We start from the raw sequence: 144,179 nt of genomic DNA, 5'->3' as shown, positions 1-144,179 counted from the left end.
TATTGCCCTGGTACTGGACTAATTTCTGGAAAAGACAAAGATGAGTGAGACCATCTCTTCAATAGCTCAGTGACCTGAAAAGACAGGCTTCTCTAGAAATAATCATCACAAAGTGAGATAAATTCCAGAATAATGATTTGGGCATGCACTTAAAGAACAAACGATGGAGAACTATATGCCTATGAGAATTGTACAAGGATTTTCTGAAGTGACTTTTACTTTTTTTCAAATTATTTATTTTTAAAAATTGACATATAAAATTATATGTATTTAATATGTACAATATAATGTTTTGAATATATACACATTGTGGAATGATTCAATCTAGCTAATTAACAAATCTATTATTTCACAGTTATCATTTTTGTGGTGAGAACACTTAGCATTTTTAAACTCTTTTAGCATTTTTCAAGAACATAATATATCTTCATTAACTAGTCGCCATTCTGCGCATGAACTTATTCCTTCTAACTGTAATTATGTATTATTTGACCAACATCTTCCCAATATCTCCTCTCTCACTCCCCACAACCCCAGCCTTTGGTAATCATCATTCTACTTTCTATTTCCATAGAATAAAATTTTTAGATTCCACATATAAGTGAGATCATGTGGTATTCGTCTTTCTGCGCCTGGCTTATTTCGCTTAACCTAATGTCCTTCAGGTTTACCCATGTTGTTGGAAATGACAAGACTTCTTTTTTTGGCTGAATAGTATTTTATTTTATGTAAGTACAATATTTTCTTTATCTTGGATGATTTTTGTATCTGGCTATTGTGAATAGTGTTGCAATAAATATGAGAGGCCAGATATCTTTTTGACATACTGATTTCATTACCTTTGGATATATACCCAGTAGTTGGATTGCTGGATCATATGCTAGCTCTACTTTTAATTTTTTTAGGGATCCCTAAATTGTTTTCTATAATAGCCATACAAATTTACATTCCCTGCAACAGTGTGCAAGGGTTCCTTTTTCTCCACATCCTCACCAACACTTGTTTATCTTTTGTCTTTTTAATGGTAGCCTTTCTAATAGGAGTGTAGGGTGATATTGTGATTTTTATTTGCATTTCTTTGATTCCTTAATGATTAATAATGTTGAGATTTTGCATACTTGTCCACTGTGTGTTTTCCTTAAAAAAAAAAAAAAAGTCTATTCACATCTTTGGCCCATTTTTCAGTTGGGTAGTCTTCTTGCTGTTAGTTGTTTACATTCATTATATATTTTGAGTGTTAACCTCTTAGGTGTATAGTTTGCAAATATTTTCTCCCATTCTATACATTGTTTCTTCACTGTTGATTATTTCCTTTACTATGAAGATTTTTAGTTTGATGTAATCCCATTTGTCTATGTTTGCATTTGTTGCCCTGAGGTGAATTTTGGAATGTATCTTAAACAATGAGTAGAACACTCTAAGGTAAAGAAGACTAGTGAAGAGAAAAACAGCAAACTATCAGAAATCTTCAGAGGGTTACTTATCAGGTAATCTCTCTCTAAAGCTTTTAAAGGAATAGATATAAAGAAAAGGCAAATATTCATAGTATATCTTTGGTTCCTATCTTTTAGAGCATCTTTACTGGATTCTTTCACAAATAAGGCACAGATGTCATGATGTCAAGTGTCTTTGAATGACTATTTATCTGACTTTCAGTTCGTCTTTAGTTCATGCAAGACCATGACAGACTAACAGACTGAACACTGCAGTCATGTGAGGGCTCAAGTCTGAAGTCAAATGAAAATGAGTCATATAACAGTTAAAACCTTTAAGGCATACATATGGCCAGTTTTGGTTGCTTAAGCCTGTAATCCCAGCATTTTGGGAGGCTGAGGTGAGAGGACTGCTTGAGCCCAGGAGTTCAGATCACCCTGGGCAACATAGGGAGACCCTATCTTTACAATTAATTAATTAATTAGGCATACATACAGTACCATAGTAAAAGGAAAGCAAAATAATCATGAACACAAGATTCAGAATAGTGATTACCTTGGATGCAGTGGGGGATAAAGGTGTTTTAGTCTGTTTTGTGCTGCTGTAACAGACTACTTGAGACTGGGTAATTTATAAAGAATAGCAATTTCTTTCTCATAGTTCTGGAGGCTGGAAAGTATAAGATTAAGACACTGACAGGTCAGGGCCCAGTCTCTCTGCTTCCAACATAGCACCTTGAATGCTGCATCCTTCGGAGGGGAGGAACACCGTGTCCTCCTCATATAGTAGAAGAGAGAGAAACCTACCCTCACAAGCCCTTTTTTTTTTTTTTGAGATGGAGTCTTGCTTTGTCTCCCAGGCTGCAGTTCAGTGATCCAATCTTAGCTCACTGCAACTGCCACCTCCTGGGTTCAAGTGATTCTCATGCCTCAGCCACCTAAGGACTGCAAGCATGTGCCACCATGGCCAGCTAGTTTTTTGTATTTTTAGTAGAGACAGGATTTCACCATGTTGGCCAGGCTGGCCTTGAACTCCTGACCTCAAGTGATCTCCCCACCTCGGCCTCCCAAACTGCTGGGATTACAGGTGTGAGCCACTGAGCCCAGTCTCACAAGCCATTTTTATAGCAACATTAATGCATTCATGATGGTCCATCCCTCATGACCTAAACACCTCCCATTAGGCCCCACATTCTAACACTGTTGTATTGAAGATTAGGTTTCTAACACAAGAATTTGGGGAAACACATTCAAATCAAAGCAGGAGGGAACAAGATAAGGAAGAACCACAGAGGTGGATGTAAATTATTGTCTGTGCTCTAGTTTTCCTGTGGTAGACTCATAAATGGTCTTTTTCTTTTTTTGCAATATATAAAATTATTAAAATAAAAGGTTTGAGCCAGGCACTGTAGCTTAGGCCTATTAATCCCAGCTATCCAGAAGGCTGAGGCAGGAGGATTTATTGAGCCCAGGAGTTTGAGACCAGCTTGAGCAATATAGCAAGACCCCGTCTCTAAAAAAATAAGGCCAGGTGCAGTGGCTCACACCTGTAATCCCAGCACTTTGGGAGGTTGAGGTGGGAGGATTGCTTGAACTCAGGAGTTTGAGACCAGCCTGGGCAACATTGTGAGACCACCTCTCTACAAAAAAAAATAAATAAATAAAAGAAAAAAAATAAAAGAAAACATTAGCTAAGTGTGGTAGCACATGTCAGTAGTCCCAGCTACTCAGGAGGCTGAGGCAGGAGGATCCCTTGAGCCCAGGAGGTTGTGGCTGCAGTGAGCCACGATGATGCCATTGCACTCCAACCTGGACAATGGAACAAGACCTTGTCTCAACAAAATAATTTTTAAAACATTTGGGGAATAGTCAGTGAATAATAAAAACAATAATCAAAAAATATTTTAAAATAAAAATAAATAAAAAATAATAAATTGGCCAGATGTGGTGGTGCATACCTGTAGTCCCAGCTGCTCAGAAGGCTGAGGCAGAAGGATTGCTTGAACCAAAGAGATCAAGACCAGCCTGAGCAACATAGTGAGACTCTGACTACACTAATAAATTTTTAAAAATAATTATAAGGCTGGGCATGGTGGCTCACACTTGTAATCCTAGCACTTAGGGAGGTCAAGGCGGGAGAATGGTTTGAGCCCAGGAGTTCAACACCAGCCTGGGCAACAAAGTGAGACACTCTCTCTAAAAAATAAAAACCAAAACAAAATAAAATAAAACTTAGCTGGGCATGGTGGCACATGGCTGCAGTCCTAGCTACTCTGGAGGCTGAGGTGGGAGGATTGTTGGAACCCAGAATTTCAAGGTTGCAGTGAGCTACGATTATGCCACTGCACTCCAGCCTGGGTGACAGCAAGACTCGGTTTGTAAAAAAATAAAAAATAAAGAAGGTTGGAAGGAGAGAAGGAAGGAAGCCCTGTGTGTACAAATGATGAGAGTGTGATAGTAAATAAGAATTATGAATAATTACAGTCTGTGTATCAAATGTTCAATATGAAAAAAACAAAAGAAACTGAGTAATTCAAATTAGGGAGTGGAGGTAAGGCACAAAAAAAGAACAATTAGGCCCTTAATAAAGTACAACTTTCAGAATGAGAAGCCAGGTGGAGTGGGTGAGGTGGGAAGCATTAGGTTTTAATCTGGGGGTATACATATCTAACAGGGTGAGCCTGGCTGTGCTTGATGACTCAAAAGACTTACCTGGCACGGGAGTGAGGTGGAATGGGGCCAGCCAATGGAAAGCTAGAATTTGTCCTGGCAGAATACACAAGGAAAGATTGGTTCTTCTGTTCTGTAGCTAGTAGCTCTTTCTACAACTATGTGCTTTAGCTGGCTTCTAGGATCCCAGGAGTCCAGAAAGCATAAATGGAACATGCTGTCTCTCTCCTAGCTCTATCAGGAAAACAATCAGGATGCAACATGAGATCTATAAAGAAAGAGCCTGAATATAAGCAATGGAAAATAGGTTGGAGATATTTGAAAGAAGACGATGAGGTACTAGTCCACTAGATAATTCCTGACTTGAAAGGGGCTCAGTGACCTGTTCTTAAGGTTTTTCAGGGCCCAGTGTGGTGGGCAAAGCGATGAGGTACTTTAAATTCAAGTCTCTCTTGCTACAAATTGCCTGTTATTATGGCCCTATAGCTTTTTCTTGGCCAACAACAGATTAGCCTGAAAGTACATTTTTGAGGCATGGAATCCCAAGAACTGTTTACCTGCTCTGGTGGCGGTGAAGTTGTAGGGCCAAAGAGAAAAGACAACGTTCATGGTTTTTATAAGAACATTTTGTGTGGATAATGTTTTAGGGGAAAAAATGGCTTCTTACCTGTTTATATGGCATCATAATCCAATAAAATTTATAGATACCCACTGATTAAAGTTTCATAAAATGTTCTGGAAACTCTTTCCTAGAAGTATTGATGATATGTGAAAATAGAGCAAATTCTCAGACAACGAATTTATGTTAAAATGTTTATGTATTTAAACAAATAGTGTAATGTAACCAAATACTAAACATATAGTATATTTTTTTCCTCAAACCCCCAAATTCCCAGGAAATGTCAATCCATAGAATACCTCTCTCTAAACCAATGGTATTTAATGTTTTTGAGGGATACTAGGACACCTTATATTATGTTCAACTTTTGGATTCTTTCATTCAACATTTAGGATTTTACTCCATATGTTAAATCTTGGAAGCAGTAATAAATTACCTCTAACACAGTAGACTCATCATTTCATGGCTTTATTTTTCCTGGTCCCAATTCTCTACTTGCATTAGGCTATGGTCTCTTCACCACTTTCTAGGAAACTCCTATCATGGCAGCAGATGTGCCTCTGCACCTAGGCAGTACAAGAAAGGATGTTGTAGGGAATAAAACTTCATCCCTTCCTCTGGCAGTTACCATTCTGTTTCACTCTTTTCGTCTGTCAATTTTTCCCCTTTGTCCATGGGGTCGCTTCCTTTTTTCCCCTAAGTCTTCTAGTGATCTCTGTGCACTCAGTTTGAAGCCCAAATCCAGTGCATCCCTGAATTATGGCCTCACTAAATTTACAAATTGTACCTGTGCTTCCATGAAGTGGCTTGAGGGGAAAATGAATTCCTATAACACGTTTCTATCAACATACTCCTTTAAAGTGTGCACCCCCAATCCTAAGAAGAATTACAACTCTTTTGCAGGAACTAGGAGAGTTATGACATATATCATTGTATACACAGAGGCAGCTCATAGGCTCTGAAATTATTGCTCTGAAACTGTCCTCGACCAGCAACACCAGCACTTTAGGGTTAAGAGAAGATTGGGAATAAATGAACTACAGAGCTGCTTGAGAAGCTGTAAGATCTTTTCTAATATGTTCTCATTTTTGTGTACTCTGGAGTGGCACTTAGGCATGACATAGTCTGGGTTTCCTGTCCTAGACCCTAACAGATGTGGTTTTTAATGCTTGGGAATCCACCATGACCTGGATCTACAAGTGCTCTGGGGGGCCCAGTTACTCTCAGACATGTACATGAAATAAGGGAACAGGAATTATGCCTACCAGTTTCCACCTTTATTTGTGAGTCAGAGCAGCATAGTAAGAGTTATGTGGGTGTGTCTTTAAATAAGTACCCTAAACTCCAAGGTACCCTATGTGGGTGTGTCTTAAGTACCTTAACCTTAGAGGGTTAGAGACACACCTGAGAGGGTTAGGGTACTTAAATAAAGACACACCCATATAGGGTACCTAACTAAAGACAAACCCACATAAACAAGCCACAACTTTCAGCAAAATCCATGCTTACGTATAAACATTCATGAACTCTGTTCTTCTAACGTTTGGATATATTGTGTCTTGGGAAGTTGATGCTATGTGCAAAAAGATTAATTATTAAGGTATCTAAGAGATAGCCCCCCCCGGGGACATCCTCAAACTGAACAGCTAGGCAATTCTGTAGCCTCCATAAAGTTCACGAATGTTACTCACTGCCCACAAGCAGCTAACTTTTGTACCTACTAGAACTGAAAGAAATTCAGGGCACCCAATATGGCATGGCACTATATGCAATGAAGATTCCTGTACCAGGGTAGAAACTGATATAGTTGGGATGTTTGTTGCCTCCAAATCTCATGTTCAAATGTAATTCCCAATGTTGCAGGTGGGGCCTGGTGGGAGGTGTTCGGATCATTGGGGTGAATCCCTCTTTGAATGGCTTAGCACCATCCTCTTGGTGCTAATCAGTTCTCGCTCTGAGTTCATGTGAGATCTGGTTGTTTAAAAGTGTATGACACCTTCTCCCTCTCTCTCCATGTCACATGCTGGTTCTCCTTCGCCTTCTGCCATGCTTGTAAGCTTCCTTGAGGCCCCAGAGCATCTGCTTCTGTACATACCCTATGTGCGTGTGTTCAGTTCCCGTACGGCCTGCAGAACCGTGAGTCAATGAAACTTGTTCATAAATTACCCAGTCTCAGGTATTTCTTTCTCTCTCTCTGTCTCTCTCCCCTTCTCCTCTCTCTCTCTCTTTCACTCTGTTCTTTTTTTTGAGACAGGGTCTTACTCTATCACCCAGCTGCTGGAGTGCAGTGGTGCAATCATGGGTCACTGTAATCTCCGTCTCCTGGGCTCAAGTTATCCTCCCACCTTAGCCTCCTGAGTAGCTGGGACTACAGGTGTGCACCACCAGGCTAATTTTTGTATTTTTTGTAGAGACAGGGTTTCACTGTGTTGCCCATGCTGGTTTCAAACTCCTGGGCTCTAGTGATCTGCCCCACTCGGCCTCCCAAAATGCTGGGATTTTAGGTGTGAGCCACTGTGTCTGTCTAGGTATTTCTTTATAGCAATGCAACAACAAACTAATACAGAGGCAAGGACTGAATGTAGGTTACTCCCAAATGGCAGTGGAAACTCATAAAGCAAATTTCATGAAATTATAACAAAAGTTCCAGGTGCAAATACTGTTCCAGATTAAGTTACATTCCAAACATTTGTACAAGCATAACAGTAAGGTTCAACTGTCTCCTGTCAGATGAGTAATATCCAGGAGTTTAGTATTGTAATAGGAACATTAAAGTTTAGTACTTCAGTAGGAATATTTGTTCCCATTAAATAGTTATTGTGATATTCCATGATTTCATATCAGAAGGGTTTTTTTTTCCTCTCCTGAGTGTATCTTCCCCATTATGAGTATCTTGTTACTTCAAAAGATCTTCCATTGATGAAACAGTCCAGAATCAATTTTGATTATTGGCAAGCCATGATTCTTCCAGAATCTTTTTAAAAAATACTGGCTTTTTATATATCCACAACTGTAAACATGTAATTTATTTTGTGTATTACAAATTTTTATTCTTTATTCTTTACGTATCTTAGTTACGTATCTTAGTTCAGTGCTTAGCTCAGTTAGTAGCTTTGCTATGTGATCTGCTTGATGAAATATTGATTAGGGGTAAGTGTTCCCAGACCATCTTAGGGCATTCCGTTAATATGTTCTGTTCTTTCCCCCTCCTTGCCAGGATTTCACATTTCATCTTAAAGGATTCATTGGTTCACGTCTACTATGTAAAAATGTCTTTATATCTTATATTCCCATTGTTACAATAAAAGTTTATATTATAGCAGATGATATGCAAATTATGTGTTAAGCAAATTGCATATTAGATGTTTTATTCAAATGTCAAGGTACAATTTTGTCAGTTAAACAGCTTATAACAATACCAATAAATTTCAAGTTGTCAACTTGTATGTATTGTTAAGATTTATGTCCCATTACAGGGGCAGTAATCTTTTTAAAAGCCACAGAGCATGGAAATGTTTGTCTAATAACCGAAACATATGTAGCCTTCTAGCTATGTAGCAACAGTTGCCACATGATGTTTTCCTGCATCCTATTTTCTTTTTTCCAAGATAGATATTTTGACAGAAGTGACAAAAGTCTCATCTTTTAAAAATTAAAATGTTTAATAAAACATGTTTAATGTTATTTAGAATCAACATGATGAATTTATTCTATAACAGTGTGTTTTGTTTTGAATATTTGAAATTTTCAGCTATCACCATTGGAAGCACACACAGTTAGATTGATAAAATATTGGTAGGTTTTTGGTTTCAGAGTAAACAAATACAATTTCTATGTGACTTTGAAATTGCGAGGTGCAGTGTGCGTCATGCCTATAATCCCAGCTACTCAGAAGGCTGAAGCAGTAGGACAGCATGAGTGTAGGAATTTGAGATCAGCCTGAGTAACACAGAGACCTCATCTTAAAAAAAAAAAAAAAAGGCAGGTGGGGGATGGTGATGTGTGCCTGTAGTACAGAAGGCTGCAGTAAGCTATGACTGAGACAGTGTAATCCAGCCTGGATGACTTAGTGAGACCCTGTCTCTAAAAAAAACAAAACCAAAAAATACAAAACAGGTTCACATTATACTATTCTTCTTTTCTTCTTCTTTTCTCCTTATCTTTCTCCTTTCTCCTCCTCTTCCTCTTCTTCTTCTCCTTCTTTCTTCTTCTGCTTATCACCCTCCTCCTACCACTTCTCCTCCTCCTTCTTTTTTCTCCTCATTCTTCTTTTCTTCTTCCTTCTCCTCCTTCTTCAGCAGGGTCTCAATCTGTCACCTAGTACAGGTGCATGCCACCACATCCGGCTAATTTATTTTTTTTAATTTTAGTTTAAATTTTAAAAAATTTTTTATTTTTAGAGATGGGGTCTTGATTTTTTTGCCCAGGCTGGTCTCAAACTCCTGACCCCAAGTGATACTCCCGCCTGGGCTTCCAAAAGTGTTGGAATTACAGATGTGAGCCACCATGCCTGGCCTGTACTATTCTTTATACAGTATCTATTTGAAAAAATTCTAATGCTTCTTCCTTCTTACTGTCTCGTGTGTCATATCTTTTTTTTAATCTTCCCATTGACACACCTATTAAGCTAGATACCAATAACTTTAGATCAGCATAGCTACTGTAGATTTATCTCTCTGGTTATCTAAAAAATTTAGTCTCTTGCACATAATGGCTTTAAAATCTCTTAAAGTTTTCTTAGAATTTCCAAAAATTATTTTTTCATTAGACATTTTCTTATTCACTAACTTGCTATTCTTGGCCAAAGTAATAATTTCTCGCATATCCTATCTTGCTCTTTTTCTAACCTTGGCTCCTACCAAGTACACCCAGGCTAAATAAATATTTTTTAAAATTAATGACTTGGGGCCAGGGGCGGTGGCTCATGCCTGTAATCCCAGCACTTTGGGAGGCTGAGCCAGGTGGATCACTTGAGGTCAGGAGTTCAAGACCAGCCTGACTGACATGGTAAAACCCCATCTCTACTAAAAATACAACAATTGGCTGGGCGTGGTGGCTCATGCCTGTAATCCCAACTACTCGGGAGGCTGAGGAAGGAGAATCGCTTGAACCCAGGAGGCAGAGGGAAGTTGCAGTGAGCCAACATCGTACCACTGCACTCCAGCCTGGGCAACAGAGTAAGTGAGACTCTGTCTCAAATAAATTAATTATTTAAATTAACTAAAACAAAATCAATGACTCGGGTCCATGCACTGTGGCTCATGCCTGTAATTCCAGCACTTTGGGAGGCTGAGGCAGAAGGATCACCTGAGCCCAGAGGTTTGAGACCAGCCTGGGCAACAAAGCAAGACCATGCCTTTAAAATTTAAAAAAAAAAAAAAAAAAAGTTAAAATAAATAAAAGAAAGAAATAAATAAAATTAATGACTCTAAAATGATTCTGAGTGGTGCCAGTACACAGCTGAAAGCAAGTGATACTGCAAGGGAAAAAGGAAAACAAAGAAAAATAATATGTAATAAGCTTTTACCTTATCATGTCATGTATTCCTTTAAACAGCCCATGAGCTGGATATCATTATTCTCATTTCATACGTGAGAAACAGGCTAAAAAGTTAAGCAATTACCAAGTTCACGTAGACTGCATATGGTAAGCCAATAATCAAAGACAAGTTGACTAAAACTTCTTGCCTCTTTCTCTGACCTCGTGTGGTGCCATCTGTGTTTTGAATTGGGAGTATGGGTTTCTCTGCTGAGAGAGAAGAGGGAATTCCATGCTAGGCAGAGGGAACAATATGAACAAATAGTTATGCATGTATGTGCAACGTTTAGGAAAATCTGGGTTGTTGACCATTGTTAGAACACAGTTCCACCATCCCTTCCATTGGTGAATCGGGTAGAAAGACTGGGGAACCTGCTTGTGGTCTGGAGTGGGACATCGGACTTGGGGCAGAGGGTAGAATTATCCACCAGACAGCCAGGGTAGTATGTATGTTACCAGGGTATTCTGGAGCAAGGTGAACTATCCCTTTTCTTTTCCTCAAAGGTAACCAATATTCTAACTTCTAAAATTTCATTTCTGAGTATACATTAATAGAATCATGCATTTATATTATTTGGTGGTGTCTGGTATCTTTCAGGAAATATTATGTTTGTGGGATGCATCCACATTGTGTACATAGCTATAGTGTGTTCACTTTCACTGCTGAATGGTATTTTGTTCCATGAATATATCACATATTATTTATCTATTCTAATTCCATTGGGGTTGCTTGCAATTTATAGCTAGAATAAATAATACTGTTAACAACTTCCAGTGTAGCTTTGATATGCATGTTTGCATTCCCGGTGGGCATGTCCCTAAGATTTTAGGAGATTAAAATTTTAGCAGATTAATACTGTTTTTGCAAAGTTGTACGAATTTATAGTCCTACCAAAAGTGTGTGAGAGTTTCAGATCATCAACAAATTATCCAAATCAACTTTTTATCTTTTTCAATAGAGGCAGGGTCTCTCAGGCTAGAGTACAGTGGTGTGGTCATAGCTCACTATAACCTTGAATTTCTGGGCCAAGGAATCCTCCTACCTCTGTCTCCTGAGTAGCTAGGACTCCAGGTACATGACACTATGCCTGGTTAAATTTTTTAAAATTACGGTTTAATTTTTATGTAGAGACAGTGTCTTGCTATGTTGCCCATGCTGGTCTTGAACTCCTGGCCTCAAAGAATCCTCCTGCCTCAGTCTTCCAAAGTACTGGGATTACAGGCATGAGTCACCCCAAGTGGCCCACATCAACGCTTCGTATTGATATTCTTAACCATTCTGATCACTGGGTAGGTAATGTTAACTCTTTATAGTTTTAATTTCGATTCCCTTTTGACTAATGATGCTACATACCTTTTCATATACTGATTGATCAACTGTGTATCCCATTATATGGAGTACCAAATTAAGTTTTGGGATTTTAACTTTTTTTTTTTTTTTTTTTTTTAAAGACACGGTCTCACTCTGTCACTCAGATTGGAATACAGTGGCATGATCACAGTTCTCCATAGCCTCAGCTCCCTGATCTCAGGTGATCCTCCCCCCTCCACCTCCCAAGTAGCTGGGGCTACAGGTGCCTGCCACCACACTCGGATTTTTCTGTTTTTTGTAGAGACGAGGTTTCACCATGTTGTCCAGGCTGGTCTCAAACTCCTGGACTCAAGCGATCTGCCTGCCTCAGCCTCCCAAAGTGCTAGAATTGACCACACCTGGCCAATCAAGTTTCTTATCTATTTTTCTAGGTACTTCTCTTATTAATCTGTAGGATCTCTTTGCTGTACGCATTGCAAACGTTTTTTTCCTATCTTGTTTTTCCAGTGTCTCAATTGTATCTTTCAAGGAACAGAAATTCTTAATTTTATCACTTTGTTATTTGCTAATCTTTTTGTTTATTGTGTTGTCTGTAATACTGATTAAGAAATCTTTGCCTACAGAAATGGTAGGTTAAATAAGAGGCGTCTCCAATTGGAAATCACTCAAGGACAGGACGAAAGCAGGAACAGAAAAAGAACAAATGAGGAGGGTCAGGTCATGCTCCTTTAGGTTCCTTGTGTGGATGTGTTAGGATGACTTCAAGCAACAAATTTGAGATGGACACTGTATCTGAGGCAAGGCTCCCCTACTAGACAAGGCTCAGTGTAACTTTTTTGGGGAAGGTCCAAGGAAAACAGATACATTTATGGGCAATTTTGAGATGGGAGCCTGGGTTGCAGCATGCCAGGTCACCAGGACACTGCTTTTACTATGTACTCTGATTTTTCCTGAAGTTGTAGGCCCTAGATGTAGAGCAAGGTGTATGTCAGTCAGGCCTGGCATGAAGAAATGAAAGAGAGCATAAGTGGGCAGGGGTAAATATAGGGAGAATACTGAAGGGTTGGTTACTTCAATGAATTACTTCAAAGAATCTCATGAAATAGTCCTCAAATTTCTCCTAGAGACAAATGTAAATGTTTATAAAGTATGTAGAGCCATCCAGTGTTTTCAGTGTGATCTGAAAGCTTTCATGTTTGATATAGTTTTCTGTGTATCACTCCTTGCATATTGAAGGATATATTAGGAGTTTTATCAGTTTTAACAGTCAAACTGGCTTCTGGAAAAAAGTGGAAAGGAAAGGGGAATTTGCTTATTTAATTTAAAGAAAAAAAAAGTTTAGGGCCAGGCGCGGTGGCTCACACCTATAATCCCAGCACTTTGGGAGTCCAAGGTGGGTGAATCACGAGGTCAGGGGTTCGAGACCAGTCTGGCCAACATGGTGAAACTCCATCTCTACTAAAAATACAAAAAAATAGCTGGGCGTGGTGGCAGGCCCCTGTAATCCCAGGTACTCAGGAGACTGAGGCAGGAGAATCGCTTGAACCCAGGAAGCGGAGAGTGTAGTGAGCTGAGTTTGTGCCACTGCACTCCAGCTCAGGTGACAATGTGAGATTCTGTCTCACAAAAAAAAAAAAAAAAAAAAAAAAAAAAAAAAAGTTTATGATTTTAGGTATGATTAGATCCAGGTACTCAAAGACAAATAACCAGGACTCATTGTTTTTCTCAGGCTCTTACTCTCTCTCCAACTCCCTCTGAAGTGCATGTATTTATTAGTCAATATATTAGCATACATTGAGACAGTGTAGCATAGTGGTACTGAACATGGATCTAGATCTAGACTAGATCTAGCTAGTACAAATCTCAGCTTTGCCATTAGCTGTAAAACTTTAGGCAAGACATTTATTCTTATTGACCTCATCTCTAGCTTATGGATGATCAATTTGGACCCTGTTTCTAAGAGTTACTGTAGAATTAAATGATCAATTGTGATTAACATATAGTAATTGCTCAATTGATATTAACTAGTCATTTCTTGGTTCTCCTTTCCTAAGCATTATCTTCAGTCTCAGATAGGCTCACTTTAGGCTCTCCACATATGATAGCAAAAGTGCAACCAGCAGCTCAAAATTTTTTAGGTTTAAACCTGTTGTAAAGAGAGCTATTCTGCCCCCAACAATTCCAACATACAGCTCAGAAATGGATTTCATGCATTTGATTTGCCTGTTTCCTGTTATACATTTATCTATGACCCAAGCACTGTGGTAAGGCTAATGAGATTCTCTGACCAGCTTACATAATTACTTCTGGAGCAAAGGTGAAGGGATCAGTCCCAACCTAACAATGTGGAATGGTAACCAAAGAGAGACAGTGCCCTAAGCAAAAATCTGGTGCATTTACCATAAGAATGACAATGTGCTGACTATGCTAAAACATTAGATGTCCAAGAGCACAGTGGATCCTGTAGGTTTTCTTAAGCATCTTATCCCACTACCAATCAGAGGCTGGTTTATAGAGGGGCAGGGAAGTGGGAAATTAGGGATCGAAGCTGTAATGGTAATGACTGTTGTGATTAGCTGAATGGGTAGAGCAACACACTCTGCAAATTCTATTCTAGTGAATTATGCCTTGGGCCTGTATGGTAGGTAGAAGTGTAAATAATCTAAGACCCAGTGCAGTAATTGGCCTATGACGGTGGGTTACTGACAAATGGATACTGAGATGGAGAACTTTGAGCAGTGGCTGCTGCAAGTTTGAGGAAAAAAGTGCTCACTGGTAGGATAGCAGTGTTAGACTTTGCAGTTTTTCTTTGATTTTATTTCACAGTAGTAAGAACACTTACCGTGAGATCTACCTTTTTAACAAATGTTTAAGTGTACAATAACAGTGTGGTTGATTACAGGCACAATGCTGTACAGCAGATCTATACAACTTGCTCATCTTGCTTAAATTAAACTTCATGCCTATTGATTAATAATACCCCATTTCTCCTTCCTCCACTCCTGGAAACTACCATTCCCTCCTTGAATTTCCAGACTTGACTATTTTAGATACCTCAAATAAGTGAAATCATGCAGTATTTGTCCTTCTGTAACTGGCTTGCTTTGCTTAATGTAATGTCCTCAAGGTTGATCCATGTGGTTGCATATTGTAGAATTTCCTTCTTTTTTTAGGGCTGAATAATATTTTACCATTTGTATGTACCACACTTTAAAAAACACATTCATCTTTCCATGAACATTTAGGTTATTTCCTCATCTCGGTTGTGAAACAGTGCTGTAATGAACATAGGAGTGCTAACATCTTTGAGATCCTGATTTCAATTGTTTTGGACATATACACAGAAGTGGGATTGCAGGATCATACAGTAGTCCTATTTTTAAAATGTTTTGAGGAAGCTCTCTATTGTTTTCCATTGCCACTGCACCATTTTACATTCCCACTAACAGTGTACAAGGGTTCCAATTTGTCCACATTCTTGCTAATCCTTGTTTTTTGTTTCCTTTGATAGTAACCATCCTGACAGGTGTGAGGTGATATCTCATTGTCGTTTTAACTTGCATGTCCCTGATTTATGATATCAAGCATTTGTTTTTCACATATCTGTTGGCCATTTGCATGTCTTCTTTGGAAAAATCTCTGTTCAAGTCCTTAGACCATTTTTTTTTTAATCTGGTTATCCATTTTCTTACTATTGAGTAATGTTTTGAGGAAATCACTGTATATTTTGGAGATTAACCCTTATCAGAATGTGGTTTGCGAATATCTTCTTCTATTGTGTAAGTTGCTTTTTCACTCTGTTGATTGTTTCCTTTGCTGTGCAGGTTTACATACCTTGATGTAGTCCCACTTATTTTTGTTTTTGTTGCCTTTTTGGTGTCGTATATATAAAATCATTCCCAATCAATGTCATGAAGTTTTTCCCCTAAGTTTTCTTCTAGGAGTTTTACTGTTTCAAGCCTTGAAGTCTTTCATTCATTTTGAGTTGATTTTTGTATTATGTGGTTTTGTATGTACGTTTTTTATATATGTTTTGATTACTGTAGCTTTGTAATATATTTCGAAGTCAGGATGTGTGATGCTTCCAGCTTTGTTCTTTTCCAAGATTGATTTGGCTGTTCATGGTCTTTTGTGGTTCCACATGAATTTTAGAATTGTCTTTTCTATTTCTGTAAAAATGCCATTGGGATTTTGACAGGGATAGAATTAAATCTGTATTGTTTCGTATAGTATGAATATTTTAACAATTTTAAATCTTCCAATCCACGAATATAGTGTCATTCCATTTATGCATGTCTTATTTCTTTCATCAATGTTTTATAGTTTTCAGTGTATGTCTTTTACCTCCTTAATTAAGTTATTCCTAAGTATTTTATTCTTTTTGGTGCGGTTGTAAATGGGATTGTTTTCCTAATTTTCTTTTCAGATACAAAATAATTAATCAATGTGATTTGCCACATCAACAGATCAAATCCATATGATCATTTCAATAGATGCCAAAAAAGCATTTTACGAGATTCAACATCCTTTTGTGATTTAAAAAAAGCCCACAGACTCTCTCTACTACAATTTGGGAATTGTTAAAAATTTTTTAAAAAGGAAGAGAAGGGAAGTACCTCAACATAATAAAGTATATATATGAAAAGCCAACAACTAACATCATCTTAATCAGTGGAAAACTGAAAGCTTTTTCTCTAAGATCAGGAACAAGGCAAACATGTCCACCTTCACCACTTCAATTCAACAAAGTACTAGAAGTCCCAACCAGAGCAATGTGGCAAGAAAATGAAATAGGAAGCATCTAAATCTAAAAGGAAGAAGTAAAGTTGTCCCTTTTTGTGAACAACATCTTATGTATAGAAAATCCTTTAAAAATGCGATAAAAAAACTCTTCGAACGGCCAGGCGCGGTGGCTCAAGCCTGTAATCCCAGCACTTTGGGAGGCCGAGGCGGGTGGATCACGAGGTCAGGAGATCGAGACTATCCTGGCTAACATGGTGAAACCCCGTCTCTACTAAAAATACAAAAAATTAGCCGGGCACGGTGGCGGGCGCCTGTAGTCCCAGCTACTTGGGAGGCTGAGGCGGGAGAATGGCGTGAACCCGGGAGGCGGAGCTTGCAGTGAGCCGAGATCACGCCACTGCACTCCAGCCTGGGAGACACAGTGAGACTCCGTCTCAAAAAAAAAAAAAAACAACAAAAAAACTCTTCGAACTAATACATCCAGAGAGTTGCAGGATACAAAACCAACATATGAAAAGTTATTTGCATTTCTATACACTGAAAACAAACTATTCTGTTGTTTAAGCCACCTAATCTATGATATTCCATTATAGCATCCTGAACTGACTGAGACAATGCCTAACTAGGAAGAGACTGAAAATGTTACTTTTTGGATTCCATATTTATGCACTCAAAAAATATTTATTGAGCACTTATTATGTGCCAGGAAGCTTTTTAAGATGCCGTGGCTGGAGCGGTGGCTCATGCCTATAATCCCAGCACTTTGTGAGGCTGAGGCAAGCAGATCACTGAGCCCAGGAGCTTGAGACCAGCTTGGGCAACATGTGAAATTCCACCTCTACAAAAAATACAAAATTAGCTGGGTGTGGTGGCGTGCAGTTGCAATTTCAGCTTCTGAGGGGGCTGAAGTGTGAGGATCACATGAGCCTGGGAAGGCTGAGGCTGCAGTGAGCTGTGATCATGCCACTGCAATCCAGCCTGAGTGACAGAGAGAGACTTGGTCTTAAAAAAAAAAAATGCTCGAAATCACTTCTCAAAATTGAATGAATTTAAAAAGAAAAAGTAAAAGACATGCTGGGAATGTTTCTGTGAACAGTAGATAAAAATTCCTGCCCTTATGGAGCACATATTCTAGTAGGAGCAGACAGACATTAAATAAGTAAAACATACAGTATGAAAGGAAATGTCATGTCTGGTATTCACTTTAAAACATTTCAGAAAAAAGCCCAAACAAAGCAAAACAAAATGATGAGGGTAATATAAATGATGGTAAAATATTAATAATTATTGAAGCTTGGTGATGGGAATATAAGAGATTCATTATATTATTCATACACACACACTGTTGTTTATTTGTGATAAATGCTATGTAGAAGTGTAAAGCAGAACAGGAGAAGAAGGAATGCTTGGGGTAAATTATAGTGTGGTTAGGGAAGGCCTGCCGAAAGGTCACATTTGAGCAAATACCATATGGATAGGGTCACACATTTGCTCACTATACTTGAATGTACGACGACAATGAGGTCTTTTCATTTACTATAACCTCTTAGGGTCCTCTGGGTACTAAGGATATAGCAGTCAACAATCTCATTTTCCTTTTTAGTTCCTCCCCTTTTGGGAGGCAAGGAAGAAAAAAATCTATATTTAACCCAGCCCAGAAAAACCTCAGCTTAATCTACTTTTTGCTTCAAAGGTAGGATGGGGGAAACTGATGAGGCAACATGGAGACACAGAATTCTATTATCTTTATTGAACACAACCTTGTCAGTTAATTATAACATGTCTATGGCACCCAAGCATTTTCTCTAAGTATTCAAGTCTGTACATTTTTTTTTTTTTTTTTTTTTGAGATGGAGTTTTCACTCTTGTTGCCCAGGCTGGAGTGCAATGGCACAATCTTGGCTCACTGCAACCTTCGTCTCTCGGGTTCAAGCGATTCTCCTGATTCAGCCTCCCGAGTAGCTGGGATTACAAGCATGTGCCACCACACCCAGCTAATTTTTTATATTTTTAGTAGAGACGGGGTTTCATCATGTTGGTCAGGGTGGTCTCGAACTCCCGACCAGGTGATCCGCCCGCCTCGGCCTCCCAAAGTGCTGGGATTACAGGCATGAGCCACCACACCTGGCCGACAAGTCTGTACATTTTTATGCCTACCTCATGTTTATCATTTTCATGGTCTCATCTTTCTTGCACAACTTTCCACCTGCAGCCACCACCACCCAACCTACCACAAACACAAGTGCTCCCCAGTCTTTCCCTCAAGATGACAGTAACTAGACCACAGGTTGCTCCATCACTGGTTACCAATTGCTTCATTTTCTTACTTCTTTCTTTTTATAGTATCATTATCATAAGGAGGAATTTCATTGCCCAAGTCATCAGGAGGGACCCACACAGAGCAATGTCAGTTATAGCTAGTCCTTCTTTGGTCAAACACCAGCTGTGGTTTTAGCTTATCCTGTGCTTATCCCTGTAAGAATGTAAACATTCTGCAGTTGCCTCATCCATATCTATTTTTTTACAATGTCTTGGTGACCTTATACTTCCCCCTGAATGCAGTGACTTCAAAACTTTGCTTTTAATAACCGACATCAAATAATTCTATTCTTCACTGTAAGATATTTTCCCTCTGATCAAAATCTACTCAACACCAATAATTTGAACATTTTGATTCTTCAGATCCTTTCCCTAAGCACGGCCCCCACCCGTACCCATCCCCAACCCTCGCCCCCAGCAGAAGCAGAATTAACTTCTTTTTCTGTCTCACCGAATTCTCCCTTTTGAAAAATCCTAGGTGGTATTTTTTTTTTTTAAATGCACATCTCAGTTCAGTGTGCTGTGAACAGTGTATTAAAAAGAAATAAAATTGTAGTGAACATATCAAAATGCATGTTAAATTTTTGTTTCAGCGATAACGCACGTGTGTGTGTGTGTACGTATATCATATTATGATTCAGTTCACATGAACGTATAATATTCGGTCTAGGTACATGTGAACTGGGTCACAATATGATGTTTCCTATTGTGGGTAGTAGTGATGTGAGAGCCTAATAGCTATCAGGCCTAGTCTTTGATGTGTTAATGCTAGCAAAAGGAGTTTGGGAAACCCTTTCATTCTCCAGGTTTGCAAGACAATTCTCTTCTTAGAAAGGTCAGGAAAGTCAGCTTTGAGTCTCAAAGCTAATCAGTGTCCTTTCTGGTGTAGCTTCCTTTGTGTAATAATCCTCTGGCTCCTTTTGTGTAATAAGCCTCAAACCAAGGAAAAGGAAAGCTGTGAAGATTACGTTGTATCCGTGTAATATTGTAAAATATCACCCGATTACACATGCCAATTATGAGTCTCAGGCTTTCACATGAATTTGCAGTTGCTTAAGCAAGGAAGGCTGTTTTTGTTTTCGGTTTTGTTTTAATTGATCCCAAGATATGTCTGAAGAGGGTGAAGTAGCAATGGCTTACAGATCCCTTGGACAACTATGGGAGGAGATGCTGGTACAATCTGCTGGACAGTCTCTCTCCCTCTTTAACAAACTACGTCAGCCAGGTGAGAAAGTGTAAATATTGTGGTTAGCATTCCCCTCCCTCATCTCTGAGCTTCAACAGATGCACTTATCCTACTAGAATGTAAACTCTATGAGAACAGTAATTTTTGTTGACTGCTACATCCTTAGTACCCAGAGGCTTCAGCTCCGAGTATGAGAATGATTATGATAACATCACCTGCAGGGGTCCACAGTAGAGACAGCCAAGTCAGAATCCTACAGGATAGACAGGATTCAAGAGCCCAAACACACACCTAAATGCCAATTTGAAGTAAAAGAGACAGAATAAGAACTCGGGATAGGTAAGGGATCAGAAACAGGGAAGTAGGGCCCAAATTGGTTTTCACAAATATCACTGGATACAGTTTCTTTTATAGGCCTAAAGGTAGGTGGTATGTGGTGAGTTACACTGAAAAACTGGGAGGATGGTTACAGAACTAACATTGAATAGTAGGTAGCCTTTCAGACCAAAAAAGAAAATAAAATGACAAGACTTAAGTAAAGCAGTGGAAAAAGTAGATTTTACATTTCTGATTAGAATTTTCAAGAATTGGTGATCAATCATTAGTATAACATATGGGAAGATTAACAATGATTAGATCATTTACTTTGGGGGAGCTGGGCAGACAGTGGCTATATTAAAACATAGAGACTACATGGGGAAGTAGTTTTGATAGTAACGAGTTTAGTTTTGGACACAATGAATTTGAAGTGTCAAAAATTCAAGGTGAGAGGTCAAATAGGCTTTGAAAATTCTTATCTAAACCTCAGAAAGTGGTTAGAGTTGGAGCTAAAGATTTAGGAATCCATGTGTGTATAGGTGCTAATTAAATTCATAGGACTTACCTGAATAGAAAAGATTGTTTATAATTTTTTTAAGAGACTAGATCTCGCTATATTGCCCAGGCTTGTCTCAGACTCCTGGCCTCAACTGATCCTCCCATGTCAGCCTCACAAAGCGCTGGGATTACAGATGTATGCCACCACATCTGGTCTCTTTATAGAATTATAGAGACAAAAGAGGGTAAAGAACAGAAGGATGAGGTAGTCTAACGTTCAGAAGTAAATAAATCATAATCCAATGTAAGGACTATAGATAAAATAGAACCAGTAGTATTATATGAGAAAATGAATTTAATATCCAAGCCTTGTTTTCCTGGCCTTTCTCCCATGATTATGCCACATGTGACAGGTAAAATTAATCAACTCATTCAAACTTCTTTTCTCTCCTTCCATTTACACACACATATATTTGTAAGCAGCTGCAAGTCGGGATCCCAGGAAATAAATAGACTTTGAGATTCTGAGGTGCATGTAGGAGGTTTGTTGTGGAAAGGAGGGTTTCTCTCAGAAACATGATCTGCGAGAGGTAAGGAAGTAGGATTAGAGAGGGAGGAATTGAACTGTGATGCAGTTACAACAAAGGTCTCAGTTGACCCATGGGAGCTATGAAGCCCCTTCAGAGAAGTTCTAAATTAAAGCCAAGGGTCCAAACCTTTGATACCACATCAATCGTGGGGGCGTAAACTTAGGTGAGGCAGCTTCTTTAAGAAAAGAACAATCATAAGAAGAATGTAGCTGCCAGCAGTCAGCAGCCAACACTCTTGGCAAACGGGCGCATGAGTGTCTTAGTCTTTAAGGGGCTGGAATTGGGGGGCGTAGTGGGGGTCATACCACATCATCCACCATAGAACCTGATTTGTAGCTTTGCAAGTGTGTCTGTGTGTATGTGTGTGTGTGCGCGCGCATGTGTGTGTACTTAGTGAATCTCTGGTTAGTAAGTGGATCATAAAAAATGATTACCGACGATCAAAGTATTCTGGTGATGTAACAACTATGTTGGTAAACTGACTACACCTGCTGCTGGTGAGAATAATTCTTCAAATCATCTCTGAGGCAGAGACAAACCAGCATGGGAAAACCAAGGTTGAGGGAACTAATCTTTTAACTAAGAGAAACAGGTACATAAAAATGTCTCTCCTCATGCTTCTGATCTTCAGTTTCCTCAGTTTATAGCATTAAAGTGAGCACTACAACATTGAGAACAAAAACAAATACACTTTTTGCCAGAAATGTTCAAAGTCTATATAAAGAATAATTTTAACAGACGTATAGATGTCATTATAACGTGCTGTAAATAATGACTTTTAGAAATTATCCAAACTTGGCCGGGCATGGTGGCTCACACCTGTAATCCCAGAACTTTCAGAGGCTTAGGCAGATGGATTACCTGAGGTCAGGAGTTTGAGACCAGCCTGACCAACATGGTGAAACCCTGTCTCTACTAAAAATACAAAAATTAGCCGGGCATAGTGGCACATGCTTGTAATCTCAGCTACTTGGGAGGCTGAGACAAGAGAATGGCTTGAACCTGGGAGGCGGAGGTTGCAGTTAGCTAAGATCACACCACTGCACACCAGCATAGGCAACAAGAGCAAAAGTTCGTCTCAATAAATAAATAACTAACTAACTAAATAAATAAATAAATAAAATAAATCATCTAAACGTATTACTATAGTACAAAGCAAACCTAAGAGTTTTATGCGATATGCTGCTGGGTTATCTCAAATACTCTGTAAATAATTAAGATATATGTAAATATTAACATCAAAAGGAGAAAAACAGCAAATGAGAATTAGGATATAGGATCAGGAAAGGTCATCAGGTTTGTGAATTTAGATGATGTAAATGATTTTTGAATTTTTTTTGAATTTCTAGGTAATTCTGAAGCATAAACTCTGCCATCAAGTGGCTAGGTAGTCTTGGACATGTCATGTAAGCTTTTCAGGCTTTACTTTTCTTATCTATAAAATGAGACAGTTAGATAGTTACTTAGGACCCTCTATGTTCTAAGGGTTATATCAGAGGTATAAATGATGTGTCAGCAATGACTTTAAATAGTATGTACTGGCTGAGTGCGGTGGCTCATGCCTGTAATCCCAACACTTTGGGAGGCCGAGGCAGGCAGATCATTTGAGGTCAAGAGTTCGAGACCAGCCTGGCCAACCTGGCAAAACCCTGTCTCTACTAAAAATATAAAAATCAGCCGGGCATGGTGGCACGAGCCTGTAGTCCCAGCTACTTGGGAGGCTGAGGCATGAGAATTGCTTGAACCAGGGAGGCGGAGGTTGTGGTGAGCCGAAACTGTGCCACTGCACTCCAGCCTGGGCAACAGAGTGAGACTCTGTCTCAAAATAAATAAATAAATAAATAAATAAATAAGTACCATGTGTTACTGAATGAAGTGTTTTTAAAGTAGAATTAAAGGACTTTTGCCTCTATTTTAGAATAGAATTCTTAAAAATAGTCTATGGCTGCCCTCTCTTATTAGTGATATAGTAAAGATAAGAAATAAACCAAATATAAAGAGTTTTTATTTTAAACTAATTTATAAGATCTCCTCCAACAAATATTCATTTACTCAGAAAGAAGTATATAAAAATACAATATTTATGTAGATTTGATTGAACATTGTAATTTATTTTTTTAGAGAGATGAGGAGTTACTTCAGGCTTGAACTCCTAGACCCAAGAGATCCTCCTGCCTCAGTCTCCCAAGTACCTTAGAATACGTGCATGTGCTGCCACCCACCCGACTAATTTATACAATTTTTTTTTTTGTAGAGGCAGGGTCTCGGTATGTTGCTAAAGCTGGTCTAGAACTCTTGGGTTCAAGCAAGCCTCCTGCGTTTGCCTCCCAGTATCTGGGATTACAGGTACAAGCCACTGCACCCGATTCCCAAACATTGTAAATGTTTACAGTTAATGTGTAAGCCCACGGCTCTCACCGCATTAAGAAACTGACTCAAGGGAATAATAGGCAATATATTAGGCATCGTGAATTCATGGCATTAAATGCAATACTTACAAAGCATAAAAACATTTTTTTTTTTTTTTTTTAAGATGGAGTTTTGCTCTCGTTGCCCAGGCTGGAGTGCAATGGTGAGATCTCAGCTGACCGCAACCTCTGCCTCCTGGGTTCAAGAGATTCTCCTGCCTCAGCCTCCCAAGTAGCTGGGATTACAGGCGCCCGCCACCACGCCTGGCTAGTTTTTTGTATTTTTTAGTAGATACGGGTTTTTACCATGTTGGCCAGGCTGGTCTCGATTCCTGACCTCAGGTGATTCATCCGCCTCGGCCTCCCAAAGTGCTGGTATTACAGGTGTGAACCACCACGCCCAGCACATAAAAACATTATAAAATGCCATAGAGATTTATGAGTGAAGTTGATCTAGTCACTATTTTGCCTCTGGAAAAGTAGCAAGGAAAATTCTATGTAACATCTTGCCAAAATCTTAAAAGTTCAGGAATGTGGCCAGGTGCAGTGGCTCACGCCTGTAATCTTAGCACTTTGGGAGGGTGAGATGGGCAGATCTCTTGAGCCCAGGAGGTCAAGCCAGTCTGGGCAACATGGCAAATACCCATCTGTACAAAAAATACAAAATTTAGCTGGGTGTGGCGGCACGGGCCTAGTCCCAGCTACTTGGGGAACTGAGGCAGAAGGACTGCTTGAGCCTGGGAGGTCAAGGCTGCAGTGAGCTGTGTTTGCACTACTGCTCTCCAGCCTGGGTGACAAAAAGAGACCTTGTTTCTTTTCATACAAACAGAGTGTTACTCTATTGTTCAGGCTTGTCTTGAACTCCTGGGCTCAAGCAATCTTCCTGCCTTGGCCTCCCAAAGTGCTGGGATTACAGGTGTGAGCTACTGCGTCCAGCCCCAATAATTAATGTCTCCTGACAACAAGTGGCAGCTTCTTTTGTTCTTTTTTATTATTTTTTTTATTTGGTTTTTGTTGTTGCTGTTGTTTTATTCTGAGCACCAGAAATTAGGATTTTAAAACTGCAACAAATTCTCTTACTTCTACATCCAGAAATATAATTAATTCATTCACTTAACAACTTAAAAAAACAGATACAATTCATGTACCATAAAAATTCACTCTTTTAAAGTATACAATTCAGTGGTTTTTAGCATAGTCATAAGGAACAACTATTTATTGAATACCTACTATGTGCCAAGTTTCTATTCAACTTGATATTCATGAACTAGAAGTCAGAGTTTTCAAATATGGAACAATATGAACATTCCTTATTTATGTTAGATAAACTAGGCAATGTTGAAATAATTCTTGGTTGATGATAAGGGATGAATGTAGCCAATATGAAAAATGAAATTTGCTTCTAGTGTTAGAAACAATGCCAAATACAGAGTCAAGAACTATTTCCTCTTTGGCACAGCCTGGCTTGCTCATGAACTTAGATTAAATCTCTGGCATTGATTGGACAGATGTGGAGTAATTTATCACTAGTAGCACTTGAGATCATAAAGTTTTAGAGCTGGAAGACACCTCAGAGATCATCTACATCTTATACCTCCACTATACCAATCAGGGAACAAAAACCAGAGAAAGTTAATGACCAGCTACAAGTCTCAAACTCAGAACAAAACTTTCAGATTCTTACCTGGTGCTTGTTCCTTATACCAGTTCCCAAACTCGGTTTCTTAAGGACCCAGGATTCTTAGTGAAACCTACAGGGCTTCTAGGATAATGGACGGATGGCTGAGTGGAAGAGCCTCTGCATCCCAACCCAGCTTCAACTCTAGCATCGCTATGTTTACCTCTTTGGCTTCCTAAGATTCTAAGCAAATTTTTGTTTTAAAAATAGTTCCATTACTAAAAAATATATGAACATTTTTTGAAAATACTTTATGGAGTGATTTCACATTGTCCAAAGGAGGTATGTGCCTATTACTGCACATATGGTTTAAATATTATGCCTAGAAAACTGTGCAACACCACCTGAACATTTAACAGATTTCTTAGTAAATGGTATGTGTTTTAAGAAGTGCTCCTCTTTTTCATGCTTGTAGAATTTTAGAAAGTAGATTGTGCATGCTTGAAAGAAAACAAAGCGGCCGGGCGTGGTGGCTCACACCTGTAATCCCAGCACTTTGGGAGGCTGAGGCAGGTGGATAATGAGGTCAGGAGATCGAGACCATCCTGGCTAACAAGGTGAAACTCCGTCTTTACTAAAAATACAAAAATTAGCTGGGCGTGGTGGTGGGCGCCTGTAGTTCCAGCTACTCGGGAGGCTGAGGCAGGAGAATGGCGTGAACCCGGGAGGTGGAGCTTGCAGTGAGCCGAGACTGTGCCACTGCACTCCAGCCTGGGCAACAGAGCGAGACTCCATCTCAAAAAAAACAAAAAAAGAAAGAAAACAAAGCATTTTTACTTACCTCAAATTCAGTTACTGAAATTGCAGGAAAAAAATGATTTGGGTAGATGATTGTACTTATTAATGGAATATAAAAGTATGTACATTCAAAAACATGTTTCCATATTATCAATGGAAAATAGAGAAGCATCATCCCTAGAATCCTTGTTTTCAAAATGTTGATCCCATTATCTGATTAGAAAACTAGACAATCCCCCACCGCAGGAGGGGATGGGTGTGCTTAACCCTCCTCTTGGTTATCTCCAGGGGCTCTCCAGCCCAACCCTGGTCCTTCTTGGAATTCTTCTCTTCAGGAGGCCCAGGCGACCACTGCCAAACAAAGAGCAAAGGGAGAAGTTGCCGTGCTTCTGGGAGTCCAGGCAGTCAGTGAAGTAGACAGGATGTTCACCACCTGCAGACCCAGATATGGTGCTAGTGGATCAGCACAGGGGCATGATGACTGGACTTGGCCAAATCCTGGCTTGAAGAACTGGGTCTGCAGGCATCTCTGCAGGAAAGCCTCAATCTTCAGGCCTAGGTTGCAATCTAGTTTCATTCTGTCCCTGTACTGCACTCTGATGTGAATAAGTCACTGCAGCAGGGCACTGCCTTCAAACAGAGGCCATGGGTCCTTCTCAGCAAACATCAGCAGCTCCTGGGCAGCTCTGCAGAGTTGTCCAGGGTAAATTTGACTCTCCAGATGTCACATTTGCTCTGGAGGCCACACTTACCTACCAGCTTTAGTTCTTGGTTGAGGGGGGATTTCTCAAAGGGTCTTCCTGTGATCACACAGGTTTTCTGACCCAGCTTGGGACCACTAGTGTGTTGACTCTGGGTGTCCATCTATGCCTCACCTAAGGGTAGGTCCTGGTTACTGCAAAAGGGGTTAGAAAAATTCATTAAAAAAAATAAAATACACCACATGTGGTGGTTCAGCCTGTAATCCCTTTGGGAGGCCAAGGCAGAAGGATTGCTTGAGCCCAGGAGTTCAAGGCTGCAGTAAGCTATGATCACACCACTATACTCCAGCCTGGGTGACACAGTGAGGTCCTGTGTCTTAAAAAATGTAACAAAATAAAATGTTTAAAGTCAAATTATGTCAAACAATAAAGATGCTTTGCTAAGTATTGTATTCAAATACATATTCTAGTACTCACTACTATACATCATCTAAATCAGTATTAACAGTACAAAGTTATATGTCATGTCATTATACAACATTTATATTATGCTTTATTGTATAAATAATTTTCATTTTGGGGGTGCTGAATTTGTGTTTTCTTCATGAAATTAAAGAATGCCATTGAATGATGTCATAAAATGGGTTTGGTTGTAAAATATTTTTGAATATTATTGGTGTTCAATTTGTGAAATACATGATTAATCTCACGGCATATCCATTTGGAAAGACAAATGATCCACTTCAGTTTGTGTGATAGTTAATACTGAGTGTCAACTTGATTGGGTTGAAGGATACAAAGTATTGATCCTGTGTGTGTCTGTGAGGGTGTTGCCAAAGGAGATTAACATTTGAGTCTGTGGGCTGGGAAAGGCAGACCTATTCTTAACCTGGGTGGGCACTATCTAATCAGCTGCCAGCAGGACTAGAATAAAAAAGCAGGCAGAAAAATGTGAAAAGATGCGACTGGCCTAGCCTCCCAGCCTACATCTTTCTCCCATGCTGGATGTTTCCTGCCCTCGAACATGGGACTCCAAGTTCTTCAGTTTTGGGACTCGGACTGGATTTCCTTGATCCTCAGCCTGCAGACGGCCTATTGTGGGAACTTGTGATCATGTGAGTTAATACTTAATAAATTCCTATATATATATGTATATATATCCTATTAGTTCCGTCCCTCTAGAGAACCTTAATACAGTTTGCATACTTCATAAATGTGGAATTTCATATATCAGTAGTGCTAAATGAAAGTATACCTTTATATACATATTTTACTTCAGAAATATATTTGTTCCAGAAAAGTTACATGTAAGCTGACCTTTTAAGGATGTAGAAGTTCACATATATATTTTCTTAATTTTTAAAAGTTTTATTTTATTTTTAACTGACAAATAATTGTTTATCTACTTTCTTATTTTTTGTCTTTAATCAGCAGTGGCTATGCTCCCACTACTTCAAGTCTTTCTGTCCTTTATACTCTCTATCAAGTAACTAATGATGTGAGAATAAATATTTAAATATCTTAGAGCTCTCCTATTATAGCCTGTGTTCATCTACATAAATATATAGGCATTCAATGCATATTTATTGATTTTCAAAAGGATAAAAGAGAGTTTATTTTATATATGTACTGTGCCAGTAAAGTAAATTATGTTCCAAAAGTGCTAATGGTATATGTCTTAGTCCATTTGTGTTGCTGTAACAAAATACCACAGACTGGGTAATTTATGCACAATAGAAATGTATTCCTCACAGTTCTGAAGGCTGGAAAGTCCGAGATCAAGGCACTGGCATTTGATGTCTGGTGAGGGCCTTCTCACATGGCAGAAGACAGAAGGGTAAAAAAGGGAATGGATGCTGTGTCCTTGCATGGCAAAAGAGTGGGAGAGAGATAATCCACTACCTCAACCCCTTTTATAAGGGCCTTAATTCCCTCCCAACAGCCCCACGTTTTATATTATCACATTGGCTAATAAGTTTCAACATATTAATTCGGGGTGCCATATTCACACCACAACAGCATAAAAGGTCACTGGAATTATTTTATTCTCCTGAAGTCTTGGGACTATTTACTTTCCCAATCAGTTTGCTCTTTTCCATGTCAAAAACACCCTAGGTCAAGTCACACAGAACTTTTAAGGCTAAAGATTATACTACCTAGGGAGTGGTACATTCATATTACTTGCCCCTTTCTCTCAAGGACTTTTTTTTTTTTTTTTTTTGAGACAGAGTCTCACTCTGTTGCCCAGGGTGGAATGCAATGGTGCAATCTCCGCTCCTCCCAAGTTCAAATGATTCTCCTGCCTCAGTCTCTGGAGTAGCTGGAATTACAAGCACCTGCCATCATACCCAGCTAATTTTTGTCATTTGTCATAGAGACGGGGTTTCACCAAGTTGGCCAGGCTGGTCTCAAACTCCTGACCTCAGGTTATCCGCCTGTCTCGGCCTCCCAAAATGTTTTGATTACAGGCATGAGCCACTGCGCCCAGCTCTCAAGGACTTTCTACATGAGTATATCTTAAACAAAAAGTAGTTCAGGTGTCACTCACCTAGCCTACTGAATCCTTCCGGAAATTCTCCCTTAAGACTGCTATTAGCTGTAACTTCTGCTTTTTACCTAGCTATCACTTTACCTTAGGAATGAGGCCAACAAAAGGCAGGGTACAGGTGGGAGGGAGCAAAGCTGTACTGCCTTTATATAACCCTGATTCCAGAGTCTTGAAGATTATTTCCTAGGGTAAACTGGTCTTTGCAGAGTCCAAAAGGCTTGCATGGTACCTACAGTGCTCAACAAATTTATTAAATGTCACCAAAATGCAGTTGGGGTAAAAAGAATCAGGTGTATTTGCTGACTCTTGATCTATGCTCTTGGGGTTATTTACATCTGTGCATTATACTTACTGTATCCTCATGGTGGGATTACTACATAATGGTGTGCTGCTGCTTATCCTCAACTGCATTCAGAGAAATCATGTTGGTAGCCTGAAACTGGCTGAAGTGGGGGAATTTTTACCACAGAAATTAGCAAACTTCTGTGAGGTGCAAATTTTTCTGGAAAAGACCATGCACTAAATAGTCAAAGCCATTTTTTTGTTGTTGTTGTTGTATTTGTTTTTTAAACTGACATTAGAGCCAGGGTCTTACTGTGTTGCCCAGGCTGGTCTTGAACTCCTGGCATTAAGTGATACTCCCATCTCAGCCTCCCAAAGTGCTCAAATTATAGGCGTGAGCCACTACTCCTGGCCCTATACCAAAGCTCTTTGGAAGTCGTTTCAATTGATTGCTTCTGCAGGAACTTTTGACACTTTGTCAGGTCACTTATTCTATCAGTCTACTAGGGCTACAATAGCAAAGTACCACAGAATAGGCAGGTGAGATGACAGAAATGTATTTTCTCACAGTTCTGGAGGCTAGAAGTCTGAGATCAAGGTATCACTAGGGTTGTTCTCTTCTGAGGCCTCTGGTCTTGGCTTGTAGATGACTGTCTTCTTGTGTTACCACAGAGTCTTACCCAAAACCTGTAAAAATTTCCTCTTCTTATAAAGACACCAGTCATACTGGATTAGAGCCCACCCTAATGACCTCATTTTAACTTAAATGACTTTATAATTTTTATTTTTTTGAGACGTAGTCTCGCTTTGTCATCCAGGCTGGAGTGCAGTGGTGTGATCTCAGCTCACTGCAACCTCTGCCTCCCAGGTTCAAGTGATCTTCCCACCTCAGCCTCCCATGTAGTTGAGATTATAGGCACATGCCACCACACACAGCCAATTTTTGTATTTTTAGTAGAGACGGGGTTTCACCACACTGGCCAGGCTGCTCTCAAACTCCCTGCCTCACGTGATTCGCCTGCCTCGGCCTCCCCAAGTACTGGGAATACAGGCATGAGCCACCGTGCCTAGCCTTAAGTGTCTTTTTAAAGACCCTAGGTCTAAACACACCCACATTCTGGGGTACTGTGGGTAGGCACTTCAACACATACCTCTGGAGGGTGGAAACAATGCAGCCTGTAATATCCCATACTGAAAAATGCTGCAGGTCAATGTTTAACAATCAGCTGTCCAAAAAGAAAAAGGCCCGAATTGTAGCACTTGCTAACTTCTATGGTAAAATTCCCCCACTGTAGCCAATTTCAAGCTACCAATATAATTCCTCTGAATGCAGTTGGGAAGAGATAAGCAGCAGCACACCATTATATAGTAAATCTACCATGGAGATACAATAGATACAAATAACCTCAATGCATAGATGTAAATAACCCCAACGGCATAGATTGAAAATCAGCAAACTTTCCAGCAAGCTCTTCTGGAAAAGACTAAGCAGTAAATATTTTCGAATTTGCTCAACACTGCATCGTAGTGAAAAAGGAGCCAGGCTGGGTGCAGTAGCTCATGCCTCTAATCCCAGCAATTTGGGAGGCCAAGGTGGGTGGACTGGTTGACCTCAGGAGTTCGAGACCATCCTCGGCAACATGGCAATACCCCATCTCTACAAAAAAATACAAAAATTAGTCGGGTGTGATGGTGTGTGCCTGTGGTCCCAGCTACTCGGGAAGCTGAGGTAGGAGTATTGCTTGAGCCCAGAAGGTCAAGAGTGTAGTGAGCCATAATGGCAGCACTGCACTCCAGCATGGGTGACAGAACAAGATCCTATCTCAGAAAGAAAAAAATAAAAAAAGGAGGCATAGATAATATGTAAATGAAAAAATAAAAAGAAGCGATAGGCAATATGTAAATGAACAGGTGTGAATGTGTACTGATAAAACCAGTTTTCAACTGGCCTTTGCCTAGTGACAAGAGTTGGGGATATCTAATGGGATAACTGCTCAGTCATCAACTTTCAGCCAACCCGCCTTGTTTTGGCCTTACTCTCCTTCCCCATCAAATGCTTAGACTACTAGTTGCAGGCATCTCCTGAACCTTCTCAGGTTAGATCAGTGGGGCAGTCATAGGAGGTACACCACTAATATCTCCATTTTAGATAGAACTTGCCATTCAGCTGCAATGAATACCAGTAAGCTAACTGCCTCCATCTGCAGCACTGTCAAGATCTACCACAGCACACCAGTTGAGGTAACGTCTTCCCTGGCAGCCCCCAGACAATGACTGAACATGGCAATGGTATGAGGGTCTAGTCATTTCTGCCCAAAGTTGAATTTCCCTAACAAGCAATATTTTCCCCAGAGCTCCACAATGGGTTAGCTGAGATTCTGCTAGATATTTATTTATTTATTTTAGTCTTGCTCTGTCGCCCAGACTGGAATGCAGTGGCACAATCTCGGCTCACTGCAACCTCCGAGTCCCAGGCTCAGGTGATTCTTGTGCCTCAGCCTCCTGACTAGCTGGGATTACAGGCGTGAACCACCACATCTGGCTAATTTTTGTATTTTTTAGTAGAGACGGGGTTTCACCATGTTGGCCAGGTTGGTATCGAACTCCTGACCTCAAGTGATCCACCTGCCTCAGCCTCCCAAAGTGCTGGGATTACAGGCATGAGACACCCAACCCAGCCTGATTTTTAGATCTACACCACAGTCTCTGTCTTTTTCTTCCCCATCATTTTTACAATAGACTTCTTGTACTCTTAAATTAATGTTATATTCTGCTTCCTGGAACATCCAAAGTGAACCAGTTGGTATAAGGATTAGTGGTCTGAATGTTTATGTCTCTCCAATATTCCTATGGTCAAATACTAACCTCCAAGGTGATAGTATTAGGAGGTGGGTGGGGCCTTTGAGAAGTAATCAGCCCTCATGATTGGGATTAGTGCCTCAGAGAGCTAGTTTGTCCCTTAAACTATGTGAGGGTTGCAGGGCATGGTAGCTCACGCCTGTAATCCCAGCACTTTGGGAGGCTGAAGCAGGTGGATCACCTGAGGTTGGGAGTTCAAGACCAGCCTGACGAACGTGGAGAAATCCTCTCTCTACTAAAAATACAAAATTAGCTGGGCGTGGTGGCACATGCCTATAATCCCAGTTACTCCGGCGGCTGAGGTAGGAGAATCACTTGAACCTGGGAGGCGGAGACTGCAGTGAGCCGAGATCATGCCATTGCACAACAGCGTAACTCTGTCTCAAAAAAAAAAAAAGCCAAAAGCAACTACGTGAGGGCACATGAGATGACATCATCTATTACGAAGTCGGCCCTCACCAGACACTAAATTTGCCAGCTCTTTGATCTTGAACTTTCCAGCCTCTGGAACTGTGAGAAATAAATTTGTTATTTATTAGCCAACCAGTTTATGTTATTTTGTTATAGCAACCCTGTAAAAAAAGAAGAAAAAAAACAAAACAAAACATACTGTTCCCCACAACCCCACTCTCACACTCAACACAGAACACTTCTGTGAACAGATGTGTGGGGGGCTGTTCCCAAAACCAAGCAATTCTCCATTGGACACCAATTGGGTATTACATAATTGAATTCAATTCTGACACTATCTATCTGGAATAGGGTAATCCACCTGGCAATTTACCTGGAGATAACGTCAGATCCCACAGTTTAAGGGTTCAGTCTCACAAGATTGCCTTCACTTCAGATTTAAGTATTAGGTTGTCACCTATACTCTGACCTGCTACAAATCAGGGTTCCCACAACCTCCTTCTAGCATTTAATTAATTTGCTAGGTTGGCTCACAGAACTCAGGTAAACAACTTATATTTGCTAGTTTATTATGAAGGATATTATAAAGGATACATATGAACAGCCAGATGAAGAGATAGACAGGATGAGGTATGGGGAGGAAAGCAGGCACAGAGCTGCCATGCCCTCTCTGGGTGTGCTAGCCTCCCAACATCTCTGTATCTTCAGCAACCCAGAAGTTCATCAAATCATGTTGTCCAAGAGTTTTTACAGAGCTTGACATCCATCCAGCCCCACTCCCTTTCCTGGAGGTTGTTGGGTGTAGTTAAAAGTTCCAATCCTCTAATCCTGAAATCACCTGGTTTTTCTGGCAGCTGGCCCGATCCTGAGGCTATTTAGGGTCCCCACCCTAAATTATCTCATTAGCATAAACTCAGATGTGATCAAGACAGGGATATTATGAATAACAAGGAAATTCCAAGGGTTTTAGCACTGTGACAGGAACTGGAGACAAAGACCAAATTATTTCATATTACACCACAAACTCAAACAAACAAGGGGCTTGGGGTTCGATCAGAAATGACCCACTGTCAATGGGATGTGTGATTGTTGGAGCATGGATAGTCCCTGGAAGAACGTGGTGGCTCAGTCATTAAAACTTACAGCAGTGGCCGGGCGCAGTGGGTCACGCCTGTAATCCCAGCACTTTGGGAGGCTGAGTCAGGCGGATCACGAGGTCAGGAGATTGAGACCATCCTGGCTAACACGGTGAAACCCCGTCTCTACTAAAAATACAAAAAATTAGCCGAGCGTCGTAGCGGGCACCTGTAGTCCCAGCTACTTGGGAGACTGAGGCAGGAGAATGGCGTGAATCCGGGAGGCGTAGCTTGCAGTGGGCTGAGATCATGCCACTGCACTCCAGCCTGGGCTACAGAGTGAGACTCCGTCTCAAAAAAAAAAAAAAAAAAAAACTTACAGGAGTAATTTGGGAGAATGTTCTGATACAGAGCAATGCCCTTGTTGGGGCAAAAATTCAGTGTGAGTGTGAGAGTGTGTGAGTGTGTGTGTGTGTGTGTGTGTGTGTGTAATAATATCTACAAGAACAATGGAATTGGCCAGCTATTATAAAATTACATTAAGGCCTACAAAAGGTTAATGAAAATCTGAGAGCTTGTTAACAAGTGAAAACTTACTGTGTAGGTCAGACAGCTTCTTTAGTAGCTTACAAAGAGGCCCTTATCTTTTTGCCCTGGGAAAACAGAAAAAAGCTGGAACACCAAACTCAGGACTTAACAGTCAAGAAGATTAAAATACAATTGAAGCCAAGGTTAGGTTGCTAGTTGGAAAACTTGGGACTCTGGCATACAGGATGAGGACAGCTAGCGGGATACCCCCAAAGATTTTGGCTGCCAAATCTCCTTTGAACACTCAGTCTGCAGAGGCTGCCTACCTTTCTTACTGAAAGCTAGTACTCAAAAGTAGATAGTTCCTGAATAAGGCAACAGAGCACCTTCTTGGAAACCTACCCTATCTTTCATGACTGCCAGACCAGTAACTAGAATTAAGTCATGGCCCAAATGGGAACGTGCCAGGCCCAATGTATATCCTCAAAAGCAGCAGCAAGAATTAGAATATATTGGTAGGAAATAAAGGAGTATGTGGGACTGGATGTTGAGGGTGTTTGATCAAGAAGGCTGAAACATAAGACTGGAAAAAAGTGACATTATTAACTTGGAGGTATTTTCAGGATATGAGATTTAATACTCTATCAGGGTCCCAGAGGAGGGTGCAAACTTCCAGTTAGGATGGTTACTATAAGCAATTGCCCATGTTGAGTGAAGTCAAAACACCTGAACTGCTAAAGGAAGATAGTGAAGAACAGGATTAAAAGGGATCAGGGAAATGGGTAGGCTGGAGTAGATATATTATGTGAGGCCAGCAGCCCACACAAGAATTATGTTCCATGGGAGGGCCCGGAGGACACACCATTCACTAAGGTCATCAGGAATGTACCAGTAAGAGATGCACTAGCCTCACTAAAAAGTTCAGTGACAGTTCACCTTTGATAGTCAGAGCTAACGATAAAAGATACTATCACAGGGCGTGGCTTATCAAAAGGAATGGGAATGACGGGCCCCAGACGCACATTAAATGCCAGGGGGCAGGGTTTACTGCCAGAAGTCAGGGGGAGTCACAATTATGATGAGCAAAAGCAGAGTGACAGTCAAGGGAGTTCAACCCAAAATGAGTTTTAGAGTTGGCTAACAGAGTTCAGTGTCCCTACGTGCAAAACAGATGGGGAGGCAACAAGAGTGGTTATGTAATCATATATATAATCAAAAAAAGCAGGAGTGGATGGGGAGACTAAGAGTGGTTATCGCAATAAAAAAACACCATGATCCCTCACTCAATTGCCAGATCTGAGCCAGTTTTCAGACTGGGAACCTGTTGACAGGTGGCCAGATCCCTGGAGGGAAGGATCCCATAATCATATACTGTAATGATTCTTCTCATACTTCCCTAAAGGGATCTAGCCCTTTTCTCAGGTGACTGCACACTGGAAAGTGGGAAATATTTAGACACTTCAGGGAAGACAGACACAGGGTCTGAGTTAACATTGATACCTGCAGATCAACAGTATCATCTTGGCCTTCTTATTAGAGTAGCAGCATATAGGAGCCAGGTATTACGTTTATCCAAAAGTAATTGCGGTTTTTGTCATTACTTTTAATGGCAAAAATCGCAATTACTTTTGCACCAAACCAATAATAAACTTTAGTCTTGGCCAAATCCTGGCTCATGATGGGTACCCTGGGTCCATGGGAACAGTTGATGGTCCCCAGTCCCGGAATGCTATTTGGTATAGACATGCTTGGCAGTTAGAGTAATTTCTACATTGAGTTTTAGATCGTGAAGTAAGACCTATTATAGTAGGGAAAGCTAAGTAGAGTTTTGGAAACTGATCCCCAGTCTACTTCAGACAAAAGAGTAAACCAAAAGCAGTATCTCACATTTTAGGTGGGGATGGAGAAGATTAGTATCAACTCTGAAGGACTTCCAGGATGCCTGTAATCCCAGCTACTTGGGAGGGTGAGGCACAAGAATTTTATGCAGTGAATATGAGAACACTGTGAAAATCTATTGGGAAGTAATAAATTTGTTACACATAGGAACAGTTGAGTATTTTACAAGTGGAATATAGGGCTATAATATTACTTTGGGAAAACATATTGCCAATATCAGCCTAAGAAAAAGAAAAACTGATATTCTTATCTCTCCAAAATGGGCTTTGATAAATCATATTATGTATAAAATGTTCAATTTGTTTTAAGAAATCTATCTTAATAAATCTATCAGTGTTTTTGTTGTTTTTCAATACTTTTGCAGTACTTTTAGCATGGTACTTAGCCACGCCGGACACGGTGGCTCACGCCTGTAATCCCAGCACTTCGGGAGGCCGAGACAGATGGATCACCTGAGGTCGCGAGTTTAAGACCAGCCTGACCAACATGGAGAAACCCCTTCTCTACTAAAAATACAAAATTAGCCGGGGTGGTGGTGCATGCCTATAATCCCAGCTACTAGGGAGGCTGAGGCAGGAGAATCATTTGAACCTGGGAGGCGGAGGTTGCGGTGAGCCGAGGTCACGCCATTGCACTCCAGCCTGGGCAAAAAGAATGAAACTCCATCTTAAAAAAAAAAAAAAAAATAGCCACTAGGCACTTAAAAAAAACCCCAAAACTTTAAACTTCTTATCTTTTAAGATCCCGACTTTCCTTCTAGGTCTACTCCATGTACCCTACTCCTCTATTACCCATTCTCTATATCTGGAACACCAAATATTTTTATTTTAAAATTGCTTGCATTAAAATAGCAATTTAAGATACAATTTTTTAAATGGGCTCAATTTAAGTCTAAGCTTCATCAGGTTAAAAAACTTAATAATTAAAATATGCAATTAACAAATCAAAGTGTTGAAAGGCTCACAATTAAAAAAAAAAATAGCCTGCACCTCATTTCTCTTCTCCCCATCTCTGCTTTCTATTTTAAAGAGACAAACACTTTTTAGCTACTGAAAGCTGTTTATTCTGCTAGCAAGTTTCATCTTTCTAAATAATATATATTCCTAGCTACCTCTTCATTTATATATTTTAGACCTTATCTCTTGACTTCTTATTAGTAGGATTTTATCAGTTAGGATGCCTCAACTTGTAGTAATCACAATCCCACCTAGTTTAAAAAATGAGAATTACAGTCGAGCACAGTGGCATGTGCCTGTAGTCCCAGCTACTCCGGAGGGAAGGATCACCTGAGCCCAAGTGTTCAAAAACAGCCTGGGCAATACAGGATGACTCCCGTCTCTAAATAAATAAAATTTTGAAAAACTTACACACACACAAAAAAAAAAAGAAATGAGAACTGCATTTATTTTCACAATTGGAAGCACAGAGTTTATGAGAAGCCTCAGAGTCAGCTTCACCCAGCAGCTCTAGCTCCATTTCTCTGTGATTTCCTCGGTTCTCTTCTCTTCTGTGTGATGTCTTCATCTTTAGATTGGTTGCGTCTCTTGTGGGAGCAAAAGAAATTTAACAGTTCCTGGTTTCACAACAACACACCCAACACCCAGAGGCAACAAAGAAGCTCATTCTCATCTTTCACTCAAAAAAAAAAAAGCCCTCTCTCTGAATTCCTAAACAAACCTCTCATAACTCTTTATTCCAAATTGGGTTATATGCCCATTCCTTAACTATGCCCTATGGCCTAAGGAACGCCATGAATTTATTGGCTTAGATTTACCCATCCATAAATGTAGTAGAGTGGCAAGCAGGATGGGATTACACTAATCAATTTAAGTTAATCAGGCTGAACTCTAAAGCTGGACCATGTGGCCACTATCCTATGGGAGAAAGACAGATGGAGGTTGGATCAACAACGCCAACTTCTACTATGGGCATTCAGCACTCACATACTACCTACATCCCTACCACTCCAATAGAACTACTGTATAACACCATATTTTTAAAAATCAATAACAATATTTACTTCATGTTGACAACAGATGGTAACAGGGTCCGATGATTTTGTTTCCTTTCTGTATAATTGTTATGTTTCACTGGTAATTTTTAATTGCTTCTTCTTAAAAATCCTACAAAATTTACTTTTAATATATCCTTAAGTTTTCCAAATGTTTCATCATATCAGTTTATCAGGGAGCTTATATATTAGTAAGGGAGTAGACAACAGACAAGACAGGTAAAATAAAGTAACTACAAATCATGATCATTACTATGAAGGAAATAAACAGGGGAATTAGAAAACGTAACAGAGGAAGCCCTCTTTGGAAAATGTTTTGGAAGCCTCTCTAAGGAAGTGACATCTGGCCTCAGACCTAAAGGATGACGAATAGCCCTATGTGTGAAGAGCCAAGGAAGCATTCCAGGAACAGAGATGACCAGAGCAAAAGCCTGCAAGTGGAAAAGAATTTGGCAGGCTTGAGGACAGAAAGCAAGCCAATTGGCTGGAACATAATGAGTAGGGGGGAGAATGATAGGGGATGGGACTTTGGAGAGTTAGACTGAAGTGAGATCATGCAGGCTCTTGTAAGACTCAATGGAAAGGAGGTTGAATTTTTCTGAAAGAGTGTGAAGCAAGATGATTTGTTTTACGTTTTTAAAGACCCCTCTCTGATTTCTGTATGAGAGTGGCAGGCAGGGGGAAGGCACAGAAATGGAAGTATGAAAAACAGGCAGAAGTCCTACTACCATTCTCTTCCTTGCAGCAGTTCTATTGTACCGTACATTTTGGGCTACACAGATAGTTTTTTTGTTGTTGTTGTTTTTTAAGTTTGAACCCTTTTCAAAATGTCTAATTAGCTTATTTTATTAATGTATTGTCCTTGAAAACTACATGTTGATTTAACTGTGAAAACCCACAGGACATCAACATGGAGAGCTACTTGTACTTCTTTTCCCTTCCCATCAAATATGTCTATTTGTCTAGGCTAATTATTTTTGATGAGTAAGGCAGGTTCATATACTATCTCCTCGGGAAGTTTTGTTAATGGCAGTATATGAAACAACAAGTTTTGCACAGTTTTTACTTACATTTCTCTAATTAAAGTGATATTAACTAGTCAGAGGAAAAAACAGAAACATGATTCATAATAACAAATGTTAAGAAACCATAAAATCAAATTGACTAAAAAATCATTTTTTAAAAGTAAAATATTCATGCCTTATAATTGTTACACCAAGTCTAATTTCAGGTAGTTAAAAAATTAAGATGTATGGAGAACTTAAAAAATGAAAAGAAAGAGAGAAGTTTCTAGCCAAATGAGTATTTTTACTTCTTCAAATTAATGTTAATACAAAATTAGTAAAAATGAATTCAGATAAAAATTAAAAAATATTTTTTTAAATTGTTGCATGAGTGCTCACTCTATTATCAACTCTATTTCTTACTCATTTATCTCCAGCAATATCTGCCTCTTCCAGTCCTTTCCATGTCACAACCCTTTCCTACCTTAGGGTCTTTGCATTTGCTCTCCTTCCTACTTTTCCCATGGTTCTTCCTACAATCAGTTCCTTCTCATCCTTCCAGATACTGCTCAAAGAAGCCTTCTCTGACCGCCCTAACTGGTCTTCCCATGTAAATGTCTCGTTACTCTTTCTGATAGTACCCTATCTTTTCTTTACAGAAATCATCCCCATATCTTATTTATTTTTTAAGACAGAAGGACTTGCTATGATGCCTAGGTGGGCCTCCACTAAAGCTCGTGGGATCAAGCAATCCTCCTGCTTCAGCCTCTCAAGTAGCTGGGACTACAGGCATGTACCACGGAACCCAGCTTCCATTTGTAATCCTGTTATTTACTTATTCATCCATCTTTCTCCTCCTCCAATTTCAAACTAGATTGTCAACTCCAAGTGAGAAAAACCCTTTCCTAGGCCGGGCACGGTGGCCCACTCCTATAATCCCAGCACTTTGGGAGGCCGAAGTGGGTGGATCACGAGGTCAGGAGATCGCGACCATCCTGGCTAACATGGTGAAACCCCATCTCTACTAAAAAATACAAAAACTTAGCCGGGCGTGGTGGCGGGTGCCTGTAGTCCCAGCTTCTTGGGAGGCTGAGGCAGGAGAATGGTGTGAACCCGGGAACCAGAGCTTGCAGTGAGCCAAGATTGCGCCACAGCACTCCAGCCTGGGCGACACAGCAAGACTCTGTCTCAAAAAAAAAAAAAAAGAAAAAAAAGAAAAACCCTTTCCTTAACACTGTTTTCCTAGTACTTGGCCTGAGGACAGGGAGAGAGACAGCTTTCAAGAAATATTTGAATTTATACTGCAATCTGTGGACTCAATATAAATTTAACTAGCTCAAATAGAGTATATACTGTATCCAGCAGGAGTATAATAGGACATAATGGGCCCTTGTAATCTTACAAGGCACAAATTAATTAAGCCACTTCCTAACCAGTTATTAGAAAATCTGGCTACATCTAGTTTGGATTCCCTTTTATAGAGTCCTTCAGGTACACTCCCAAGTGAGAGACACTGAAGTTCCTCATTTGGGGTAAGGGTACTCACTTATGGCAGGTGCACATTCCTTTGAATTGGAGACTGAAAGGTGCCCAAGAAGTTGAGATAGTCTGTGGTCTGGGTCTACTGCAGACATTGGGGTTTTATGGCATGCAACTGCTCTACTGTGAAGGATTGCTTGACAATTTTCTTTTAGGGAGATTCCTTTTGTATTTAGTTAATGCTGAAGACCTTAGTGGGTCAGCTTTCTCCTTAAGTTGTCAATTCTTCTGAACTTCTGTTTCTTAGCAACAGCTGGGACTCTGTCCATCGACATTGTTCTGTTTCAGCCTCACAAGCAAATAAGAGAATAAGTAGGCATGCCAGCTTGCCCTTTAGTCATATCCCTATACACACAGTGCATTCCGATCCTAGTTGCTATTGATAGATGGTGTGAGGTATCACCATATTTCTGTGAGGCATGAAAGGGGGTAGGCAGTAGAAAATATTTTGGAGGGGAGCTGAGGAATTAAGAGTTCTTTATTATCACTTGCATCTCCTTGACAGTCTTATTCCTAATACTAAGATTTCACTTTCTGGTATTCAGTGTAAAAACTCTAGTATTAGAAAAAATGTGGCCAAAAAAAAAAAAAAAAAAAAAAATGCTGCAATTAAACATGCCTCTCAAATAATTTGATCTGGTCTTACATTCTTAGACCATAGGCTACAGGCAGAAATGGCTTCCAATAATTGTCAAATTTGCAGAATTTGCTCCAATCTGCTTTTTTTCTGGAAAACTTGTTTAGAATGCCTCTCTTTTCCAATGTACTTTTCAAAACTCATATATAGTAACCAATATACTTGACATTTAAAAATATCTGGCTACCAAATTCTCTAATGCAACACTCAATGACTGAGTTCTAAAACGCTGTTGGAGAATGTCTGGATAAAAGATTCACTGCTGCATAACACAAACTAAATTTCCATCTTAATGGTGGAAAGTCCACATTACCCCCCAATCTTACCTCGAATCAGCCAGTTTCAGTTTCTCTGAGGTTTGTTATTTGCAACCCCATTCACAGTCAAACTGAGGCAGGGCTCTTTCAGTTGCAACTGGCTGAAATCCACTCAAGCTAGATTAACCAAAGACACAAAATTTTATTTTAAGGATAAATTATTATAAATAATTCAAAGATAGGCAGCAGACCTATCTTTGCAAAGCACTAAGATCAGGAACCAGAAAGCTATCAGTAACTGAGGCAGCTACTGTATCTGTGTCTGATATGTCAGCACTGCTTCATGAAAGCAGACTCTGGGGTCAAATTACTTGGGGTTTAGTATCTTTAGCACTTACTTTAAGCAAGGTTTTTAGTTTCCTTACCTGTAAGTAAGGATAATAGTACAGGTTGAGCACCCCCAATTAGAAAGCTGAATTGCTCCAAAATCTGAAACTTTTTATTATTATTCTTTAAATCAGCTGGGGTTTCACTATGTTGACCAGGCAGGTCTTAAAATCCTGGATTCAAGCAATCTTCCTCCCTCATGAAAATTTCTGAGCACCCACATGATACAGCAGGTGGAAAATTCCACACCTGACCTCGTAAAATACATCATGTGTTTCATGCACAGTATTACTGAAAACATTGTATAAAATTGCCTTCAGGCTATGCGTATAAGGCGTATATAAAGCATAAAATAGAAAGCATAACAGAATTTCATGTTTAGACTTGAGTACCCATCTCCAAATATCTAATTATGTATACGCAAATATTCCAATAACCCAAATCCTAAACACTTCTGGTCCCAACCATTTTGGATAAGGAATACTAAACCAGTACCCAAATTCATAGACTTATAGCAGTTAGAACACTGGGTGACACAGTAAGCAATCTGAGATTACTCTTGTTCTCTATCACATCTCTCAGATTCTCCACATGCTGCTTGCTACCAAACAAAGCAGCCCTGGCCTACGTTTATATTTTCCCAGTTCAAGTGATCAGCAGTCTGACAAGCTTCTCTCAATCCTAATTTTAAATTCTCAGAACAATCTGATTCATTCAGATAGGGTTCTGTTGTTCAACTAGCTAAAGCCAGAAGTGTTAGGTCACATAATACATTACTAACTGCTGAGGCCCATTCCTGAATGTGTGTGGACGTTTCTCAGTCGTGAGGGATCATGAATCAAGGCTAAAATTTTAAAAATGTTTTTTATACTTCTCTCAGCTATCTTCTGCTCTTTTACAGTCACAAAAAGTACCCAAGTGAGAGACTTACTCAATGTCATACAGCTAATGAAAGATGAAACTGTGATACAAAACCAGGTCTGAAGCTGGTCCAAAGGTAGTGAGTTATCTCAGCTGGTTGTTCAGTCTGTTCTAGATTGAACTCTTGTTCTACTCTTTCCCTCCTTCTCACTACTGCACTTGACTACTCTTAAAAAACAAACTAGGTCTGATTCCAAATCCAATATTCCTTTTACTAAATAATGCATTAGGTTATTTATATTTATTGAGACTATATTATATAGTTGACCCTGTATTTAACCAAGCTTGAGACAGAAGACTTCAAGTAGTTAAGAAGCGGCTTCGCTGTTTTTCTTATATTTAATAATTTAAAAAAAACCCTGGAGTATAACATATATAAAGTTCACAAAAAGTCAATGTGCAGTTTGATGCACTTTCTCATACACATTCACCAGTGTAACATTCCAGATCAAGGTATACATTTCCATCACTTCAGAAGGCTCACTGTGCCCCTTCCAAGTCAATACCAACACCAGAAAGGTCAATACCATCCTGACTTCAATTATCAATTGGTTTCGCTTGTTTCTGAATTTCATACAAATGGAATTATACAATATGAATTATTTTGTGTGTATTTCACTCAATGCAATGACTGCGAGATTTATCTATGTTATGTGTGTAGCATTTTCTTTTTTATTACCAGATAATATTCCATTTTATGAATATGCTTCACTTTGTTCCAGTTTGGGGCTATAATGAATCAAACTGCTATGAACATTGTTACACAAAAACTTTTAGTAGACACATTCATTTCTCTTGAGTATACACTCAGGAGTGAAACTGCTGAATTACAGGGTAGACATAAATTCAGCTATAATGAATACTGCCCATCAATTTCCCAAAGTGGTTGTAACCAATTTGCACCCTTACCAGCAATAAGAGTTTGTTACACTATAAATTGTTAACAAGAAAAATAACATTGAAATCAGTCTGTTATGCTAGTCACATTTCTTTGTTCTGCAGAATGCATTTTATTTGAGGCTCCTTTGTTACTGGTTATAAGAAAGGGTGAGTTTTGGCTAAGCTGCTGGGTAAAGAGTAGATCCTCATTCATTTGCACCCTTACCAAACCACAACTCCAATCTGTGTAAGACTTCACTGGAAAATACTACCTAGCTTGCCATAGCTTATGGCAAGTTTTTTCAACAAGGGCACTGCTGTCATTTTGAGCCAGATAATTCTTTTGTGCAGGGGAAGAGGGGGCTATGCCGTACACTGTAGGATTTTTAGCAGTATCCCTGGTCTCTAACTACTATATATGAATAGTGCCAACTCTGCAAAACCCACCCACTGGGATGACCACAAAAATTTTTCCAGATTTTGGCAAATGTTTTCTCTGGGGGCAAAATCCTCCCTACTCAATGGCCATTACCGACCACTGTTTTATAAATAAGTGTCCTGTCCTCCCCACATGTCATCTAAAAAAAAATGTTATGAGTCAACATTGTGTTAATAGGATGCTGTCAATGATTGTTCCAACAATGGCACGTTAGAATCACCTAGGGGAGCTTTTAAAAAACATGCATATGCCAAGACCCCACCTCAGAACCATGGAATAGAATTTTGAGCATTTTTAGTATACAACTCCTCAGGTAATTCTAAATTTTGGCACAGCTGAGAATTATGTATCTTCTAAACATATTACTCTTCCCAGGAGTATATGCTTTAAAACAGATTTCCATCAATGACTTTTCAAGCATTAGTAGAGGATGAAGTACAGATTTGTGGAATAGGAGGTTCTCAGTCTCAAATCACACCAATTAAGTGACCACCCACAGCCCATAACTGTAAATGATGGTATTGTTCAGTTCCTGTTTGAAAAAAAAATGAAAACATATTATCCCAAATCAGACTTTGAAGATATTAATGTATTTGTTTTTTAGATGATTAATATGTGATAATCCTTCCACCTAATTCTTACACAGCAACTGGACACTATTCACCACTCTTTCCATGAAGCACTTACTCATCTTCAATAGCACAACACCCTTCTGGTAACTGTGTAACTCCTCCTTATCCAGTTTATCTTCCTTTACCTAGTCAAAAATAAACTGAAATTCTTCATTGCACACACTTCGGCTGTCTTCCAAGTTTACTTCATGAATACTCAAGACTTTAATTTTTCCCTACACACTTCACACTTAACAGCTTTAATTTTCAGTCTAGACTTCACTTAGCTACATCATTCTATCCAGAAACCTCCCGGGCAATTCAAAGGCATTGGAAATTCTGTAAGTCTTTTTTTTTTTTTTTCCCAAGACAGTATAGCTCTGTCGCTCAGGCTGGAGTGCAGTGTCGCGATCTCGGCTCACTGCAACCTCCGCCTCCCAGGTTCAAGCAATTCTCCTGTCTCAGTCTCCCAAACAGCTGGGACTACAGGTGCATGCCACCACGCCCAGCTAATTTAATTTTTAGTAGAGACGGGGTTTCAACGTGTTGGCCAGGATGGTCTCCACCTCCTGACCTCGTGATCTACCTGCTTTAGCCTCCCAAAGTGCTGGGATTACAGGCATGAGCCACCGCACTGGGCCCAATTCTGTCTTAAACCAAATGTAATGATCTCCTTATCTACACATCTGTAAATACATTACTATATAAGTGAATGTCATTCACCAGCAAATGACTAACATCCCTCCTCCCCCTAACCCTGCCTGAATCCAATCCCATCAAGTTTTGTCATTCTTCCCAATTCCACTTCTCTCCACCTCCATTACACTATCCTAGTCTATCGTATCATTTCTAACCTCTCTTATCTGCCAAAGACTCCTGACTCTATTAGGAATACTGTATCTACTTCAACTCACATCTAATCCTTCTCTGGGATTTACACCTAAAGTAAAAACTTTCAATTTGTCAATCCCATCAAGCTACCACCCAGTTTCAAATCCTTCAGTAGCTTCCTCATTGTCTTGAAAAACATACTTCACTTAGCCTTGGGCCTAGCGTCTATGTAGCCTCATCTTGTCCAGCTGCTGTTCGCTCCAGCAGTAACAAGCCTCTTAAGAGTTCCTTACAAATAGGGTGGTCATGCAATTTACTATCCAAACCTGAACACTTCTGAAAGTGAATACAGCCTGTTCTTGGCAAATTGGCAAATGCATTGACGTGATCTCTCTGACCCCAGAATCTTTGTCCATGTTGTTTCTTTTACCCAGAAAGCAGCTCTTACTTCCCTTTCTTGCCTAATTCATGTTAATTCTTCAGGTCTAGATCAAGTCGATCACGTAACTTTCTTGAGACTTTCTTGATTAGGGTTCTTTATTATGGATTCTCACAGCACTGTATGTCTCTTCATACTATTTTTCTAAGCTGTGATTTTATAGTGTGACTGTGTCCCGAACTGGGCTTTAACTTCGGAAGTGTTAGTTTTTGCTGTATTATAATCCCTCCCTACCCTCAGCAGAATGTCTGGTATGTAATACATTGTATTGAATGAATATCAATACAATGCACTGGGACACAGTCTCTTTGCTCAAGGACCTCACAATGTAGTATGGAAACAAATGTTATATTGTGATACAATGACATGTTGCACTTACAGAATACTCAATTCCATGTCCTAAAAGGGAGGTCAGAGAGTTGTCTGACAAATCTCAGAGGCTGACAGCACAGTTGTGTCAGGGTACTCAAGAGCTCTTGAGCATTTACTTAAACGAACCTATGAAAGATTGACCCATAAGATAAATGGGCTATATCCACTTACAATGTGAGATACCTTTCCAGTGACCTGCAGAAGTGTCTAGAGTACCAAGGGTTCGTGAGGAATGATGGGAGGCAATCCTGAGATTGGTCTGTGAAAAAATTAACTAAAATACTAGGAATATATGATATGTACATATATGTTTATATATGTTTAGTTTACAAATATATGTGGTATATAAGCAGGGGACTGATTTAATTAGGTTTCAAGTTTGAAGGAAACCTAAAGGATAAGCTGAAGGGAAAGATGTAGAGAAAATAGAGGCCTAAACTAAGCCTGGTAGTGGGATTTAAAAAGAAAGGATGAATACAAAATTTCTGCATTAAAATGAGTGGTACAGTTTGTCCCTCAGTATCTTCATGGAATTAGTTCCACGACCCCCATTTACCAAAACCTGGGGATGCTCAAGTCCTTTATAGTTGAGCCTCTGTACCTGTAAATTCCTGCAGGTACAGAGGACCAACCGTATTTGGACAGCAGTGAGTAAAGCATCTGGGTGAGGGCCAGGCGTGGTGGCTCATGCCTGTAATCCCAGCACTTTAGGAGGCTGAGGCAGGCGGATCATCCAAGGTCAGGTGTTTGACACCAGCCTTGCCAACATGGTGAAACCCAGTCTCTACTAAAAGTACAAAAAATTAGCTGAGTGTGGTGGCACACGCCTGTAGTCCCAGCTACTTGGGAGGCTGAGGCATGAGAATCACTTGAACCCAGGAGACTGAGGTTGCAGTGAACTGAGATCTCACCACTGCACCCCAGTCTGGGTGACAGAGACTGTCAAAAAAAAAAAAAAAAGAAAGAAAGAAGGAAAGAAGGAAGGAAGGAAGGACAGACAGACAAAGACAAAGAGAAAGAAAGAAAGAGAAAGAAAGAAAGAAAGAAAGAAAGAAAGAAAGAAAGAGAAAGAAAGAAAGAAAGAAAAGAAAGAAAGAAAGGAAAGAAAGAAAGAGAGGGAGAATCTGGGCAAGGAAAGGAGTGATACAGCATCAATGCAACTATTTTTTAATATTTTTGAGGTTGGCTACTGAACCTTCTTTCTTACTCCGCGTGCACACAATTTTTGCAGCAGAGGATGGAATCTTTATATCTTCTTCAATGCCTATTAGATTTTATACATACTTGCCTCTTAGTATCACCTCTAAGAATTTTGTTTGAAATTTAGCTTTTAGTGATTCAAGAATTTATCAGTCAAAATCCCCAAACACAGTGACCATAAAGAAGGTGAATGAGCCACTGGTGGACATCACAATAATCTGGGAAACTTCCCAAATACTACCTAGAACCTAGAAATTCTGCATATCAGAAGAGCGGAAGAATAGGAAGGTCAGGCACATGTAGTTTCTGAACTTTACAGGTGACTGAGTCCTGTCCCTTGCCCAACACTGGGAACTAAACTCCCCTAATTTCTTATTAGGAAAACAGAAAATGTACAGTAAATCTTCACTAGACGATGACTTAGGATTTCATGGGTTCTATTCAGAGAACTTTGTAAATTTAAGAATCATATTGGAAAGACTTCCTCTGGTTTGGCAAGGACATGGGAAATACTGTCATAGGTTGAGATTCTAGGGTATTTTCATACTGTCCTGATTGTTTTTGTGGTTTCTCATATGCAAATCCTCCAGGCAACAAGAAGATAATTATGGAATTAAAATCTCAACCCTGGCATCCAAAAAGCTAACAAAGGAGCAAGTCATCCTGTTTACGTTACATATTTCAAATTCTGGATATGTGGTTCCCAGTCTATCCCCACCTAAGGATACCCATTTAGTACTTCGCCTAGTAAAGCATATCACAATTAAGGACCCACAAAATGCTGTCTTAGATTCTGGAAAATAACATTCTTTCCAAAGAACATGAAATTTAAAAAATGGGAAATTAAATAGTAAAAAAAAACCTCCTGGTTAATGTTAATTATGTGGAATTTTTCGTTAGTCATGTGAGATTATCAACTGTTGGATATTGTTTTAGTACCAGTAAGTAGAGATAAAGCCAGTTTATTCAGATAAAGTGACACTGTAAATTTAACTACGTTGATAAATCACCCAAAAGGTATCTTTGGATTGCCTACACGCTTTTTAAAAAATAAACCGGCAAGATTGTTGCAAGTTTCCACCTACTGTCTACTTCTGTGAAGCAATAAAGTATGATTTTACTCGAAATCTAAATCTCCAATGTTCAATATTTTATTACATATTGGGCAAGATATTTTTTCGAATAGCATGTTTGATGGCACAATATGGCAGAATAGCATATTTGATGGCACAATTAGTAGTTAAAAAAAAAACAAAAAAAGTCTGATGTGCTTCCAGAAAACGTAAAATAGACTGTATTATACAGTAATTATTTTCATAAGACAATGACAAAATGTCAGAGTTGTAATTGAGGACTTTATTAACTGAACTACACTTCTGATTACAACATTCTTTATATATGTTAATCATTAGCTTCTCTGGAGAAATTAGGGGCACAGGAAGTTCCTATCATTAAGGATATTAACATAAAGCTTAATATGAAAAATTAGCACTCAGTTCGTAATACTCTAGGGACTTCAGAAATGAAGATTTGTATGATCCTTTTATCCCTCACAGCCCAGTATTAAAACTAATATTGCAAAGGACGGTAGTGTTCCATTTCGTTTTGCTATTCAATTATTGCTGATAGATACATGTTTTCAAAAAGGCCATGGGCATCTGTTTGCTTTTCCCTACTCCTCCAGGTGAATATACCCTTCAATATGCAGTAAATACATATGTGGAGTTATGTTTTGAGATTTTTTTTGAAGGATTTGAACCAAATTGTTTAAACAGCTGGTAGTCTAAAACTCTGGAATATTTCCCACAAGAGAAAAATAATTATTTGGGGAATGCATGTTACCACAGACTCATTTGACTAGGAAAGTGGGCCTTTACACCAAATCAAATAACTGAACAATGGAATTAGAAACTTTTAAATATTATTAACCTTGGCCGCTGGGTGCCGTGGCTCACGCCTGTAATTCTAACACTTTGGAAGGCAGAGGCAGGAGGATCGCTGGAGCTCAGGAGTTCAAGACCAACCTAACAACATGACAAAACCCCGCCTCTATAAAAATAAGTAAAAAACAAAAATCATTAACCTTGAGTGAGTCAAGTCCATCTGCAGACTGAAAAAAATAACGTGTAACAGAATTCTGATTTAAAAAACAATGCTTTCAAAAAAGCATTTCAAAATGCTTTACGTATGTTTCAAAAACACACTTAAAAAAAATGTTTCCAATACATTGAAGGGATTTAACTAAGGCCCACAATTACAGTTACGATACAAACTGTCAGCTAAAAGGCAGCAAGTTAAGCTGAGACAGTTACTAACATCCCTCGAGTAGCGTTTTTTGTTGCGATTCGGTGCCGCACCCTTCACCCCGCCCTCTGGGGAGGAACCTAGAAAGGAAGGGTTGGTACATGTCTAAACCAGGCCACCCACACAGGAATCAAGCGGCATCACAGGCTGTCAACAACCGGGTCTCTATTTTCACTCCTCCTCAGGAGCCCCGCCTGTGCGGGACATCAGTTCCCGAGGGAGCGTCAGTCGCAGATCGCCCAAACGTAAGAGGTGGCGAGAGGCCACCACGGTTGCCCAACAGTTGCGTTCCCAGGCTGCCTGGTGTGACGCAGCAGCCCCCGCCCGGACCCTGAGGCCTGGCGCTCCGACGGAGCCGAGGCCTGTGCTACCCGACACTCCTTGCGACCCGGCCCTTTAGGCTTATTCGGCGCGGCCGTTCCCGGCTTCCCGAGTACCATCGCACTCTCTCCCCACCCCCGTTCCTCCCCGGTTCCTTGTCAGTCTCCGCCGCGACGTCTTTGCGCAACCATCCCGAGTGACATTAGCGCCCATACCCGCACGGAGCGAGCCTGAAGCTCCCATTTCCCGGAATTCAACGCCGCGCCGCTAAGGGCGGGCACCCAAGCGAAGATCAGCGGACTAAGGCCGCGACCAGAGTCCGGCGGCCTCCCCGCAGTCAGAGTCCGGCGGCCTCCGCGCAGCCAGCGTGCGCACTCCCATTCGTGCGCGTGCGCGCACTCGCCCTCCGCCCCGCCCCAGTACCAATCGCTTTTTTCCTACGCCCACTACTCTTGAACGTAATCCCTCCCGCAGCCCGCGCGCGAGCCGAAAGGGTTCGGCGTGCGCGCACTCGCCCGCTCGCCTGCCCGCGTCGCGCTCTGTCGAGAAGGGGAGTGAGCAGAGGCGCTTACGTCGCGCGGGAGGCGGAGGCGACGGCGACCTCGGTGGCGGCGGCGGCTACGACGGAGACGGTTGCGCTCGCTCGCTCTCTCGGCGTCATGGCGGCTGCCGGGGGCAGATAAGCGGCGGGAGCGGGAGCGCGCGCGCGCGGCGGCGGCGGCGACGACTCGTTACTTCTAGCTCTTGCTGCCCTCGCCGTTGGTGCTTCAATAATGAATTGTTAGCTCCACTCCGCAGGGGATCGCGCGTTGGTGCTGCGGGCCAGGGCTTCCCCTTCCCCTCCGCGTCTGTCCCCTTCCCCCTCCCCCGCACGGACTCTTCCTTACCCGGAGACGCCGGAGCTCTAGGACCTTGGCGGCGGAGATCCCGGGCCTGGGCGCGGGGGAGGCCGTCGACTGGAGTCGGCTCCCTCCGCCCCGCCAAGCCCGCCGGTAAGAAAGGGGGCGGCGGGCGGGTCAGGATGTGGCGGGGAGGACAGGAGCCGGCCGGGTGGAGGGCAGGCGCGGCGCGGTGCCCAGGCGGCGGCCCAGCGGCCGGGCGAAGGCCGGCTGGCTCTGTGAGTGCCGGTGGCGGTGTACGGGCCCGGCGCGCAGGGGGCGTGTGAGCGGCGAGTACAGGCCGGCGGCCGCAGAACGCGTCCTTACGCGGGTCTGGCGGCCCTGCCCCGGCCTCTTCAGCTTGGTGCGGACTGGGCCGCGAGAGGAGACCCGCGAATGGCTGGCTCTTAGCCGGTGCGTGGGTCCCGCCGCGACCCGGGCTCCCAGCACGTGGGGAGCGGCGGGAGGGGGAGGGGGCGGCGGCTCGGGCGAGCCTGGGAGGGCGCGGGGCGGGTCTGCGGGAAGTTTGAGGCGGGAAGAGGGACTCCCGGACCGGGATGGAGGCCCTGGGAGAGGGGGGCAGGTCCGCAAGGGAGGCTGATAGGAGCGCGTTGAATGGATGAGCAAGGAGGATGATTTCCAAACCTCTTTCGAGTGCAGCTCTAAAAACTTAACAGGAGCAAAGCAACTGTTAAAAGACAGGGGACTGAAGACGTTTGATAACTTAGCTTAGTCCTCATGGAGACACTTGAGAGGACAGAGCACTGTGTGCGCTTGGAGCTTCAGAACTTAAGGTTGTGAAAGGGTTTCAGAGGACTTTTTCGGGTAAGGGAGGTGGAGGAGAAAGGAAGTTAAAAATGTACAGAGAAAGCCATTTTGAGGGACGAAAGGAAAGTGAAAAGGAAAGAACGAAAAGGGGAGTGAACTTTTTAAAGGAAGAAACGGGAAAGGTAGTTTGTTAACATCGATTTTTTAAGACTTAATTGTTCAGTAAGGCTGTTTGACTAGGGTGAGATTAATATTTAACATTAGGAATAAATGTTGAGTAGAACAGTTACTTTTTAGATAACCTGTGCTTGCAGAGTTTTCTGGACTGTAGTCTAGAGAATTAACATCCTGATCCAGATGCAGACTTTGCTATCATTGAGTTGGTAACAGTCTGTTTCCCTCCCTCTTTTGTGGAAGGGAAATAATCGTAGGAGTGAATTCTCTTTGCTGAGGTCGGAGGACAGCTCTGCTCTCAGTTGGCTGTCTCGGTACTTTCTGGCTGGGGAAGGATCTGACGTCTCCTTCCCCCGCTTCTTCCTCTCCCTCCCCTGCCAGAGATCTCCTTTGTTTATTCGTGGATGGCTTGTAGGTGATTCTTCAGTGTTGTACTGAAATCTCTAAAGGTGGAAATGGTGTGTCTTGGTTCATTATTCTTGCCCCAATTTTTTTATGTAAAAAAATCAGATATAGTGGATATTCTATTACCTTTTTAATTTTTTTCACAAAATAAAAACCAAGTGCAAACTGGTTATTATTTAAATGTTACCCCACTATCCGTTTACCTGTTAAAGAACACATTTATTTTGATCTGTGCATTTTTGTTGAGATTATATGATATCTTTTATTTGCCTGTTCCTCCCATGGGAGCGTTTTCAAAACTTTCTCACTCAAGTGTATGAAGTTCTTGGTGGCAGGAATGAGAGCTTGATTAAAGGTAACCTCCCCCTGCCCCCCACTTCATTTATTCGACCAAGTTATCTAATAAGACTCCGTTATCTACTCTTGGGATGTATGCACATGTTACATCGTATCACCTTGCTTTAGGAGTCCATGCAAACATTGTTAGATAGTTGCAGTTTCAGTTAGTCTCTCAAAATCATATCACTCCGCAAATATTTTAATTCTTCTGTCCGAAGTATACTAGCAGTAGCATACTAAATTCCAGTTAGTAGTCAGGAGTGTGGTTACTAGAAGTCTAGGTATTTTAAGTATTTAATAAAAGGCCTCCACTTCTTCGTTACTACCTGTAGTCTAATTGGCCTACGTAGATTTGTATGTTTTAAACAGGGCTTATTTACCTTTTTTCTGTAGGAAATTTTCTTAATTTGTTAATATATTTTCTTTAGGTGAATGAAAGGAGAGTCCCAGAAAACCTGTGACTGTTGAAGAAAATTTGTCTGTGAATTTTTATATTCAAGGAGTCAGTATTTATATTCATCTTTTAAACTGGGAAGATTTATATTTTACTTTAAAACTTCTTGATAATAATTTACAATGAATGGACACAGTGATGAAGAAAGTGTTAGAAACAGTAGTGGAGAATCAAGGTAAGTAAGCACTTTGTTATCATTTGTTTACTATGAAGAGAGTTGAAAACTTCACTCTCTTTTTTCTTTATTATTATTGTTGTTGTTTAGTTTTCCTCATAGGTAGCAGAGTTTTCAGGTTTTCCTTTTAGCTATCCAAAATACTAAAAAAATTGTGATACACGAACCTTTTCTCATAATACAGGTTTTAATTTTTTTCATTCAAATACACAGTAGGTCTTAAATATAGAAAGTTTTTGTTTACCTAAATCTATTTGGAAGTTTATATTTGAGCTAATAATTAAGCTGGAGCATGTAAAATAGATTTAAATTGTTTTGACTGTTAGTGAAATTTCTAGATGAAGGCAGTAAAAGTTTTTTCACTCATCTTTTTCTGGCATTTTGTCTTCTATACCTGTACTGTTCAGTATGGTTACCACTATTCACATGTGGCTATTTAAACTTCAATTACAAAATATTCAGAATTTACTTAGTCGTACTAGATACATTTCAAGTACTGAATAATCATATGTGGCTAGTGGCTACCATATTGGACAGTACATAGAAAAGTTCTATCACTGGAGAAAGTTTTAGACAGTGCTGAGCCAAACATTTGTTGAAATATTACTGCGCCCTGTTTTATTTTCAGATTGGAGTTTTAATTATCTGTGAAGGAGTTAAGAGTTCTTGCTTGGGCCAAGTGTTTGCAAAGAAGATTCTTCAAATTCTGTAGCTCCCAAATTTTGAGTTATCTGCACATTAATTTACAGTCTGTGTAGTTATGTGCATTATCATATTTAGAAATTAGAAATGTGGAGTCAAACTGTTTACTTATTCCATTTCTGTCTCTTATTAGTTGTGTGAATTAGGGCAAATTAATCTCTGAAGCTCTGATTTTTGCCCCATAAAGAGAGGATTACACTATTATCTTATTTAAAGTTCATGGCTAGGTTTGGTGGATCATGCTTGTAATCCCAGCACTTCGAGAGGCTGAGGCAGGAGGATCACTTGAACTCAGGAGTTGGAGACCAGCTTAGGCAGCATAGTGAGACCTTGTCTCTAATTTATAAAAAATAAAATTAAAAAAAATTTGAGGATTGAGATGCTTCATGTAAAGGGCTTAAAATATTTTCTGAGATAATGAGCACTGAATATTTGCTTATTGTAACCAGCATGTTTTGTGTAACACAGGATACTATATAACAAAAACATTAATTACAGTGATGGTGACATGGGGGTAGACAAGAAACGGGAAAGTTTTGGCAATTAAGAAGATTAAGAAAAATGTTAGATAGAAAACTAAAATTAAGTAGTGGTATTTGTATTTAATCTGAAACTTGGACTTTTCTTTTTCTTTTTTTTTGAGACAGAGTCTCACTCTGACGCCCAGGCTGGAGTGCAGTGGTGCGATCCTGGCTCTCTGCAACCTCCGTCTCCCAGGCTCAAGTGATTCTCTTACCTCAGTCTCCAGAGTAGCTGGGATTACAGGCGCAGGCCACCACTCCCAGCTAATTTTTGTATTTTTTTTTTGTAGAGATAGGGTTTCACCACGTTGGCCAAGCTGGTCTCAAACTCCTGTGCTCAAGTGATCCACCTGCCTCGGCCTCCCAAAGTGCTGAGATTACAGGCGTGAGTCACCACGCCCGGCCTGACACATGGAATTTTCTGACCTAACTAGTTATACTTTAGTGTATCAGCTTTCATAGGTACCGTTTGGATGAACAAGAATATCATATAGAATAAAATAAGGAACAGTTATGGAAAGCAGCGTTATTGAACAGGTATAGTCTAGGAGTTATAAAACCTGAGTTGATGCTATCTCTGCATTAATTAGAACTCATATGATTGCCTCCACTCTAAGGATTGAACTGATATTGAAGTTTCACCTTAATTAATTACAAAGTGCATTGTAAAGTTTCAAACAGTAAAGTTTTACTAGAACCACTAGAGTTGAGGTTTAATTAAAAGACTTAAATCTCAGCTTTGATTCAAATCTCTGTAGGTATGCTGACTACTGACTACAGTTAAGTGAATAGAAGAGTCATATTGTCCACCCACAATTTTTTTTTTTCCGAGACAGGTCCTCACTCTGTCACCCGGGCTGGTGTACAGTTGTGTAGTCTTGGCTCACTGTAGCCTCTGCCTCCACCTCCTGGGCTCAAAACGGTTCTCCCACCTCAGCATCCTGACAGGCGTGCATGCTACCACATTCAGCTAATTTTAAAATTTTTTGTAGAGATGAGGTCTCACCATATTGTCTCAGCTGGTCTTGAACTCATGGGCTCAAGCAGTCCTCCCACCTTGGCCTCCCAAAGTGTTGGGATTACAGGTGTGAGCCACCATACCCGGCCTCACATTTTCTTATTCATAGTTGCAATGAAATGTGTAGTAGGTAGAAATATCTAGAGGAAACACAGGAACCAAACTACTCATAAAATAGGAAATAAGACTCTTGGGAGTAAATCCTCTAGTTGGATCTGTCTAGCAGACAGATCATGTGCTGGTATATTCTGACTACTTACCTGTTCCAATATTTTATTTATTTTTCTGCCATATCTAAAGTGAGGAGGAGTAATTGGTCTAATTTGATACTACAGGTGAAAAAAAATTAAATCTTGTGGCTGGGCGCGGTGGCTCACGCCTGTAATCCCAGCATTTTGGGAGGCTGAGGCGGGCGTACTAAGGCTGGGAGTTCGAGACCACCGTGACCAACATGGAGAAACCCTGTCTCTACTAAAAATACAAAATTAGCTGGGTGTGGTAGCCTGTAATCCCAGCTGCTCGGGAGACTGAGGCAGAATTGCTTGAACCCAGGAGGTGGAGGTTGTGGTGAGCCGGAGATCGCGCGATTGCACTCCAGCCTGGGCCACAAGAGCAAAACTCCTTCTCAAAAAAAACAAATTAAACCTTGTGAAATCTAATTTAAGGAATCTTTTACAATGCATACTCATCTTAAATAATTGCAAAGCATATTTCTTTAATTATTCAGAGTTGTTAATTTTGTGTGCTTCTGAAAAGTGTGGTTATCTAGCTTTTACAACCAGCTTGGAGTTTATCAGGAGAAAGACCTTCTTTTTTGCCTTCATTTTCTTTCTTACTGCTGCTATAGCTATGCTCTACAGTCATTAACACTCTATTCCCGCTCCTTTCCCCAGAAGCGTTTGTCATAAGACATTACAAAGAAGGGAGATTGTGCCTTGTTAAAAGACTGAGGAGGTGAACTTTAGAGGTAGAGGGATTTTCTTGCAAAAAAACAAAAGCTTCTATAACTATGAATATTAATATAGAGTAATTTTTTTTCTTTTTTTTGAGCTGGAGTCTTGCTCTGTCGCCCAGGCTGGAGTGCAGTGGTGTGACCTCAGCTCACTGCATCCTCCACCTACCGAGTTCAAGCAGTCCTCCTGCCTCAGCCTCCCGAGTAGCTGGGACTACAGGCATACACCACTGCATCCAGCTAATTTTTGTATTTTTAGCAGAGACAGGGTTTTGTCATGTTGGCCAGGCTGGTCTCAAACTCCTGACCTCAAGTGATCTGCCCACCTTCGCCTCCCAAAGCACTGGGGATTACAGGCATGAGCCACCGTGCCTGGGCCCCTAATACAATTAGATGAGAAATATACTTTGTTTTTAAAGTTGATATTCATTGTAAGTAGCTTTCTAAAGTAAATTTTGATTTTTTAGTGGCTAGAATTCTATAATGTATTTTTGCTTCAAAATTTCCTTTTTCCTTTGTAAAAGTTTATTAAACAGAATAGAATTAAGAAAGAATTCATTTGGCATTGGCAGGTTACAGTTAGCTTTCTATTGAAAAAAAATTTTTTTAAGTGTTCTGTCTGGAGAGCTCTCTGTAACTATTCACTGAAAGGAAGAATACACAGGAAAATACGTCTCTTTGGCTATGCTATTACTGACAGTCTTGAAATTTATTTACTAAGAAATGTGGGCCAGGATGCACCTGTATAACAGTTATAGCTCAACACAAAGTTTTATATAACTGAAGTTAAGGTTTTTAAAGATAATGCTGGAAGATTTCAAAGCATCAGTTTGCAGCTGTGTGGATTTGTGGTGGTATTTGCAAGCAAATTTTTCAAATCCTGGTAGACTTTTTTTTTAATTTGTTTGTTTGTTTGTTTTTTTGAGATGTAGTCTCACTCTGTTGCCCAGGCTGGAGTGCAGTGGCATGATCTTGGCTCACTGTGACCTCTGTCTCTTGGGTTCAAGCAATTTTCTGCCTCTGCCTCCTGAGTAGCTGGGATTATAGGTGCCTGCCACCACGCCCTGCCAATTTTTGTAGTTTTGATAGAGATGGGGTTTCACCATCTTGGGTAGGCTGGTCTTGAACTCCTGACCTCATGATCCACCCACCTCGGCCTCCCAAAGTGCTGGGATTACAAGCGTGAGCCACTGTGCCTAACCGACTGTTTTTAGTTTTAAATAAGTTATCTTGAGTGATGATTTACTTCAGGAATGGCTATACGGTGAAAGATCAGAATGGTATATGAGTTAACTTTCAAAGATACTACTTTTCTGTATATAGTCATAAGATAATGTGTGGGCAAACATTAATGTGATGTTATCCCTTTTACTCTGCTTAAGTGGTTGCTTATTTAAGATGTTGATGACTGATGGGTTGTATGTGGTGCAGTTTTGTGTTTTAAAATGAATATTACGTTATGATAAATGGAGAAAATGTTTAAACTTTTTTTAAAATGGGGAATATTTAAAACTACAGAAATAGAAAAGTTGCTCCAGTTGTGGTCCATGGACCAGCAGTGTTGGCATCACTTGGGAGCTTATTATAACTGTAGAACTTTATGCCTTGCCCCAGACCTACTGAATCAGAATCTTCATTTTAACAAGATTCCCAAGTGATTCTTACGTATTAAGTTCATACACATTTATATGAAGCTATTCATCTGGAGTCATAGCATCTTGCCACTTTTTTTGTTATTGATGTTGTTATATATGGTTTTCATTTTCTGGGAACCTCCAATGAACTGTGTCTTGAGCAAGACCAGCAAGAGGCTAGGTAAGTTTTATTTCTTCGGAAACAGTAACAATGGCAACCGATGATTGTTGAGCTCTTACTGTGCCTTAACCTAGCATGATGCACATGGGGCGTTGTGCATTACTTGAATTATCACAGTTCATCCTCACAAAACTTCTGTGAAGTATAGTGTTATGATTCCCACTTTCCAGATGGGGAAACAAGATTTATAGCCATTTTATATATTTTTTAGTTCTTTTTAAAAAAACTATTGCCTAAACTCTATACTTTACTTGGATTTCATTGATTTTTCTATTAACTCCCTCTTTTCTGTTGTAGGATTAAATCCAGAGTACCACATTGCGTTTAGTTGTCAGATCTCCCCAGTCGTCTTTGTGAGAGTTTCTAAGTCTTTCCTTAGTTTTCATGATCTAAACCATCTTGAGAAATACTGGCCAGGTATCCTGTAGAATGTCTTTGAAATCTAGATTTGTCTGTTGTTGTTGTTGTTGTTGTTTTTTTTGAGACGGTGTCTTGCTCTCTTGCCCGGGATGGTGTGCAATGGCGCGATCTCTGCTCACTGCAACTGCCGTCTCCTGGGTTCAAACGATTCTCCTGCCACAGCCTCCTGAGTGACGGACTACAGGTGTGCGCCACCATGCCTGGCTAATTTTTGTATTTTTAGTAGAGATAGGGTTTCTCCATGTTGGGCAGGCTGATCTTGAACTCTTGACCTCAGGTAATTCACCTGCCTTGGCCTCCCAGAATGTTGGGATTACAGGTGTAAGCCACCATACCTGGCCTTGTCTATTATTCTTAGGATAAACTAGGGTTATTGGTTTTTAGAAGAATACCACAAAGATAAAGTGTGCTAGTCACATCATGGGAAACATGTTATCCTCATGACATTACTGGTGGTGTTAACCTCCATCACTTGGTCAAGGTAGTATTTGCAAGTTTCTCTACTATAAAGTTCCCTTTCCATAATATATTCTTTGGAAGCGAGTCACTGTGTCTAGCCTACTTTCAGGAGGGTTGGGTAGGAATTAAATTCCATCCTCTGGTGGGGGGAGTATTTACATATATTAAATGGAATTTCTATAAGGAAATTTATGAATCGTTTATGTGTGGATTTATATGTGTGCTTATATGGATTTAGTGGATTATATGTAATCCACTAAACTGGATTACAACTCTATAAAATACATATTTGTGTATAATATTTATGTGTTTATGTATAATAGGTACTTTTATGTACCTAATGTATAATAGTTGACTTTTTTGTTACTTAAATTGATCTAGCCTTGGCTCTTGGAAGCTTTCTTAGTTTGGCTTGTATGTTTCTTTTACATACTCCCTTACTTTCACCCTAGAATCAGCCACTCTCCAAGGAGCCTTGGTTCCATTTTTGTGGAGAATGGTATTAGAAACGAAGATTTGGGTACTGGGTATGCTTCTTGATATTCAAGTGTCACTGCTTTTATTTCCTCTCAGTGAACAAAGTGGACAGTGCTAGGTAATATATATAGATACACTATGTATACCTACATATCTATAGTAATTTCTGTATCCTTCCATCTATATACATACCAACTCATACATAAACATGAGTTCATACCGATGGCTCCAACTCTAATCCTGTACTATAGGGTTCATTCTAACCTTTGTTTCTTATTCCTTTGTAACTTCCTTATTCAACAGTGAGAAACCTGGCTCTCACCATCCACCATTTATGTGCTTATATATTCACTCCTAATATGCATGTAAAGCAGTTTTAGAATTTTTAGATATACTTTATCAGGAGAAACTAATTTCCCAACTAAAATATGGTGTTTATGTACAGTACACTTTAATATTTAGCCTTTAAGTTTCTAGTCAAAACACTGTTTTCTGATGTTGGTCAAGTTCATTTTTCCCTCACCCATTTGAGTGTAATTATGTGATAAATTTGTAATAAAATTAGACTCATTTGTCACAATATGCATTCCATCCTGTGATCCTCATCATACCGGTTGATTTTTACAATTTGTGTATATTAATACTTATTCCATGAGGCACTGTTCTGTGGGTTTTGACAAGTGCATAGAATAATTTATTCTCTATTCCAGTACTGTACAGAACCATTCTTTCATCTTAAAAGGTCCCAGATCTACTGAACCAGAATTTCCATTTTGACAAGATTCCCAGGAGAATTGTATTCATGTTAAATTCATATGCATGTATATGAAGCTGTTCACCTATAATCATTCAGCATCTTGCCATGTTTTAAAGTTATAAATTAACTTCAAGAAAGACTGTTATAATCTAGGGGTGATAATGGAATAGCCAGTTTAAATATACAATTGAGTATATTCAAATTTGTGGGACCAAATGGGCATGAAAGTGAGGTAAAAAGAAAATGGAGGGTAAATTACTGGAGTCATTTAATGAGCTAGTTGGAAAGTTTTCATAGCATGCTTTAACTTTTGTAATTTCAATAATGATGAGAAATGCAGTTTGAAAAGAAAGGAAGAACAAATAATATGTATTCAAAAAGGTGTTAGAGGGGAAGTTTTTGTTTGTTTGTTTGTTTTTTTAAGACAGAGTTTTGCTCTGTCGCCAGGCTGGAGTGCGGTAGCATGATCTCAGCTCACTGCAGCCTCTGACAAGTGATTCTCCTGCCTCAGCCTCTCGAGTAGCTGGGGTAACAGGCACATGCTACCACACCCAGCCAATTTTTGTATTTTTCGTAGAGATGGGGTTTCACCATGTTGGCCAGGATAGTCACGATCTCCTGACCTCGTGATCCGCCCACCTTGACTTCTCAAAAGTGCTGGGATTACAGGCGTGAGCTACCGCACCTGGCTTAGGAAGATTTTTATAGAAGTCATAGTCCCCCAGTAAAGAAGTGTGCAAGTCCCCTAATAAGGAGAATATGTTTGACATCTAGCTTTGCAGTTCTTTACCTGAGGTTTATTCATTGTTAAAAGTTTTTGGCCAGGCGTGGTGGCTCACGCCTGTAATCCCAGCTCTTTTGGGAGGCTGAGGCGGGTGGATCACGAGGTCAGGAGATCGAGACCATCCTGGGTAACACGGTGAAAACCTCTTCTCTACTACAAATACAAAAAAATTAGCCAGGCGTGGTGGCAGGCACCTGTGGTCCCAGCTACTCGAGAGGCTGAGGTAGGAGAATGGCGTGAACCCAGGAGGCGGAGCTTGCAGTGAGCCGGATCGCACCACTGCATTCCAGCCTGGGCGACAGAGTGAGACTCCGTCTCAAAAAAAAAAAAAGTTTTTGTGTGGGTTAGTTCCAGGTGAAGGAAGGAAAAGGAAGCATAGCAGAAAAAACACTAGCCATGGGGAGTGTATTCCCCATGTGAATGGGTTGGAACCACTAGTTTTAGGGAGAAATTCCAGGAATCTTGTTCCAAAATAAACTTGTATATGTGACTGAGAAAATTAGTGTTTATGATTGAAAATATATTATCTATCACTATGGTATGAGGTGACTGTTGAGTCAGAAGTCAACTTTAAATGTTAAATTGTGCTCAGAAGTTTCTTTGGTGTAGATAGATTGAGATCTAAGTTATTGATATTAAAATATGTAGAGACAAAGCTGGAGATGTGCAAAGTTCTATTCAAACAGTACTGACTTCTGGAATTCAGTGTCTACAGTATGTCTCAGAACTGAGGCATAAGACACAAGAATAGTGGGTTAGTCTTAATGAGAATGACTCCGAATAGCTATTTCTCAGTTCTACTGTTGTTGCCTTCAGAAATACAAGTGTTTGTTTTCTGATAGTTATTTAGATGATTGAGCACTTACTGTGTGGTAGATATCATGGGATTCTAAAATTTGAGTTCCTTTAAAGCTTATAATCAAGAAAGAGATAAAAGTCTTCAAAAATACATATATATATCAGGTGAATACCATAAATGCAGAGAGATACCAAAATCTGTGGCCGTTCAAATGTAGGAGTGCGGTTTGATCATAAGGACAAGTATCAAGCCCAATATTAAAATGAAGAGAATTTTTTTTTTTTTTTTTGGTTTCTTTGTTTTTGGAGGGATTGACTTAAACCATGATAATCTTAAATTTCACATATGTTAAAAATGTCCTGGTAATGTGACTTTGGTGGTAAGGCATTTTGACAGGATTAAGCAAAAAGCAGAGTGATTTAATTTTTATACTAAGGAAAAGTATGTTAGTAAAAGATCGTGAGTCTTAAGATCAAAAGTTTTTATGTCAAGGCATGGGGCCTTTGGAAAAGAGTGAAGTAACAGTCTAAATTCCTAGAAGCCTAAAACAAGAGTCTTTTTGTTTTTGTGCTTGATACTGATTATTATTACTTCTGTAATACTGTTTTCACAGTTCTAAATGATTCAGTCCTCAGTTACATTAGTAAACGGCAGAGGTTTGATATGAAAGGAAAATTTATAGTAAAAGAATCAGAATTAGTTGTATATGGGGTACCGAAATTCCTAATCATCTTTTATCTATTCCAGTTTTAGAATGTATTTTATAGTGAAGGATTAACCTAGTGTCCAACCTAGTATCTGATACATACTACATTGTTTATTTCACTTTTTTTAATCAAATGACTCACAGTAAAAGAAGTTTTTTCTTAGGTGCAGTACAGACCTATAGGTATATGCAGACAGATGAAATACTACATAACAAATAGTTTTGTTTAAAATTATATATTGCTGGTAACTTCATTTTTTTGTGGCAGTATTCGTTAAAGTAATATAAAAGCATATAAATATTTTAAAACCCTTTTTTTTTTTTTTTTTGGCGGTAGAGTTTTGCTCTTGTTGCCCAGACTGGAGTGCAATGGTGCAATCTCAGCTCACCACAACCTCCGCCTCCTGGGTTCAAGCGATTCTCTTGCCTCAGCCTCCCAAGTAGCTGGGATTATAGGCATGCACCGCCACACCTGGCTAATTTTGTATTTTTAGTAGAAACAGGATTTCTCCGTGGTGGTCAGGCTGGTCTCGAACTGCCGACCTCAGGTGATCCGCCCGCTTTGGCCTCCCAAAGTGCCAGGATTACAGGCGTGGGCCACCGTGCCCTGCCAAAACCTTTTTAAAAAAGCAGACTAAGTATCAGTAATCTCTTTAAAATTGAACTTTATTTATTTATTTATTTTATTTTATTTTTGAGACGGAGTTTTGCTCTTGTTGTCTAGGCTGGAGTACAATGGCACAGTCTCAGCTCACTGAAACTTTCACCTCCTGGGATCAAGCGATTCTTGTGCCTCAGCCTCCCAAGTAACTGGGATTACAGGCATGTGCCACCATGCCTGGCTAATTTTTTGTATTTAGTAGAGGTGGGGTTTCACCGTGTTGGTCGGACTGGTCTTGAACTCCTGACTTCAGGTGATTGACCCACCGCAGCCTCCTAAAGTACTGGGATTTTGGGTGTGAGCCACTGCGCCCAGCCAAAATTGAACTTTTAAATGTAGACATTATTTGTGTTAACTGAAATATTATTATTAATAATTTGAAGTTTATGTTAAAGTAGTGAGAGTAGTAAAATGAGCCCCATGTACACACCATACAGCTTCAACATATTTCGATTCATAGCCAATCTAATTTAATCTCAACTCCTATTACTCTCTCCAACCTCACTTGATTTTTTGGAAACATAATTTCTGTGTGTGTTAGACTTCTACCTGAGAGATAATACTAAAGGGGGAAAAATCATTAAGATTTGCCTGGTTGTTATAACTATAAATTAAAGATTTAGAGATTTTCATGCATGTCATAATATTGTAATAAATTTTGTATGTATGTTAGGAAACTATTTTTCAATGACTTTTCAATGTATATATCCATAGCCCTTATTTCTCATCTGGTCATTCTCTGCTTACAGAAAATACTTTCTCTCTTTTTTTTTTTTTTTTTTTTTGAGAAGGAGTCTGGCTCTGTCGCCCGGGCTGGAGTGCAGTGGCCAGATCTCAGCTCACTGCAAGCTCTGCCTTCCGGGTTTACGCCATTCTCCTGCCTCAGCCTCCCAAGTAGCTGGGAACACAGACGCCCGCCACCTCGCCCGGCTAGTTTTTGTATTTTTTAGTAGAGACGGGGTTTCACCATGTTAGCCAGGATGGTCTCGATCTCCTGACCTCGTGATCCGCCCGTCTCGGCCTCCCAAAGTGCTGGGATTACAGGCTTGAGCCACCGCGCCTGGCAGAAAATACTTTCTCTTGAGTTTATCCCAGGTTCAACACAACTAAGTAATCATCTTTGCAATCAGTCATGTTAAAAGTTATTCTTCCTAGTATCGCTCCACTTTCAGCAGTTTTAAATTTCTTCAGTTAGAAACTTTAAGGAGATAGAATCATATTGTACTTTAAGAAGAGTTTATAGTACAATTTTGTCTTGGATTGGTAGTTTAGAATGCTGAAAGGAACTGTTGTTTTTGCTGGTCAATGTTTAACAAAGCAGTGGAACTACCTGGTTTTCAGAGTTGTACAGATGAGAAGATGTTTTCCAGGTCTTCTGAAACCTTTTACAGTTTTTATTTGTACTATGTCATCAAACTTTTTATTTGTGTTTATGTGTGTGTATACTCCCTCATGATGTAAAATGTATTATATAGGTCATGGTCCAAAAAGTGGGAAAGCCATTGCTTGACTTTGGCCACTATTCTTTTTTGTTGTTGTTAATGCTTAGCATTTAGTCATTGCCTACTACTTTCCAGATTCTTTCTGCAGTCATGCTGAAGTGGACAATGGTCTATAAAATAACTAAAATTAAGGTCCTGACTGAATGATCTTCAAGACCTAGTTAGCAGAGAGATATATGTATACAAATAATTGTAATATTGTGAAGGAATTGTTAGTAACTTGAGCACAGTATTGTGGGAACATGAGCTAGAGCAGTGATGTGTGCCTGGGGAAATCAGGGAATGGCTACCTAGAGGACATAGTTTTGAATAGTCGTGGTTTTGAATAGTCTTGAAGAGTGAAAAGTTTTATTGATTGCTTTGGAGAGAAAGCATTCTCCAGACAGAGGGAAAAGTATAGAGAAAGATACTGATGCTGAGTCCTAAAATCACTCCCCATAAAACCATGCGTGTGATTGCATTTCCCCTATTTTCAGTTCCTCAGTCAGGAATCGGACCAGTTGTATTTTATCTTTTTACTTTCACATAAAGTTTTTTTTTTTTTTCCTATGGCATTTTGTTCCCAATAGAAACTCTAGCTCAGTACTCATTAGTTGAGGATATGAGCAGGTGAGTTAAAATTGTGTATGTATAAAACATGTTCTTTCCAAAATGTTTATTTCACAAAGTTAGTACAGCTGTTAGGCTAGAGAAACAGTTAGGGTACTGTATTAGAGAACTAAAAACACAGAGGCTTAAATATGACTACTTCTCTTTCACTCCCAGGTAAGGGAGTTCAAACCTTTGGGCAGCCTTACTTTTGTTAATGTATGGCTTCCAATACTAGTGGTTACCCTTTTCAGCTAGCAGGGAGAAGATGCAAAGGGGGAGGATTTAAGGCAAGCCACTTCATATTTAAGGCTATGATGTAGAAATCACACATCACCATCACCTCTAGCTGTATCTCATTGGCCACAGCCTACTCACATGACTACACTGAGCTGTAGAAGATACTGAAAAAGCTAATCTTTAGCGGGGTGGGCATGTGTCAACCAAAACTAGGGGGATGGTGGTTAATACTAGAGGACAAGCAAAATGGATACTGGGTGGATAGGTTGGGGCACATTTTCTGCCACAAACGTTAAGGAATTTTAAAAAAAATAAACTACTCTCATCCTAAGAAATTAGGGACTTTTATTTTTCTGAACTTCCTTTTAGTTCTCCATAGATGTTCATAATTTGTACCCTTGTTATTACAATGTTGGCATTTATTTACACAGCCTTCTCTGATCCTTAATTTATTTGTCTGTATTATGAAAATAAAAGGATTAAATAAGAACCTAATATCTGGCACATAGCACCAACTAACAAATAACATCATATTTTCCTCTTTTAATTAAATAATTAAATAATTAGTTCTATGTGGCAGAAACCTGAGGCTCATCTAACCAGTGTACAGATATAAATACAACTAGAAGGAGAAGAAAGGGCTAGAGAGCTAGAGGAAAATAATTTGTGGTTGAACTTCAGAACATCAAGTTAGTCCAGAATTTACCCTGTAAGTGTGTGTCCAAAAATTCTTCCAAGAATTCCTTAAAAGAAGGCCGCCTCCCCTTTTTTTAAGAGTTAGGGTCTGGCTGTTGTCCCTGCTAAAGTGCAGTGGTACAGTTGATAGCTCATTGCAGCCTCGAACCCTTGGGTTAAATGATCCTCCTACCTTAGCCTCCTGAGTAGCTAGGACTGAAGGCATATGCCACCTCGCCCGGCTAAGTTTGTATTTTTTTTTTTTTTGGAGAGACGGGATCTCATTATGTTGTCCAGGCTGATCTCGAACTCCTGGCCTCAAGTGATCTTCCTGCCTCAGCTTCCCAAAGTGTCGGGATTACAGGTGTGAGCCACCATGCCTAGCAAGAAGCCCTTTCAAATGACATTGACACTTAAGCAGTCGCTATAGGTGGAAGGGAACAAGAGGCATAGGATAAGAATGTAGTGCACTATGCTCTATTCTTTAGTAAATTAAATTCTTTGATTTCTTTATTTATAGCTCTCTTTGTCAAGCACACCATCCTCCATTATAATTCTGTGGAAAATTAGTTTACCTTCTGTCAGGGTTTCCCCAACACCCCCAACTGGAATCTAATTCATCTAATCACTGTTAACTGATAAAAAAAAAAAAGGAAATAAAAAGTAGGGAAATTATATATACAAGAAAGAAAATCTTTATGTGCTAAGAATAGAAGTAAATAAATATATGTTATTTAATGTAATTGAAAATAGATCTAAGGCTTTTGACATATAATGTTTAAATACACATAAACAGTCTATTCTCTAGTGCTACTAGCAGTTTCTGAGGTGGCTATTGTATACATTTGACTTTGCCTTCTTTATTTTATTTTATTTTTTTGAGATAGAGTCTTGCCCTGTCACCCAGGCTGGAATACCATGGCTCAATCTTGGCTCACTGCAACCTCTGCCTCCTGGGTTCTAGTGATTCTCATGCCTTAGCCTCCTAAGTAGCTGGGAACACAAGCATGTGCCACCACACCTGGCTAATTTTTGCATTTTTAGTAGAGATGGGGTCTCACCATGTTGGGCAGGCTTGTCTTGAACTCCTGGTCTCAAATGATACACCAGCTTCATCCTCCCACAAAGTGCTGGGTTATAGGCATGAGCCACCATGCCCAGTTTGACATTTGCCTTCTTTAATGTTCATTTTTATCTTTTCAGATTGTTTAAAAAGAAGTTTTGTTATTTTATTTCTACTGGCCTAGTTTGGCCAATTTATTGATACATTATACATTAGATAATTGTATTTCCATTTTTCTTACATTGAATGTTTAGTTGCCTGTTATGTTCACTTTACTTCTGTGGCTTTTAAATTTTTGCTTCATTGTACATTTTTACTACTTGCAAAGAAGATTTCATAATCATGGATGTTAATGAAGAAAACTTGTGATATAGTAGGTTGCAAAAATCACACCTCTTACACTTCAGTATATATTTTTTGTTTTGTTTTTCTTTTCTTTTAAACCATTCTCCATAACAGTCAGTACATATTTTAGAATAAAAAAAGTATTCTTTTACTTAATGCCTGTATTGTTTATTAAGTTCAGGAAAATTTACACTAATACAGTACTTGAATTTTCAGCCTGCATTACAGTTTGGTCAATTATCTTTCAGTACAGAGATTACATACTGCATTTGACTGTCGTATCTCTTTAATCTCCTTTAATCTGGACAGTTCCTCTTTCTTTGTCTTTCATGACATTGGCATTTTGAAAGACTATAAGCTAGTTATTTTATGGAATATATTTCTCAATTTGGGTTTTTCTGGTATTCACTTATCATTATATCCAAGTTATGTGTTCCTTACTCTGCATACCTGACTGGAGAACTGTATAGGTAATGATACATCTTCTCAAGTGTTTCACAGCTGGAGCTCACATTGTTTGTCTGCCCCTATTAGTGATGCTACATTCAGTCACCAGGACATGGTGTCCAGTTTCTCCACTGTGATTTCTAATTCATTTGTTAACAGCTAAGAAGCAATTTGTGAGAAGACACTTTGAGTCTATGTAAATTATTCTACTCAGCAAACTCTTCCCCTAGATTTAGTATTCATTGATGATTTTTTGCCCGAATCAGCATTTTCTTGGATGATTGCATAATTATGGTTTTCTAAGACTAATATCCTGTCCATATTTACCAGTTGACATTCTGAGCTCTATCAGAGCCCTCCTCTGTGTGTCTGTTTCTGTCATCAGCACCGACTCAAGGGTTCCTGTTTTATTTACTGAGTAGTGATCCTTAACTGTCTTTATTTTTATACTCAAATCAGATTTGGTCAATGGAAGCCCCTTCAAGTTGGCTCCCATGTCCTTTTGGTTTTCCTCTGTACTTTTTGACATTCCTCCATATATATGCATTTTTTTTCATTTTGGCACAGGAAGGTTGTTAGACTCATCTTGTATCTTCCCTGTTGCAGCCTTAGAACCTGCCGTTTCTCAAAGGAGCTGTAGCTTATTTAAGTGTGGAGTAGTATTTAGAAGTCAGAATCTAGGTACTAGGTGATTGTAAATTTAAAACTTCAGAAAGGATGAGTTTACATTGGTTGATAAATAGCACATCAAAAGATACACTGTTGTAAATAAAAAAGATATCTGCAGAGGGCCATTTTTTTTTTTCGTATCACTATTTGTAGAATCAAAGAACTGAAAACAACATGTACATCCTTGAGGGACATGAAACTATGGTGCATCTACAAAATGGAGTATATGCAGTTGCACAAATATGTCTACTACTACAGAATGATCTCCAGGATATAATGTGTATATAATCTGTTACCATTTATTTAAGAGTAAAATATGTTAATGATTATTTATGAAAGGGGAAATATAAACATTCTTATTCATAATTTGCTTATGTTAAAAAAGGGGAAAATAAAAAATTTTTAAATGGTTACTATACGGGAAGAGAGGACATAGTGTACAGGAGTCAGGAATGGAAGCTGAACTTCTGACCATAACTTGTTCTGTAGCTCCAAAGTTGGATCCAAGTAAATAAAGCAACATAAAAATCAAAAGTAGTAAGAAAGCACAGTCTCTATTTAAAAAAGCAAATGGTCCTAACTGTGCCAAATTGGTGGTCACACAGAGATAAATTATTTTACCTGACTTTATAGCAGTCATTTGACTGTAGAAGTGAGTATTCCTGAAAACAAAAAGAATTGCATAGTCATCTTAACTTGAATAATCATACTGTTTATAATGTATTATTTTGAAACTATTAAAAATGAAATAAAGCAAATAATTAGTGCCATTTGCAACCAACTCAGCCTGAGTGACGACATGAATATACAATCGAAGTAAAAAGCCTGCAGTTTTGAATTACATGAATTCTTAATGTATTTTCTCTAAATAAATACGCGCATCCTAGCTCATTCCATTGAAACATCCTAAATAAGGCAACCAGTCCAGTAGTATTGCAGCTTAGTTTCTAATTTATTATAAATAGAAGGGCTTTTTGATAAAATGACTGGGTTATAGCCCCAGGCAACAAATACACAAGATGAGCCTGGTACATCCTGTCATACTAGAAAGGCAGTTAGGTTATCAAAGACTACTTCAGGTCTTGTCAGAAGGACTTAGGTGCTAATAAAGGGTTTCCTGTTGGCAAAAGGTGGGAGAGTTTGAACATCAAGGATACTTGACAGTGGATTAAAATTTATAAAATAAATTGAAATCCATGAGTTCATAATGGGACTTAAAAAATTATTGGTCAACTTTAGAAGATGCTGGCGATTTAACTCATTTTGAAAACTGGTAAATAAGGAAAAGAAATAAAATCCCTTCATGAACTATATACCTCAGAGTTAACATATACAGTGAGGGAGAAGTTTCTCTTTATAGAAGTATTCTACCTAATAATGAAGAAAAGATGTTTTGAGTAACTGATGAATGATGTCACCACTTTACTGCCTCTAATTAATGGAAGAAAACATATGATCATCAATGGCTACTAAAAAATACTAGGTATGAAGTGATGGGGAGCTTTATAATGGATGGATAAGGCTGGCAGTACCTGAGTCCTCAGATTTTTACTAAATCTCACACAAAAGGAAACAACAGAACATTAAATGCCATCTGGTAGAAGTCCACAACACCACGTATAAACTATTCTTGTCAAGAACAGAACTTGAATCTGATCAAGCCTCTAGATATAATAGCCGGTTTATAAGAAATACAAGGGATAGAAAAATATATTAAATGATAACACGGGTGCACTTAGCAAAATCTAGAAAGCAGAATGGAAGAAACAATTATGAGACTAAAAGTATAGCCTGATGTGGATATTTAATATTCAGTGTACTTAATTTAAATGTTTAATAATATTAAATCTTTCATATTAAAGAAGTGATCTTTTAAGATATATTGGTATTGCAAATGTTTACAAATAGTTTCTTAGTTGAATCAAGATTGATATGAGTTGCTGATTGTGGAGCTGGGTGATTCATGATAATTCATATTACTCTACAGTTTATATTTGAAATTGTATATAAAAATAAACTTGAAAAGACACTTTAATTTGAATTACTATTTTATCTTTTAAATGTGGTATTTCTCCTTAATTTACCCTAAGAAAACACTAAAATTTTATCACAGTACCTATTAATGGTGGTTTTTCTTCTGTGAATTAAGTGAGGAAAAGAATTCAATGGGTTTATTTATTTATTTATTCCATGGGTGTATTATCTGAATTAAGAATTCAGTGTTTTTAGTAATCTACCTACCACTTTAATAGTATTGTGCTAGTGAGATTTAATATACTTTAAGAATAACTCTTAAGTGTTGTACAGATATTTCAGTTTTATAAAAGATTAGTAATACTGGTTGTTACCTAAAATAAAATATTAATTGGAGATCAGAGATTTAGTAGCCAAATTTGTGAGTTTTACATAAAATATGTAAAACTGTGTCCCTTGTTTCTCTTTGATTTACTTTATTTAGTCATTCATCTACCTGTGAAACATTGTACTCTTCATTTAATGCTTGACATAGGAGCAGCAATAAGCCAATCCCAGCACTCAAGGAACGTAAGGTCTTAGATGGGGTACCTGAAAACAAAAACACTACAGTGATTATTACATCATTTGCTCGTAACCAAGATAGAGTATATATTCAAGAAGTTTTGGGAGTGCTGAGGAAGGATACCTGATTTAACATTGGGTTGAGATAGAGTTGGCAGAGATTTGTTGGAGGAGTAGCTGTGAGGTGGTACTCAAGTTAAAAAATTACATAATAAAAAGAAAAGAGAAGGAATGATACAAAGGCAGGAAGTGGAAAGAGTAAGTGGCTTTCAGAGAATTACATGTGGCTTGCCATAGCTTGAACTTAGGGATTTAAGTGAGCAACCAGTTGAAAATAGATTGGAGAATTAGAGATTCCTGAAAGGTGTCATAGATGTTTGTTGAACTTTGTTACAGAACAGAAGACTTAAAAAAGAAAGGCCACGATTGGCTTTTTATTTTAGAAAGAGCATTTGCAGCAATAGGTGGAAATAAAATTTCTTAATTAGGGAGAGGCTTTTGACCTATTTTAGCTCAGAGTTTTCAGTCTATAATTTTTTTTTCTGGCCCCATATATATTTTTCTTTCATTTTTAAAATCTCTTTTTAAAAAAATGATGCAAAGCATTTACATAATTCTAAAACTGAAGACTCATTTCAGTTGCTGTTCCTTCTGCTCTTCCCTCCCTCTGTCTTTAGGTGATCATTTTTTAATTAGTTGGGTTATTCTGCCATTGTTGCTTTTCAAAAAATAGAAGCGAATACATATAAATATTTTTCTTTCTTATGCAAAAGAGACATTCTGTAAACTTTTTTTTTTTCACTTAAACTGTATCTTAGATCATTCTATAGCAGTAAATAAGATACTCCTTACTCTTTTTGCATCTTGTTTTTTTGTTTGTTTTTTTTGAGATGTTTTGCTCTTGTTGCCCAGACTGGAGTGCAGTGGCGTGATCCTGGCTCACCACAACCTCCACCTCCAGGGTTCAAGCGATTCTCCTGCCTCAGCCTCCCAAGTAGCTGGGATTACAGGCATGCGCCACCACACCTGGCCAGTTTTGTATTTTTAGTAGAGATGAGGTTTCTCCATGTTGGTCAGGCTGGTCTCGTACTCCCAACCTCAGGTGATCTGGCTGCCTCTGCCTTCCAAAGTGCTGGAATTACAGGTGTGAGCCCCCGCTCCTGGCTCTTTTTGCATATTCTTTATCCTACTAAAGAACAACTCAATAAAATACTTTATTCAGTATTTCTAATACCCAAGGTAAAGGCATTCTAACAATAAACCCGTGCGATTAGAGTAGCCTAGCCTTGGGTTGTTGCTTTTATCTCCAGTCAGTACTACTGCCTAAAGAATGTGAAAGGAAAGATATCTATATTCATTTTAGAATTTTGATTTGTTAACAAGCAGTTTGTATTAGCTATACATCTGGAGTGACTAATGACTAATAAGAATTACAGGCCCACAATAGCCCCCACAATTCAGTCATTCATCTATCTACTGTTCACATATTTATTGAGCACACATCTGTGTGAGGCACTGTGCTAGGTACTCTGGAAAAAAAATGAGTTTCATAGATATCCATTGTATCATAGATAGAAATTTAAGACCTCTTGAGGTCTGTTAACCTTACTGTGTATGATTTCTACTTTCAAGATCTTCAAAGGAGATACTTTATTGCTACTAGCAGAATAATTTAATAGAACTCAGATTCCTCAAAAGAAAGAGATACGCTTGCTTTCTTTGCTGAAGAATTCATTTAGCAGCACTTATCTTCTAAGTGTTTTCTGACTACTGTACCAAACTTGGTTGTATCTTTAGTGCTCCCCATACGTGTGGATCAGTTGTTTTAAACATAGCGAAGAATGATATTTATCCATTTATATGACTGTCTCAAGGTTAAATAGTTCTTTTAATGGTAGGGACTTCGTCTCATCTCAGTCTGTCCCCAGTGCCTAACATATGATAGTTCTCAATAAAGTGTATTGAGTAAATGAAATATTTTGCTTACCTACTGTTTTAAGGGAAAAATAAAGTTGTATGTCAGGAAAAAAAGTCTTCTAATATCCTTGCTAAAATTTCTTGCAAGAGATGCAAGTAAAATATGGCCTTAAAAATTAAAATTTAATATGATGTTTTTGGACCTCAAAACTATGTGACCAGAGAGTAGACATGATGGCAAAAATGATGTTCATAACATAAGCCTTTAAGAAGCAAATTTTAATTTACCGTTTCTGTGAATATAACATTTATTCCATTAGATTTAAAAACACAATAATGCTTATTCATACTTTAAGCATTTATATATCTCACCTGTAGAATCAAAATTCTTCCTGCAAACTTTTCTGTTTTCATGCAGAAATTATTAAATTCTTGCTCTGGAAAAAGAGAATTACTGTGTTGTCTTAGAGTAAATACCTCCATCTGGTGGCATTTTAGAAAATTACAGAAGAGGACAGGAAGCTTGTATTTTCTTTTTTTTTTTTTGAGAGGGAGTCTCGTGCTGTCGCCCAGGCTGGAGTGCAGTGGCCGAATCTCAGCTCACTGCAAGCTCCGCCTCCCGGGTTTGCGCCATTCTCCTGCCTCAGCCTCCCGAGTAGCTGGGACTACAGGCGCCCGCCACCTCGCCCGGCTATTTTTTTGTATTTTTTAGTAGAGACGGGGTTTCACTGTGTTAGCCAGGATGGTCTCGATCTCCTGACCTCGTGATCTGCCCGTCTCGCCCTCCCAAAGTGCTGGGATTACAGGCTTGAGCCACCGCACCCGGCCGGAAGCTTGTATTTTCTTGTGTATCTGTAAACTGTGTTACCTGTGGTTTCTCATAAAGCCAAATGAAATTACATCAAAATCTGATTCTACCGTATGTACCAGAAATTTAATGCCCTAGTTTTCAACATATAAACAAATGACCTTGGGGATAATTATATAATGAACTGTTTAGTCCAGACCATTTCTGCTCTATCTTGGACTAAAAATTAGAAATGGAAAAAAAGATAGTTTATGAAATGTTAATTGCTTTTGTATGTATGTGTATGCATGTTAGGAAATATGAGAATTTGCTATTTCAGATTTATTGCTACAGATCCACGAAGAACTATTAAGCGTTACTGATTTTTTTAAATAAATTATATTTTATCATAGCTCGATTATAATAAACTACATTCTCCTGGAGTGATAGAGATGGAAACTTGAAAACAGGCAGAAACTACAAATAAATTTCTGCTTATTACTGTTAAGAGTTTTTTTTAACACATTTAATCTTTTCTTCGCACATCGCTTACTTTATAATTGCTAGAACTTTATAAAGGTAGGTATCATGGCTTCAACTTCTTGACTTCTCAAGGTTTCTAACCCAGGATCTTGTACTTAGTGGATTTTGCATTTTGTCTTAGAAGAAGATTACAATCTTGTTGCTTATGTTTTAGCCATAAAAATCTATAAAATATGTCATAAATCTATCAAGTATGTAATATATCACGTATAAATTATCAAGTATGGCAGTTGTTACTATAGATTAAGTCAATTTATTTTTCTATTTTGTTGGCCAAAGATAGTTGAAATATTAAGTATGAAGTGAAATTAATGATTTGGGGCTTTCTGCTGACGTCTAAGAAAAATTAAATTCCTAATGAATTTTGTTTGAAATTGTTTATTTTCAAATTATAGCCAGTCGGATGATGATTCTGGGTCAGCTTCAGGCTCTGGATCTGGTTCGAGTTCTGGAAGCAGTAGTGATGGAAGCAGTAGCCAGTCAGGTAGCAGTGACTCTGACTCCGGATCTGAATCAGGCAGTCAGTCAGAGTCTGAGTCAGACACTTCCCGAGAAAACAAAGTTCAAGCAAAACCACCGAAAGTTGATGGAGCTGAGGTAATCAATAAAATACCCAATGAAAGGTAGATTGCTTGTATTACTTTGGGAAAATTTAGAGGATTGGTTTATACCATTCTTAATCTAGCTTTTAGAGATGACAGCGTTTTAAATTAAAATTTACTTTTAGTGATCCTCACATTCGTGGTGGTACACGTGTGGACTAATTGGCTTGGAATAGATGCATTTTCGAACTAGAAAACACAAAGTGTAAATCACATGCAGGCAAATAAAACGTTTTCTGCCTCTTACGCAGAAATTGAGTTTCATAAATATCCATTGTGTCATAGATACAAATTTAAGACATCCTGAGGTCTACTTGTTAACCTTACTGTGTACGATCTCTACTTTCAAGATCTTCAAAGGAAATACTTTATTGCTACTAGCAGAATAATTTGATGGAACTCAGATTCCTCAAAGATAATGATAGAATAGGATAAGGGGCTATTCTGTTTGAAAAAAACTACTACAAGAGATACAAAAACTTGTCTATACCTCATGGTAGTGTACAGTGTTACTCAGAGTACCTGTCTGTGATGAGATAAGATGCTTGAGGGCCAGAATATAAATCGACACATGCTTCCTTCATAGAAAAAAATGTTACTACTGCCCCCCACCAAATCTGAACTAAAACAATGGGCCTAGTGACATCGTTGGTGTATATTCTGACTCAGCCTCTTCACCTCACACTGATAAAATAGGTAACCACTCTATGAGTTGCACTAATAAAGCGTATTATCACTTAGATGCTCTTAACATCAAGAGGATATTGATTAACATTGTCTGTGGAACTCAACACACCATTTTTTTTTATACATAACTAAAACTCAGCATTTTATTTAATTATATTGCAATGATAATCGTGTTACATATAGGTAAGGAAAATAGTCTTTATTACTTTGAGGCAGTAAAGATGGTGGTACAGTTTTTCAATAAATTAACCTTTTTTGCAATTTTCTTAATACTTCATCGTTCACTGGTTTATATTTCTATTATAGTTTTGGAAATCTAGTCCTAGTATTCTGGCCGTTCAGAGATCTGCAATGCTCAGGAAGCAGCAGCAGCAGCAGCAACAGCAACAACAGCAACATCAAGCCTCATCTAATAGCGGATCAGAAGAGGTGCATTTTCGTCATGAGCTTTTATTTTAAAAGTGGACATGCTGCTGAATCACTTAACTAGTATTTGGTGAAATTATTAAAAATAATAGGTGCTTTGAAAGAATAAGTAGGAAATACTTTAAGTGTATATATCAAGAATGTTGAAATGCACCTTTTGCATTATCCAATAATTCCAATTTTAGGGATTAATCCAAAATAAGCAGTGGGACATTTGTGTGCATTTGCTCATCACAGCAAAGTTAGAAATAAACTAAATGTGAACTCCATGGGAAATAATTAAATTTGATATGCACCTACACACATATATCCATATACATGTATGAATGAAGGAATATTATACCATTAAATCATATTTGTACAAAATAATAACAGAATTCTCAACATAATATTTTTGAAAGAGTAAATTGTTTCAACAATGTAGTTTTTGTTTGTGTGCAAGCATGCATACATGTATGTTTGCACAAAAACATTCAGGAAAAATTATAACAAAAAGTAATAGTAATGGTGAAGAAAAAAGTTCAAAACTTGGCATGCCGGCACCTAGGATTTCTTGTTTTGGCTATACTAGGCAACAATAATGGTCTCCAGAGAGGGTAGATTTTAAGGTTTTATACAAAATGCTGACATTTTGCTGTTTACTTAATTTCACTGGCTATATTAATTTGCAATAAAAATGTTACTAATTCCTTTCAGCTAGTTAATATAAATAAAACTACATTAAAAAAGGCTTCACAAGTGCTGTTATTCATAAAGTGAATGTTGTATAGCAAGTAAAATTTTGATATGGTTACATTCTAATCATTAGTGGATGATACTGACTTTATTTTTTTTCTGCAGGATTCTTCTAGCAGTGAAGATTCCGATGACTCATCAAGTGAGGTCAAAAGGAAAAAGCATAGAGAGTATGTCATTTTGTTCAACTGACTTCTTCATTTTAGAAAAATCTTAATGATTTCATATTTCTTTCTTTATGAAAATTGTTGCCAAAAGGAAAGTCTTCTAAATTCTTAGTTCTTGGCATTTTATAAAGTTAATTTACACCATTACACCATTTAAAGATAAATCTTATCTTTAACATTTATCTTTCTGTGACTACCCGAGGGTATTGTGCCGTTTCTTTATCTCCTATAACTCCCCCTATATATTTTTAAACTTTAATGATCTCCTTAGTTGTAATGTCAGAAAATCTTAATAACTTGGGAATATAGGAGTATAGGGATGACAGGATGACTGATTTGGGATGATTCTTATAATTATGTTAATAGCTATCCTTACTATTCAGCTGCATGTGAAATTTACTTCATACTGTAGAACTCATTCTAGAAACTCACTGTATTTTCCTAAAGATCTTGACCCAGCAAGTACTAAGAATACTTCAAAATATCAATCCATGTTTATTTTAATGGTTTGGAAACATTCCATTTTCTTGACTTTTATTTTCCTATTTGCCTTTGATATTCTGCCTATTAGAGTGGTTACTTGCTTTTCCCAAAAGATTCAGGCATTTTTAATGTGAAGACTCATATCTTTTATTAGTCTGTTCTATCTTTTATTCTGAATGGTCAGTCATTTATCTTTGGATTTTTTTTCCTTTCTCTTTCTACAAATCTCTCTGATCCTCCTATTAATAGATGTATATTGGATCATCCATTTTTTTTTTCCATTATAAAAATATTAAATGGAGACTTCTTGGCATGCAAGCCCTGAAAAGATCTCAAAGTAAAAAATTTGCTTCTATTATGTTTTTATCATAAGCAGATATGATCATATATGCTTGTTTATGTAGCCTTCATCATAGTTACAATTGGTGCAAAAGATACAGAACAATGAAGCAGAAGCATAGCTGAAATAGGATATAGTGTATTTATAAGAATTCAGTATGTGCCTTTCATTTGAACTTCTTATGATAGCAAAATATTAACATCCATTATTTTTCTCTACATGTTGATTGGAATGAAGTAGTCTTAATAGGCTACAAATAATAAAAGTAAGGTACTCAGATTGAATGTTTGAGATGGTACTAATGTTGCTTTTGTTTTGTTTTTACATTTTTCTGTAAGCTTTTCTTAGTGAACTGGCACTATTTAAAAAATCAGTTTAAAAAGGTGTTTTTCAAAATCACAGCCTCTAGAGAATTAAAATGGCATGGATTAGTATCTCTTTTTTGAGAGGGCAAGTAGAATAATTTTACAAGATTTTCATCTATAGTGAAAATTAAAATATCATTTATTTGCTGTTTATTGACGTATAACTGATAAACAAAACTAGACTTGTGAGAGAAGTCTATGAAGAATATTATCCAGAGTGTGTTTATTCTGTAAATGCTTCATCATTTTTAGCATGAGTAAAAGCAACAGTATTTTTGATAATAACTGGAATATAGTTTAGTTGATTTGATCATCTTTGTATTAGAGATAAAATTTGCTGTATAAGTACAAATAAAAATACTTTATAAATTTTGTCTACAGTGAAGATTGGCAAATGTCTGGGTCAGGATCTCCGTCTCAGTCTGGTTCAGATTCAGAATCTGAAGAAGAGAGAGATAAAAGCAGTTGTGATGAAACAGAATCTGATTATGAGCCAAAAAACAAAGTCAAAAGCAGAAAACCTCAAAATAGGTATGGTCTCAGTTTGGTGGTGAAAATTGATTGTAGAAGGTGTTCATTCTTTGTGTATATAGTTTTTCAAATCTTGGTTTTTTTTCCTTCTTCTTGTCCTTTCCTAGATCTAAGTCAAAAAATGGAAAGAAGATTCTTGGACAAAAAAAGAGACAGATTGATTCGTCTGAGGAGGAGGAGGATGAAGAAGATTATGATAATGATAAAAGAAGTTCTCGTCGCCAAGCAACTGTTAATGTTAGCTATAAGGAGGATGAAGAAATGAAAACAGATTCTGATGACCTATTGGAAGTCTGCGGAGAGGACGTTCCTCAACCTGAGGAAGAGGAATTTGAAACCATAGAAAGATTTATGGATTGTCGGATTGGGAGAAAAGGAGGTAGTTTTTTAAAAACCATTTATTGTTTGCTTATTTAAATAATATTTACAAGAGTAAAGGACCGGACGCAGTGGGTCACCCCTGTAATCCCAACACTTTGGGAGGCCGAGACGGGTGGATCAACTGAGGTCAGAAGTTCTAGACCAGCCTGGCCAACATGACAAAACCCTGTCTCTACTAAAAATACAAAAATTAGCTGGGTGAGGTCGTGCGCACCTGTAGACTCAGCTACTTGGGAAGCCGAGGCAAGGGAATTGCTTGAACCCACGAGGCTGAGGTTGCAGTGAGCTGAGATCGCGCCACTGCACTCCAGCCTGGGTGATAGAGCGAAACTCCATCTCAAAAAAAAAAAGTAAAGTGTTAAAGATGTTTCAACAGTGTTGAAAGCTAAGAGGGTGGATTTGTTGTTGTTTTACTTTTGTTTTATAAAAGCATGCTTTGCTTAGCCTGAGTATCTTCTTAATAACCATCTGACCACATTTTCTTTTTGAGACGGATTCTCACTCTGTCGCCCAGGCTGGAGTGCAGTGGCGCGATCTTAGCTCACTGCAACCTCCACCTCCCGGGTTCGTGCCATTCTCCTGCCTCAGCCTCCCGAGTAGCTGGGACTACAGGCGCCTGCCACCACGCCTGGCTAATTTTTTGTATTTTTAGTAGAGACGGCGTTTCACCGTGTTAGCCAGGATGGTCTCCATCTCTTGCCCTCATGATCCACCACCTGCCTTGGCCTCCCAAAGTGCTGGGATTACAGGTGTGAGCCACCGTGCTGGGCCTCCACCTGACCACATTTCCTATATTGTGGATAATTATAGAATAATGCTGTGGGATCTCAGGTGGACGTCTGTCTTTTTATTTTTTCTAATTTGAAAAAGGAGGGGATTATATTAGATAATTCTGAAATTCTTAGTTTTATTTATGAGCAATAGAATTTCCCATAAGTTTCTATACCCCCGATACTTTAAGAGTATTATGTTTTTGTGTTCGTGTTTTTGAAACTTTGAGTTGAAATATAATCCTACAACAGAATTGATTACATGGAAGGATCTTATGCTTTTGTTTTCAGCTACTGGTGCTACTACAACCATCTATGCAGTTGAAGCAGATGGTGACCCAAATGCAGGCTTTGAAAAAAACAAAGAACCAGGAGAGATTCAGTATTTAATTAAATGGAAAGGATGGTCCCATATCCACAACACTTGGGAGACAGAAGAAACCCTCAAGCAGCAGAATGTTAGAGGAATGAAAAAATTGGATAATTATAAGAAAAAAGATCAGGAAACAAAAAGATGGTAAGTATGCTGTATGTCATACTTTTTTTTAATAGTTCAAAGATTACTGAGCCTTTATGTTAATAAAGAATACATAGTAACATCAAATGATAGCCTAAAATAACTATAGACTTTATAATACAGTTGGCTGTCTTTGTCCACAGTTTTTCTATCCTTGGTTTCAACCCACCATGGATTGAAAGTATTTGAAGGGGAAAAAAAAACAACAATCAACAATACAAATTAAAAACAATACAATGTAACAACTATTTACACTGTAAATGTAAAATTAGGTACTTTAAGAACATCTAGAGATGATTTAAAGTATAGGGGAGGATGTGTGTGGGTTATATTGCAAGTACCATGCCATTTCATGTAAGGGACTTGAGCATCGTCAGATTCTGCTATCTGTAGAGGATCCTGAACCAATCCCCTGCAGGTACTGAGGGATGATTTTATTCCATCTCAAGGTAAAACTCCTAGGGGTGTACCTGTCTAAACCTGTCCGTGGTAACAGTCACATAGAGTGTCTCATACATTATAAATTACAAATTTTTAGTTAAAAATTAATGATGCCTTATTCCTGTTAGTTTCTTTATTACTGAAACTTGGCCCACACGGTGGCAAAATGGAAGATTCTGTGCTACAAATAGTGTTGGGATTGGGGGAGTGACAGGTTATTTATGGGAGATTTTTAAGTCTGTTCCCGGATTAATAATTTTTCAGGTTGAAAAATGCTTCTCCAGAAGATGTGGAATATTATAATTGCCAGCAAGAACTTACAGATGATCTACATAAACAGTATCAAATAGTGGAACGTATAATTGGTTAGTGATAAATGATTCTGGTTAAAAAAACTTTATCTTTTTATGCTTGAAATAATCTGAAAAAAGTCATAAATTTGCCACTTACACATCAAACACAGTAGCTTGCTCTTACTAAAACAGTATTGTAAACTAGATAGCTAAATTTTACTCGTGTAGCCTTTACTAAGAATTGTGCATTTGATGATTAAATGTAAAAAAAAAAAAATAAGTAAATGCCTGATTATCTCACAGCTCATTCCAATCAAAAGTCAGCGGCTGGTTATCCTGATTATTACTGCAAATGGCAGGGCCTTCCATACTCAGAGTGCAGCTGGGAAGATGGAGCGCTCATTTCCAAAAAGTTTCAAGCGTGCATTGATGAGTATTTTAGCAGGAACCAATCAAAAACCACTCCTTTTAAAGATTGCAAAGTGAGTATTGTCTAACATTTTAAATTATTAAAAATATATTTATGCATTATAAATATTTACAAGCCTAAATACAGCAGTTGGATCCTGATTTCAGATAGACTAAGGGAGAATAGTTCTTGGTTAATTGGTCTTACAGGAAGTGAACTTGCTGCAATTGTTGTGTGGTTTTGTTTTTTAGTTTTAATTTTATAATTTTTTATTTGAAACTTTCTCTTTTAAAAAAATTGTAAACGGTGTTTTGGTCAGTATATCTTCTTAAATGTTGTACTGTCTTTTATCTTGTTGAGCATCGCTATGTCAGAAAGATAAGTTGGTTATGTCGATTGTTGGAAAGGGTTGGGAAACTAAATAGAAAAAAGCTCTTGGAAACTAGAAATATGCTCAATATTAAAGATAGTGGATATTTTCTTAGAAGGTAGAGAAAGAGGAGAGGGAGGGATATAGGAAAGTATCCAGAACTACCTTGCACAATACTTTCTGAATCCTTGTAACTTACCCAAAGTTACTAGTGATAGTGTTGAGATCTGTATAGTACTAGACTTTCTTTCCTTATTAAAAGAATTACATTCTTCATAGGGATAACTTGGAATTCAGAAATTGAATGATAAGCTAAGCCAGTTTTATGGTTTATTTGTAGCTTAAGGCTGGAGCAATGGTTGTGAACAATTTAACATAGGTTTTGCATGTGATATACATGAGACTCATATTTTGGCAGGAACTTAATTTTCTCTATAAATTTTTGTTTAAAAAAGAAGGCAAAATATTTCACTTTTCATTTTTGTTAGAATAGTAGAAAACAATATTGACTGAATCCTCAGATACATTTTGAGTAATGGAATTTCTGAGCTTGATGATGGGAGATGAAATTTAAGAATTTATGGTAAAGCTGAGGCTTTCATCTTTTAGTATAATTTCTTATATTTAATAATTCTACATAATTTTATTTCTGCTGAAGGTATTAAAACAAAGGCCAAGATTTGTAGCCCTGAAGAAGCAGCCATCCTATATTGGAGGACATGAGGGCTTAGAATTAAGAGATTATCAACTGAATGGTTTAAATTGGCTTGCTCATTCTTGGTGCAAGTAAGTGTATTTTGAATCATCTATTTAATTTGACAGAGTAAGAATTTTACCAATACAAAATTCAGAAAAGATTTCCATTTACATAAAGGATAAGACTTTGGCAGTTGATATGCTACTCTTTGTATTTCCTAGTTTATATAAACAATATTTATTACATACTAGGAAGAAAATCCAGTGGAGTTTGAGTTTAACTTGATTGTTGCCTTTTTAAAATACGTTTTTATTCTGTTTAAAAATCAAAATGCATATCCATTCTCATCCCATGCTGTTCCTGGAATATTCTCTTTTTTCCTAGTTATTTTAATATCCATTTAGTCTTCTACATTTTTCTTCTGTCCTCTGTGGCCCCCAGTCTACTTTTTGACTCTCAGTTGCAATTTAGCTGTAGGTTTTTTCTTTTAATCTATGTTCTTCCTATATGCTTTTTACTTATTTAATACTTAATATATCTGGACTCTACTAGTAGTAGATGAATTGCATTATTGTCTTTATAATTGATTAAACATAATACTATTAATCTTTAAGCCTCTTCTGGCCTAAAGTGGTCATCTCCTTTTACTTTTCTTACAACATTAGTGATTGAGTACCCAAATACCTTTACATTTATTATTTGTAGTTAATAAAAGTGATATATTCTGTATAATACTTATCAGATTAATTTTATTTAACTTCATATAAACATATACACATGATATAAAAAGGTTTCTTTGTATATTTGAATATTTTCTTCCATGCTAATTTTTTTTTAACTTTGTAGAGGAAATAGTTGCATACTCGCTGATGAAATGGGCCTTGGAAAAACAATACAGACGATCTCATTTCTGAATTATTTGTTTCATGAACATCAATTATATGGACCTTTTCTATTGGTAGTACCGCTCTCCACTCTTACTTCCTGGCAAAGGGAAATTCAGACATGGGCTTCTCAAATGAATGCTGTGGTTTATTTAGGTGACATTAACAGCAGAAACATGGTAAGTTGTTTCCCTGTAAATGTAGAAATAAAAATGTACTTGTCTTTGGGATCGAGCGTTTTTGTTGTTGTTGTTGTTGTTGTTGTTGTTGTTGTTGTTTTGAGATGGGGTTTCACTCTGTCTCCCAGGCTGGAGTGCAGTGGTATGATCTTGGCTCATTGCAACTGGGACCACAGGAGCACACCACCACACTCAGCTAATTTTTTATATTTTTTAGTGGAGACAGGGTTTTGCTGTGTTGCCCAGTCTGGTCTTGAACTCCTGAGCTCAAGTGATCTGCCTCCCTTGGCCTCCCAAAGTGGTGGAATTACAGGCATGAGCCACCGTTCTTGGCCTAACAAGGATGAAGGGTTTTGTTTTGTTTTGGTCTTTATAAAAATCTTTGTTTCTGGCATAGAACTTGCCACAAATAAGTTCTCAGTACATGTTTAATTGACTATAACAAAGTTAATTTTGGTTTAGTGTTACTTCATATATATATTTGACTGGTTTTGTGTGTTTTTTTTTTTTTTTTTTTTTCTTTTTTTTTTCTTTTCACTCTGTCATCCAGGCTGCAGTACAGTGGTACGATCTCGGCTCATTGCAACCTCTGCCTCCCAGGTTCAAGTGATACTCCTGCCTCAGCCTTCCAAGTAGCTGGCATTACAAGTGCCTGCCACCACGCCTGGCTAATTTTTGTATTTTTAGTAGAGATGGGGTTTTGCTATGTTGCCCAGGCTGGTCTCAGACTCCTGACCTCAAGTGATCCACCCACCTTGGCCTCCCAAAGTGCTGGGGGGATTTACAGGCATGAGCCACCACGCCCCCATATTTTACATTTTTAATGGAAAATTTCAAATATACATGAGAGAAGACAGAAGAACGTAATAAACCCTCATGCTCTCATCTTCAGTTTCACAAATTTACTGATAGTTTTGTTTTATCTATACCTCTTCACACTACTTTCCTAGTTACTGTGAAGCAAACCCCAGACATCATATTTCCTCCATAAACATTACATTATTAAATGAATTAATCACTAATGTTTTCTTAAATAAGACCTTTTCTTTTGTGAAAGATGTGCTTTAAAATTGTGTTTACTTAATTTTTTAACAAATGCTGTGGTATTTATGCTTTATTTATAAGATTTACATAGCATTTTGGACTATATAAAGAATAACTCAGGCCAGGCGTGCTGACTGATGCCTGTAATCCCGGCACTTTGGGAGGCCAAGGTGGGTGGATCATCTGAGGTCGGGAATTCGAGACCAGCCTGACCAACATGGAGAAACCCCGTCTCTACTAAAAATACAAAATTAGCTGGGTGTGGTGGTGCATTCCTGTAATTCTAGCTACTCGGGAGGCTGAGGCAGTAGAATCGCTTGAACCCGGGAGGCAGAGATTGCGGTGAGCCAAGATCATGCCATTGCACTCCAGCCTGGGCAACAAGAGCAAAACTCTGTCTCAAAAAAACCACAAAAACTCTTTTATTACATAAACATATATTAATAGTCATTTACATATTTGAATGGATTTTTATTTTTAGATATGTAAGTAAAAGTATAATTTGCTTGATGTTTGTCTTAAAATTGTCCTTCAAATTTCTTGATAGATAAGAACTCATGAATGGACACATCATCAGACCAAACGGTTAAAATTTAATATACTGTTAACAACTTATGAAATTTTATTAAAGGATAAGGTATGTATTTATTTCTCACGTGTTTTTGTCTCTTGTATATCAGTTTTTTCTTTATCATATGCTGTGGCCAAGATGAGAGAATAGCCTAAATCATGAGTCAGCAAACTATAGCCTGTGGTCTTATTTTTTCAATGGTGCTTGAACTAAGAGTGGTTTTTACCTTTTTGAAAGGTTACATTTAAAGGGTCGTAGAAAGAATATGTAACAGAGACCATATACTTATCCGCAAAGTCTGAAATATTTACTATTTGGCTCTTTTTAGAAAAACCTTGCCAACTCGGTCTAATGAAACTAGTTTGTTATAGTGTGTATTGATTTGTAAGCTCTTTAAAGAAGAGGAAGATAACTAATAGGATTAGGCTATCACTGTGTGAAGCAATGAAGGCTTTATGGATACTGCCTTACTTAATTCCTCCATCTACTTTATATTCGCTTTCTCTACTTTATGGAAAAGAAAACGGGACTCAAAAGTGTCTCAAAGAATGTAATGAACTTGCCTATGGTAACACAACTCTTAAGTAGTGGAATCAGGCTTGCTGTAACTTGGAGACCTAAGTTTAAGAGATTTCTACAGTTCATAAAAGTTGTACAAAGAATTGTACCTACACTTGGAATAAGACGCTGTTCTGAATTTGTGTCTTAGTTTTTTTTCATATTGACATTAATAGAGGCTTCTATTGGGCTTAGGCTAAAAATCTTGTAAAAATTTTCAATGACACTGCTGATTTTTCTCTGTTAATTATGTTTATAAGCTAATAAAAACTTTAGCTTGATATTACGTTCTAGTGGTTAAATTTGTCATAGAAGGAATATGTGCTGAGTTACTTGTGTATTGTAATCTTGAAATTACAATTTTTTATTTGAAAATTAGACAAAGCGTGTTTTTAATTTTTGTTTCATTTTAATAATAGAGTTCAGATTTAATGGTAAGGCTAAATCTGAATTCCATTTTTCTCTCAAAATATTGTTTTTCTATTTTAAGGCATTCCTTGGAGGTCTAAATTGGGCATTTATAGGTGTTGATGAAGCACACCGATTAAAGAATGATGACTCCCTTCTCTATAAAACTTTAATAGATTTTAAATCCAATCATCGTCTCCTTATCACTGGAACTCCTCTACAGAATTCCCTCAAAGAGCTCTGGTCTTTGCTACATTTCATTATGCCAGAAAAGTAAGACAAATTTACAATTTTAATCATAGTTTTGTGTGGTTATGTTTAGTGGGAAGAAACCCAGGTAATAAGGTCAGTAAGAGTTTTTATTGCCCTAAAAGATTAGATCACAGATCACTAAGAATTTTTAAAAAAGGAAAATGAGGTCAGGTAGTTTGTAATACCATTTCAGTTTTTCAATTTTGTTAGTAAACTTAAGCCGCCATGTAAATCACAACAGTTGATTTTGCACATGTTCAAAATATACCTTGCTTGAAAAACTAACATAGTAACATTCTTTGTATTTAATAGTAGGAGTAACAGCAATGAGGTGCTGGCAATCCTTTTTTCTAAATGAGGAAAACTAGACTAGACTAGGCTAAATAAGTTCCCTAAGGTCACTACTTGTTCTTTTTCAGTAGGTCCAGAACTTTAAAAGTATTCTTTTTGAGAAATATTTTAGTGATAATTACTCCTATACCTCAAAATACTTCATATTCACTTGATTCAAGAATCATAACTTATAAAACAACTAATTATATTTCATCATGCATCTTCTTGGGAGGGAAATTTTTAGAAGTAACTAAGTTTTTTTTTGTTTTTTTTTTTTGAGATGGAGTCTTGCTCTGTCGCCCAGGCTGGAGTGCGGTGGCGCGATCTTGGCTCACTGCAAGCTTGCAAGCTCTGCCTCCTGGGTTCACGCCATTCTCCTGCCTCAGTCTCCAGAGTAGCTGGGACTGAAGACGCCCACCACCACACCTGGCTGATTTTTTTGTATTTTTAGTAGAGACGGGGTTTCACCATGTTAGCCAGGATGATCTCGATCTCCTGACCTCGTGATCCACCCATCTCGGCCTCCCAGAGTGCTGGGATTACAGGCGTGAGCCACCGTGCCCGGCCAGTAACTAAGTTTTTAGCTAATTTTTTATTCTAAAAATCTGTAGTATTTTGTTTATAAATGACTCCCCTAAAAAAAAAAAAAAAAAAAAAAACTCATATGCAGTTTGACTTTTTCTAGTGATTGTTCCAATTTCTTAAATTTTAAAGGTTTTCTTCCTGGGAAGATTTTGAAGAAGAACATGGCAAAGGGAGAGAATATGGTTATGCAAGCCTTCACAAGGAGCTTGAGCCGTTTCTGTTACGCCGAGTTAAGAAAGATGTGGAAAAATCTCTTCCTGCCAAGGTTGAGCAGATTTTAAGAATGGAAATGAGTGCTTTACAGAAACAATATTACAAGTAAGCTGTACACAGAGCACATGTTCTGAACTTTTAATTCTGAATAACTTCCATGTCTGTGTCCTGCTCTTGGTGCCCCCACCTACTCTACAATAGTGTCGTAGAGCAGTTGCAATTCTTGAGTTTTAGAATAAGTTTATTCTGTGTCGTTAGGAGGCAAAAGGAGATTTAATGACATGTCCAAAATGATGAGTAACAAGACTAATTTATCTTCTAACACATCATTAATGGCTTTCCTGTATATCATACTGTTACATTATAAAAAGTTTAAGTGTTAGGATTTCCACGATATGAAGGTATTATTTGATTATGACAGTTAACAGATAGAGGCCAAAAAAAGAAACTTAGAACAAAATTTTAGGCCCTGCTGCTTTTTGAAGAGTATTAACAGATCATAGCTGGTATAAATTTTGTATGTCAAGATCTATACAGTAGGACTTTTCAAAGAGTCAGAAAGGAAAATCTGTTCTAATATCTATTTAAACATTTAATTGCATAAAAGGAAATACATTGCTACATGCATTTGGAGTTTCAGAAACATTTATATTTTATGGTAAATCTATAGGTGCCACACATTTGAAAGAATATACTTACTGCATAATTATTTTTGTTACGGAAAATTTCAGACATGTACAAAAATAGGATAATTTAATGAACTCTTATACCCATGACTCAGCTTTACTTTTTTTGTTTGTTTGTTTTTTTGAGATGGAGTCTCCCTCTGTACTCCAGGCTGGAGTACAGTGGCACGATCTTGGCTCACTGCAACCTCCGCCTTCCGGTTTCAAATGATCTGGTGCCTCAGCCTCCCGAGCGGCTGGGTTTACAGGTGTGCCCCACAATGCCCTGATAATTTTTTTATTTTTAGTAGAGACAGGGTTTTGTCATGTTGGCCAGGCTGGTCCTGAACTCCTGACCTCAAGCGATCCACCCACCTCAGCCTTCCAAAGTGCTGGGATTATAGGTGTGAGCTTCTGTGCCCAGCCCCAGCTTCACTTTCCTCTCAAGCCAGTCTTTTTATGTATCTCTGATCATCCCCATTTCCCTCAGTAACTATCCTTTTGAAGCAGATCAGACATTTTTCCATAAATATTTTTCTATGTATTTCTAATAATTGATTTTTAAAAATACTAGTATCACCTGGGCATGGTGGCTCATGCCTGTAATCCCAGCACTTTGGAGAGGCTGAGGGGGGGACAGATCACTTGAGCCTCAAGAGTTTGAGACCAGCCAGGTCAACATGGCAAAACCCTGTCTCTACCCAAGATACAAAAAAATTAGCCAGGAGTGGTGGTGGGTGCATGTGGTCCCAGCTACTTGGGAGGCTGAGGTGGGAGGATCGCTTGAAGCCCATGAGGCAGAGGTTGCAGTGAACCGAGGTCATGCCACTGCACTCCAGCCTGGGTGACAGTGAGACCCCATCATAAATAACCCACTTTAAAATTTTCACAATTTAGGAAATTATTGCTCTCTCAACAGAATCAAGTAATTTCTTGATGCCAGTATTCAGTATCTGTTCAGATTTTCTCTGTCTCAAAAAATTTTTTTACGTTTACTCAAATCAGGATTGAGTTAGGTTCATATATGGCAATTGATTTGTCTCTGAGTTTATCCATAGGTACTTCTTTTTTGTTAAAATGTATACGATGAGGAAAACAGTTGTTCTGTAGAATTTTTCTACAATCTAGATTTTGCATAGTACTTCCCTCTAAAATAGTTTAACAGTATCCCCTGTATTCCCTATAGATCAGTAGTTAGATCTAGGTGCTTGATAATATTCAAATTAATAATTATGATAAGAGTATATTTTGTAGTACACAATGGCAATTATCTGATTTTGTTATCGGGTTCTTTTAAAAAAAGTAATGCATTTTGTAGAATATCTGGTAAGAAAAGTCAAAGTAGGAAGAAGATACATTCACCTGTAATTCTCTCAGTGCTAGTCATATATCATGAATGTTGAACTTAAACTCTTCAGGGTACTTTTTGGCAACTAAGGTAATAAAATACTGCCATAAATTTCTGGAAAAATTCTTAGAATTATTACCTCTAGAGAAATTAATAATAAACTTTTTCTGGATAAGGAAAAATAATTCTTTATTCTTGATTACCTCTTACGGCATTGAGCATTGTCCATGGGTTTTGTTTTGCTTTTCATTCCAGTTTTGGGGAACTGCCTGTATAACTAGTGGTAAAGAATGGTAATAAAAGAGTATGTACACTAGATATTTGAGACTTTGAAGTCCCTTCAAAAACTGACCTTGTTATAAAAGGAGGAAAATAAAAGGTGGAAAAGGTCGTGGTGAGAGGAAATTTTTCTTTTCTTTTTAAAATTCAGCTTTTATTTTAGATGCTGGAGGTATATGTGCAGGTTTGTTACATGGGTAATACTGCATCCAGGTAGTGAGCATGGTATGCAGTAGGTAGTTTTCAACCCATGTTCCCCTCATTCCCCCCTCTAGTAGTCCACAGTGTTACATGCTTATGTCCATGTGTGCGCAGTGTGTAACTTGCACTTATAAGTGAGAACATGCGATGTTTGGTTTTCTGTTTCTGTGTTAATTCACTTAGAATTATGGTCTACAACTATATCCATGGACATTATTTTATTTGAAGGATATCATTTCATCCTTTTTTTTCTGTGGCTGTGTAGTATTCATGGTATATATATACAAAAAATATGGAGGGTTTGTGGATTTGCATGTCATCCTTGTACAGGGACCATGCTAATCTCTGTATCGGTCCAGTTTTAGTATAAGTGCTGCCGAAGTGAGCACAGGAATTGTTACATATAGTTAGGAGTAGTAAAATAGCACCAAGGTGTTTTCTGTAAGTTGCATATGTATTGTGTAATTGCAATCTAGAGAAGACAGTTGTGGCTAAAACCAGGTATCCTCAGGTTTCTTTTAGGTCCATGTAGAAGATTCAATTTCATTAGATGTCTAATGCAGTGAAAGTTGTAAGAAGATTAAGATAAGTAATGCAGGCGACCATCTTTTTAGCAAATTTGAGGGGAAAAGGATTAATACTCTGTAATAATTATGTTACATTAGCCTGTTCTGTGTGTAGCTAATGGTTCGGAAAACAAGTTGTGTTCTCGTGAGTATTATGAAAGAGGCTTGGTTCATCATATATCCAGTTGTGAATTTCATAATGGTACAGTTTTACTTTGGTACTACCTTTTGCCTTTTTTTTTTTTTTTTAAGCTTTTAGAATTTATCCTGGTAATTGTTCTGCTAAATGTCATTTTCATAATTTTTTTTTTTAAGATGGATTTTAACTAGGAATTACAAAGCCCTCAGCAAAGGTTCCAAGGGCAGTACCTCAGGCTTTTTGAACATTATGATGGAACTAAAGAAATGTTGTAACCATTGCTACCTCATTAAACCACCAGATAATAATGAATTCTATAATAAACAGGAGGCCTTACAAGTAAGAATTTTTAAATGTTGTTACTTTATGATAAAGTTCTAGAAATGTTGATTTCACTTACAATCTAAAATAGCTCAGTGCTTTAATATATTGGTTAAAAGTTCTCTTTAGTTAATGGTGCCTTTATATAATGGTCTCAGTTATTAATCTTTGTGGAAAAGATTTTAAAATTCTAATTTATCTAATTATTTTGATGAGTTTTCTAAAAATATGTCTCTCAAACCATGGACTATAATGACTTATCCAGCAAAAAAATCCCACAGTATGTTCATAATTATGAAAAAAATCATTAATAGTAATTGTGCTGCTTTAGTGATTTGGTAGATGGTAGTCTAAAGGACATCTTGACCTCACATCTTAATTAACCCTTCTGGTACTTCTGGAAGATAAATTAGAAGTGTGAAGGCACAACTGCAGTCCAGCCCCTGTAGTGCCTTGAAGGGCTGGGATCAGCATCTAGAATTAATACATTAGAATGCATTTGCTTACTCCTTTTAAACCTTTGGTTGCTTAGTTGCTGCTGCTTCCTGTGTAATTGTTCTTCAGCTAAGATTTTTGGAGAAACACTGTGGTGTAGTAACTAGCAAACAGAGTGAACAGTACTTTTTTCCTCCCTGACAATACAACAAAAACCTAGGTGTGATATGGCAAGGAATATTTTAGCTTAAGTCATAGTGAAATGGTAACGGTCTTAGAAAATTTTGAAAAGTGAAACAAGTTGTTTTCTAACATGAAAATTAAAAATCTGAATTTAAAAGAATTCAAGCAACTAAAGTGTTATGTGGACAACTTATTTACGTCTTTTAACATATAACGACTTGAATTTATTGTTTCTGTAGCACTTAATTCGTAGTAGCGGAAAATTGATTCTTCTTGACAAGCTCTTAATTCGCCTAAGAGAACGAGGCAATCGAGTTCTTATTTTTTCGCAAATGGTGCGGATGTTAGATATACTTGCAGAATATTTGAAATATCGTCAATTCCCCTTTCAAGTAAGCATTTAATTGTATTTGTTGTTTTAAATTTTATCTAATTCCTGTGCATATTTTACAGTATTACCTTTGAAATTATTTTATAAGTGTTTAGGTTTTTATATAAACTGCACTTTCTTTAAAAAGATATATCTGCTTTAAAAAATGTTTGTCATTCCGTTTTTTCTTCTTGACTTTACATACTGCAACAAAACAATTTTTCTTCCTTTCCTCTAATTTTTATTTTCTTTTAATTCTGCCGTTTTCTTCTGTGCTTGCTTTAGATTTTAAAAATTGAACTAAGACGGAGTTTTCTTGATTGGATAGATCTAAAAGCAGGGGAGCCTTTAGTCTTTAATCTGAATGAGGAAAACAGCCAGCAGCCTCTGAATGTGAATGCTGCCAAGATTCTGATGATTGGTGTGCTCATAGTTATCTGACACAGTGTTCGCTGAGTAAAACTGGACAACTTTAGAGAAGAAACTAAAGACCAAAATTCCCTTCCATCTATTCAACATTTATGTTGAAGTTCATTCAGTATAACTAAAGCTAATATTATTGATGAGTGTTTAAAGTCAGGTGCTATTTTCAGTACTTTACATCTAATTATTTAATCCTTGAAGCAATTTTATGAACAGTGCTAGGAACATAGCAGACATTATGTAGATACAGCTAGCAAATGGTGTATATTTAGTGTAGATAGTAAAATAGCAGTAAAATTATAATAATGGGACTCAACACACATTCCCTGCTTGGTGAGAGCTTATAATCTTTTACAGGAGACAGACATCAAGCAGGTGATTGCAAATAAATGTAACATTACAATTCTGGTAAGTGTTGTGAAGAAGGACAGGTATTTGGTGATATGAATATCATTGAGAAATAATTACAGTCATTTAGGGGAAAACGTAGAAGAGTACCATTAGTTGAGGGTTTTGAAAACACTTTTACTGATATGTAATTCCCATATCATACAATTTACTCATTTAAAGTATACAATTCAGTGGTTTTTACTATGTTCACAGATATGTGTAATAGACAGGTGGTTTTAGAACATTTTCATCGGAAAGCAACTTGTACCCTTTAGCTATTCCTCCTGTCCTTCCATTTGCTTTCTTCTCCTGCCTTGTGTTGATTTGTTTTTAAACAAATTATTGTGTACCTGGTCAAACAAAAAATTAGTTTGACTAATTTTGAGTGTTTATAAGCACCACTTCTCTGCCGCTAATGCCTTCTTGTTCCTAGGTCGCTTCCTGGAGAGAATCATTTTTAATTTTATTTGGTTTAGGTCATGCCACAGTAATGAGATGCCACTATTCTTAATATTTGTACTAGTTTGTATTTTAGTGGAAAAGAAACATTATTTTTTTTAAAACCTTAATAGACATCTGTTTTCCTACTTTGTGTAGGTGATAATTAAGAGCATTTCACTTAAACCACTTAGAATACATCATTTAAAATGTATATATTTTTCTTCTCAGAGTTAAAATTCATACAGTAACAAAGCAAAGGTAGGCATATGGCTTCCCAAAATACTAGTTTAATACATCGGTTAAATGCATGGATCACAGTAGACAAGTTATTTCTAGTCTATAACCAGGTAATAATTACAAAATCATTGCCATTTATAAAGTGAAATAGTAGCTAATGTTTAATAAGCATTCAGTATGTGTAGGCACTGTGCTACGTGTTTTCCTATGTTCTCTCACTGAGTTCTCTATAGTCTACGAAAGAGGGACTACTATTACGTCTGTTTTACTTAAAGCAGAACTGACATGGAGAAAAAGTTTGTGTAGAAAAGTCAAATCACTTGCTCAAGATACCCAGTGAATAAAATACTCATTTGCAGGATGTTGACTAGAGCCCATGATGCTTCACATCAATAATTTTCGAACTTTAGTGTGCATCAGAATTAATTGGATGGCCTTTGCTAAACCCCTTCAGTAGGTCTGGGGTAGGGCTGAATAATTTGCCTATCTATGTTCTCAAGTGACACTAATGCTGTTCTAGTAACCACACTGTACTTAATTGTAACCTGTTAATGGATCTGTGAATCAGTTTAATGGGTTACACCAACATCTTGAAAGTAAAATGATAAAACATGAGAGTATAACACAGTATGTCATGGCATGATATGAAACTTGTTTCAGGTGTTTGTAAACAGCTGTGTACTCAATCACATACCTTTAGAATGGGACTGAGGCAGAATAGTATGACAGCCTATGCTGTATTTACTCTTGAGGGTGCAGTCTTAGTGATTTGGAGCACAGACCAAAGACGGAATGCCTGAGCATTATTTTACCGTCTAGTAGGTACCTTCTATTATAGTTTTAGCAAGACATGCTTCATATTTCTACTTAATTTTATAATTGCTTTGTAACATTTCGATTCTGTTATATGCAGTATTTTAATGTGTTTTATTCTAGAGATTAGATGGATCAATAAAAGGAGAACTGAGGAAACAAGCTCTGGATCATTTTAATGCTGAGGGATCAGAGGTATGTATTAATGCTTTTTAAATTATAAATAATTTTGATTTAGTATCAGTATATTACATTATTATATTCAGACATTTTTAATCTTCATATCTAGTTTGATAAAAAAGGAGTAGTGTTAGCCACCTTTGATCAGCAAACGAGGTTTTAAAGTCACTATTCTAGTTTAAACCTAAGAATTGCACTCTTTGAGACAGAGTCTAGCTCTGTTGCTCAGGCTAGAGTGCAGTGGCATGATCTCAGCTCACTGCAACCTCTGCCTCTTGGGTTCAAGCTATTCTCCTGCTTCAGCCTCACAAGTCGCTGGGATTACAGGCGCATGCCACCGTGCCTGGCTAGTTTTTGTAGTTTTAGTAGAGATGGGGCTTCACCATGTTGGCTAGGCTGGTCTTGAACTCCTGGCCTCAGGTGATTCACCTGCCTCGGCCTCCCAAAGCGCTAGGATTGCAGGTGTGAGCCACCATGCCCAGCCAAGAATTTTGCCGTTTATTATCAATACTGTTTCAGCATGGAACAGTTACTTTAATTTGCTTCAAAATAAATTAGGTAGATTGGGCACGGTAGCTCACACCTGTAATCCCAGCACTTTGGGAGGCCAGTGCAGGAGAATCGCTTCAGGCCAGGAGTTTGAGACCACCCTGGGAAACAGTGAGACTGCTGTCTGTACAAAAAAAAAAAAAAAAAAAAGTAAAAAAATAAACTGGGCATGGTGGCACTCCCTTATAGTCCCAGTTACTTGGGAGGCTGAGTTAAGTGGATCAGTTAGCTCAGGAGTTTGAGGCTGCGGTGAGCTATGCTCATGCCACTAGACTCTAGCTCAGGCAATAGAGGTGAGACTCTGTCTCAAAAAAAGTAAAGACAAGACCCCAAAACAGCAAATTATCGCACTTTGCTTTAAATTTTTTTTTTATTTCCATAGATTTTTGGGAAACGGGTGATATTTGGTTAAATGAGTAAGTTCTATAGTGGTGGTTTGTGAGATTTTGGTGCACCCTTCACCAGTATACACTGAACCAAATTTGTAGTCTTTTATCGCTCACCCCCTCCTACCCTTTCCCCTCTGAGTCCCCAAAATCCTTTGTATCATTTCTTATTACTTTGCATCCTCATAGCTTAGTTCCCTCTTATGAGTGAGAACATACAATGTTTGGTTTTCCATTCCTGAGTTACTTCACTCAGAATAGTAGTCTCCAGGCTGGGCGTGGTGGGTTACACTTGTAATCCCAGCACTTTGGGAGGCTGAAGCAGGTTGATCACTTGCGGTCAGGAGTTCGAGGCCAGGCTGGCCAACATGGTGAAACCCCATCTCTACTAAAAATACAAAAATTAGCTGGGTGTGGTAGTGCATACCTGTAATCCCAGCTACTTGGGAGGCTGAGGCAGGATAATTGCTTGAACCTGGGAGGCGGAGGTTACAGTGAGGCAAAATAAAAAGAGTGAGACTCCATCTCAAAAAAAAAAAAAAAAAACGAATATAGTCTCCAATCCCATCCAGGTTGCTGCGAATGCCATTATTTCATTCCTCTTTATGTCTGAGTAGTATTCCATTGTATATGTATACCACAGTTTATCTTCTTGTTGATTGATGGGCATTTGGGCTGGTTGCACATTGTTGCAATTGCACATTGTGCTGCTATAATCATGTATATACAAGTATCTTTTTAATGTAATGACTTTTTTCCTCTGGGCAGATACTCAGTAGTGGGATTACTGGATCAAATGGTAGTTCTACTTTTAGTTCCTTTAAGGAATTTCCACACTATTTTCCATAGAGTTCTTTTTTTTTGGTATGTGCCTTTTATTTTTTAAGGAAATAAAATTTACAGTTCGAGTTGAAGCATCATTCCTTTCCTATTGCATTTTCTTTTTTTTTTTTTCAACAGACGTAAACACTATGTTGAATTTGGTATTAATAACATATATATTTGATTTTGGAGTCTTTTTGTTGGTTGGTCTTGCCAGATGTTTATGTATTAGTTTAAAAACTGTCTTTTTGTTTAATTAGTAACATGCTGTTTAAGTTCAGAAAATTAATTGAAAAATTTTCATTTTGATTATTCAATTTCTTACAGGATTTTTGCTTTTTGCTGTCTACAAGAGCTGGAGGTCTAGGGATTAATTTAGCCTCTGCCGACACTGTTGTTATATTTGATTCCGATTGGAATCCACAGAATGATCTTCAGGCACAGGCTAGAGCCCATCGAATTGGGCAAAAGAAACAGGTATTTTTAATTTTAATTTGTATTATGTTGCTGTTTTAGAATTCTTTTTTGTGGGGGAATGGTTTCAGTGTATCTTCTAGAGGGTAAGATCACTGCAACAGTCATACTACTATTTAACAGATAGGATGCTAAGGAACTTGGTTTACCAAAATCACCTGGAGAATATGACAGAATTGAGGTAACTGTGCATAAATAGGATCATGTATGCTGTTTTTATCCTGTGTTCTAGTCATAACTATAAAATGCAGTGTTTTTCAATTATAGTAAAAGTCTACTTGCTTGTTTTAACTTGAAAGAGTTTGAGTAGCATATGCTGCCTTTCTGTTAGTGTATATTTTGTCCATGTGCTTCCAAGATTCTCCACATATAATATGTGACCCCATTTTTATAATTGTAACAAAATACCCTTAAATGGTGGTACTGAACCTTTACCTAGAGAAATAGGGAAAATTTACTACACCAATTTTTTTTCAATTTTGAAGAGTTTGTTTTATGGTGGGCTTCTTATTAATTAACTTGGGGAGTGGTTCATAGAATTTTGCATTATATAGAGTGATGAAACATTAGAATCAAGGCAGCGAGTATAATAAGGCTGTCAGAAGTTTATGTGCTCCCCCCCATTTTCCCCAGCTAAATCATAACTTACAAATTACTGTCTTTCCTTTAAAAAAAAAAGCAAAAATAAGCAAATGCAGTCTCCTTGCCAAAATGTTAAGAAGGAAGGAAGGATATATTTCAAAATAGTTTGAGTTGAGGAACTCTAGCTGTAAACATGTTTTTTAAATTTTCATTTTGCTTTTAACCCGTGAAAACTTCATGTAGTGTAGAATGAGCTTCAATTTGTGTGCCAACATTTAGGCACTTGAAGTTAGCAAAACAAATCCTTTATGCTGCAATTTGTTTCCTCGTGTGTGTTTTTACAGGTGAATATTTATCGTCTAGTTACAAAGGGATCAGTTGAAGAAGATATTCTTGAAAGGGCCAAAAAGAAGATGGTTTTAGATCATCTTGTAATTCAAAGAATGGACACAACTGGGAAGACAGTACTACATACAGGTTCTGCCCCATCAAGGTGGTTACTTTATTATTTTAAAAATGTCATTTTAGAGTCAGGAAACTCATTTTTTTGATATGTTACATCACTATAGATCATTGAGGAAATGTATTCAGTGTTGTACTTTTTATATTTTGGAAGACTTTTGACTAATTTCTAGTTAGAAGACATACTTCAATACCTGGTTTCATCGCTATAGATTTGTAATTTTAGGGGTAATCTCTTTAACTTCTGTGCTTCAAGTTCCTTATTTTAAAGTAAATATACTGCCCTAGACAACATGGTGAAACCCTACCTCTACAAAAAATAAAAAACTTGATGGGCATGGTGACACACAACTGTAGTCCCAGCTACTGAGGAGGCTGAGGCAGAAGGATCAGTTGAGCTTGGTAGGCGGAGGTTGCAATGAGCTAAGATTGTGCCAGTGTACTTCAGCCTGGGTGACAGAGTGAGAAACTGTCTCAAAAAAAAAAAAAAAGGATACTAATACTTGATTCATCTAACTTCCTCATGTAACTTTTGTAAAGGTGAAAATGTCAGTAATTAATAAAAGTGCTGTGTAAATATTTTTAACTGTTAATGTTAAGCATTTTTGTTTTTCCTCTTTTAGTTCTACTCCTTTCAATAAAGAAGAGTTATCAGCCATTTTAAAGTTTGGTGCTGAGGAACTTTTTAAGGAACCTGAAGGAGAAGAACAAGAGCCCCAGGTAAAAAAAACAAAACAAAACAAAACAAAACGGCCGGGCGCAGTGGCTCACGCCTGTAATCCCAGCACTTTGGGAGGCCGAGGCGGGAGGATCACGAGGTCAGAAGATCGAGACCACCCTGGCTAACACGGTGAAACCCCGTCTCTACTAAAAATACAAAAAATTAGCCGGGTGTGCTGGCGGGCGCCAGTAGTCCCAGCTGCTCGGGAGGCTGTGGCAGGAGAATGGCGTGAACCCAGGAGGCGGAGCTTGCAGTGAGCCGAGATTGCGCCTCTGCACTCCAGTCTGGATGACAGAGCGAGACTCCGTCCCCCCTCCCAAAAAAAAAAAAAACAAAAAAAAAAAACAAAACAAAACAACAAACCCGCTTCAGAATATGTGTCATCTGTTTGGTAGGATGAAAGGATTCAAGTATATTTAAATATTGTTTTTCTAATTACAGGAAATGGATATAGATGAAATCTTGAAGAGAGCTGAAACTCATGAAAATGAACCAGGTCCTTTAACTGTAGGAGACGAATTGCTTTCCCAGTTCAAGGTAGATTTAAACAAAATTTTCCTTGTAATTACATAAATTGAGAGGAATTGAATTATTGTCATTTAGTGGTTTGTTAATCTTTCTTTAAGCATAATCAGGAAGATTGCTATGTTGTATAAAAACTACTCTCCCTTGTTCAGACAAACCAGTAGCAAACTGATTTGAAAGAGACCAGATCCATTTATGAAGTTACATGTTGTTGGGTGGAAAGAGCTGTTGTTTGCTAATTAGCAACTAGAATAGTGCTTGGCAAATAGCATGTCCTTAAATACTTCGGTAAGTAAATGAATCAATGTGATCTCTTACTTAGATTTCCATGACTGAAAGCTTTCGGCTGATTTTTTTTGAAGCAGTTTTTGACATTAACTTATCACAAATAAGAAAACTCAAGTAAATCAGTCAAAATAAGCAATAAGCTGCTATATATTGATACTTAATATCCCTGGTTTTTTGAGGGCCAGTGAGTTGAAAGGAGTCCTAAAACAACATAAGTCAACTGACCTCATGGAGTAAGTTAAGTGCCATTTGTTTAAAGAAACAGGCTTCTCTACATCTTAGCTATTTTCTATGAACTGCAGTTTTTAAGGGTCAGTTCATTTCATGTGTTCATTTGACAAGTATTTATAGAACATCTGCATGTACCCCACACAGTGAATAAAAAACTTTTGTAATTTTAATATCACTCTGGCTGCTATGTGGATGACTAACTGTAGTGAGACAAGAGCTGTAGCAGGGAGATAAAATAGAAGACTGTTGAGTAATCCTGGTTAAGAGGTGGTTTCTGGGATTACAGGCATGAGCCACTTCGCCCGGCTGTGATAGTTAGCCTTAATGGGTGCTTTCTGTATACTAGACCTTGCATAGTACCCTTAAATGTGCTATTTTATATAATCCTCCCAGAAGGTAGTGTGCTCTCAAAGAGCTCTGTGTCTCTGCCAGTAGCTCTTTGCTGCCAGTAGCTCTTTAGATTGTGTTTTTGTGATCATAAAAATGATACTAGATTGTTCTACAATACTTGATACATGGACTGGTCTGAGAATTTCTGCAGATTATTTAGCATGTTAATAGTATAAATTACTTTTTTTTTTTTGTTCTGTTAACTGCTTTTAGTTCTGAGATGCTACTAATTTTGTTGAGCAGTAGGGCAAAAGAAAATCTTTCCTAGAGGATTATTAGATGTCATTTGTTTGATCTGCTTTGCCCTAGTGAGGTAATGAATCTAGGTTGTTTAGAAGTTATTTTTGGTTTAGTCCATAGTCATATTCATTATCCTAAGGATATTTAGGCATGTCAGTTTCTTCCCTTTAAAAAAAAAATTAAGGATCAGTTTTTCTATAACAGTTACTCTTAAAATTCTGAAATTTATCAGGTTGCCAACTTCTCAAATATGGATGAGGATGACATTGAGTTGGAACCTGAAAGAAATTCAAAGAATTGGGAGGAAATTATTCCCGAAGATCAAAGAAGACGATTAGAAGAAGAAGAAAGACAAAAGGAACTTGAAGAAATTTATATGCTCCCAAGAATGAGAAATTGTGCAAAACAGGTGATTTTGCAATTTTAAAGATGTTTCTATAAAGTAGAGTATTCAACCTGGACCGATTTTGTTTGTTTCTATGAGGTATCAGTCCATAGTTTTCTTTTCTTGTAATGTCCTTGATTTGATAATGTTTGCCTCATGAAATGAGAAGTGTTTACTCCTCTTGTATTTTATTCATCTTTTCAAAGAACCAGCTCCTGGTTTCATTGATTGTTTTTTGTGTGTTTTTAATTTCATGAGTTTCTGCAATTTATTATTTCTTCCTTTCTGATTTTGATTTAATTTGCTCTTTTCTTTCTTTTTTTTTTTTTTTCTTTGGGACAGCATCTTGCTCTGTTGCCAAGGCTGGAGTGCAGTGGCACAATTCTGGCTCACTGCAACCTTAACCTCATGGCCTTAGATGATCCTCCCACAGGTGTGCCCCACTACACCGAGCTGATTTTTGTATGCTTTCTGTAGAGATGGGGTTTTGCCACGTTGTCCAGGCTAGTCTGGAATTTCTGGGCTTCAGTGATCCATCCGCCTTGGCCTACCAAAATGTTGGGACTATAGGCGTGAGCCACTGCACCTGGCCTCTTTTATTCAGTTTCTTAAGGTGCAAGCTTAGATATAGAAATGTAATCTCTCTTTTCTAATATCGGCATTTAATGCTACAAATTTTTCTTTAAGCATTGCTTTTTCTGAATCTTCCAAATCTATCTTTATATTTTCCTTAATTTAAAAATATTTGAAAATTTCCCATGTGACTTCTCTTTGACCCATAGGTGTTTTTAGAAGTATGTTTTAAAATGTTCAGGTATTTAGGAGATTTTTCAACTATCTTTGTTAATTATTGGTAATTTAATTCTGCCATGTTCAGAAAGCATACTTTATGTAATTTTAGTTTTTAAACATTTGGTATTTATTCAGTGGCCTAAGTAAACAAATATCAGATTTTTAAATAACTGTAATAGTGCCATGCCAAGCTATATTGCCAAAAAGGAAAAAATTCTGACTAATTTCTTTTTCTATTATCCTTTGGTTTTTAGGATATTATAAAATTATTTGTCTTGATTACTGAGTTTTTTGGTGTTTCCTTAAATTTTAAGCCTGGGGCAAATGAGGGGCTTGCCCCACTCTAGTCCCTGCCCTGCTACCATTCCCCCAAGGGTAGAGTTTTTTGTTTTTTATTTTCTTGCAACCATATTAGATCTTATTCTGTGCCCTCAGTTGAGCAGATGAGAAGGGTCTGGCAAGGCTTCCTTCCTGTTTCCACAAAGGTGACTGCTCACTTTCTCTAAGGCTGTACCATGGAGAAAAGTTTTGTCCAGTCTTCTACCATGCTGCTTTCTCATGATCACCTAGTGGAAGTTTGTGGCAGAGTGCCTGAGAATGGGTGCAGGTCCTCCGAGTTTTGGCTGTTAGGTCCTATGATCTCACAATAGCCTATACTCAGCCATTAGCAGATTTTAGCTGATACCGTCTTGTATGGTACTTGATTTCTGTCACCTGTGCTGTCCACAAATGAGCCACTGTTCGAGTCCTATATCTTTTTCTCTTTTTGCAATCTCCTGTATTTCCTTACATTTAGATGTATAGGTTGCCCTGAAATTCATCTCTCTGATGTTAAACAGAAGAATTAGGATCTTGTAGATCAGATTTGTTGTTAGAGTAGGAGCAGTGCCCCTACCAAGTTTCTACATAACAGCCAGACGTGGAGCCAAAAATAATGTTTTTGGCCTAAAAGTAACCATGTATGTTATTTCTTGTTTCTGTTTATTTCTTCAAACCCCTAAGTAGTTTTGTTTTAGAGTGTGTGAGAATGCAGCATTACATTAGATCTTGTGAAAGGATTAAGGGAGGTTAGAAAAAATAAGGTCTAAATACCATTTTTTACTTCATTTAAGTTTCAGCATATTAGAGGTTCAGAATATGTGCCAAAGCTTTGGAAAAACTCCCAAGACTTACAGAATGTATGTTTTGATGTATCCCATTAAAATTAATGGATGTTACAAATAGTCTTTTATGTGGGTTCAACTGGCATTTTTTTCTTTCAAATATCTGACTTGTCTAGTTGGAATAGCAATATGTGGATATTAAGCAGAACAGAAAAAAAGGGACAGTTAATCAATCCGTTCCCTCAGAGATAACGACTAATATTATCACAGTGTACATCATTCCAGTTTTTAAAAATTCATTATCATTTGCCAAATTAAATTGTGGAGTCGTATTAATTTGGAACTTTTTCTTCTTTTTGACAGTATGTCATGAATGTTAATTATTCTACAACCCCGTTTTTAATGGTCTCTTAGCATTCTATCATATAGATTTGTCTGGTCTCTCTTTGATGAGTATTTAGATTATTTGCTTTTTGTTTTTGAGGCAGGATCTCACTGTGTTGCTCAGGCTGAAATGCAGTGGTACAATCATGGCTCACTGCAGCCTCAACTTCCTGGGGTCAAGTGATCTCCCACCTCAGCCTCTCAAGTAGCTGGAACTACAGGTGCATGCTCCAAAAATGCCTTGCTAATATTTTAAATTTTTGGTAGAGACAAGGTGTCACTATGTTGCCTAAGCTGGTCTTGTACTCCTGGGCTCAAGTTATCTTCCTGCCTTGGCCTCCCAGTCATGCTGGGATTACAGGCATGAGCTGCTGCGCTCAGCCACATTTTTCTTTTATGATGTAAATAACTTTATTGATCAGTGTTTCTTCACAGTTCTGATCTCCTCAGGAAAAATGCCTAGAAGTTATGTTGCTGGGTCGGAAGAATAACTTTTGAGGCTTTTGATGTAACATTGTCTCATTACCCTTTAAGTCAAAATACCCACCAGATGTATATATTTTTCTGTTTGCTTTTTAATTTTGTTTATGGAATGTTTTTGATACTTTGAATAACATTTTTAAGATTCTGACCATCTTTTACAATGGCTTTTGCTCCTAAGATAAAAGCTGTTTTTACACTAAGGTTGGGTAAATATTTATTTTCCAATTCCAGATTAGTTTCAATGGAAGTGAAGGGAGGCGCAGTAGAAGTAGGAGATACTCTGGATCTGATAGTGATTCCATCTCAGAAGGGAAAAGGCCAAAGAAACGGGGAAGACCACGGACTATTCCTCGCGAGAATATTAAAGGATTTAGTGATGCAGAAATTAGGCGGTAAGATGATATAAGACAATCGCTTCAACTTAGTTTTAGTAGAGTGTGAAACTAAAATATGAAAATTTTGTAATTTTCAAAAATTGTGATGAAGTTTTAGAAGAGGCAAATGTATGTTATTTGAGTAGGAATTGGGTGGTTCTGCTTTTGGGTATTATAACTAACAAGTTTAGTGTCTTACCTTTGCGTGTTATTTATTTATTGCTAAACTACTTAGGCTGCAAAAATTTTTTTATTAATTTGACTCAGAATAGTGATCCTTTTGAATAATAAAAGTGTTTATGATACATTTGGTTTTTTATTAAATTTTTTATTAAAAATTCTCACTGCATTTAGGACTCCCAGTTACTAATATTTTGTAGAAGTTCTGTATTTTTCTAGTTTCTTAACACCAAGGTCATTTCCTTTTTGAAAATAACCCTGTTATAAAACCTTTTCTGATATGTTGAAGTAGGAATTGAGGTGAGGTAAGATTGACCATGCAGGATAAATTGTAATGTCCATTCAGAATGTTTATATATACACATTTATTTAAGGGGAATGGGATAACGGCTTACTTTTGTTTGTGTAATAGTTTTGGATATGAAATTTATTAAAATCTTGTTCAGTTTTGTATTTTGAAAGTTTGTTTCTTGCAAGCCATTGTAACTTTTTTCTTTTAAATCTTAGACCTGACAAAATTCTTCCTCATTCTTTCTACCAGAAAACTTAATACATTGTTAGCCTTTTTTAAAGGTACTGACCACCTGAATTGCTGGACTTTTCGTCTTTAGTTGAGGAAGCATTTCGACTTCTACTTTACCTGGATATTTTTCCTCATTTATTAACCACTTATGTAGCTTTCTTAAGTAAAATTTTAATTTTTCGTTGTTGTAATACCACGCATCTGAATTAAAGCCATTCAGTAAATTTTTATCAGCACTTGGAATGTGAGGAAGTGTAATATAATTAATAATTATTATGGAGATACTTCCTATGGTAGCTTCAGACCTTTTTTGGTCTTATGAAAATAATAAAGTAATTTTTAAAACAAAATTTAGCTTCTACTGTTTTATTTATACTGATATCTCTAAACATCATCCTGGGTGTTAAAATATGCCTTGTCTTACCTGCTGTATCTTAATGTTTTAACATTTTTGTTTTTAGCATAGTTGATTCATTCTTCTTAGATAACAATGCCTTGAATTAGTTTTTATACTAACAAGTACCTTCTTATATCTGTAAATATTAGAAATACCTATATTTTTAGTGAATACTGAAGCTCACATTTACCAAACAATTATTTTGTCTTAGGTTTATCAAGAGCTATAAGAAATTTGGTGGTCCTCTGGAAAGGTAAATACATTTATTATTCTCATAGAATAATGGAATGTGTTACATGCTGTCAGCTTTGTTTGTGTTAACATTCAGTTTAGCTACTTTGTTAAATTTGCTTTTAATCGGCATTTACAAAATTAATGTACAAGACAAATTTCAGATTGATTTTTAAAAATGTTTTTATACTATCTTTAATTTCTAGTCTCAAATTTCTTTCCTGTAAATGAAGTTATTTATACAGTACATGTTTAAATTGTACTTTTATGACTGTAAGACACTTTTTACAGTCTTTATCTCATTTTTCATCAGTAACTTAAAAGTAGCATAAGCAGATTTATCCATAGAAGGGCTGAGTTGCTAATCCAGTCTTTTTTTTTTTTGAATGGAGTCTCACTCTGTCTGCCAGGCTGGAGTGCAGTGGCACGATCTCGGCTCACTGCAACCTCCGCCTCCTGGGTTTATGTGATTCTCCTCCTTCAGCCTCTCAAGCAGCTGGGACTACAGGGGTGTGCCACCACATCCAGCTAATTTTTTTTTTTTTTTTTTTTTAAGTAGAGACAGTGTTTCATCATGTGGTCCAGGTTAGTCTAGAACTCCTGACCTCAGGTGATCTGCCCGCCTCAGCCTCCCAAAGGCTAACACAGCCTTTTAACCAGCTCTGCTTTCCCTAACTAGAGATATTTTCTTAATTTTCTCGAATTCATTCTCTTATTATACAAACTGTATTGAAATTCAAATTAAGACAGTTTTTTTGTTTTTTTTTTTTTTTTGAGACGGAGTCTTGCTTTGTGGCCCAGGCTGGAGTGCAGTGGCTGGATCTCAGCTCACTGCAAGCTCCGCCTCCTGGGTTTACGCCATTCTCCTGCCTCAGCCTCCCGAGTAGCTGGGACTACAGGTGCCCGCCACCTCGCCCGGCTACTTTTTTGTATTTTTTTTAGTAGAGACGGGGTTTCACCGTGTTAGCCAGGATGGTCTCGATCTCCTGACCTCGTGATCCGCCCGTCTCGGCCTCCCAAAGTGCTGGGATTACAGGCTTGAGCCACTGCGCCCGGCCAAATTAAGACAGTTTTTTGAAGTTATCAAATAATCTCACTAAGTATTGTGATTTGGATATTCTTTGCCCTTTGTTGTGGTCAACCCACTGTTTGAATATAGACCAGCAAAGACTCAAATTAGTTTATTTTTTATCTAAAAAATCCCTTCAAAAATAGACATATTTTCTGTTTCATTTTGAGATGGCATACTTAAAATATAACAAAATACTTGCATAATTATTTTAGATGAACAAAAGTCTTGAATATTAATCATTCATATTATTTGGTGCAGAGGAATAAAAAGTTACAGAACTTTACTCAGCTTTTTTGTTTACAATTATAAAACTTCACCACTTCATTTTGAACATCTTAAAATTTGATCAGTTATTAAAAACTTTTACAGAATTGGTATGTAATCTTCCATTTGCTCTATAATTAAGTAAACTTATTGAATATATAAATGAATTGTTTCTCTGCCACATTGTCCTGGTTTTTATGTGCTTCCTGCCATTTATATGAACAAGAATATATAGAGCATGCAGTAGAGTAGCATTTAGATCTTGAAATAGAGTGAAACTTAGTTTATCTTAAATGGCACCACTTCATTTAACATATTTACCTGAAAATGGGATTATTTTGTTTTACAGATTAGATGCAATTGCTCGAGATGCTGAATTAGTTGATAAGTCGGAAACAGACCTTAGACGACTGGGAGAATTGGTACATAATGGTTGCATTAAAGCTTTAAAGGATAGTTCTTCAGGAACAGAACGAACAGGTAACATTAAAATGAGAGTGATTTAAAAGAGAAGTAAATGAAAGTTTCAAAACATGCTTTGTTGAGCTAGATATTATATCTTAAATTATCTATTCATCAGTCTCAAAAGATTATTTATGAAACAAAGTAAAGCCATTCTGGGTAATAGGAAATGGAGAACAGAATTGCAATTTGAAGGCAGTAGAATCTGTTTTTAATTCCGCTGACATTTTCTGTCTGAGAGGTAAGGTCAGAAATTACTGTTTTATATCAGTTATATATATATGTGTGTGTGTGTGTGTATACATATACGTATATGTGTACATACACGTATATACACATATATACATTCATAGCTATATGTGTATATACACACAATACAATATGTATAGTATCTATAGGGTTTTTTAGTATAGATGACTGGGAAAATATAATGCAAATATACATATATGATATTGGTTTGGTACATAATTATTTTATTATTATGCTTATTTTACAGTTCATTTACCTGAATAAAAATATTTAGATAAGATTTAATAAGCAGGCCAGTCATAGTGGCTCATACCTGTAATCCCAGCACTTGGGGAGGCTGAGATGGGGTTTTAGCTTGAACCCAGGAGTTTGAGACCAGCCTGGGCAACGTAATGAGACCCCGTGTCTAAGAAAAATGAAAAAATAAAAATTAGCAGGGTGTGATTGTGCATGCTTGTATTCTCAGTTACTTGTGAATTGAGGTGGGAGGGTTGCTTTAGCCCAGGAGGTCGAGGCTGCAGTGAGCGATGATTGCACCACTGCACTTCCAGCCTGGGTGACAAAGCGAGACCCTGAGTCATCATCCTATAATTCTTTATTTAGAGGTTGGTGGTATTAATAGATTGATCCATCTTATGTAATTGGTAAAACACTTAGATAAATACTTTTCGTGAATCTACATCTGCTAGATGATAATCACTAGTTCATATGTAATGAAATTTAAGGTTTTCCAGTAATCTTTTAATAACATAAATAAAGAATACTTATTGTTAAATAACATAAGTAATAGCATCAGTTGCTTGGTGTTTTATAGAATTATGTTTTATACTTTTATACTCTTTTTTTAAAAAAAATCAAGGTGGTAGACTCGGAAAAGTGAAGGGTCCAACATTCCGAATATCAGGAGTACAGGTGAATGCCAAGCTAGTCATCTCCCATGAAGAAGAATTAATACCTTTGCACAAATCCATTCCTTCTGATCCAGAAGAAAGAAAGCAGTGAGTTACTTATTTTCTCCATTGTAAGATTTTTCTTAGTCAATAATTACAAAATGAATGTGCTTAATTTTTATGGTGTTATTGGCTAGTTATGAAAAAAAAAGAAATAAAGCATAGTATTTTAAAGTTCTAATGACTCACGTTTTTCAAAATTAATTTTTCAGTAAGGCAATTACAAACTTACCATTAGTTATTAACTTTAATGCCAGGTATACTATCCCATGCCACACAAAGGCAGCTCATTTTGATATAGACTGGGGCAAAGAAGATGATTCCAATTTGTTAATTGGCATCTATGAATATGGATATGGAAGCTGGGAAATGATTAAAATGGATCCTGACCTCAGTCTAACACACAAGGTACTTCTATTTCTTGATTCTGTTGACCATTCATGTTGAATTTAATTTATTCTAATTCTTACTTTTATGTTGGAAATAATGGAAATATGTAAACCAAGGCTCTAGCTAGTTGTGTGACCTTGGTGTATTTAGAAGATGCCTTGCATGAAAAGATGAAATTTAAATGATTTCTGAGATTTTGCGTTACTGTGAAATTATATGTCATTAAGGCATTAGGTGTATTATTTTTCAGATTATTAGGTTAAAAGTTTTATTCTACCAAAAATTTTTTGATGCATAGTAGATGTACATATTTTCAGAGGCGTGTGATAATTCGATACAATCATATAATATATAGAGATGAAATCAGGGTAACTGGGACATTATCACCTTAAATATTTATCTTTACACTAGGAACATTCAAATGATTCTTTTCTAGCTATTTTATAATGTATAGATTATTGCTAACTATTGTCACCCTACTCATCTATCAAACACTGGGTCTTATTTCTTCTATCTAACTATATATTTGTACCCATTCATCATTAATTTTATTATTCCAGTAAGACAAAATCATTAAAATCTTTTATATATATTTTTAAAAACATCGGTATTTTAGTATTTTTGGTCATTTGGTTGCACTGTGCTAGCTGAAATCTTTTTTTTTTTTTTTTTTTTTTTTTTGCCTAAAACGGGAAACACTGGGAGAACTTCCTTGTTGTTTATACTTATGTGTTGGGAACCTTTAGATATTGGTGCTTTGTTACTGTGAAGAAAAAATTAAGTAGTCTAGATTCCCCTATAAAACTTTCCTCCCAGTGTATGCTTTAGGTCTTCTTCTAGAAAGATGACATCTTGTATTCTAGGAATTTTTGTGTACATTATATATAAATACACTTTTACTGAGAAGGGAAGGCATTTAAGGATTATATAACATGGAATAACAGTGGATGTTAAGTACACTTTTGTATATTTGAAGGAAATTTACAACCTCATACTTTCTATTTTCATTTTGAAAGATAATATGAGGGTATTTAAAGTATATTTAGAATTCATTCTCAGAAAAATTAAATCTTTGGCTCTGGCATAGGTATAAAAAATGTATTTTGCATTGAGTTTATTCCTACAAATACTAATAATTGAAACTTGGTGAACTATATGTGTATATATATATTTAAATGGTTAAGCATGTTTTACCCAATTTCTCATGTTATTTATTAAGACAATGTGAAAACGTTAATTGCTTTTTCAGATTCTTCCAGATGATCCTGATAAAAAACCACAAGCAAAACAGTTGCAGACCCGTGCAGACTACCTCATCAAATTACTTAGTAGAGATCTTGCAAAAAAAGAAGCTCTTTCTGGTGCGGTAAGTTAAGGCCCACATGCCTAAGACCAGTTTACTTTTTAGTAAGATAAATTTTGTTTACTTGACCATGCTAAACATCTGAAGTCAATATGAGCTTATATAAATAGGTTTTTCTATAATTAAGTAGTTTTATTTGATGTTGCCATATTCAAATTTTACCTTAAATTATCTCGCCATACATGTTAAAACTGGTGAATCATAGCTTTTAGAAGTAGGATTGTTTTTTTTTCTAGTTTTAGAGAGGGATAAAGAAAATTTGTTTAGAGTGTAGAGTGCTTTTCGAGAAGTCAAGCCTACATAGCCTACATGACTGTTTTACTTGGAGTCATTAGAGTGCTTAAGGGACAGCATCATAGCTTGCCGAGCTTACTGAAAAAGAACGAAACAGACAGCAAAAAGGAGGTGATTGGAAACTTAGAGCAACCGTTAGAAGTTTACCTATGACCATTATGTCAGTAACTACTTGTAGCATTAAAAATCATTCCTAATGCTGTCTCTTGTGCTATTGAATTAAGCTGGAGGTGATAATAATCTCAGAGGACAAAAAATTGTTTCTACTTCTCTCTGATTCTTTTTTTAAAGGAATAATAATTGGCTAGTATTTTTTATTTACATTAATATTATATTTGACTCATTAAGTTATAGCACCTTTTTTGAGTTTCTAATGTTGGTACAGCTTATTACCAATAGACTAAGGATAAGGTAGGTATATGTATTCTAGCCATTGGATTTAATGTTTATGAAGTTTTTAAAAATGAAATCTGTAGAATTGGTTAAAATTAAAATAATGATTTTTAGGGAAGTTCAAAGAGGAGAAAAGCAAGAGCTAAGAAGAATAAAGCAATGAAGTCTATAAAAGTGAAAGAGGAAATAAAGAGTGATTCTTCTCCTTTGCCTTCAGAGAAGTCTGATGAAGATGATGATAAAGTAAGAATGTGTTTTAGAACAACAACCTTTTCTATGGAAAGGGAATTATGGCATGTTTTTGTGTACTTTACATTTAAAATTTGAACTAGTCCCTTAAAATTTGTATTTTAGGTACTGAAGTCTGCGTGTGTGTGTGTGTGCGCGCGCGCTTATGGTTCATGACATAGTCTCATTTATAGAACAGAATTCTAACTATCCAGTAGATATTATATAGCACTAGAGGCATAGAGCAAAGGTCCTTCCTTTTCAAACAATTGCCAGTTCGATGAGCTTCTGTCTCCTTTAATTGTATTATGAACTTGAACGGGACTGGCTTTATAGGAAGGTAAACATTGCATGTATAATTATTAGGGGGATTCTGGGCTGTCTTTCAGAATCCACATACATGCAATCTGTAGTCATGTGAAAAAAAAAATTAGTCATTGTTAAAATTTGGTTAGTAATACATTGGCCATACTTGCACTTTTCAGGATGAGATCAGTTCTGTGAAACATCCAAATAAAAAAATTAAAACAGAAAGAGACAGTGAAGAAAAACCTGAGCCAGATGTTTTTATAAAGAAGGAACCAGAAGAAAAGAGGGAAGCAAAAGAAAAGGAGAATAAAAAAGAACTTAAAAGGGAGATAAAAGAAAAAGAGGATAAGAAAGATATAAAGGAAAAAGATTTTAAAGAAAAAAGAGAAAACAAAGTAAAAGAAGCTATACAGAAAGAAAAAGACATAAAGGAAGAAAAGGTACGCAAATCATAATAAAAAATAGAAAGTAAACACAATCAGCATATTTACATTTTAGGAGACTAAATTGCATATCAGCCGATACTAGTCTCAGTAATTGAGTTCTTCAGAAGCATGTGTGGGTATGCAGTAGAGGAGAATAATAGGTCTGAACACTCTTTCATGTTTTACCTTCAGAGTAACATTACAGAGTAGCTTTGGTTGTTTCCCCAAATGAAATTGGGGGAAAAAAATTAAAATAGATGAGGATATTCAATGAGAATGAGCACTTGTAGAATAAAATGAGACAGTAATTATTTTCTGGAAGTGTTAGTCATTTTGCCTTTGTTGCTATTGGGGTTTTGTTTTTGTTTTCTTTTCACTTTTTCTTTAGTTGAGCGAATCCAAATCTGATGGTAGGGAAAGATCCAAGAAATCTTCAGTGTCAGATGCTCCAGTTCATATCACAGCAAGTGGTGAACCAGTTCCCATTTCTGAAGAATCTGAAGAGCTGGATCAGAAGACATTCAGCATTGTAAGCCTTTGACTTTCTGATTATTAGTACTAAATCATATAACATTTAAGTTGAAGTTTGTCATTTATAGCTTTTAATTTAGAACTGCATTTGAATTTATTGTAGATTAGATTGATAAAAGCAATATATTTAAAATTTGAAGGCTTCTTTTTTTTTTTTTTTTTTTTTTTTTTTTTGAGTTAGCATCTTACTCTGTCACCCATGCTGGAGTGCAGTGGTGTAGTCACAGCCGATTGCAGGCTCACCCTTCTGGGCTCAAGTGCTCCTCCTGCCTCAGCCTCTCAAGTAGCTGGGACTAGAGACATGTGCCATACACCCAGCTAATTTTTAGTTTTTTTGTAAAGATGGGGATTTTTTATATCACCCAGGCTTGTCTTGAATTCCTTGGTGAAAAAGGGAGATAAGCCTGAGTGTGGTGGCTCACACCTGTAAGCAGTTTGGGAGGCTGAGGCGGTGGATCACCTGAGGTCAGGAGTTTGAGACCAACCTGGCCAACATGATGAAACTCTAAATACAAAACTCTAATACAAAATTAGCTGGGCGTGGTGGTGGGCGCCTGTAATCTCAGCTACTCTGGAGGCTGAGGCAGGAGAATTGCTGGAACCCAGAAGGCTAAGGTTGCTGTGAGCTGAGATTGCACCATTGCACCTCAGATGACTACGTGCCCGGGCCGGCAACAGTGAGACTCTATCTCAAAAAAAAGCAAAAAAACAAAAAAACCAAGGGAGATAAAAGGAGGCCAAGGTGGGCCCAGGTACTGGGATTACAGGCTTGAGCTATCATGCCCAGCTGGTGTCTTAAATTTAGAAGCAATTCAGAGAGACTTTTTAAGAAAGACTTTAAGAAGAGGGGTTTGACAAGTACTTTGAGTGTATTTGTTTTCCTCCAGCTCATATTTCAAATTTTTAAATTCCTGAATGCCATTAAAAAATAAATATGTGTATATACACACACATATATGTAATTGTGCTTGTTATCTATGGTGAAGGACTAGTTTTTTTCCCAGTCTTTTGCAGACCAATATTTTTTTAAAAAAATCCAATAAGAGTGAAATGTTTCACTAGAAAAGTAAAATAAGAAAAAATTATGTACAAAATATGAGCCTAATGTTTTGTTAGTAGATGCAGTAGCTGTAAAGTTGCATTGTCAAATTATACGAGTATCTAAACAGGCTCAATTTTTGTACCTATGTTGTTTTGGACTGGCAATATGTCTTGTCTAAAATATACTGATTCTGCATGTTGTCATGCCTTTGTGTTCCTCAAAGTGAGGGAGAAACTATCTGTGCCTTTTCTAAAGACTTTATTTACTGAAGATATTTATGTATTTATTTATAATTTACTCAATGTATATATTCATAATTTATTTACTGAATATTATTGTATACTTATGTAATTACATAATATAACAGTATGTATGTGGTTAATAGTACTGACTCTTGAGGCAGAATGCTGCTATTTGGAAAGTAAGTATGAAGATTAAATGAATTGGTACATGTAAAGTTTGCAGATCAGTGCTGTCTTCAGAAAAGCTTAGAAATTGATAGTGATTGTGAGAATAAAAAGTCCAATTGCAGAGCAAAACCAGGAAGGAATAATAATTTTAGAGAAAAAAGCCAAGTGGTATGAGACAGATACGTAGTTTGGCCTTAACTAGGACTAGGAAATGTTTCCTTACAAGCCACAACTGAAGGTAACATTTGTAGTCTAATATATAAATGTATCATGTTTATATATAGTTACAATATATACAAATTTATATATAAATATATATTCCTATATTTCCTTTTTAGAGAATGCATGACAACATGCATGATATGCGTGACAACATGCATTTCTAGAATCTGAATCTTTTGTACTAGTTGGAGCAGTTAACGTACTTCAGTCACTTGTTAGACTTGGTTGTTAGTTTTATCACTAGTATTAATCAAATGCTATACTTCAAAGATGGGAAATTTCACCTTCTAAAATTATATTTGTTTTCGACCCATTATGTCCTTCTAGATCCCCAGCTTACCCTCTTGTCCTGCTTTCTCTTCTTTTGCACGATGACTAGACAGTGCTGATTTAATGAACCCACTAATGTATTTCCTACTGATTCCACAACATGCCCTAATATAGTTCAAATATTGTTCATGCCCTTTAAATATATTGGTTCTTACCAGTCATCTTGTTCTCCCTACTTTGAGCTGTTGACGTTCTTCCAGTCACTGAGAATATTGGAGACATTCAAAGCTGCTGTGGCTCCTATCTTCCATTTTATTTATTTGAACCATATGTTTTATCTCTGGACTTTTATTTTTATCTCCTCTGCAGATTCACAGGTTGGGATTTCTTCTCTCTTTTTCAAGGGTAACTGGTTTTTTTGTTTTTGTTTTTGTTTTTTGTCTACTCTGTATTGGGTGGGACTCGGGGGAGGTGGTATTCTTTTGCTTTTTTGAGGTGAAAACATTAAACTCTTCACTTGAGCTACTTCCCCTTCTCTCTGTGGTCCACTAATGAATTAGGTGAGATTGTGCCTTTTGCCACTTTTTTTCCCCCACATTTCTTTTTTAGTCTTCTGACTTTTTCATGTAACTGCTGGAATGGAAAAATTCCTACTGTGCACAATGCATGAATTTTCTCTCCATTGATCTTAAATGATATTGTGTGTATCATGGAAATGAAGACTGGAATAGTTCTTAAACATGGACTCCGGAGCCAGACTTTCTGGCTTGTATAGGATTTTACCTCTAAGTAAGAAATTCCATTGTATTTGGGAATAGCTGTAAATAATTCTGAAATTCAATGGCCTTTTCTAGGTCATCACTCTCTAAACATCACTCCTTATCTTTTACTGGTTGTCTTCCTAAGTGACAGTATAATTTAGCAGTCAAGAAAGAGCACAGAGTCTGAGGTCAGTTAGAGCTGGATTTGACAGATGTCATTTTATTCTAAGTTTCAGTTTCTTCTATAAAATAGATTCTACTGCAAAGGACTATTGTCAGGGTCTATTCTTATTGCTTCCATCCTGCTCATACCTCCCTTGGTACTCCACATAGCAACCAGAGTAATCATGACTTAGAGGGAGAATAAAGTCCCACCATTATATTTCTGTGCTTAAAACACTCCAATGGCTTTCTATCTCATGTAGGAGAAAAGATTCTTAGCCTGAAACCAACCTCGTAGCATCTAGTCACCTCCCATCATTGCCAGCCACTTCTCTCACTTACTTGGTTCCAGCGACACTGGTGTTCACACTTTTTTTTAAAACATGTCAAGCAAGTTTTAGGGTGTTCATGTTTGTTTTTTCCTGTACTTGAAATGGCTTACTCTATTTTCTTTAGATGTCCTCTCAAACATTGCCCTTCTCTGAAATCTTGTATAAGATAGGAAGCTCCCTGCTCTTTATTGCTTTATTTTTCTTTATCACAGTTGTTGTCACCTGACACACTATTTCTTCTTTATTTATTGGCTCTCTAGTGTTATACTAGATTCCAGGTTCCATAAAGGCAGGATCTGTTTTACTTACAGCTCTATTTCCTGGGTCTGGAACAATATCTAGAACATAGTATGTACTAAACTGACATATGTTGGATAAATTATTTTCTAACAGAATATAAACTGCCAAAGTTGAACAAAAAATAGGAAACATAAAGAACAGCAATGAATAAACTAAAAGTTAGAAAGGAAATTAAAGATTTTCTTAAAGCATCAGATCTGACTGAATTTTAATTTTCTTTTTAATAAGAGAGGTCCTTCAGAGCAGTGGTGTGAGGATTTATTATTTTATTTTTTTGAGATACAGTCTCACTCTTGCCCAGGCTGTAGTGCCAGTGGCATGATCACAGCTCATTGCAGTCTCCTGGGTTCAAGCAGTCCTCCCACCTTGACCTCTTGAGTAGCTGGGACCGCATGTGTGTGCCACCATGCTTGGCTAATTTTTTTTTTTTTTTTTTTTTTGGTATAGAATCAGAGTCTCACTGTTGCCCAGACTGATCTCAAACTCCTGGACTCAAGTGATCCTCCTGCTTCAGCCTCCCAAAGTGCTGGGGTTACAGGCATGAGCCACCACACCTGGCCCGATTTCTTAATAAATGATGTTGAATTATCTAAATGTATTGTCTGATGTTGACCCATCATCCTTACATTCCTAGAACTAAACCAGCTTGCTTTCTGTGAATATAATGTTAATTTTTAATTTGTTTTTGCATTTACAAATTTTATCTGACGGTTCCCTTGTTAGTAATATTTTTATTTTGATTTTGGTAGAAGGTTGTAGTTCCTATTGCTACAATAAAACATGCAGTTCTTAATATGTCAGCCTTTTATAAGCATGTCAGGAATGTACAGGCCAAGGAAAAAGTTACCCTTTGACCCTGTATTCCCCAACCACCCAAAATATGAAGAGCAAGTCATTATTGCCACCTTCTGTTGTTGCAAAAGTTTGGAAGAATAGACAGTTTATATATCTAGCTATATTGATTTTAATAGTTTTGCTAAAATCATTTTACCCTGTATTTAGTGGATAGTAGGGTATATTAAGTTATACTCTGAAATATTTTTACTCTCTCTCTTTTAATATTCTATATTTAAGACTCCTTATAATAGTGTGCTACAGTATAAAAAATAACCATTTATGTAGAAGCTAAGTAAAATCCAAAACTTTTACTTACTCAAATACTAATTTTAAATGATAACAGAAAGGCTTACTTTCCTGAAAAAAATCTAAAGGGGAACCCTGATGTATAAGATTTGTGAAGTGAGATTTAATTGCTTATTTTGTTATCAAACAGTGTTATAATATTCATGTAAATATCATTGAAGGAGGTAGATCTTGTTGACTTTAGGTTTTTAATACATGTGTTTATATTCTTGTTTTCTTATTTTAAAGTGTAAAGAAAGAATGAGGCCTGTTAAAGCAGCTTTGAAACAACTTGATAGGCCTGAGAAAGGCCTTTCAGAAAGAGAACAACTAGAACATACTAGACAATGTTTAATAAAAATTGGAGACCATATCACAGAATGTCTAAAAGAGTATACAAATCCTGAACAAATTAAGCAATGGAGAAAGTAAGTGATACACTTTTCAGGAAGTGTTAAATTTGCATTATGTAACTGTCTTTTGTTTTTCTGTTTTCTTTCCTGATTCTGAAGTTTAGGGAACAAGATAATTTTTAAAGAGGTAACCTGCAGATGATTGTTTTAATTTTTCTCCCTTTAACGTTAAAGTTTTTTTTTTATGAGTGGTTACTTAGGTATCATGGTATGTAACAAGTGGCATCTCTACCTTTAAAGGAATAGTGGCAGCTGTTTCATTAAAATTCAGATTGCATTTTATTTGAAAAAGTCTTTGCAATTTACCAAATTATTATCGGTAATATCTTTTGAAGTTGATGTTCCCACAAAGTTTATTGTTGCATGAATTTAGCAGTTTACATCCTGGATACATTTATGAAGTTGTAAAAATTAGCATCCTCAAGCAATGTAAAATGCAAAAATTAGGAAAATAAAAGTAATGTAGTGCATTATTCTTAAAGCTAAATTTAGCTAATCTAAAGGATTACATTTAATTTCTTCTCTGCTTTTTTTAGTGTAAAAATGCTTGGCTTCTATCTTTTACATTTAACCAGATATACAAAATTTGAAAGCCTGGCAACTCCTCATTTAAATAATACCTTTTGCCAAGAATGGGTTATCATTTTTGGAGGACCACTGAATGAAAATATTTAGTTGTATCTTACACACCAATATTTGAATCCTTGTAATTAGGGCTTAAATTTTTGAGGTTCAAAGAGTTAGAATATCTACTTTTTCTGCGTTCTAGATGAGAAATAAGGAACATCTTATTGAAATTACACAGTGAATTTGGTTGAAAGTAAATTTAAAAATGAGCAAAGAATTAAAGAATTTGAAATAAAATTTTAAGTAAAATATAAAAATTACACAGCGACTAATACAAATAGGTACCATTTCAAATTCGGTTTGTTATTAGGAAAGAGTGGGGAAACCTTTGGAAGAAGAGAGACTTAATAGCCAGGAGACTTAACTTTTTCATTGTATTCTGTCACTTTACATCCTAAGGCTATGCTCTCACCTCACTTTTCTTCATTCAGTTGGGCAGATTACCTTTTTGGTTTTCCCGTTTGGTTCTCAGTTACTTTGATTTCGTATGCCTTATTGTTCATTCCTGCTGCCTCTGTCTCTGGTTAAACCAAATTCCCTTAAGAGGGAGATGGGGAAGGAAAGAGGGAAATATCCCATGAAGCAAAATAGCTTTTGCTCTCTTGGAGAAATTGTATTTTTATTTATTCATTTTTTTGAGATGGAATCTCGCTCTGTTGCCCAGGTTGGAGTGCAGTGGCGGATATCGGCTCACTGCATCCTCTGCCTCCTGGGCTCAAGCTATCCTTCCACCTCAGTCTCCCTAGTAGTGTGGGATTACAGGCCCAGGCTACCAGGCCTGGCTAATTCTTGTATTTTTTGTAGAGACGGGTTTCACCATCTTGGCCAGCCTTGTGTTGAACTCCTGACCTCAAGCGGTCTGCCTGCCTTGGCCTCCCAAAGTGCTGGGGGGAATTTTTTTTTAATACAGAAACAAGAAAAAAAAAGTACCTTATATTGAGACCTATTATTGGCTGACCCCATCCCCTCAACAACAGTCATTGTGGGCCAGGCGCGGTGGCTCATGCCTGTAATCCCAGCACTTTGGGAGGCCAAGGCGGGCAGATCACGAGGTCAGGAGATCGAGACCATCCTGACTAAGACGGTGAGACCCCCTTTCTACTAAAAATAAAAAAAAAAAATTAAAAACTTAGCCGGGCATGGTGGCACGTGCCTGTAGACCCAGCTACTCGGGAGGCTGAGGCAAGAGAATCACTTGAACTAAGGAGGCAGAAGTTGCAGCTGTTTTGCTTTATGAGATATTTCCATCTTTCCTTCCCCATCTGGGGAATTGTACAGAATGAAAGAAGATAGAAATCTAAAGATTACAGAACGGTTGGCATTAAGCATGTGTTACAGTAGTTACCATAATGATCTTTTTGTTTTTTGCTTACAATTTTTTTCAATATATTTTTTGACCAAATTTCTTAAAAACAACTGAAATGCAACACTAGTTTTTATTTAAAGATCACTGTAATAAAGTGATGGCCAAAATAGAATGTATATTTGTATTTTATTTGTCTATCAAATATGCCTCATTCTAGCTGATCCTTTTAATAGTATTACTTGTAGGAACTATGAACAGATATTTACTATTCCATTTTACAGAAGGAAAAAAATGGATTCAGTTGAAAAGTATTTTAGGGCTGGAACTGGAGAATGACAGAGGAAACACTAGGACCTGAACTCTAAAAGAGGCACTAATTCTTAGGTTTGTGTAAGTGCTGATGCTTGCCTCAGCTCTGGTGCTTTGTTCAAGATCAGATAGTCATTTGGATGATATAATTAAGACCAGAATCTGGTTCCTGACTAGATTTTTTTGGGGGAAAATATGTATATGTATGTGTGTATGTCTATATATATATTTTTTAAATTTATTTTTATTTTTATTTTTATTTTTATTTTTATTTTTTTTGAGACGGAGTCTCGCTCTGTTGCTCAGGCTGGAGTGCAGTGGTGCGATCTCCGCTCACTGCAAGCTGTGTCTCCCAGGTTCATGCCATTCTCCTGCCTCAGCCTCCCGAGTAGCTGGGACCACAGGTGCCCGCCACCACGCCCGGCTAATTTTTTTGTATTTTTAGTAGAGACGGGGTTTCACAGTGTTCGCCAGGTTGGCCTCGATCTCCTGACCTCGTGATCCGCCCGCCTCGGCCTCCCAAAGTGTTGGGATTACAGGCGTGAGCCACCGCGCCCGGCCGGAAAATATGTTTTTACAAGGAATTTACTTAGGAACAAAAAGGTACTTTATTAAATTCCCACCTTTTACCCTTATGAGTTAACCTTAGAATGTAGATATGTTCGAGATAGTCTGTCAATTTATGTAAAGGCTAGATGAATTTTCCCCCTTCTGTGGATTTCAGTTCAGTAAGGTACCATTTAATATATTCTCTTAAGTTCATTTTAAAAATATATTTCAAGGTAAATATTTTACCTCTAGTGTACATTTGAATCTTCTAGGGACTACTACCCTCCCTTAGAACTTAACATTCCTTTTCTTTTTGGAGGTATATTTAACAATTTACAGTTCTTATATATTTAAGGTATACAGTTTGATGATTTGATATACACATGCATTATGAAATAATCACCACAGTTTCTGATTAATTAATGATGCCTCTGTTGGAATGGCAAGAGATACCAAGCTGTACCTCATTTATGGTGTTTGATCGTGTTAACTCTTGGGACCATTACATTACTATTATTAAGTGACAGTTACTTTTTAATGCATTATTTAAGACAATTCTTTACAAGCATAATCCGTATTACCTGATGGTATTTCCACTCCCAATTATTAACATACCTGTCCCTTATATGCATAATCAGGATCACAGTATGAATCTGAATCACTTCCTGATTTAATTTATATCTTTGGTGCATTTCAAATTAGGATTGTTTACTGCTTTTCAGTCTAAAGACTATAAAATGAAGTGATCTGAAAGAGAAGTAAAATATAATGTTTAGTTTCACTGGAGTCTTATATGAAGTTTTGAAAAAATACATAGAATTAATATCCTTAAGAGTTTGTTCCATAGAGGGCTGTGTATGTGTGTATGTGTTTCTGTTTGGAGGGAAGGAGTTCCATGAAAAAAACTAAATATTTTCCACCAGACTAATGTAATTTGCCTTTTTTTAAATTCTTCTAGAAACCTATGGATTTTTGTATCTAAGTTTACTGAATTTGATGCAAGAAAATTACATAAATTATATAAGCATGCTATTAAAAAACGGCAGGAATCTCAGGTAAACTTGCTATCATATTTTTTTCCCTTAATTTATATAATTAAAACCATGAGACATTCTTTTTACAAAGCAATTTGATTAATAAATACAGAATGAATAAGATAAATTTCAAAAATCACCATTGAACACCACAGTAATAATTCTGTAATAATCTCAGGCAAGATTCACAGAAGGGAGGTAAAGTTAATGGGCATGAAAATAGGATATTGACAGATCTCTGAAATGTTTATTAATTATAAAGGGAAAATAATAACTTTATAATAGAGAAACTTACCTGACCCACCTTAAACAAGTGATCAAGGTTAATGTCACCAGTGGTAAGACACATCAGCATCACGAACCCTCTGATACTGAGAAAGGCACATCACTTATGTGGAATTCTTGCCAAAAATATAAAAGTGTTATGTGAAAACATCAGACAAGCCCTTCTTGAGGGATATTCTATAAAATAACTGCTACTCTCCAGAAGTATTAACAGCATGCAGTAGACTAAGGAGCTGCCCCAGAGGAAGACATGACAACTTAGTGTAATATGGGCTTCCAAATCGAATCCCCGAGCAGATAAAGAACATGAGTGGAAAAATGTGAAATCTAAATGAAGTCTGTTCTTCGGTTAATAGTGTTATACCAATGTTAATTATTTGCTTTTGATCTTCATACTATGTTTATATAAGATATTAACATTAGGAGAAGCTAGGTGAAGGGTATGTGAGAACTCAGTATTTTTGCAACTTTTCTATTAAGTCAGTTTATTTCAAAGTGAAAAAATATCTTTAAGTCATGGGACAAGTAGTTCATACTTTAAAAATGGAGATCTATAAATGTCATACATGTATATATACACACATATATACATATATGTACAGACATAAACATTCTAATACCTTGTTTGAAGACTTCAGTGTCAGTATTTTCTAAGAATTATCCTTTTTTGTAAGTTTGTGAAGTCACCTAAAGATTCTTACACATGTGTGCATTTATTTTAGCAAAACAATGATCAAAACAGCAACTTGAATCCTCATGTGATTAGAAATCCAGGTATGTAAGCCTTACTGACTGGGAAAATAAATTTAAAAAAAAATTTTTTTTAAATATTTGTTTTAAATAAACTAAATGTTAAAAAAGTTGTTACCTTGTTTTTATTTACAAGTACCTTTATATTAAGAAGATACGGTAATTCTGATACATACCTACATTATTATATAAAATGTATTCTCTTAAGCTATCGTTCTTTTTAGTTGATTATCCTTTTAATCATCTTTTTCCCAGTTTCCAGAAATTGTAGAATAACTGTTAAAATGAACAAATATTCTTTTTTATGTAATTTAGAATAGTAATGCATTCTTTCTGTATGACAGCCACAAAAGTATAGTCTGAGAAAGGAATGGGTCCCATATTTTTTAGTTTTTGTCACATTTCAGAATCAAGTGACCCTTTTAAAATAATCCTTAGTACTGCTTTTATACACCATTTATAAATGCTTCAACTGCTTGTATTTGGGAACCAATTTTGTTTTGGCAAGGGTTGAAACGAGTTCTTGTTATCTATCAACTTAAGTTTTTTTTGCCACATATTATTTTTAAGGTCGTTAATAAAAGTTGTACTTATCTAACAGATGTGGAAAGATTAAAAGAGAATACAAATCACGATGATAGCAGCAGGGACAGTTATTCCTCTGATAGACACTTAACTCAGTACCATGATCATCATAAAGACCGACATCAGGGAGATTCTTACAAAAAAAGTGAATCCAGGAAAAGACCCTATTCTTCTTTTAGTAATGGTAAAGACCATCGTGATTGGGATCACTACAAGCAAGACAGCAGGTAAACTTGGCAGTCACTTTAGAAATTTTGCTTATGCATGTCTTTCTCCTTATCATGATGTTCCTGTATTTAACCTATCAACTAATTCAATCTTCATGCAGTCAAAACAAATCTTGTGAAATAAAGGTGTTGTATATAATTAAGAAAAATTTATATATTTTAAGAACTGAATTTCTCTATAAAATGGCTTTTGAATCATAAAATTGAGATCAAAATATGTAGTAAGAAAGTTAATGTAGGGAGTTGCATAATTATAAATTGTGTGGGATTCATTGTTGGTTTTGGAGAATATTGGCTCAAATACTCTTTAAAATATAATAAATGGGGTGAAATAAAAACTTGATGTAATAGTGGTTCAGGTTTGGCTTAGGAAATTTTGTATTCCATATTTTTAAAAAGTCATGAGGGGAAAAATTAATATATGCAAACACATCTCGTTGAGGTTAAACTTCATCTCAGCAATCTGGAATATTCTTGGAACCAGGAGGGTTTTTTTTTTATTGTTGTTTTTTGAAGCCTTTGAACAGTAAGCAACCTCAGTGTAATAACATAGAATACTTTTTATTCCTTTATTGATAAAGAGGTATTGTCAGTAGTTAATGATCATTACTAAAAGTAAACTTGAAAACAGATTTATGGTATTTATGCTTTTATAGTAAGTAGAAGCAGCAAATTAGAAGACATTCTTTGTATTTTAGTTGTGTTCACTACAATAATTTCTTTGAGAACTTCTGTCAACACTATGAACACATCAGTTGTAAATGTCTCTTATTATTAGAAAGCGTCAAATAATTAAAAAGGCAGATTTGTAATATATATTTCACAGGCTTATACAATATAGTTGTTTGTAGTAAGGTCAACAAAAAAGGAACACATTATCTTCAGTGTGTGTCACTTTGGAATAGGCAGTCATTTTAGAGAATACTTCTCATTAAACTGCCACATTTATTTTTTGTCAAGCTGTCACATGTTTGTGGAGTAAATTTCTTAATGATTCATGTGTCACGTCTTACTAACTAGTCAAACTTGAGGAAACTTGTAATAGGCATCAGCAACCAATGAAAATTTTTTTCAGATTATTTTGTAGACTGCATTCTAGCATTTTTAAACTTTTTCCTGCTTAGTGGTTGATAAAAGTCTCTGGTCTCAGGAGTGTTTCAGATAGTTGTAATAGTCTTAATTTCAACTTTCAGACAATTAAGATGCAGTCATATAAATGATTTGTAAAATAAAAAGCAGCTAATTATCTAAAATAGCCATGTGAAATTAGATGCTATTTTAAGGACTTTGTATGGTTCACTTTAGTTTATGAATCAAATAGTTCTTCCAAAGAGATATTTCCAGTGATTTTTGAGTTAATTTAGTAAGTTTTATAATGAAACACTGAGGTTGTATACAGTTAAAAACATGTTTTAAGGTATTTTTATGTTTTTTAGTAATCTTTTATTTGGAAACATTTTAATTTGCATTATTTATCTAAAATTCTCAATTTTTCTTTATTAGATATTACGGTGACAGAGAGAAACACAGAAAACTGGATGATCACAGGAGTAGAGATCACAGGTCAAATTTGGAAGGAAATTTAAAAGATAGATCTCATTCTGATCATCGTTCTCATTCAGATCATCGGTTACATTCGGACCACCGATCAAGTTCTGAATATACTCACCATAAATCTTCCAGGGATTATAGGTATCACTCAGATTGGCAAATGGACCACAGAGCTTCCAGCAGTGGCCCTAGGTCACCACTAGATCAGAGATCTCCTTATGGCTCCAGATCTCCATTTGAACATTCAATTGAACACAAAAGTACACCGGAGCATACCTGGAGTAGTCGGAAAACATAACAAAAACTGCTATTTCGTCTTTCTGGACTTTTAGCCATATATCATAAACCAACACAGTAATTGCCTTACATGACTTGAAAGATATAAACAGATCTTCTATCAGTAGCAGTATTGTTACTTCTTTCCAGGATGCAAGGTCTATTATCCCAACAGAAGAGAAAATATTTTTATATTTAAGGATTATGCTGCACTGTACTACAAATGTTGTAGTACTTTTTTTTTGTTTGTTTCTTTTTTAAAGAAATGGAAAATGTTTACTATTACAGGGACCTCAACACTGCCCTCCCATACAGGCTGGATAAAACTGTTTTTAAGTCAGTGATTTTAGACTGACCTCCATTTAAATTATGTTTATATATGAACTTTACTCTGACCTGTGATCATGTTTCAGGAAGGAATGAAAGAGAGTTCTTTCTTAATAAAGAAAAACACTCAAGGACTTTGTTCATTTCCAAAGCTACTTGTTTACATTGTACACTGCGACCACCTTGCCGCTTTTCATCACAAGCTTGAATATTTAAATTCTGTACTTATATCTGTAAAATAGCCAGGAATTTCCTGTTTGTGATCTATTATTATGCCTTTTTACAAAAAAGAAATGGCTGTAAATTACTGTAAATATTAAAGGAACTTTCCTTACTTCCTTCCCTTTCTCAGGCTTTTTTTGACTGTTCCTTTCCCTACCAACTCAGGCCTTCTTATTAAAAAAAAAAAAATCAGTGTAATAACACTTTTTAATGATTTGTCTTGATGGAATCATTGTTTAGAATGTAAAAATGGGGAAAGGGGCCACTTTAATTCCATTAGTCCTCTTTTTATACTGAATATTTTATTAGATACATGTTATTTCTTCCCCCTTTTTTTTTCCTTTTTTAGTCAATATTGTGTTTGTAGTTTTAAAATGGCGAGATGATATGTAAAATCTTAAACTGCATGCTCTGGAAACATTTTTTTCAGATGCATCTGGTTTAAAAGGGTAGGTGTATAAACACTTTTCAGAATCCAAAACGGCCAAAAGTTATTGTAAATCTGTTTGTTTTCCCGTTTCATGTGGGCAATAATGTCAAATGTGCTATGCAGCCAGGTTAACATTTTAGATAAACTTGATTGACTTTTAATATAAACTGTTACAATGCACACTGATTGTATATAAAAACCTTATATATGACAAATTAAATTTAAGAAAAAGGATATGTGGGCTCCTGTAATTTTCTGCTGCATTCTTACTCCCTCAAGCACTTAACACCCCCCGCACTCCCTTTTTAAGTAACGTTTTGCCGCCAGAAAACGTATTTTGGTAAGCAGTTGAATATTTGTAATGTGTAGCATTACAACTAAATCTTTTGGAGAATATATGAATATTCCTATGAAGTAAAACTTAGGCCATAGACATTTTTGTTGGCCCCTTTTGGCTTCCTGCAGATATTATTATGGGATGCTTTATATTTATTCATAGATTTTTATGTTGCTTTATATTCAGTGGGATTTTTTAAAGTCATGTGACACATTCTAGCATGTATGCTTTGATGTAACAAATTTGAATCTTAACTTTGACAAACATAAGTATGTGGACATAATTTCTATAATATTCCTCTATGTGTCACTGTTAGTTGGCTGTGGGAGCAACCTACAGATACCTGTCCGTAGATTTATTTTTTTTTAATTTTCCTTTGTCCAATTAGGTCTATGTGTATAAAAGCTTGTGGGTTTTTCTGCTTTTTGTTTTGTTTTGCAGTAATTTCTCTTTCTAATACAGTTACCCTGAAGAATAATGATGGTTTATTTCTTTTCTGGTATATGAGATAACATGGGAGGAAATAGCTCAGTTTTTTAAACATCTAATTTATATTTAAATATAAAAGTAATGAATGTAGTCCTGGCACACATTTTTGAAACTTCTATCACTTTTCTCTACATTTAGTATGATTATTTTATTCCACAAGCTAGCATTTGACTAATTCATGATGCTTAAGTCATAAGATCATAGCTGGCATTTTTTAATTTATTGCTTTGTAGTTGAGATACTTGCATAATATTCTATTGTGCAAATTTCACAGAACAATGTTGCATTTTCTGAGACAAGGGAATAGGCTCTAATTTTTAAAATAATGCTACATTTAGTTGAAAGTTTCAGTCAGCTGAGTTGAATGAAAAATATAGAACTGTATGTACATTTATCAAATGACAAAATATGTTCATTTTTTGTAAGAGATCAGTAAGTAGAAAAGAAGACAATGGAGAAGAACAGTACATAAATATAGCAGAACATTCTCTATAAAATTTGCTTATTTTTTGTCTTTCACATGCTCATTCTGCTTTGTTATTTTTATCCAGTTATGTTTAATTTTTCAAGGGTGAGAGATTATGCATAGTACTGTACCAATTAACCTTCCACTCTTACACAATAAATGATTCTTACTAAAAGCAATAGCCTGTTTGCTTATAAAGATATTCTTTGTTTAGAATATGTTAGAAATTAATGTTCAGACTATGGAAAATGAGTTTGAATAATTTATTTTCAGAGTGAGTAGCTTAATGAGAACCTTTCTAATTTTATGTAATGTAGATTGTATATATAATTTCTCTTTTTGTAATTAATATGAAAAGGTTGAGGCTGGGCGCGGTGGCTCAAGCCTGTAATCCCAGCACTTTGGGAGGCCGAGACGGGTGGATCACGAGGTCAGGAGATCGAGACCATCCTGGCTAACACGGTGAAACCCTGTCTCTACTAAGAAATACAAAAAACTAGCCGGGCGAGGTGGCGGGCGCCTGTAGTCCCAGCTACTCGGGAGGCTGAGGCCGGAGAATGGCGTGAACCCGAGAGGCGGAGCTTGCAGTGAGCTGAGATCCGGCCACTGCACTCCAGCCTGGGCGACAGAGCGAGACTCCGTCTCAAAAAAAAAAAAAAAAAAAAAAAAAAGGTTGAGTAGGTTATTCATTTTCATGAAGTTTATCAAGAATATGCTCTAGGGGTAAATGGCATGATTTGTATTTCTACCCCACTACTATCTCTAACTAGAAAATGATCTTTGCACCCCAAATTAGCTGTCATAGCTTTATAAATACAACAGCTTTAAAAAGGGATAGGGATTTGGAAGAGCAACTAATATTTAAATACAGGATTTTTTTAAAAAGACTTTCAGCTTCATAGGAAACTGCAAAAATGTTTTAAAATATTTCTGAGTTAATATGTAAAAGCACATTAATATAGATGCCTCTATTAAATACACATTACTCAAAATGCAAATGAAACTTAGATTTTAGCACTGTACAATAATTGTAATGAATGGAGGATGTTATAGAGGACACAATTAGATAGTAATGCAACAACAAATATTTTGAGATAGTGTCAAAATGTGTTAAAATTTCTAAGACATTCAATTATAGATATTTTGAAGAAAATTTGAGATTATATTTTCTGACAATAGTAATTGATTTTGTGGAACACTTCATGCTAATTTTCTTAACTCAAAACAAAATTAGGACCTAATAGGTTGACTCCATTACAGAAATTCCTTGAATTCTGATAGGAAGATCTTGGAATAGGAAATCTTAGCTATGGTGTAAAAGGATGAAAGATGAGATTACTGGAGAAAGTAGGATTAATAAAAAATGTTAAAAGATTGTTACAAGTACCTATACAAATTCTCTAATGGGGCTTCATGCACTGGATTTTCTACACTAAAAGGCCACTAACCACTCTGTCCTTTAGCTTAAAAAAAAAAAATTTTTTAGAGTATGTTAGAAATTAATGTTCAGACTATGGAAAATTTTTTTTTCATAAAATTGTTTTTAAAAACAATTTTTTTAAGGTGTAAAAAAAAATTACACCTATATTTGAAACAAAATTTGTAGTAGAAACTCAATTCATTCAAATGAATGAAATAATTTTAATTCCATGTTCTACTCCACATTTGCGTCCTGATCTAAAGATGAAACTAAAGAGGTATGAACAGTCTAAAACTCCTAACGATTCTGTTAAAGGAGCTAATGATATTGTTTGCGTTGGTGATACAAAAACTTTATGTGACTGAAAAATGATGTATTGTCATTTCATTATTGTAGACTACTATTCATTAGATTTCAAATTTAGAATGAGCTATGGAACTGCCACTACTTGTTACTTTTTTTTATTCTGTTTACTTTTCAAATCTTTGCTTTGTCTCTAGTGTTCTGCAGGCTGACTATATTAAGTCCTGTGGTGGTTTTATTATTATTATTATTTTAATTTCTTTTTTGATCAGCTGTTGCCTCTTACCCACTTCTTTTTACTTTCTGGAATCCAATGTCATTGTTATCATAAAACTTAATTTCTGATTTATTTCTCAACAGCTGTACTATTTTTTTTTCCTGTTTCTAGTGTTGACTATCTTTAGCTTCAACCACTACCCTGAAGTCATCTCCACTTAGACAGCTAACAATATGTAATTTTAAAATATGTAAAACCAAACTCAACCCTTTTACACTAATGACATTAAAAGTTTTAAAAACTACAAGGCTGGGTGCAGTGGTTCACTCCTGTAATTCCAGCACTTCGGGAGGCCGAGGCAGGCAGATCACTTGAGATCAGGAGTCTGAAACCAGCCTGGTTAACCCGGTGAGACCCTATCTCTACTAAAAACACAAAAATCAGCTGGACATGGTGGTATGCGCCTGTAATCCCCACTACTCGGGAGGCTGAGGCAGGAGAATTGCTTGAACCCAGAAGGCAGAAGTTGCAGTGAGCCAAGATCACGCCCCTACAGTGTGGGCGACAGAGTGAGACTGCCTCAAAAAAAGAGAGAAAGTTTTAAAAACTAGGGTCTTTGATAAATGCATTCACGGCTTTCTGCCTAAGGCACTTTCTACTTAGCTATTTCTGTTCTTTTTGCTTCACTTCAGTCACTCCTCTCAATACAAAGAAAATACTTCTTGATCTTTGCATTGTTGTCCATCTATTAAAAATGCTTATTTGTGATTTGTACAAAACTTGTTTCCTCAATTCAGGTTTCTTTCAGCTCAAATGTCATTTCAAGTCTTGAAATTAGTACCCTGCCCCATCGTTTTAAAAAATCCCTTATCTTGCATCTTCTAGCATTACCACTGCTTATATATTTGGTTCATTTGCCATTGACTGCTTCCCCACTAGAAGATAAGTTCCATTAGGGCAGGGACTTTATTTTGTTCACTGCTATATTCTCAGTACTTAATGCCTTGTATCAATTACATTGTTTTCATTTTTTTAGTGTCCTTCCCAGAAATGCTATGCCCTATAAATGGCCAGCATTACCAAACTTTTTGTCTTACCATTGTTAACCTGATTTGTTAGTATTGGAAACTATCGTATGCTTTACTGTTTCATGGATTACTTGAGTCTGTTTACTACCAGTTTTTAAACTTGACTGATAAAAATCACCAGAGGTACTTGAGAAACATAGAAAAACGTAAGCCTCATCTCTTGGAATTAAAATGACAGGGAAATGCTCCAAGTAATGGGGTTTTAATATCTCTTTCATTGACCTGAATAATTAATACAGAGGTTAATTCCACTGTTATAAATAATACACTAATGCTTAAATGAAAACCTGGTTTCTGTAACTATATGGCTACTTAGGAAATATAATCGATACTTTGCAAAGAGATATGCAGAGACGTGGTATATATAAAATAGGAAAATGTAAAACATTTTGATTTGTCTATTGCTTTACCTTTCTTCTTCATTATTTTTAAAATTAGAAGTGGAGTCTTGCTATATTGCTCCAGACTGGTATCGAACTCCTGGGATCAAGGCAATCTTGCTCCCTCAGCCTCCCAAGTAGCTGGGATTACAGACTCAAGCCACAATGACTGGGTTGTCTATTCCCTTATCTTTCGAAAAGAAATATATTTTTGGATAGTATCATGAGACACTATCTTTTTTAACGCACAAGAGCACAACTTGTAATAACACTAAGAGAAATATGTTGTATTTCCAATGTTTTTAAAGTAAAATTGCAAAAACAAAAAATATCCCCTCTCTTGCTGTTACTTGCTATATTTTTCCCATTAAGAAATTTACATCATGTTTACCCAAGTTAAATTCACCTTCTCTAGGCATACATCATGATGAATTTTGACAGATTATGCAGTTGTTGTAACCATCAGCATACTTGAGATATAAAGTATTTCCATCTTATCAAGTAAGTTCTCTTTTGCTCCTTTCCCCTATACCAAGCCCTTGGCAATCACTGATTTGTTCCTATAGTTTTATTTTTCTCATAATGTCATATAAATGGAATCATACATATGTTGCCCTTTGAGTTTGCCTTTTGCTTAGCAGGATGCTTTTGTAATTATCCATTATTTTGCATCTATCAGTAGTTCATTTCCTTTTATTGCTGAGTGATCCTCCTTTCCCAGGTTGGAGTGCAGTGGCACAATCATGGCTCACTACAGCCTTGACCTTTTAAGTATGTCTGTGATTCATTTTGAGTTGATGTTTTCTATATTGTGTGGAACACAAAAAGTTGTGGGTTCTGTTACTATTTAAATATATATCCAATTTTTTCAGCACCATTTGTTAATAAGACTATCCTTTTTTCCACTACATTTCTTTCTATTTATTTATTTATTTATTTATTTATTTTGAGACAGGGTCTCACTATATTGCCAGGCTGGTCTCAAACACCCATGCTCCAAGCCATCCTCCCACCTCAATCTTTCAAGTAGCTGGGACTACAGATGAATGCCACCTTGCCTGGCTTATTTGATTTTTATTGAAAATAAGCTGTCCATATATGTGTGAGTCTGTTTCTGGGCTTTCTATTCTGTCCCATTAATTTATATTTCTGTCCTTATGCCAACACCACACTATGGTGATTACTATAGTTTATAGTAAGCCATAAAATCAGGTAGTCGTGAATCCTATTTTGCTTTTTCAAAATTGTTTTGGCTTTCTGTTTATTTAATATTTTAAAAATTGGATCCCAGACCCGGCATGGTGGTTCATGACTGTAATCCCAGCACTTTGGGAGGCCGAGGCAGGCGGGTTGCAAGGTCAGGAGTTCGAGACCAGCCTGGTCAACATGGTGAAACCCCGTCTCTACTAAAAAAATACAAAAATTAGCCGGGCATGGTGGTGTGCGCATGTAATCCCAGCTACTCAGGAGGATGAGGCAGGAGACTTGCTTGAACCCGGGAGGCAGAGGTTGCAGTGAGCTGAGATCACGCCACTCCACTGCACTCCAGCCTGGGCGACAGCAAGACTCCAACTCAAAAAAAAAAAAAAAAAAAAAAAAAGGATCTTAATGAACTGCAATGTTTTGTTCTAAATTAGAAAACATGCTGGGATTTTGAGATTGCATTGTTTACATAATCAATTTGGGAAATACTGACAATTTAACAATATTGAGACTTTCAGCCCATGAACACAAAATATGTCTACGTTATTTAGGTATTTTAATTTTTCTCATCAGCATATAGCAGTTTTTCAGTGCATACAATCTTGTAACATATATTGTTACATTTATCTTTGGTAAATTATATTTTTGTGCTATTTAAATGTTTGTTTTTTTTTTTTATTTTCAGTTTTTAAGTGCTCATGTTTTGGATTTGACCTTGTGTCCTTTGACCTTGTGTCCTCTGATCATGCTCACTGACTCATTGGGTCTAATAGTTTTGTTCCAGATTCTTTAAGATTTTCTGCATAAATGATCATGTCTTTAGTGAAAAGTTTTTTTTGTACCTTAGGTTCTTCTATGCACATGATCATGTCTGCAAATAAAAACAGCTTTACTTCCTCTTTGCAATCTGTATACTTTTTTTTCCTTGCTTTACTGCACTAGGTATGACCTCTTATACTATGTTGACATGGGGGAGAGGTGGAGAGTGGATATCCTGGCTTATCCTTTATCTTACTGTGGAAGCATTTAGCCTTTCTTCATTATTATCTTAGCATTAAGTTTTTTTAAATAGATGCCTTTTATCAGGCTTTGTAATTTACCTTGTATTCTTGGTTTTTAGAGAAGCTTTATCATAAATGTTGTCTACTGAGGTGATATGTTCTTTCACCTTAACTTTTAAATGTCTGTATGTTCCATAGTGATCTTTCCTTTTTTTTGTTTCTGATATTAATTGTTTATCTTTTTTTCTTATTCAGCCTAACTAGAGGTTTGCCAATTTTGTTGATAGTTTTAAAACCAGCTTTTGGGTTTTTTATTGCTTGTCTTTTTATAAAAATGTATTTTTAAAGGCTTATTTATTGAGAGATAGAGTCTTGCTTTGTTGCCCAGGCTGGAGTGTAGTGGTGCCCTCATGGCTCACTGTAACCTTGAACTCCCGGGCTCAAGGGATCCTCCTACCTCAGCCTCCTAAGTAGCCAGGACTACAGGTATGCACCACCATGCCCAGCTAATTTTTTGTAGAGAAGGGGTCTCACATATTTCCCAGACTGGCTTTAACTCCTGGCCTCAAGCGATCCTCCTGCCTCAGCTTCCCAAACTGCTGGGATTATAGGCATGAGCCACTGTGCTCAGCCTAAAAGGCTTTATTTTTTAGAACAGTGTTAGGTTCATGGCAAAATTGAGAGGAAGGTACAGACATATACTCTCTAGTCTCCACACATATAACCTCCCCATAAGCAGAGTGCTACATTTGCTTACAATTGGTCAATCTGTATTGATACATCATCACCCAAAGTCAGTAGTTCACTCTTGGTGGTGTATATTCTGTGGGTTTGGATAAATGTATAATGACATGTATCCTTCATTATAGTATCATACAGAGTATTTCCACTGCCCTAAAAATTCTGTGTCCCTCCTATTCATTCCTCTCTCCCTCAATCCCCTAACTTATGGCAACCACTGATCCTTTTACTGTCTCCATAGTTTTTACCTTTCCAAGTGTCACAGAATCCTATGGCATGTAGCTAGCCTTTTCAGATTGGCTTCTTTCACTTAGTTATATGCATTTAAGTTTCCTCCATGTTTTTCATAACTTGGTAGCCCATTTTTTTCTTAGCACTGAGTAATATTCTGTTGTCTGGATGTACCATAGTTTTATATATCCCTTCACATACTGAAGGACAGATATCTCGATTGTCTTCAAGTTTTGGCAATTATGAATAAAGCTGCTATGAGCATCCATGTGCATATTTTTGTGGAGACATAAATTTTCAATTCGTTCGGGTAAATACCAAGGAGGGCAATTAGTGGATTACATGCTAAGACTATGTTGACTTACGGAAGAACCTCTCAAACTGTCTTCCAAGTGGCTGTACTATTTTGCTTCCCACCAGCAGTAAATGAGAGTTTCTGTTCCACGTGTTTGTCAGAATTTTGTGTTGTTAGTGTGCTGGACTATAGACATTCTACTGGCTGTTTAGTGTTATCTCACTTGTTTTGATATGCATTTCCTTGATGACATATAATATGGAACATCTTTTCATATGCTTACTTGCCATGTGTATATTTTCTTTGGTGAGGTGTTTGTTCAGGTCTTTAATCCCCCCTTTTTAAAAAATTGGGTATGTTTTCTTACTGTTGAGTTTTAAGCATTCTTTGCATATTTTGAATAACAGTCTTTTATCACATATGTCTTCAGCAAATATTTTCTCCTAGTCTGTGTCTTGTCTTCTCATTCTCTCGACAATGTCTTTCACAGAGCAAAAAAAAATAATAATAAAAAAATAAACTAATTTTAATGAAGTCCAGTTTATTTTTTCTTTCATGGATTGTGCCTTTGGTGTCCTATAAAAAGGCCTTATCCTGTACAATACTGATAGATGCAGGAGGCAGATAAGGGTGCACAGGGCCTTGTCTGGGCATGACTGCAACAGACTGGGGGCCCGCATGTGCACTGGGAGAATGGGGTGGAGCCACCAGGGATTCACACCTTATGCAGGTGATGGAGCCTGCCGTTTCAGCTTGTGTGTGGTGGCCTGGTATTCAATCTGTGAGGTGGAGGCCTGTTGGCAGGACCACCTCTTTATTTGCCGAGAGCTTTCTTTTTGCCTACTCCTCACCCTTCAGTGTGCCTGTGTGCCTAATTTTTCCTTTTTGTAAGACAAGAACCCAGATTTTAGCTGAACTAAGGAGCAAAAATTCTGCATCATTTTGGTGGCCTGCTTGGAACTATGAGAAATGGTGAGTAAAATGTGGACAAAAAAATTATTTCCCTGTCATTTCTGAGCCTTCTTGTCCTAAGACTTCTTCTGAAGGTAGAGGAAACTCTGCCCCCTGACCCCCGAGCCCTTGTTGCTCTTGGGGATCAGGAATATTGGTCTCGGTCCAACCCAGCCTTTTCTATGGCATTTCCCTTCTTTTCTGGGGGGACTGTAATGTCACCTATCTTTTCTTTTACAGTATTGGGGGTGTTCCACTCCCACCCCAATGGCCACAGGTGCACGTGTGGGACAAATGGGTGAGTGGCAGCTCCCTGCCCCACTTCCCTCCCAGCTGGGGTGCATGGCAGTGTCCATTGCATGTGCATGCCATGTCCAGTGGCCATGGAGGGCAGGAATAAGCCACCAACACCGCCCAGCCCAAGGTGGCCTTGAAGGCCAGGGCCCTGTGTGGTCATCAGGACAGCATTTCCTGCTAAGTGCCCACAGAGTCTTCCCTTCCCCCATTCCCCCAGCCAAGGGCTCCAGCTTGGTCTAAGCTCCAGCTTGGTCTAAGCCCCAGGGAAGAAACAGCAATGAAAAGTTTCTCTTGGTTGGGTGTGGTGACTCATGCCTGTAATCCCAGCACTTTGGGAGGCCAAGGGAGGTGGATCACCTGAGCTCAGGAGTTGAAGACCAGCCTGGTCTACCTGGGGAAACCCAGTCTCTACTAAAAATACAAAAACTTAGCTGGGCGTGGTGGCCTGTGCCTGTAATCCCAGCCACTGGGGAGGCTGAGGCAGGAGAATTGCTTGAACCTGGGAGGCAGAGGTTGCAGTGAGCCAAGATCACACCATTGCACTCCAGCCTAGGCAACAAGAGTGAAACTCCGTCTCAAAAAAAAAAAAAAAAAATTATTTCCCTGTTGGAGAAACCTATTTGCATAAGAATAAGAGGTTCTTCCTTCAGGCATCTTTCCAGCCCTGCATTTAAGCTGTTTTTTTTTTTTTTTAATTTTCTCCACCCTGTCAGGAGTTAACAGTTTTTTGTTTTTGTTTTTCCTTTTAGAAGACGTTTTACAGGACCTCAATTCACAAGACATCCTTTTGTCTCCCTTGTTGGAGGAGGACTCAATTCTACAGCTTCACCTTAGCATTCAGCTTATGATAAGGAGTCCATGCAACCCCCTGAGGCAGGTCTTTTGTCCCAAACTCAATTCCAAGCTTCGACTTGAAGCCCTAGGAAAGAAAACTGTATCTGAGGGATTCAGAGGCAGACGATGACTGAAGTTAAAAGGCACAGTGCAGGTGAGCATGACTAATTGCTGCTGATTAAGCCAAGTCTCCCATTTCATGGATAAAGGTCATGCTAGTATCCCATGGCATAAATGAGGTCTAGGGAACTCAAGCTACTGACAGCAGGGGAGATAGGACATACATGGGTAAGAGAGGATAATCCTGTCACCTAGGTCCCACTGTTAACACGGGTGAAAGCTGCTTTGACACTCATGGGCAGCACCCATGTGCTGGTGACCACCTGGTGGTGTGGTCACTGGGACTCAGGGATAAAAATAAAGAAAGAAGGATGCCTCACTTTCTCTACCTCATGTACCTCAGGTATTCACTAGGAAGAGAAGGGAATCAGGGATGCCTCTCTCCCCTCTTTCTAGATGCACAGCCATTCATTTTCAGTCTGCACCTCTTTCAAATGCATACTGAGTCCTGGGGTTGCTTTGAAAAAATGCTGCCTTTTTCCTCCTCTGTCCTTTCTTTACAGATGGGTGGTTGTGTCCCCATGCTACAGGGCACTCCCCTCAGCTGTATCCTCCAAACTGGGAAAAGTTAATTTCCCAAGCCTTAAACTGGTTGGCTTGGGATTGAACTTGAGGGGTTGGAAGCCAGAAGCCTGACATGCTAGAAAAAGGATAAGAGTTTTTTTAAACCAGTCAGGCTTTTGGCCTCCCTGTCCCTGTGCAAATCAGTAAAGAGAATGATAAGGATCACTGTTTATATTCTCTTTAAAGTTTTAATTATGAAAAAGTATTTGTGAGGTTGGTCTTAAGCTGTAGCCAATCTGGTGTGCTTGGCATGTCTCTCTGTATGATTCTGTCAGAAATAGGGGTACCATAGGATGCGATGTGGGCCTAGGACTCCATAGGCCCACTGTTCAACGCAGTCTAGCAAACTGGTCAGTGGCAAACTTTGCTGCAGGTCTCCATCTTGTTTTACTTCCTTGAAAGGATGACCTGTAACCACGTGGCAGTGCTTTCTTTTAGACTCTGCCATTTTACAATGGTGGCCTGGGTTCAATCTTGGCTTAGGTAAAGGGTCCTTACTAGTTTGATATCTACATGGCCTTTACCATTTGTTGATTCGCTCCCCCTTCATGAACCACCTTCAATCTTCCTTTCTCTGAGCACCTAGGAGATTACCTTTGGTAAAGTTCAAAAGCCAGAAATATTGGCTGCTTGGCATGGGCAAAGTCAGGTAATAAGGGATTTAAAAGGATTTTCTTAAAGAGCACTCAGCTTAATTAAAAGTGGATATCCAAGTTATAGGTATATTAGACCTTTATGTTTTTCTCCTCTTGGATCTTATTTTGTTGGAAAAAAGTTGTTTTCTCAGTTGACTAAATTCTTTTTCTCCATTTTTTCTTGCCACCCTTAATGTATGCATGGGAGGCCCTAAGATAATTTTTGATGGCCTGGTAAAAACAGAAAAGGTGCCACTGCTTCCACTTTTGGAGAGACCTCTGTTTTCCTCATGGAGCTCCAGGAATTAGAGGCAGATGGATCCCTTTCAAAATCTGCTTTTGTCTTCCAGCTATACCTGTTTATTAGGCCTTAGAAACTGCATGCTTTCCTAGCCTTGCTCTTAAAGGGCCCCACTTAGAGGCCAATAGTCCAATAAGGAGATTGGTGAACAGAAAATCTTTTTTTTTTTTTTTTTTTTTGAGACAGAATCTCGCTCTGTCACCCTGGCTGGAGTGCAATGGCAAGATCTTGGCTCGCTGCAACCTCTACCTCCCAGGTTCAAGCAATTCTTCTGTCTCAGTCTCCTGAGTAGCTGGGACTACAGGCGCCCACCACCACGTCCAACTAATTTTTGTATTTTTAGTAGAGATGAGGTTTCACCATATTGGTCAGGCTGGTCTCAAACTCCTGACCTCAGGTGATTCACCCCCCTCAGCTTCCCAAAGTGCTGGGATTACAGGCGTGAGCCACCGCGCCTGGCTGGTAAACAGAAAATCTTGTAACTACTGGATCTGCTTCTGTTTGTCTGTGTGGTTATATACGTGTTGCGTGTGATGTCTATAAAAAAGAGAGCTCTAATTAATTGGCATAAAGGAAAATGAGTACTTAGATCAAATATTTTTGAAAGAAAAATAAAAGCTATAATGCCTTTTAGTTCATGTGACATTAATCTTTGAGTAATGAAAACAGTCTTGGCTGGGCACAGTGGCTCATGCCTGTAATCCCAGCACTTTGGGAGGCCGAGGCGAGTGGATCACGAGGTTAGGAGATTGAGACCATCCTGGCTAACACGGTGAAACCCGATCTCTACTAAAAACACAAAAAATTAGCCGGGCGTGGTGGTGGGTGCCTGCAGTCCCAGTTACTCTGGAGGCTGAGGCAGCAGAGTGGCATAAACCTGGGAGGCGGAGCTTGCAGTTAGCCGAGATTGCACCACTGCACTCCAACCTGGGCAGCAGAGTGAGACTCTGTCTCAAAAAAAAAAAAAGTCTTAAAGATTATTGGTAAAATGCAAATGTAGTTAAAATGGAAGTAGGTGGTCTAAATTATGTGGGTCAGATACTAGATTTGCTAAATGTTTTAAAGTTGTAAACTGTTTCTTTGGCCTTTGAGAACTTGCCCGTTTTACAACATGGTAAGTCCTGCGTACATAGGCCTTAATCTCAGTAAATATTCTTAATCATGTAATCTTAGTAAAATATTATAAGAAGGCATGGAAATCTAAATTTTTGCCTATGGTAAAAGGATTGCTTTAAATTAGTTAAAATAAAGCTAAAGGTTTAAGAAAATTATGGAAGGATTGTAAAAATTAATCTTGCAAAAGAAATTCTATGTGTAAACATTGACTAAATTCAGTAGTGTATTATATTGTTTTTCTGTAAATTCAGCATTGAAATAAAAGCATAACAAATTTCCCTTAAGGCACGAATCTGCTCTTTAGCAAAATTTGTAAAGGGTTATAAAAGGTTATAAGAATCTTACCTCGTGGTCAAACTGCTTAAGATTGGATAGAATTGTCTAAGTTTTCATTAGAAAATTGGGGTTGACATTAACAGTAAACTAATGTAAGGGCAAAATTTGGCTTTCTCTCCCATGTACAAGATTTTTGTGTAATAGTAAAGGATAATGAAAGATTTCTGTTTGCCTTGTGGATAGGCTGCCAAGGAAAAGAAAGAGAAAGCAGGAGACAAATTATTTGGAAAGCTAAATTTTCCCTCTTAATCAGTAAAGGTTTTTGCTTTGTTTTAAAATTTTTGAGTCATCATTTTGGCAAAATAAATAACTTCCATATGGTAATATGGAATTCTATTTCATAACATTAACGGGCTTCCCAAAATCAAATTTCAGCCTCAAGATTGTCTTTCCTGACCCCTACCTTTTCAGTGGTACAGAGGGCCCCTGGAACATTCAAAAGAGAGGTAAGCAGGATTATTTGACATGTTTAGGTATGTGTGATTGCCAATATGATGTTTAATCTTCTTCAGATTGTACTTTAGGAAATAATATTAACATTTGTTTCAGAATTGTATGAGATTTCTGAAATTCAATGACTGAGTATATGCTATCAATCACAATTAAGATTATTATGTTATTAGAAACCACAGAGATAACCAAATTTCTTTGTCAGTCATGTTTTGAGAGTAACTACCCTGGACATTTTGTTATTCACAGACAATTGTTGTCTTGTTTTGATCCTCTTCAAAACACAGTTTATAATCAGCTATAGAACCTGACAGGTGCTCTCAAATGCAAGTTTCTGATAACTTTGGGGAATATGACAATGGAATAAAAAGAAGTACAGGACTCATGAAGAGCTGAAGTGTTCATGAATATCAAGCAAAGCAAGAGTAAACTGAATGGACTGACCTCATAGAAAACTGAAGTACTATTTTTTCATACCTTTGCTTGGAACATTCCTGATCCTTGTTTTGTTTTTCAGAGTCAAGGATATGTATTTTGAGCTATTTATGGCCTTTAATAATTGAGTAATGTATACTCCTGTGAACAAAATTTGGAGCATATTTGTTTTTTTCTCTGACTGGCTTCTTCAGGATTTGGAAACTTGTTATGAGTATTCTTGACTTATGGCAGTATAGTTGTTTGCATCAGTGCAGTAAGAATCCATTTTCTTTTGCAACAGGATGCAACTAGAGAAACTGGTTGTTTTACCAAGGCTTTGACTGGAAGGGTGTGCTTCCCTTTAAGGAATCAAGCTTGACTTGCAGAGCCGATAAAAGCCCCTTGGGAAAACTGACCTCATACCTTGTCTACACAGTCCCTGTACAGGGTTCCTAACCTATGGTGAGTAAAGAATGTCACTTTCTAACAGGTCGTGGAATGCCATGTTCTTGGGACCTCAAGAAGAATGGAGTTTACCCAACTCATAGATATTTGAGTGTACAAACCCATGGCTGGGCTTGGCTTTTGAAAGTCCTATCTGAGATTCCTTGTGGAACAGAATTCCATCAAAGCCTATGTAGGCTGAGGCAGGAGAACAGGAGAATCGCTTGAACCTGGGAGGCAGAGGTTGCAGTAAGGCAAGATCACACCACTGCATTCCAGCCTGGGCGACAAGAGTGAAACTCTGTCTCAAAAAAAAAAAAAAAAAAAAAAGCCTATGTAAAAACAATTATTCTTGTTGCACTTTATGCAAGTAATCAAGCCAAGTATTAAGACTAAACTCTATTTTGCAAACAGGTCAGGCTTATCATGATTTGCTTTTAACTAATTGAGGATTGGAGAGAGAGAAATTATGTTTCGAAATTTATCATACATTTGTCATTAAATTCTAAACTCATTAGTTGTTTTTAAGTTTTTGCCTACATTTTAGACTAACCCTACTTGTTGCTGTGGACCAACCAGCAATCTCCGGCTGCAGCTCAGAAGGAACAAAAGGGATGGGTAATGTAAAAATCTAGATAAATATTTTAATTCTGAGTAATTATCCTGCAAATCCTACCAGGTGATGGGAGTAAATAGGTGCTCCTAACCTGGAGGTTTCTTTTTGGGAAAATAAGAACTATGGAGCTCACCAAAGCCAAGTCTCATGCACCCAAATCTTACCAGGCATGACTGTAGCCACCAGTTATCTGGGAGTGTTGGAAGTCTTGGGATTTTTGAGCTGTCTTTACCCTTTTTTGTTTCGTTTTGCTATATGTTTTCTAATAACACAGTTTGTCTCTTCTTACCTTCAGGCCACTGAACTCCAAACGATCATGTAACGGGAACCTTAAACAATAGCCCCCTTTTACCAAGGACCCTTAGATAAGCCTCTGAGGGAGATCTGATTGCTGTCTTCCCAAAACAGTGCCCTCTGTCAGCAGGAAGCAGTTAAGATTGGTCTTTGTCCTTATCCTTATTCTAATGGCAGTTGAATGTACTTCTTTAGAGGAGGGAATGATCCATGAAGAAAGCAGATAAGGGAACCTGCCCAGGGCCTTGTCTAGGCATGCCCACGACAGACTGGGGCCCCACTTGTGCGGGGTGAAGCCAATGGGGATTTGCACCTTATGCAGGGGGAGGAGCCTGGCCTCCTCAGCTCATGTGTGGTGGCCTAGTATTCAATCTGTGAGGTGGGAGCCTGTTGGCAGGACTCCCTTTTTGTTTGCTGAGAGCTTTCTTTTTGCCTAATAAATCAGCTCTCCTCAACCTTCAATGTGTCCTTGTGCCTAATTTTTTCCTGGTCATGAGACAAGAACTTGGATTTTAGCTGAACTAAGAAGCAAAAATCCTGCATCAATATGACAGACAAAAGAAAGCAAATTAAAAAAAAAGCCAGGTGCAGTGGCTCATGCCTGTAATTCCACCACTTTGGGAGGCTGAGATGGGCAAATCACCTGAGGTCAGGAGTTTGAGATCAGCCTGGCCAACATGGTGAGACCCTGTCTCTACTAAAAATTAGCCGGGCAAGGTTAGCTGGGCAAGGTGGTGTGTGCCTGTAATCCCAGCTATTCAGGCAGCTGAAGCAGGAGAATCACTTGAACCTAGGAGGCAGAGGTTGCAGCGAGTGAAGATAGCTCACAAAAAAAATGCATTTATCTCATTTATGTTTATTAAAAGGACAGATATGTTTAGTCTTCATCTTATTTTTTATTTATAATGCTTTATATTCTCTTTTACTTTATATATTATCTTTGATTTGCTCTCTTTTTCTCTGTGTATTTTTTTCTGATATCTGAAAGGTCTGTTTTTAGTTCTTATATCAGTTATTTTTATAAATTTTATACTTTTTAACTCTTTCTTGATTTATAAAATTCACATAGTGTCTAATGACTCTTTTTTATGAAATATAAAACATTTAGTAAACTATTCTCTGTCCCTCTCCCATATTTTCCCTCCTGATATTTTATTAACTAGCTTATATTGTTAATTTGTAAAGTTTTGCAACACATACATTGTATTCTACAATCAAAATGTCTACATTGGAAAATTTATTTCTATACATTTATTCAATATTCCCATTTTATCAAGATTTCTGGTTTTTTTTTTTTTTTTTTTTAATCTTTGAAATAATTTGTTTACTTTTGAACACATGCATTGGGAGAACAACGCTAATCCAGCCTGGGGCCTGCTTCCTGCTGCAACATTTCCAGGCCCTAAGAGTAGGCCAAGGCAAGCACATGAGCGCATCTTTCCATGTTAAGTAGTGGGAGATTCCCTAAGTAAAAGGCATTTCCTCAAGTAGGACACATGCAGTCTCCAGCAACAGTGCTGGGGGTTGGGGGTTCTGGGGCCTTCAGGCCAGGGCACTCCCATGACTTGGGAGAAGCCACCTGGTGTTCCAGGCCCTGTCAGGTGAGGCTCCTGCAGCTCAGGCCAGACTCTTCTCAAATTTGGTTTATAAAAGCAATCCGTGGTCTCTTTGGAGGCTTGCTTCTTGCAGCAGCCACAGCACAGCTGAACACACACCTGTTGCCCTTTGGGTTACTGAGAGACAGGACTAGCTGGATTTCCTAGGCCAAGAATCCCTAAGCCTAGCTGGGAAGGCGACCACATCCACCTATAAACAGGGGGCTTGCAACTTAGCTCAAAGCCGACCAATCAGGTAGTAGAGAGAGCTCACTAAAATGCTAATTAGGCAAAAACAGGAGGTAAAGAAATAGCCAATCACCTATCGCCTGAGAGCACAGAGGGAGGGACAATGATTGGGATATAAACCCCAGACATTCAAACAGGGAGGGGCAACCCCCTTTGGGTCCCCTCCCATTTTATGGGAGCTCTATTTTCACTCTATTAAATCTTGCAACTACACACTCTTCTGGTCCATGTTTGTTAGGGCTCAAGGTGAGCTTTTGCTTACCATCCACCACTGCTGTGTGCAGTGGCAGACCCACTGCTGACTTCCATCTCTCCAGATCCAGCAGTGTGTCTGCTGCCTCCTGATCCAGTGAGGTGCCCATGGCCACTCCCTATCGGGCTAAAGGCTTGCCATTGTTCCCGCAGGGCTAAGTGCCCAGGTTAGTCCTAATGGAGCTGAACACTAATCAGTGGGTTCCATGGTTTTCTTCTGTGACCCACGGCTTCTAATAGAGCTATAACACTCACCA

General features: G+C 37.6%; 1 protein-coding gene, 1 long non-coding RNA gene, 1 other non-coding gene and 1 pseudogene across 5 annotated transcripts; 1 reads left to right on the top strand and 3 right to left on the bottom strand.

The window, feature by feature from the left end:
• Positions 1 to 37,755: 37,755 nt before the first annotated feature.
• On the bottom strand, positions 37,756 to 50,787 carry LOC112626441. The gene is made up of 3 exons (XR_003119890.1): positions 50,722 to 50,787; positions 41,872 to 41,979; positions 37,756 to 37,897 (listed from the first exon to the last, which is right to left on the bottom strand). It is a non-coding gene; the product is annotated as an uncharacterized LOC112626441 (long non-coding RNA).
• Positions 49,024 to 125,975, top strand: CHD1 (chromodomain helicase DNA binding protein 1). Of its 3 annotated transcripts, XM_025388528.1 has the most exons (37): positions 49,024 to 51,498; positions 53,499 to 53,699; positions 75,480 to 75,681; positions 76,680 to 76,802; positions 77,640 to 77,704; positions 79,271 to 79,420; positions 79,528 to 79,799; positions 80,863 to 81,088; positions 81,794 to 81,894; positions 82,126 to 82,304; positions 83,260 to 83,387; positions 84,145 to 84,361; positions 85,953 to 86,042; positions 87,025 to 87,215; positions 88,242 to 88,430; positions 91,700 to 91,862; positions 92,702 to 92,854; positions 95,260 to 95,331; positions 97,401 to 97,550; positions 98,474 to 98,622; positions 99,215 to 99,311; positions 99,754 to 99,849; positions 101,219 to 101,395; positions 104,365 to 104,525; positions 105,819 to 105,860; positions 107,524 to 107,654; positions 108,745 to 108,883; positions 109,093 to 109,243; positions 110,475 to 110,591; positions 111,390 to 111,518; positions 111,989 to 112,252; positions 112,626 to 112,766; positions 117,639 to 117,817; positions 121,552 to 121,648; positions 122,635 to 122,686; positions 123,264 to 123,474; positions 124,978 to 125,975. In XM_025388528.1, the coding sequence occupies exons 2-37, from the start codon at positions 53,647 to 53,649 to the stop codon at positions 125,321 to 125,323; spliced, it is 5,403 nt and encodes a 1,800-aa protein (XP_025244313.1). In that variant the 5' UTR covers positions 49,024 to 51,498; positions 53,499 to 53,646; the 3' UTR covers positions 125,324 to 125,975. The 3 variants fall into 3 exon arrangements, 2 of the variants coding, with proteins under 2 accessions (XP_025244313.1, XP_025244314.1); XR_003119889.1 differs by lacking the exons at positions 111,989 to 112,252; positions 117,639 to 117,817 and having other exon boundaries at positions 50,318 to 51,498; XM_025388529.1 differs by lacking the exons at positions 49,024 to 51,498; positions 111,989 to 112,252 and having other exon boundaries at positions 53,497 to 53,699; positions 124,978 to 125,970.
• Positions 91,105 to 91,207, bottom strand: LOC112627190. The gene has a single exon (XR_003120052.1). It is a non-coding gene; the product is annotated as a U6 spliceosomal RNA (small nuclear RNA).
• Positions 125,976 to 143,271: 17,296 nt separating the features above from the next.
• Positions 143,272 to 144,179, bottom strand: part of LOC112627041 — a 2,244-nt pseudogene continuing 1,336 nt past the window's right edge.

The sequence above is a fragment of the Theropithecus gelada genome, chromosome 6 (genome assembly GCF_003255815.1).
Source record: "Theropithecus gelada isolate Dixy chromosome 6, Tgel_1.0, whole genome shotgun sequence".
Classification (NCBI taxonomy): domain Eukaryota; kingdom Metazoa; phylum Chordata; class Mammalia; order Primates; family Cercopithecidae; genus Theropithecus; species Theropithecus gelada.
Note: the sequence above shows the minus strand (reverse complement) of the source record. Positions and strands in the feature narration are given on the sequence as shown.

Bases quoted from the DNA above. Each gene is read 5' to 3' on its own strand.
- CHD1 (XM_025388528.1), top strand. From the start codon at position 53,647: ATGAATGGACACAGTGATGAAGAAAGTGTTAGAAACAGTAGTGGAGAA. The intron at 95,332-97,400 runs GTATGTATTAAT...AATTTCTTACAG, and splicing joins TTAATGCTGAGGGATCAGAG to GATTTTTGCTTTTTGCTGTC. The intron at 122,687-123,263 runs GTATGTAAGCCT...CTTATCTAACAG, and splicing joins TCATGTGATTAGAAATCCAG to ATGTGGAAAGATTAAAAGAG.